We start from the raw sequence: 144,179 nt of genomic DNA, 5'->3' as shown, positions 1-144,179 counted from the left end.
ATATCAGGCTTCTAAGCCTGCCCTGGCAGAAAGGAAGGATATTGGCCTTGGTCCTTCCTCTTTGGCACCAAATTCCAGCAGCTTTTTTCAGTATGTAAATAAATAGATGCACTGACAGAAACAAAAAAATCAGTTCTTGTACTAAAAGCCTCTTATTTCTGTATGTGACTATTGTCTCTTGTTCATCCATGATATAACACCAAGAGTATGGCCCCATCTTCTTCACATTCTCCTACCAGGTGTTTATACACACTTAGTACCTTTAAGCCTAATCCTCTCCTGGTTGAGCAATCCCAACTCTCTCACCCTCCTCCCATACTAAGAGTCACTAATATCTTCAGCTAAATCATCTACAATTTTAATTACAAAAATATTTGCAGAGCAGTTGTGGGGTTTTCTTTTTCTTTTTCGATTTGCTGTTCTGATACTACAGTTGCCAGCAATTTCAGCTAAACATGAGGCTGCCAGGCAGAGCACAAAGCAAACAGTTGGCATTCTCCAGGACTTTGTAAAAAGCAATTTTTTTCACAGCTGCTCTGCCTTGTCAGAATAGCAGTAAAAGGATGCTCCTAACAGTGACCAAATGACAAGTGATCCAAAACAGTTGGGAAGGCTGTCAATATTTTTAATTAATTACTACCTTCTTGACATATATTATCTTGGCGTCTCCTGAAGGTGGTTTGCTCCTATGACACACTTCTTGCTCCTGACAACACAGCACTGCTGCTATCAAGATATTTTGGGGTGCCTCACTGTCTGTATTTGTGCCATAGTCCAATATGGGATCTCTCAGCAATTCAAAATTAATGTTTTCCCTTTGTTTCATTTAGAGTGATGCCTTTAACTTTCATACACATCACAGATAGCCATGGGATTTGAGTGCTGATGCTGCAAACTCTACAGTAAAGTGCTTGTCCAGCAGCAGCTCATTCCTCAGGTCACCTAATCAGTCACCAAGTTTGGGGTGTTTGATCCCCTAAACAATTTGTGAAAATCTTCAGAGGCTGTGTCATGACAAAATTAGTGCCACTGGTGGGCACCTAAAGAGTCATAAAGCTTTAAGCCCATGTGTGCTGGGGCAAAGCAAGTTACCAAGATGTTCGTGCTGTGTTCTAGGGTCACACCCCTCTTGACACTTTGCCATCCACATTCTCATTAACAAAACCACAAGTGAACATGACCACAAAACTACAGTGAAAGTGGGAGAAAAGAGGCAGTCATACCATTTCCTTGGTTCCATACAGGACAGGCTTGATTTTTGCAGTAGCCAGGAGAGGCCATGCAGGGACCCAGAAGTTATTCTGTGCTACCTCACATCATTTCCTGAATGGGGGAAGTGGGTCAGTGCAGGGTGGCAGAGGGAATGGTCAGGTATTGTTTTAATGTGAATAATTCACCTCTTTCTTGTACAGTCTGTCATTTGTATTGTGGCTGTTACTATTAATTTGCTTATCTCATGGCTGTTTCCAATAAATTGTTCTTATCTCAACCCATGATCTTCACCTTTTGTGCCTCCAGTTCTCCTTTCCAGCCCTCTGCAGGGGAGAGGATGGAGGGAGGGAGGGAGCAGCACATGGTTTAGAGTGCTTTCAGTGTGAATACTAAATTGGAGAATACCATTGCTAAACCATAACAACTCATCTGGTTCTTTCCCCACTGGTAGCAATAGTGTTTGCTTTCACCAGCCCAAAAGGCCATCAAGGTATTAGAATTCTCAGAAATAACTTCGGGATGTCCAAAATAATATTGCTCTGTTGATGAAGTAGCGATGATCAGTAAAATCTAAATAATGTGTCTTCTCACCAATCTGCTCCACCATACAGAGAAAAGGTACAGGTCCCTCTGCCCAGAAGCACTCCCCAGGGATCAGCAGCAGTGACAACTCAGCTCTTTTTGAAGGTCACACATCTCCTCCTTACTAGCTGTGTGACATGCCAAGAATTTTTCAGGAAGTAATTTGTGAAGACACTAGTAGTCCCTAATTCCTCCAAGCATATCCACAGCCTCCACTCATGTCCATAGCCCAGGAGCTCCCTTTAAGCTCAGTTCTGGGCCCTCAGCCCCTTCCTTAGCTATGTATTAAGTGTGCCTGCCCCTAGCCTTATTTCTGGAGTGCTGTTTGTCTTTCCTGGCTTGACCTTGAACCTGTCTTGCTAACCTTGCCTGTGCCCCTTGCTCAGAGGACAGGGTTGTGCCTGCTCAAGTCAATTGTTCTGTGGATCACCACTTTCTTGATGGACAATAGTCTTCTGACTAGGTCTGCTAGAGTTACTCCAAACTGCAGACAAACCACAAAAGAAATGTAAAAAATGTTAAGTCCAATTACCAACCAAAACTCAGCTCTGTTTATTTCAGTATCTACATGTGGTGGTTGTTGTTTGGAGGTGGAGTTGTTTGGAGACAGCAGGCACATAGTGCAGGAGAGTGCACCAGTATTTTTAGCTGCTCTGCAATGGAACAGTTTGTGGTGCAAATGCAGTTTATAGATGTTGGAGCATTGTGCTTATAGAGGATTTCCATTAAAATCAAAACAAGATGCTGTTTCATGATGGCCAGACTCAGTGAGATGGCTGACACCTTATAAAAAACAGCCTTAGAGGCAAGTATAAAAGCTGTCATAATTTGCATTAAAAGCCTTTGGTATAGTAATTTAGGAAAAGGCTGGGAATATAGGAACCTGTTAACTGATAAAACATAATTCAGGTTGGGAGTGAACAGGGCCAATAGTACTCAAGGACTGTGTGAGACGAAGTTAATTTTTAACAGAGTTTTTAGTAAAAATGTACATGAGCCACATGAAATGAGGAAAGCCACGGTAACCTCATTGAACACCTTACTACTCAAATTTTATTTTGAAATGTGCCTTTAGACTTTCACCTATTGGCACTACAGTCTTAGGCATGAGAAATACAAACAGGAGCATGCAGATGCAGCATTGCTTTCCATCCAGCATTCTACTCACACATTTTCATCACCATGTCTCTCATAGCATGAGAGGTGATCCTCACCATTGTCTCATTCCTGTAGCCTCTCAAAAGTTTCACCTTTTGTAGGAGACAAGGCAGTCCTTGCACACCAAAAATTTTCTCCTTCATTGCTATGGACTGTTCCAAGAACTGCTTCTTCTCATCAGACAACAATCACTGGGCTGTAACTGATCCCAATTACCCTCACCAAACCTAACACTGACCTGCAGATTGGCTTCCTGCCTCCACCTGGACCTGACTCTTTTGGCTTGACCCGTGGACCTGACTTCCCTTATGATCTGGACTCATAGTTCCACCTGATCTCTGCCTCTGGGGGTGCCTTGCTCATCTTGCTCAGATAGTGCAGGACTGTGATCCAGACAGTGAAGCACCAGCCCTGCTGACTCCATTGTCTTGCTCAGCTCATCCGCCCTAAGAAAGAAGCCTGTCATCACTGCTCCCTGACACACACACAATATTCATGTTGAGGAATGGATTGTATAATTTTGATTTTGAACAGTGTTAAACAAAGGGTAGGATGAGGAGTGATGCTCCCAGGTCTAGGACCACAGTGCTTGGGAATGGCTGTTTAGTTTCATGAATGAAAAATATCTAAAGATGCTAAGAAATGAGTGCTGGGGCTGGGGACTTCCAAGCACATGGGTTAGGACATGTTATTCTTGTGCCCATCTTATCCTTACAAGCACTTGGCAGGTAGAGCTAGCTGTAATATTCCCAATCTTTGACATGTCTGTGCAATGAATGACAAACCTCATAAAAATGTCTTGGTCCAAAATCCTTCCTGACACCTTAGCCCTAATGATCACTATGTAAAAGGAAGAAATAGGGTCAGGGATATTAGACATGAGGAAGCCCACCACCATTTTTCCTGTCACACAAGGTGATAACATATATTAACACATAGCAGATACTCCAGCAAGGGAATACTACTTTGTGTGCCTTTCCACTTCATGGACCACCCCACCAGTCATGTAGAACTTCTGTACCACTCAGAGAGTTCTGGAGCTGCCAGATCTGTCACTGCTGTGAGACTAGCAGCAAAAGTGTTTCTGTTACTTGTCTATAGTCTTGGAATTGAGGATAGACTGCATAAAGTATCCTGCATGCTTTTATGACAGTAGAAATCAAACATAAGGTGGTTAAAAAACCACCCTATCAATATGCAGATTAGTGGCCCTTTTTAAAAATGTCCTCATATTCATAGTGCTTAGATTTATTAGGGGACAGGATAAAAAATTGTGCATGCTGACAACTTCAGGACAGAATGAATCAGACTCCATGCTCAGAGATTTGATGTATTCCCCCTACCACAACCACTTTATAAGGAGTGAAACAGTGCCTGACCAAATCTTTATTCTTTTAACTGTTCTTACTGTTCCCTAGCCCTAAATTTCTGAACTGCTAATTCCCACTGATATATATATTCCATACCATGAGCTGCACTCCCTCCTTCTTCTCTCCTGCATTTTATGTGAGCAGTGAAGCTGGAGTGTATCTGATGGATCCTTAAGCAACCACTAGAGTGTGACAGGATCATAACAAAAAATTAGATCCAAAAGAGAAATGTGGTGGGATGTGGGAATCCATTAACCACTACCCTCTGAGCTCAAACTTCCAACCTTTACCTTTCAAGACTGTGGGAGAGAGTGTTGAAAGCTTTCCTGAAGTTGTGAGAGATGACATTCATTGGTTCCCCCCACCCAATTCCACACATGCAGTCATTCAATCACAGCAGGCAAGCTGTGGGTAAAGTATGACTTACCCTTGGAAAATAATTCCATACTCACTGTTTCCAGTGATCTTCTGCATGTTTGGAGAAGTGCCAAGTGACTCACTCTGTGACTTTTACAGAACCAAAGTGAGGTTCTGTTTCTCTGTGTTGACTTTTTGAAGTTGGGTGCAACTTTTCTTCAGTTATATCAGGAATCTCCCAAGCCTTCATAACTGTGGAGCATGTTCAGGCAAAGACATTGGCCAGTTGTCTTGGTATCCTCAGATAGAGCCCATTAGGGTCCCTTGGACTTGTGCCAGCTGAGTTCTCACATACAGTCCCTGACTCAAGATTCACCTACTACTGGAAGTTCCTCTCCTCCTTGAACCCTTTCACTAAGCCATAGAGAACCATAACCATAGAGAACTGGCAGACATTGCTGGTGAAGTGAGGCTTTGAGTACCTCAGCCCATGTCTATTTTATTAAAACCACTGTTGGCCAAGCAAGTGGGCCATGTTTTGTTTCTGAAGCAGGATTAGAAGCTCATGGTAGCCTTGATGTCCTTCACTAGTTTCAACTTCAGCTGAGCTTTGACTTTTCTAAACCATCCCTGGATTCCTGGGCAATATTTCAAAAGCCATCCTTTGTACCCTGTAGCTGCTTCTTCTGCCTATAGATGTCTTTTTGCTCACTAAAACCTCCAAGTGATCCTGGTCCTTCTGCTGGTGTATAAAGATTGTCAGATAGAGGGGAAGAATAATTTTCTTCAGCCAACCAGCTTCTCTCCTGAGGAGCTCCTCTCCTCTTCCAGAGACCACACACTGCTGGTCTTTGCCACAGCAGCTCACCACTGGCTGATGTAGTACTTGGGTTACCAGTTTTGCAAGTCTGCTGCCCAGCTGGCAGGAGCCCAAAATCCCTTGTTCCATGGGACAATGCTGTTTCTGGAGCAGGGACCAGCCTTTACCTGTGCAGTTGATGAGGTTCCTGTTGACTCATTCCCCCAGCATCAGGGCTGCTCACCCTGCAGCACAGCACCTGAGCAGCTTCCTGTGAGTGCCATCTGCCTCATCATCAGAGGATAATCCAGGCTGGAGGAGGAGACAGAGCTTCATGCAGTCAAACCCCCTCCTCAAAGGACAGCCATAAAATCAGGCTGTATCACCAAGAGTTTGGTCTGATTTACAACATGACTTCACAAACCTCTGAGGATGGAAGCAGCAGAGCCTTTCTGGGCTACCTGTTCCACTGATGTTTTGTCCTCATGGGGAAAAAGCTTCTTCTATCCAGCTCTCCCCTTTTAGGGGTACAATTTTTAATGAATCCTTCCTGTATTCAAGTGTAAGCATTTTTGTGATTGTAAGCAATATTGTAACTGGACTAATAATAACCAGTCTGTGGTATTATCATCGGCTTTTTAATTAGTAACAAAAGTGAGCTTGTGTTTTTCTCTAACAACACCTTGAGTGGAACAACAGCTGGGAACGAGCAACAACCTGTGCTGATAGAGGGTAAGCAAGAGAAAGATGCTTCTCTGCTTCATCTGTGAGAGTAGGGAAGATCTAATCAAGCATCTGATAAGGGTGTTGCACTTCCCTGTTTTGCCCTACCCTGCATGAGGAACTGAGACTGTCCATCTCACATTTCTGACCCAAACCTCCTCACACAGCATGTGAGAGGAGACACTTTGGAGCCCAGAGAGGGCTGTCGGAAAAGGAGAGCAAGGGTACTGGAGGGTAGCAGGGATTTGAAGGTTCTGCATGAGGAAAGAACAGGCAAAACCAGCTGAGGATGCTGCCCAAGGCTGACTTGGGACTATGCCAAGTCTGCAAGTTGGGTCCTCTCTGGGTGTAAGAAGAGGGAGAGGTTTTTGCCATGGTAGTTCCTCCACTGGCTGGAAGCACCTCTGCAGATTAGCCACAAAAGTTCCTTCCAGGAGTGCAGAGCTGAACTTTTGCTGTGTGGCCAAGATACAAAACACCAGTTTTGGTGGTTTAATGGTGTTCTGTGTGCTCCAGCAGTAAAGGAGCTGGCTGGAGTTCCTGGGCAGGGACAGCCATGCCAGTCTGGCTAGGAAGACAAGCATCTGATCATCTCTACAGATGCTGCATTATCATTTCTCAGGAGGCAGTGCTCCGGTCTGTGAGGTAGCTGGTTTTGGTTTATCCATAATCCCCAGCAGCTGCATCTATGACTGGTGTGGTTGCCATGGGAGACTGTCATTTGAGGAGATGCTAGCTCTCCACCACCCACAAAAGCACGTGCCAAGTTTCTGCATATGTTGTCCACTGTGACCAAGCACCTGATGTTAGAAAGGCTCCATGTTCTACCCTAAAAGCAAGTGTAGAAACCCCATTAGTGCTCACTGGAGCTCTCTTCTGGCCTATAACCCAATGAATGTTGGAGCTCTAAGCTGTTTCTCTTGCCAAAGGCTTAAAAAAAACAGCCTCTGAGAATAGGGTTTTCACAATCAATGTTGTAGATGCAATAGAAGGCAGAAAATCACTGATAATCTCTATCTCTAGACTTCATACTGGCACGTCACATAGACTTGGGAGCATTCATTTGATGCTACACACACCTCCTCCCTCCCATATACACACGCTCCTGGTCCATCTTCCCACACAGGGTCCTCAAAATGAGGATTTTCACTTCTTCAGGATCCCACATAGCTCTAAGCTGTTTCTCTTGTCAAAGGCTTAAAAAACCAGCCTCTGAGAATACGGTTTTCACAACACAATGCAAAGGGTGGTTTTTTCATGACATGCAGATCTACATGCTAACACAAGACCTAATGGGAAAGAGATGGATGACTGAAGCAGAGGGATTTTTGCCAAGATGGCATGATGTCATTAATCCTGGGAGCTAGGCACATTTCCTGGCCCAAACCGTGTCTGAGTATATTTTTAGTCACGGTTTAATTCACTAGTACAGTCACAGTCTGAGTGTCTGTCCTCCCAAAATTATGTTTATATTCTCAGCAGGAATCAGTAGAGGGACTTATTCTATTCAATATGTTTACAACCGATTTAGAGAAAGATATCCACAATGAAATCTCTGAGTTTTTGAACAATATTAAACTCTTCAGAAGGTCAGGTGTTTGGGTTGCTTGTGATTGTCCCAAAATAGCCACCAGTGGTCATATCTTGAATGGGGGGGACTTCACATCCCAGAGCCCTGCACTCACTGCTGTTCATCCCAGCCTCAGGGGGCACTGTCTTGTGCAGCTGTAGGGACTGGCCCGCTTTGCACCAAGATTCATCCTCTGCAGATTCAGTGCCACCAGGGACAACCACATACTGATGTTCATGGAATTCCACATCACCTAGAGAGGTTTGTCTATGACCTCTTCACATTTCCCTGTCAAAATGGCATGGATATTCACTTCCTATGTTTTATTAATTTACCTTGGAGTTCCTTGCAATTTAAACAGTCTTTGAATATCAAAATACATCACTTGTAAACTTTCACTGTGCACAACAATTTCTAATGAAAGGGATGAAGATGATGGACAACCACAGGGCAGGCAGTGTCCTCACGAGCAGGGCACGGTCCCACAGGACCTGCACACAGGGGACAGGGCAGGATGCTGGTAATGGGCTCTATCAGCAGCCCCAGGAAAAGAAAAGCACTCAGTCAGCTTTGGGGGTCTGCTTAGAACTGGCAGGGCCACAGGCAGGAGTGGAAATCATGGTACCTGATGCATCTGTCCAAGGTCCATTCTGAGGAGAAGCTGGAGACCTTTATGTCCATGACACAGCTCAGGCAAGAACTGAGGACCCAAGCTACAGCTTAAAAGAGGGCCTGGGTGCCCTGGTCAAAGAGGTGAGTGGAATCCCTGGGGTGAGGCTGGCAGGGGCCATCAAAGCCTACTGGTGCTCTCAGGGTCTTGAATAACCAAAATATCAGATCTTCCTGTAGCAGAGAGAGTGCTGTTTCCTCTTCAGGTTTAGGTAACATTTTCAGACAAAACTATTCAACACAAATTTTTGGCTATGTTGAGGTCTCCTTACACATGCATATTTTAGCAAGTGAGCTATTAAAATCCATCTTCAAAACTACTCAGTTATGCCCTAAATACAGGCAGACAGCTTGGATGATGACAGGGTTACCGCAAAATTAGCTTGTTTAATTTCAATGAATTTTGACCATGACTCTTAGGATGTGAGAGCTGTTAGTGAGTGGCTCTACTACCCTCATACTTCAAGCCTGTTTCTTTTTCAAAGAGGTCTTATCTACTTGTTTGTGAAATCTTTTCAATGAGATTCCAGATTGGAAGTTGGAGGTGTTTTTTTGCAGCTCAGTCCCAAATACTTGAAAATTGAAGTATTAATTTTCCATTCTCTAGGGCTGTACAGACAGCAACTGGATAATGAAAAAACAAGTATTGCCTCTGACTTAAAGTTCCAGGCATAGATATTACCCACAAGGAAGCCTGGGGCTGAGTGCAGTAAGGCAAAGTTATTTGTCTTACTTCAGGGACACGCAAACAAACCCACTGTGATTTATTACTACTGACAAATTAAATGAAATAGATAGGGAATATCCATTCAAGAGGTGCTAACAAGTATAGGAGCAATACACCAGTGGGTGAATAATACAAATCGTCTATCAAAATTGGCTGCGTGATGTAAAGGTAATTTGTTATTGAGTACAGTTTAAAAATCCAAGTATATTTTCCTTTTTTTTTTTCACATAAACTTTTTCAGACTGTACTATACAAAATCAGCAAAGAAATACTTTTTTTGTCCCAATTATTATAATCTACATTTTCAATTAATTCTGTTCTGTTGAGCAATCCCAATTTTAGCCAAAAAATGTTTACTTTTTCAAAACCAGAACACTGAACTCCATTGAATGATTTCTCTACTAGTTCTTCACTGCCAATACACTGTGGAAGCACTGTGAGTACTTTCTTTAGGTACTTCACATCTGTTCCCTTTTTTATCTTTATTATCCTAATTTCTTTCTTCTATAGATGTGTACTTGGAAAAATTCACAAGCCCTGGATGATGCTTGCAAAAAATATTTCTATGGCTTATTTAGTTGTTCAGCTGTCCTATCTTCCTGTATACAAAATCATCACAACATGATTGCCTTTAGAATACACTCTCTGCTCAGTAAATTTGGTGACTTTTATCCTTTTAAAAATCTATTTTTTCCTTTTCCAGCACACCCCAGCTAACATGTTGATCAAATAAGCTCCCCTCCCCAATCTTTTTCCATGAGAAGGTGGTGACAGAGAAGAAAAGGCACCTGAGAATCTTGACCTACAAAGTTAATTCCCAAAGGCTGCTCCCAGCCAACCCAGCCATGCACAGATCTTCTAAGTGGCAGCAAAGGCCACAAGCAGCAAGACTACATGCAACCCCATCCAGATTTTCACTACAGAAACTGGATGCAAAGAGCAGCCTGAGCTTGGACATACCACCAATTTGTTGTGTTTGATCCCTTTTATTTCTTCTACCACCTCTATTACCTCTGCCCTCTAATACCAGACTCCACAATCCCAAATTCTATGGACCTGCCTTGATGCTTAAGCCTTAGATCTGCTGCACTCTTTTTAGAAACCATGAGGGAAGATTTCCAGGTGATTCTACTCAGACATCCAGGGGAGGAACAAGGAACTGCAGCATAAAGCTTGAAAACCAAGATATTCGAGGACCGAACCATTATAGCTTTAGGGGGTAACAGAACACACCAAATGAATCCTGCACCACAACATTCGAGCAAAATATATGCATTAAATTACAAAGGGTAAGAATTTTTTCTTCCATTTTAAGCCTTCCTGTACCTGATTATGAGGGGTTTTTTCCATGCAAAGCTCTGAATCCTACTTAGGCAACCAGAAAATTGAGATTCAGAGTCCTATATCTTCAAATTCACAAGAGTTTGGCTGGATTTTGGGAACAATAATGGCTCCCTTATTCCTCTCAGTTAAAAAAGAAGAGATTTCTCCCTCCTTTCTGGGTGGCTTCTCCCCAGTGACTATTTACAGTACCAGTGAATCCATTTTAATGTCTATCCACTGTAACCTACAGCAGATACAATTCTGATCCAAGCAGTGGTTCTGCACAGCACCTGTGAAACTGTAACAAGAGATGTTAGTCACAACGGGATTGTCACCATGGAATTCAGTTCCTCTGGTTTGCAATTTTTCTTGCTATTTATTTTTAAGGAGACTAAATCCTCAATAATTGAACTCATCTTTTCTTGCTACTTGAACCACCTGGAAAGACCACGAGATGTTTACCCCTTGTAAGCTCATTGGATCTCACTTGCAGGTTTTCTTTCCCCCCTCCTGTAAGGAAAAGTATGTGATCACTGCAGCTCTTTCTTGAGGGCAAAAACTTTCATAGGAAGTGACCGCAATGTTAAAAATTTGTCATTTTGATTTGGGCAACACTTGACTTTTCTTATGTGCAATAAATCTGGAGTTCAGCAGTAGGACACAATGAAACACTCAAAAATGCCTCATTACTGAGTTCTGGTTTCTTGGAATAGATGTACTTTAGGATGCGTAACTAGCGAGATTTTACAGGATACTGGTTCAGTATATTCTCAATTTGTACAAAGCTTTGCGTCAGAATGTGTACAGGAAAAAAAATGCAGCACAAAATTAGACAAGCTTAACTCTAGTTATTATTAATCTATAGCTTGTCATGACAAATGACATCTGCAGTCATGGAAGCTGGAAAATTATTTGTGGATACACGGGTACCTGGCATGCACACTGGAGAGCGACTGAAGTAAATCAGTAGTTATTTTTTGTTTCTCCCATCTTTTCTCATTGCAGAACAAAACCAAAAGGTTGTTGTGGTCCTTAATAAGAAGCAGAATGTTTCATTTTAAGAATGAATAGTACAGTTTTTCATTTCCCCACCATTTTAAATGTTTATTACTATACAGTTTTTCATCTCCATCTGAATTTAAATGTACAATCTCTCAGCTGTCCATTAAAATCTTACTTTACTGCCAGCTTATTATATATAATCTCTGCCATTTATGTCATCTTCATAACTAATAGCATACATTTGGAATCCCTCAGGAAATTTACGAGAGTGTCAGAGTAGACACTGTTAAACATTGTCCTCAAAATGAACCACAGCTCTTTCGTCAGACCTAAGGAATAATTTCTCCCTTGTGGATACATAATAAAGAAAGATAGGCAAAGTCTGGGCAAAGTCAGCTTCTGAGCATTTTCTGTTTGTGAGCTGACCACTTGGACCACACCAACTTGATAAAGTCATGGTTTCATAAAATCACACCAGCTGTACTAAATTATTTGCGAAATACACACAACAGCAAATAGAATAATAAACGGAAATATATTCTAAATTCAAACTCATCAATTGTGGTTTCTCCTGAACTCTGATAAATGCACTAGGAGTTCACATCTACTTTACATTCACATAAAACTTCAAGCTTAGTCTGAGGTCTGGTTCCGATTCAGTAGAGGTATTTTTACCAGATTTGCAGTCATTTGACACAAAATCCATAGAGATATATTCATGATGTTGTAATTTCCTTTCTTATTTTCCTAAATATAACTGCAAATTCTCCACATGCATGGAATTTCAAAAGGAAAATAAGTTGATTTTTATTTTGTTTTCTGATGGATAACCTTCATGATGGCAAATATGATTTTGTCTATTTTAAGATGTCTTCAGTTTTTGTAGTTTCTAAAGCTGCCTCCTACTCGGGCTTCCTAAGGTCAGCAATTTAAGAGCCTTCATTTTATAGCCACCATTTGTCAAACTGATCATTTCTAAATAGACAAACAGTTGGTAATAGTTTATTCCAGAAGCAAATTGCCAAAACCACTGATGCACACACAAACCATTGCTGAAGCCTCCCTGTTGTTGGAGTTTGCATTTTTGCATGGTGTTTGTCACCCACAGTGTGTCACCAAGACGCCCCATGTGACACCAGGGGTGGATTAGGACACAGCAGAGATGTGAGAAGGTAAATCCTCTGCTTCAAAGTCATAAAAACACAAAATAATTGTGGATGGAAAAGACCTCTAACATCATCAAATCCAACCATTAACCCAGCATTGCCAAGTCCACTTCTAAAACATATCCCCCTGGTGCCACATCTGCTCATCCTATAAATGCTTTCAGTGATGGTGATTCTACCACCTCCCTGGACACATTTCAGTGAATAAAAGGTCCAACCCACTGGTCTGCTCTGCCCAGGAAGAGCAGAAAATGGTAGGAATGGTCCTTTTCAACACTCTTTCAACATGCTTTTGTTGCTCTTGAACTGGTTTTCTGCTGGCTTTAGAAGTTTAAGTCTCTAGGTTTTGTATTGTAGAGCAGTGAACAGATTTGTACCCTCCTGTGATATCCCCCTGTTTGCTAGGCTGCCAAGTTACATAATAAGTGAATAGAATTATAGAATGGTTTTTCTGTATATTTCCATTTGGTTTCTATTTGGACCATTCCTGGGTTCTGAGCCAATGTCTTTGTGCAATCATTTAGCACAACCACACCGTCTTGTCCCTGAGTTGTGCAGGTGAGCTCTGAGTCCAGAGTTTACAATTGACACAACATCTTCCCCCAAGCCCATTGCTTCACCCTTGCCCCCACTGAATTACATCTGGGTAAGCTTACTGCAGGACTGAGTGGTTCAGAAATGTCCTTCAACTCTTCACAGCTTGCTCTAAACCTTCCTGCTACAAGTAACTGTGCACTATTTGCAATTCTGTGCATCTCCCGTCCTGGTGAGCAGCAGTTGCAGGAGGCTGGTGATGTCTCTTTAGCCAGACCTGTCCAGCACTCTCTGTTAACTCTGTCACCAGTCATGGACTGGTGAATGGACCTGCTGTCCTATGCCACAGCTACCTAGTGCCCTCTAAAGCTCTGGCAAGGGGCTTTGTCCAAAGGCACTGTTTTCTTTCCACTATTTGCCCAAACACTGGAAGTCCTGATGGAGCAGGTGCCCCGGGATGGATGATCCTGCTTGTGTCATGTAGGGAGAAGCCTACTGAGCACAGGAGCAAGCACAGCAGTTACGGAACGACAGCAGCTGATATCAGCAACAAACACAGTAATGAGCTGCAAAGTGAGGAACAGGAATGCTGAGCACAACAAGCTCCACAGTGAAAATTGGTGTGCAAAATCCGAAGGGCACTGTCTGAGGCATGGGTCTCTCCAAGCGCCACCCTGCATGAACAAGGCCAGTCACTCACAGGGGGAGATTCCTTGGGCACAGATCCAAATAATTTTGAAAAAGCCAGCCTCTGACAAAGGATCGCTAAAACATTGATATGACAATAGCTATGCATACAATTGTGTATGTATTCATGAGCGTAAGTAAAATTGTAACAGCATGTCGATAAACATGATGTGCCTTTTAAGAATTTCTTTTAATATTCTAGTAGTATGAGCAATATTTAATTGTTTCTTATTAATTGAATCAGCAGTTATTGATTAATAAGAAATTACTGTTAAGTATTTACATATTTCTTTTAAATTATTCATTTTAAAAATAATTTTAAAAATTCTCTGTCAGGAACTTCCATACTCTTTCACACCCAACTTTCACCCCCTACAGGCACTATCAAGAATCCAAATATCACATTAATTTTACAGAAAGAAAAATCTACAGCCAGACAGCTGCTTTTCAGATATTACCCAAGAGATTTATTTCTCTTGTTACCCTTGAAATCCATGTGCTTCCAAAGGTCATGGATTTTTTTTAATTCAGGGCAGCCACAGGTACTGCTGTGATGGATATGATAAAACACCCAGAAGAGAGACGTTTGGCCAGGGACATTACCCAGATCCTTACATATTTTATAATAAAATCAAATTTGTTGGAAAAAAGCAATGTCTTGATAGAAACTGATTTAACAGTGCAGTTCAAGTCAGATGATTATTTTCTCCTACATGAGAATTTAGAGGCAAATTTTCCCCTAACTAGAATTTTGCAAACTGTACTTCAGATCTGCTGTCCTAGAGTATAGCTATGCATATTGGCACAAGTAAATGCATAAAACTGACAAACTGTACAGAAACTTTTCAAGCAAGATTTAAAATAGATCTCTGATATATGAACAAGGAAATATCATTATCATAAAGAATCCTCTCAGATGCAGAATCTGCTCTCTTGCAACAATGTGTTGCAAAAGAGAAGAGCTTTTGCTGGCAAAATGCTTTATGTAAGATTTTCATTTCACTTCCTCTCGCTTTCGTAAAGACAGCAAATGATTTTGGAAGAACTTTGTTGTCAGTACCAACACTGTGAAGAAGCAGTAGGTAAAGCCTTGCTTTGAAGATGATTAGTGCAAAGCTTTGCTTTGAACCTGGTCAGTGCATATCACAGAACAGGCACAGCTGCTCTGGTTTTATAAGCAGAGAGCAGCCTCACGCTGGCTTTTCTTTCTACACACGGTACTGGGACACGTTCCTAAGGCATGCCTACATAAATGGCAAATAATAAAAACCCAAACAACCAAGAATAAAACCTTAAAGTCTGTCAGCAGAGGTATTCCCAGTAAATGGCTCTCAACTGCAGATCTAGGACTGATGACATATACTCAAGAAAGACAAATCTTAAAAGGCATGTGAAGAAGGCCTGCCTGAGAGATGAAAGGCATGGGGGGGGGGGGGGGGGGGGGGGTTGAGAGGAATAGTTAATGGGAACACAGATGACTGTGTTCTCTCTTCTGCAAATAAAAGTACATTTGCTCTCCGAATTCACCAAAAAACATGACCCTGGGGGGGGGGTGGTGTTTCAAGAGCAACTGTGAGAAAGTATTTGCTGCTGGGTTCCAAGCAATCCTCCTCTAAAAGGCAAAAACATATTCTAGCATTTATACCTATACACAGAATGGCAGATATTTCAGTTACCATCAGGGAAGGAAATGAGCTGTTATGCACAAGAACAAATTACTCTTAATGAGCTGTGAATAAAATCCATTTGTAATAAGAGTAGAATACCTACACTATTGATGCAATCATGTTCTCAAAACAGATTCTTGTAAGAGCAGGATCAAAAACCTCAAAGATTTTAAAAATTGGTCTTAGTAAGTTCATGCTTGCAATACATCTGGATGGATATGGCCACCCAGGGGCTGCTCACAAAGTTCCATTAAACAGGGGCAATCTCATTTTGGGTATGACCATAAGCACATTTCATGGATATTTCCCTGTCTGTAAATTACTTTGAAGCTGAAAATGAAATAATTTAAACTCATGAGAATGGACTTTGTGAAGCGGGAAATGAAAGAGCCAAGCTAAAGAAAACTCTCAAAAAACAGAGTCTTCCATTTGCATTTAAAATATGTTTAACTACCTTTATATTTAAAGTTTTATTCTATTTATAGACACCTGCATCTAAATTTATATTAAAAGGGCATCTCAAACAACCTCTAGAGATAATTTTCTATTCCTATCCAGCCTCATCATTGGTCTTAAGTGACAGATTTCTATTCAGTCCACAACTAGACGCAGCAGGCAGTAGCAGACCTTTCCCAGCAAACTCTCCTCAAGGCTGTGTCTTTAATGAATGTTAATTTACTGACAAGATATTGAAACACTCAAAGCCTATCAGAAAATACCCGTGGGAATGGTTCTTCCCCTAGACAAGACAAAGAGTAAATATACAGTGACTAGAAGGTACAGATAATCTGAAAATGCAAACAATAAGTAGCTTGCCTGCTCTCCTTTTGACCTGGTGCAAAAACAAGGGCAAAAAGAAAAAAGAGAGAAAACACAAACAATTTTATTTCTGACACTAAGAGTACTACGAAAGCTTGACCTCACAAGTAGTAATGCAAGAAGCTTCTCTTGATATATAGAGGTGAGATGTTCCCCAGCCTATAGTGAGGAAGAGGCTGAATGAAAAGCACTTCAGGGTGTTTATACAGACCAAGTACAGAAAGTACTGCTGCAACTCAAGAACCATTATGCATGAGAACAAATGACTCTGGCATAATTTGCATCTTAAAGATGTAATGCTATATAATAGGCTTTTCCTGGAGCCTGACAGCATGGCCACTAAACCAAACAGGCTAGTTCATTATGACAGAAGTAGTGTAGCATCCAAATGTGATGATGTTAGAAGCCAGCCAGTTACTATACATAGGAGCTCTTGTTTCTTATGCATAATTCATGTGGGAGGAACAACAGATCTGAAGACACTGAACCAAATCTCAACTTACTGATACAAAGATAGAAAATCTGGAAAAAAAATATTAACAGTTTGACCATGCAACCTGTTATACAGTTTTGCCATGGTCACTGACAGACCACAAGCTTTGTAATGAGTTTAAAAGGCATTAGACCTTAAGTTTCTCAGATGTGTTCTGGCTCAGCTTTCCTGATCTGCTGTAAATTTGCTTTACTTAGTTGTTCTAAATGAGTTTACTTGGTTACCACGTGTCCATGGCTAATTTGTTTTATTTTCATTTATCTTTGTATTGTACAACCACAGCTTTATCAAGCTAGCAGTAGTAGTAAGTTATTCTAAGCAGAATGTGATATTTATGCCTGCAACATAATGATGAAATATAGAGAAATATACACCTTGTAAGACAGTGGAACAATAATACATTTATTGAGAGCAATACATAAAAGACACAAGATGCAGCAAATGTTGATGTAACACTTGAGCTGGAGAAAAATTAAGAAAGACAAAGGCGTAAAGGTGTGAGCAAACATAAATGACCCCAAGTAGTTCCTAGAAGGAGAAAGACAAAATTATCAATGTGAGCATCATATTCCTCCTAGCACCTCAGGAGTGCTCAAGATAGGTGTAACATGCTCATCCAAAAAAAAAAAAAAAACCTCAAAGGGAACGCCACAGTCAGCCTCTGAGGCTTTTTCCATATTTAGATGAAGCAAATAGAAAAGAAATATGGGGAATATTCCTAATTAGCTAAGCTGACTCCTATGTTTTATGATTTGGGACACACTGGCAAGAGTGGCTGTAGAAGCAAAAAGGGTCTGTAAGGTGTCAGTTGAAAAAGCAATAAACACTCCCACTAAGAAAAAGAACTGTTATACGAGGAATAAACTTTAGTTTCTTATTCCTACTATGGATAAAATAGCTATTGGTTTAAAGACAAATTATATAAATAAATATTTGAACTGTTAAGTAGGTGGGAACAGAGATGTTTACATCCATTGAAATTCCCTGGCAGAGAAACTGAAGTACTAAAGCATAGAAAACAGCTTTCTTCAGTTCACCCAGCACAGACCAGTTTTAACAGGAAAGTTTTCCTCACTTCCCTTCACCCACTGAGGGTATAAGTTGTGATGATGGAAGGGCTTCCCCTCCAAATATTATGAGCTTGATGAGAAGAAGAAAAATAAAATTTATACCTATTTTTTTCACAAATAAAATGAAGGGGTCTTTTTAAGAGGAAAAACACTCTCTTGTTTATGCAATTCCCTATATGTTCCATGCAGCTATCTCATAAGGTCAACCAAATTGGACAGAAAAATAGGATCATAGAATAACACAGACTGGGAGGGACTTCAGCCTCTGAAGGTCATCTTATACAACCTCTGAAGGCCATTTTATACAACTTCTGATCAACAGAGGATCAGCAAAACAAACCTCAATGCTGGTCTTTAGAACAGAAACAAGAACAGAACAGAAACAGCAACATTACAGACAGACTGGAATGGATTAGTTCTGCTGCTCATAAAACGACCTGCTTCTATTGGGCTTTGTTTTCTTCAGATACAAAATTAATTCAAACTCATTATGTAAGATTTGTATTCGCTGTTACCCTTTGAGCATGTTGCTTCTGCATAAATGTTATATTTAATCACTGTTCACCTCTCTACAGTTAAAATGGAGCATGGAGCAGAGATCAGCTTGAACAATTTTACTCTCCATTGTTCAACTCAAATAATCAGTATGTGACTTTCCCAGAATTATGATTGTTTTCCAGCTTTTGAGAACAAAAGTAACTTCTGCAACTGAAAAGAGTTTATAAGAAAATGAAAATAGCTCCAGTTGTTTCCAGTGAAAGAATACACAGTAGTTATTCCTGGTTAATTACAATCCTGTGTATGGACATTTTACTTTCTGAGATTCCCTGAGGTGAGCTATATTTTTTTTAAGAATATCATATCAAATAGAGAACAACTTAATTAGCAGCAGGATTTATATTCTAAGAAAACACAGAATGTACCTGAGGCAACAAACGAGACAAATTTAATCAAATTGTTCACTGCTTCCAAATCTTGGTATCTGTCACGCAAGAAAAACTGCACTTCAGGATGTAAGGATGGGATGCAGGACCCATGAATAGGATTAAAAGGCTGTATTTTTTAGGGGAGTTTCCTAGAGAAACAAAGCTTATGCAATTCCACTTTAGTTGCCTCATCTACATATCTTCTATTAGAAGATTTGATTCTGTTGGCCAACTTCAGACAGGTTCAATAGGGGTGAATGTCCAGAAGATGATCTTGTTATTCAAATTGACAGGAGTGTGAGCAGCCACATCTGAGCACAGCAGCCTACTTGGGAAGGGAAAGTGCCGATTTCAGCTTCCACACACTCCATTTGTCAACCCCTGACAAGATGCTGACGTTTAAATATCTCCTCCTACTACCACTCTTTCAGCTTTTTATAAAGACTTACTAATTATTTCAGTATTTTATACTTCTCAAGACATTTTACAAACATTATATCCTGCACTCGAAATTTTTGAGAGCCTTTTCTTAGGTGCTGTCGATCAGCTAATCCAACAGTGGCATTCTGACACGCACCAACAGAGGAAGAATTCTCACAAAAAATAAACACTGCAGCTAAAGAGAAAATAATTACCCTGATGCATTAAATAGTCTATCTGATATAATTCTTCTTTCTAGACAGGGGTATACTAAATGGTTTTTTAATGAAGAAATAAGTCATCTAGATTTCATCCCTGAAAGTCCATGTGTAGACAGAGTACTTACGGAATAAAAATGGAGTCATTCCCTGCATGGGAAATCTTTGGAAGGAAAGTGGTTTAGTGTCAGACATTGTTAAGCACAAGGATTAAGAATATTGCTGCATATCTCTGGTAAACATTGTGTAGTATTGACTAAATACATAGAAAAGTACATATTTAGTCTTAAAATCAAAAAGCTCTTTAAAAGCATGACCAAGGGATTACCAGAGAGGTTACAGCAGCTCTCAGGCTGCCCAAACCTGTCACAAATCAAAACAGAAACAGCCTAAGCCAGAGGGCAGACCCAGTAAACAACACTCCAAAATGTGTTGCAATTAAAATAATCAGTGATACATTGAATGAATAAGGTACTCATACTGAAGAGGCTTCTACACACTAGAGAGAGCTTGTTTTCATATACATAAGTGCATTAGCCTTACTAATATTCACCCCAGACTGCTGATGTGAATCCCACAGGTGGGCAGGAGCTGACCTAAAAAAAGCCTTGGCCACCCAGCAGAGTGGTGGAAACAGAGACAAACCAGAGAAGAGATGGATGGCAGAGGAAAGGGTCGCTGGAGGCTGTAGAACCACACGGCATTTCGTGGGAGGTGGGCAATTGGGGCACAGTGGACAAACAAAGCATTTAATCCCCATAAACAGCTGCTAATGTTCTCTCTTTTTATTCTTCCACTTTTTCCTCACAAATTCCACTTATCTCCTCCCCCCTCCACTTCCCCTCTCCAGCACCTCTGTGCAATTAGCTTATTCTTAATTTTTCTCTTCTCTCTAAAGCCTTTTACTTCTCTCCACTCTCCTGTACAGTTGAAGAAGTCAGTATCACCAGACTCTTTTAATGCAATTTAATTTAATCTTACTATGCTTTTTCCTGGATATTTTTCATTGTAAAAACTCTTTTTCTGTCCCTTTCCTTCTCCACACAAACCACTTTCAGTTTATCTGGAGACACTTTAACTCAACCTGAAGCCAGCTAAAGCTCTGGACGCAGTTGCCTGCCTCTGAAGGCAGTTGAAAAGAGATGATTCCATCTGCACCACACAGCTCCTTTTCCAAACCAACTCCTCTGCAGCTCTGGTTGCTGCATCCAGAGGCGTTATCTCACATTTAATAGTCCTGAATGGATTTCTTTTCTTGGGATTTGTCCAACTGATCGTCAAGCTCAAGATTTCACATACAAAAATCTTTCAGGAAAAAATTCTACAACTAACCCAGGAGCTACAAATATTGTTCCCTTTGTTCTCTTTCAACCTGCACCCACATGACTTATTAGATGATGTTCAACTGCTGTCAGAAGAGACTGGCAACTATTACCTCAGCTGATAGTTTAGACCTTTGTCAAATGCATCTTCATTTATCTTTTGTCATAGGTGAAAACTCCTATCTGTGTATTCTGTGTAGTCTTATGTGGAAACAATACAGTTTACATAGAAACTAAACAGGGTATTACTTTTGGCATCTCCAAATCTGGCCGTATTTGAATAGATGGCTTAGATTCTTAAATTCATCTGAATTGAAGCATGCATGTAATGATTGGGAACTATGTAAAATTATGTGGTAAAAAAAAAAAAAAAAAAAAAAAAAAGACATCTGCTCTAGGCTGCGCTGCTGAAAGCTTTTTTAAAATGTGTGTTGAATTCAAATTAAGATAAACAGTAACCAAACTAGAAATCTAAAATATTTTATGAACATTCAGCATACAAAAGTTTGGTAAAACACAGAAGGTTTGGTACACAGGACTGACAAGCCATGATTTTTTCTAAAGGCCTACTCATTATACAGCATATGAAGTAGCTGGAGAAAGAAACAGGCTCTAGGAAAGATTATGTCCTTCTGCTATGGCAAAACAAATGCTTACTTCTGACAGTGAAAGCCAAGCTCTGCAAAAGCCCCTCCCATTACTCACAGAATTAATATAAGCACAAGAAAATGAAAGTCTCAGATGCTCATTCTCAATGTGAGTCTAAATGGAGGCAACACCCCAGCAAATGGTACAGGAGAGAAACAGATGTCAGTACTCTAATCTCCAGTAACTTCAGGGAGAAGTGGGGTGGAAGCTTTTGGGGTGGGGAACCCCAAACATAAAACCAACACCCAAACCTTGATTGAAGTAATTCTGATTCTAATCTGCAAGAATAACCTAACCTTGTGAACAAACACAGTTCTGTTCAGAAGTTCTCCAACTAAACATAAGAGCCTATTTAAACACAATGTCTACCAATGCAGCCTGTTTCACTTTCAATTCCAATTCTTTAATAGCACAAATTTGATTCCTAAATTGATGGTAACACAGATTTCCTGCATTCAGCCTGAACTGTACAGAGAACTGAATAAAGTTTCTGAGTTGCATGTCTTTGCTCTGTGTTAGAAGTCTTACTCCTATTTATTCTTTCCCATTCACAGTTAGTGAAAACAAACTTCTTACTATCATCCAGGGTGATTGCTGATATGATGTTACTGAATAAAGATTTTGCTCTACCAATCCTAGTCTTAGAAAACTTTTTCAATGGTAAATTAACCATTGAACCAAAGCTGGGTAACACAAGGAACTGTGTTAGCTGAATACAAGTACCAGTTTGCACAAATCAAAGGATCCCCAAACTGGATGATGCCTGGAGCTATTCTCAAGAATGTCTCTTATACCCATGCTGAGTATATTCTATTTTTAGCTGATATCTTAAAGTTGGGGGGGGGGGAATCAACCTGAAGCAGCCATTTCAGGCTAGCCAGAGAAAACCTGTCAGCATCCCAGTTCCATTTCCAAGAGCACTTACGAAAAAAAGAACCTCTTCTGCATGCTAAAACAATTAGGAGCTCATGCATCTGAGCTGGATGTGTGCAGTAAAGGGACCGAGAGAACCATAAGAAGGAAACAACAATCTAACCTCTGGAAGGGTTAAACGTTTTTCTATTGGTACAGAGGCACAGCACAAATCAAATGTGGGCTTCCTGAGTACAATTTTGATAGACAGAAAAACAACTAGCTTACTCAGACATCCATTACTGATTATAAGTAAAGTATTCTGAGTCTCATCCCTATGAAACAAAACTAAATTACCTTTAAAGCTACCCTGTGCCTCAGGAAAGGTTTTTCCATCACGACAGCACCACCTCCAAACCACAGACTGCCGAGCTGTTTCTTTTGCAGTGGGAAATAAGAGCGATGCAAGAGCGCACCCTCCCTGTCACTGGAGCAAACTGAATTTAGCAAACCGCATTTTCCTGATTACCAGCAGCAAAATCTTGTAATACTCTTTAAGAAGATAATTTAAAAAAAAAAAAAATCCTATGCTTGAGTCAATTTAAAGTCTTATTTCTAGATGAGCAACATCCAGTTCCCTGACTCCACAGCGACTTTTACTTGAACAGAAGATAAGAATAATTAAATAACCCAAAACCTACAGAATACACAGGAAAAAAAGCTTTTTGTTTCCTCTAGGTGCAATACTTGGAAAGACACAAGGACAAACTAATTGTGAAGCTACTACTGACAGCAATCTGCTCAAACAATGCTGGAAAATTAATTCATGTTCACCACAATCCTTTTCATAAAACATCTTTAGAAAGATCCTGCTGAGCCTCTTTTTACTTCCTGCATCAAAAGGGTCTCTAAAATTTAAATACAGAATGAATGAATAGTGCATTTTGCCTTGGTAATTTAAATAGGATTCATGCTTGGAGTATTTCAGTCCTCACAATTGGATGCCTCCCTGCCTCTCCTCCCCCCACGGTCCTCTCCCCTCTCAGGAGTTCACCAGAGCCAGAAACCACAGGTTTTTAATTCCCACAGAACATAAAGGCTTGCAGGGACAAGTAGAAGGAAGCTGTGAGGTGGATGAACAGGTGGATCATTTTGAGAAGTGTTTATAAACCTTTTCTCTCTTTAAAGTTTGGCTGCCATGACTGTTTGCAGCCTCAGATACTCCAGGCAGCATCCTGAATCTTGGGGTCTGCCCAGGCATTTGCAAGTCTTCCAATCAAATAACTATCTCAGCACTGTCCTGCAGAATGCTGCTGTACACTTGGATGTTTCAGCATTTCCACAATGTTTGATGAAGACACACATGGACAATCTGGCCACACTGAGCCTACTGGAGGTAGAGACATTGGTGGCAAGAACCAACTGCCAGAAATTCTGCTTCATAAACCTGTGAGACCATGATATAATCTAAGGGCACATGATGACAGACTTTTCTTTTAAGCATCAAATTTAGAACTGCAGGGAATGTAGAGAGGGAAAAACAAAAAAAAAAAAACCAAAACAAAACCACCTCAACCATATCCTGGATAAATCTGAGAATGTGAAAGACTAAGTAACAAGTAAAGTAAGCCTAACAGAGTCATTGCCCCTTTGGGACAGTATAGACTATATTAGGAGTACAGATTACAAGTGAAAGCAAATACACTAAAACAGTGCAGATGAAAATTCTTTTGCGTCAGTAAGACCAGACTGTACAAGTAGATGGGAGTGGCAGCAACATTTATTCCATTTACACACAGAAGTCCTGGGGTAGACCTCTTCCTCCCTGTGGGAGGACCCTTCTCACTGATGAAGAATAAGCCATTTTCATGCCCTTGCAGACAGCCAGATGCCACACGATGAGAATTTAAATACTTTTCATGCCTTTCATTCCTCAAACTGTCAGATGCCCCCCACCCCTCCTCTCCTTTACTTTTGAGTTTGGGGCTATCTGTGCCAGTAGGCCAATGATCATGAATGGGAAGCAAGGCCCATAAGGGACCAAGCTAGGATGCCAAGCTAGGTCAAATTGTGCCATGAAATTCACATCCAATTTTATCCACTAAAGTGGTCAGGGTTATTGGTCTGAAATGTTGCATTCCTTTTTATTTCAGATACCACAAAAGCACCTAACAGGAAACCCAGAATAAAACCACATGTATTTCTCCAACAAAGTTGATAAAAGAAGGCTGACTAGCTCAGTCATACCACAGTCCCTAGACAGATTACATCCAGTCTGGTCTTCTACTTGTCGCCCGGAGATCTGAAGTGACAGCCAGCTGGCACGTTCAGCCGTCCCCAGGAGGCAAGTCACTCTTACACCAAAGCCAAAGATCAAAAGTTTGTCAATACAAGAACAGTGCAAATGGGTGCAAAAAGCTGGGTGATGGGATCTGTCATCTCTAGTACTTCACAGCATTTTGACATGGCATCATAAAAGCTAGCTTGTGCTTTGATGAATCTCCAGCTGAAGTAGATTCTCAGGTGTCAGAAAATTCTTTAAATCTGTGTCTGTAGCTGCTACCATAAAGAAACATGAATAAAGAAAACAAGAGGATTATGCTTCTTTTCTTTTTTTGTCTATTTCTTTTTCCCTCCCTGAAATGAGGAAAGCCACAGGTAATTTAACCAGTAAAACTCTGGACTTGCAATAAAAGGAAATCATTAACACTAATGGAAACATTTCATCTGTTTGATTCTCTTATCAACTCTGTGAGACAAGCTAGTGAATTTAATCATACTGTTAACAAATATGCCCAGGTGTCTCTCCTCTTTGTAATTTCTAACCCCTCAGCTTTCACGGTTTGGAAGTAGCTATAAATTCTCATTTTCCAGCCCTGTGCTTTATATTTCATCCCATATCTATTTACTCAGCACTACAAAACTCCAACTCTGTGTACAGGCCACGTTTCCCATATTTGTCACATTAGGACACTCAGCCCATGCATGGCAGTTCTTGTGTCACAATCATTAGTAAACACAGATAAAATAATCTGTTTCTGAAGTTAATCTTCAACTAGCTGCACCACTTTTGCCCAAAAATTTGCACTCAGCGCCATCTATTGATGCTATTCGGGTTCAGAACACCCTGGCTCAGTCACCACCTAGCACTGAATCACACCACAGGCTTTACCAAACAATTTTAATATATGGACATTAATAGCAGCAATAGTGGGTTAGGCATTAAAAACATTTGCTAAATCAGTGTTACAATTTGCCTCTGTTTCTAATTAGCCCTAGTCTGTTATGTGACAGAAATAAAAATTAAATACTGATAGGAGTTTTCCGAATAAGGACTTTTGGCATGTCTTGCCCTTATTAGTATCTTAGGCACCCTGGAGCTGTGCTCCATACAGCATACTTCCAGTAGTAGCACTAACGGTAGTAAGGGGTGATTAAGTTCTTATTAATAGATCTGCAGCTTGGCATGTCACAATTTCCATTCTGCTGAAGTGGTTATTTTATAGTTCAAGTAAGGATCATTAAGATCTTGGATTCTGCTTCCTTTTTTCTTGGTGGAAATTTTCTTTTCTACATATCCACTCTTACAAAACATTGTTCGGTCTCAGATTTTTATGGTGCATTGTAAGAACAACTCAAATCTAGACAGATACAGCCTTTAGTTATTTAGGTAAAGCTTAGGCTAATAGCAGCTTCCAAAACTTACCTCTAAAAAAGCCTTTTCATGATGCTTTTAGCTCCATCAGTATATCAGTTTACAATTGTTTCAGGGAGTGTAAGTAATCTACGTACTCCTGAATTGCAGAATAAAGACAAACAAGCAAATTTTAATTATCAAAAGTTTCCATGATGAATCTTTGCAACTCCCTGGAAAAAAAGGTGAAGGGCTTGGCAATTTGGAATTCAGGGAGTGTAAGTAATCTACGTACTCCTGAATTGCAGAATAAAGACAAACAAGCAAATTTTAATTATCAAAAGTTTCCATGATGAATCCTTTCAACTTCCTGGAAAAAAAAGTTGAAGGGCTTGGCAATTTGGAGTATTTTGCTGATGTCCTACACAAACCACTCACTACTCCCACACACCTTCATTGTGTTGCCATTGCAAATGCAATTGACTGAACTCAGAAAAAATTGTTTCCAGTAGTAATCATCATCATACCTGGAAAAAAAGGTGAAGGGCTTGGCAATTTGGAATATTTTGCTGATGTCCTACACAAACCACTCACTACTCCCACACACCTTCATTGTGTTGAACTGAACTCAGTTGAACACCTTCATTGACTGAACTCAGAAAAAACTGTTTCCAGTAGTAATCATCATCATACTGAGAAGACACAAAAAATTGTATTTCTTGATCAGTAATTTATGACTGGGGTCTATTCATTTCATTCAGAAATCACTAGGTTTTTACCTGTTTCACTTTATTGGTCCTACAATTTGCAGATATATTTTCACAAGTGCAGGACAAAGCAAAAAACCAAACAGTACCTACCTGACTTATTTCCCCATTAAAAAACTCATAAACCCAGCAGAGAGAAAGTAAAATTTAAAAAATAAAAGTTCTCTCTTTTTTTTGTGGTATCAGAGAAAAATTTAATGAGGAAAAGCTCTACAGATGTGAAGTGGTCCAGCAGGACTGACTGAAATTAGAATGGTTTACCTGGGCCTCATCCAGCCAGGCTTTTACAACTTCAAAGGACAGAAACCTTACTACCAGACTAGAGCACTTGTATCCCAGTGCTTAACCACTCGTAATTCCTAATGCTCACACCCACACAGCACATTTCCCATAACCTCCCATTCCCTGATGATTCCTTTTTAACAGAGGAATGGGAGGAAAACAGCAAATAATTTTGTTCATCCGCTGTATAAGGAACAGGTCAGAAAACTCTTGCACAGACCTGCCCTGTTACCCCCTAATCTGAGGGGCAAACACACCTGCTGGGCTGCCTTGCCTCCCTCCAGGGCCCTTGCGAGGACAGAACAAATTCTGCTCTTGCAGCTGGGAACCTCAACAGCACTCCACTCATCTACAAAAAGACTTGCAGAAGACTGCATACTCATGTATGAATGGCTGATAAAATGATTTTTTTTTTCTGTTCTTAAGTCTCCTAAGAAATTTCCTCAAGAGAACACATGATTTGTTGATCTCACCCACAATTACACAGTAAGGGGCAGGCACCCAAGTGATTTTTACGACCTGGACGTGCAAACCTTAACAAGGGTGAGATTACATCTACTCATTTTGGCTCCTGAAATTAGCCAGGTGTGTCCAATGGCAATCCTGAAGGAGTGGATGTAGCCCATCCGAAGATTGGGCTTTTCTTTTCCGGACAGGAGGAGCATGAAGCAAGGAATTTTCTCACAAAGATTTTCTCAATAGAACATCCATCAAGGATCAGTGCCAAAGTTTTCACTAATAAGAAGCAGCAACTCTAGCACAGAGGTTATAGACTTCCAGTTTAAATATAGACTTCCAGTTTCATTCTGTCACACACAAAAAATCCTGTAATAGGAGCTCCTAAATCCTGTTTGGTTTAGGTCTGAATACGAGTGAGTGAAGCATTTCTTTGGAAGCCATGTTTTAGTAAATCCATAGTAAATCCATGAACCTACTGTTCAACTCTCCTAAGTTACTGAAGCAGGAAGCAGCTTGCTGCTTCCTAAGAACTCATATCAGAAGAACATGTCACATTTTGGTGGAAAAGGGGAAAACTAGCTGGTGTTGGATGAGATGCCCTTTGTGTTTCCCGACCTCACACACAGACATGCGTATCATCAGTATGCGATGCACATGGACCATTCATAATTTCTTTTTATACTCAGGCAACAATCCAGTAGAAAAGTATTATGAAAAAAGCAAATAGGTTTTTGAGAATCCTTAACTGATTTGAAACCAACAGGCTACTGTGCCATAGAGGCAGCTCTAAGCCAAAACTTTTGCAGCAGCACAACACTGAGAACCGTGAGCAGAGCTTTAGACAGGCACTATCAGTTAAGGTTCTGAGGCATCCTCTGGTATTTTTCTTCACACATTTTCCTGTTATCCAAAATACTTATTTTCAGGCTTCTAAGGCTACTTCCAAAATCCTCCTTTTCTGGTACATCTGCTTTCCACAACACTTCAAGACCCAGTTGAAACAGTGTAAGTGCACAAGAGCAGCCACCTAATCGATAGCTCTGACATGTCTTTCAATTGAAGAATTCACGTCACACTTTGGTTTAGTCCAGGTATTACTAAATTTATAACCAGACTATACTGGCAGCAGTCAGCAAGCAGGCAGCTTCCTGCCTTTGAGAGCACAGAAGCTGACACATTCACTTCCCCACACATATACACCAAGACATAGTTGCCTGTTAGCTCATAATTTAGGCTTTTCTTTTTACCCACAAATGATGAAAAGCTCACATGGCTTGAAGGCGTGCTGTTTTCCAATGCTACTCTGACTATTGCTATGCCCATTCTCAAGAGGCTGTTCCCATGGAAAGAAACAGTGCTGAACCAGGAGCATGGTACCAGCAGTCACATTTCTGTCTTCTTACCCTGCCTCAGTGCACAGGGATGGAGCTACAGGGAAAGTGCAATGCAACACCACCACAAACATCTCTTTTTATAGATTACAAAAGAGCTCTTTCTATGATGGACTCTCTGGGTCCCATCCCTCTATGCAACTTGCAGCCTCTTCCGTCACATTTCTGTCTTCTTACCCTGCCTCAGTGCACAGGGATGGAGCTACAGGGAAAGTGCAATGCAACACCAGCACAAACATCTCTTGTTATAGATTATAACTGAGCTCTTTCTATGATGGACTCTCTGGGTCCCATCCCTCTATGCAACTTGCAGCCTCTTCCTTCCACTAGTTTTGCCTATGAACAGCGTACAAAATAGTCACTAGGGCTGGGATCAAGGGGATTTCTCATATTTTTATCAGAGAACAGGGATTCAAGGGAGAACCCTAATGCATTAAATGCAGACTACTAACAATGTATATATATAGTAACATAGGATAGACAGTTGAGCAGAATTTGTGGGAGGAATAAAGCAAAATCATCATCTGGGACAGAAGGACAAAAAAGGTGGAGTCCAGGAAGTTACAAAACTAATTCTGCTGCACGTAATCTTTGTGCCTGCAGAGATTACATATCCTTCTGTCAGCCTGGCTAACTGCTGACAGAAAAAAATAATAGTTATTATTCAAGCTACTACTGAGCGGTTATTATTTTCCCTTCCCACTGCTACTCTGCTTTTCTCCAGCAGATACTCATTAAGATTGACCAAGTATCCTCCCTGACTGCCAAACCCTAGCCCTACATTGCTATCTATTAAAAACAGTTCCCTTTCTCACCACTCACAGATATATATATACATATATATACGAGTTCCTTCCAAAGACTCATTTGTTAAAATTTTAAATTAAGAGTCAGCTGCTGACACTTTAGAGTCCTTTGAGAAGGTTAACATAACAACAAAAGACAAGATACATCCAATCTTTGAGGAGGCTGAAACCTAGATTAAGATTTTGAAAGGAATTTTAAAACTACAGGGAGGAACTAGGAAAAAAAAGTTAATTAAAAGTTAGGGCATCCCAAGGAAGTATTCAGCTGATCTCCTCTTGAGAACACTGCAGGCACTGCCTCCAGCTCCTCTGCTTTCTCATTATCGAAGGATCTAATCCACAAGTACAAAAGAAACATCCATGCTCATTATTCCCTTGAGAAAAACACCACCATCATTTGAGGGCACCCATCTACCTTCCAAGCTCATTCTGAAGGCACTCAGCATGAACAATTTAAAGCAGATGTTCAAAGTGTACATCAGAGAATGGGACAAGGTTGAATGTCACTTCATCCATTAAGTATCCCATAAAAAAAAGTACAGAAGAGTGACTGGTCTCCAAAGTTTATTAAAAATCAAAGAATAGAAAACTTTACATAAAAATATGTCAATTTTAGCTTCCACATAGTTGTCCACACAAAAAATTTAAACATTTTTTTAAACCTGTAGCACATAACCACAGTGATAGCCAGGCCAATTCATTTGGTTCACCATGACTGAAGTGTTACATGATACCACTTTTCAAATGAGTTTTGCTTCAAAATGGACACTAGTATAAGACACCAATTAAAGCCTCTGAAGGCTCTTTAATGTAGTTATGCTCAATATTGCTAGTGTGTGAAGACTAAGCAGTACAGGCTCATGTAACAGCCCTTAGATATTATTTATGAATCAGCTCACAATTTTTAGAACTTTGTTATTGTGATGAGTCTGGAGCATTAAGACAAACTTTCTGCAAACAGATATGCACTACTCTAATTTGGAATGTTGCCCTCTCTCCCCTCAAGGACCTGTTTGTGTTTGACAGATTCAGTAATAACATGAACTACTTCTGCTTCAAAGGCATACAGCATATTAAAAAGCTTCATGCTTGACACCTCATTTCAATATTCAGATACCAGTTTTAAAACCTTCTCTATCTGTACACAGTATAGATGTCCTGTTAACAGGATTCTTCAGCTTTCTCTGCTAGTGGACTTACATAACTCACCTGTAGTTTTCTCTATAGCTTAAGAACTCTCACTTAAAAAAAGGGAAGTCAGAGGGCATGAGATGTGACCTACTCCCAGGACAACTGTGGTGCTTTAAAAACTCAGGGTTAGGCAGGATGTACATTTTTCAAAAAGTTAAAGACAGTGTTTGTCATGGCAATACACACTTGCATAGTATACCTGTATGCATCTGTAAATTAAGTGCCAGCCACTCATACTGTGTACAACACTGGGCTGTGCTCTCCTGCAACACATTAAAAGATACTTCTTGTAATGCTTAGAGCAGCTGAAGTACTTTTTATATATTTGCTCTTAACAGAACTAATGCATACTACTATACAGATTCCTTAATGGAATCAACATATTTCCTTTCTCCACATTCCTTAAGCCGGGTACCTCTGTTTAATAGTGTTGTTTCAACCCAAACATCAACAGGTTACGTTACTAAAATGCATCAAAGCATGTAGTTCACAGCTTTTAATTCCATATCAGGACTTGAACCAACCTTTTTCCCATTCCACTCAAAAGTTTTACTTCTGGTACTACAAATGTTCGATTCGTTGTCTAGTTAAAGAAAATTAAAACTCATTGGTCAGAGCAAGACGATTGATAGAGGCCAGACAATGAGCTAAAAAACACAGGGTCAAAATGCTTTGGAGCTTAGTAAATTCTTAAAACTGTAAGCCAAATCGCACTTTCATTGTGAATCAAGAAGCCTCAAATATTACCAAATGTCATGTTTATAACACTGCTCAGACAACCTGCCAAAACTATGACCCCAACTTAGATAATGCAACCTGGGAAAGGATCTGTAAATTAAAAAACCTCTTCCCCTTAAATATAACTTATGTGATAATATGAAATTAAATTAAAAATTCGAAGTTATTGCACAAATCATACTTCCAATATTTACAGAGAAAAAAAACTGAGCTTTGAAAAAAAACAAAAAACAAACCAGGAGAGCAGCAAATTGACTTTTATGATTTCCCAACTTGATTTGCTGCAAAGAAAAAAAAAATAATTCCAAGGGGCTGAAGTTTCCTTCACTTCTAAAATAAAAGGAACAGATATAGCCACAGCAAAAAAGCTACAGCATTTGTAAATGTCCTTGCAGTTCTACTGTCAGAGCTGCTTCGGCACTGAATGAACCATTGTGGGAAGGCAGAAAACAAACTTCCACATTTAATAAGGCTTCACAGATAAGCACAACTACTTCTTGAAGATGGACTGAACCACCACACAAAGAAACATGCAAAGAAGTCAGCTGCAGATATTTGGCAACACCAATAAAACGATGTGCTGGACGCTGGTCTCCATCCCTCAAGTCGAGTGGCACTCACTCAGTCTGTCTGAACAGGGAAGGTCATTTTGGCATCTGCCATTATCTGCTCAGACTAATAGGCAAGCTGTCTCTGTGTTTTTTCCTTCTCCATATGTTACGATTGTACTGGTGGTGTCCACGGTTACCAACTGGTTGCCTCATGCCTCCACTGCTGACGGGGCTGTAGCTGTTGCCTTGGTTATGAGTTCCTTTCATGGAAAACTTCATTCCACTGTGCTGCTAAAAAAAAATAAAATAAGATGAGCATTCATTTAGCACAAAAACAGCAAACAAAACATATATTAACAGTAGGATTTCCTCAACATATAAGTCACTTCCACAAAACACTGCTTGAAGCAACTGGTCTTTTCATGCTTGTTTATTTACAGCTGTGCAAGTCCCAAGGCACTAGCAGCTTACTAAGTATTTTCTGAAGAAAATGTCCTGCAAATGAAATGGTGTAGATTTCAAAGCATCTTTAACACCCTCGGATCTCAGTATGAAATACACTCACTGTACAACTCCCTTATAAAACCAAAAAACTTCCCAAATAAATACTAATTGTGACAGATGTGTGTATTTTGGAGTATCTCAGCAAGAGCATGACCAGATGAGATACTTCAGTCCTTTCTCCAGAAACATCATGGAGAAACGCAAGGGCATGATCACTTGAGCTGATGCATGGGGAGTAGAAGTCTGCTTTCCCCATAATCTCAAGTCAGTGACAGGCTAACTAAGTATGGCTTGTGAGGAGCTTGTAAATCCTACTGGTCTGATCATCAGCTTACAGAGCTCCTAGACTGTACCTCATATGCAGACCAAGGCAAAACAATTAAGTGATCAGAAATATTGCATAACACTTTCATTGGGGGATCTCCAATAACTTGAAACAAAAACTGCCCAGAAGGTTTAGTAGCAGCCTGTGTAAACCTACCCCACCGTAAGGTACTACAAGCATCTCTATCACTTAATGGCACACAGTAAGTTGGCTTAATGTGTATGTACTTAAATTAGGTACAAGAGTTTCAGAAGATGAAACTGAAAGACTTCTTAAACTGATAACATCAATGCAAGCAACCTTTCCCAATGTCTGACAGCAATAACTCAACAGACAGCTGATTGCCCATAACAAGCCTTAAGGGGTTGAACAGGAACACAGCTAACATTTGGGACAATTGCTTGGAACACTGAAGTAGCTGCAGGTATTTAACATTGTGTATTTCCAAATGAGTGTGAAGTAGAAAGAAACAAGAACAACAAGCCACAATTGTGCGCACAAAACAAAAAGTTATTGAAAGCATAATTCCATAAGCAACATTTTACTGTCAAACTGTTACTACTAGAAGAGACACTGAGCATCCAGAAAGACAAACTGGTGAAGACCAGTGTTGAGGAACAACCACAGTTAACTACAGGATGGCAAAAAAACCTTAAAATTATTTTTGATTTATACAGTGTCCTACTGCAACTTAATCAACCTTCAACATGCAACTTCTAAACACCAAGTCCTGTTCTCAGACTACCAGTGGCAAAATAATTCAAGGACAAACAGAGAAAGAAAACGCAAGCTGAGAATTTTTCATATTTAAGAGACTACTTCCCAAACATAATTTATTGATGTATATTTCATAAATAGATTCTGGTAGACATTTTAGCAAGTAAACAACATGAAACTATGAAAAATGATGTTTTCTATTTTTGGCAAGTGGTCCTTCAAGCAAACACACCATGTCACATCCTTGTGCAAAGTTTTCTAGTTCAGTAAGTATATCTCTGACTCAATTATATACAGACATTTACTTGAAATGACATCAAAATACTAAAAACTACCCTGTAATAGTAAAACACTAGAAGTAGCCAGTTGTCACAGTGACCCTCAATTACGTGCTGAAGAAGGACAGAGGAAAACTTTAGTATTGCTACTGGACAACTAGAACAAAAATGATCAAGGAGCATACAAACTTCCAGGAAGCCCATCCATCCACTTCAGTTGAAAATGTGAAAAATGTGAAAAATCTGGGAATTTCCTGCTCAATATGAATGAGGGTTCACAAAGAAAAAATCTACTGGGAGCAGGATGGCAAGTGACCTCAAGATCAGTCAAGCAGCACAGCAAGCATGAAAAGTGCATCTACATGTATCCTAAAAGATGTCATACCCCTTGTTTGCTCAAAAGGTAAACAAACCTTCAAAGAATGATTAGTAACCTAGCCAGAACATGAACTCAAGCTTGTGATGAAGCATTCTACATTGTTTTTAGGTCATCAAGATAAACACTGTTAACCTATTGGAGCAGGATCTGAATCCATCAGTCTCATGACTCATCAGCTGAGAGAGGTGCTTAAGGAAATTGATTCAGGGACCACTTCAGTCAGAGATGATACCTTTATATTTACCAGTTCTCAACTACATCTTGTTCTCTAGTTTGTTAATTTTTTTTTAACCATCAGCTTTTAGCATCCTGCATCCTGTGCTATGGCATTTCACAGCGTAAATGAGCATCACATTTAAACTGAGCCTACTACAGGATGATCTATCAGTTCTTGGAGAAAATAATTTCATGTCATTCCGTTCTCTAACTTTTTCATATACTGCTGATGACCACACAGACCTAGCTTATGATTGTTTAACCTCACCTTGTCGAGGTTAAACAATCATTCTTTCTTCACACAGAAGCAATTCCATGTGTTTGATCACTATTAACATCTTTCCCTATTCTGCTTTCATTTGTGTTTTGACTTTCCTCTGATGAGGAAAGAAATGGCAAAATTATACTCCCTGGTGGTCTTCTGCAAGATGTCATCTTTACAAGAAACTGTGTGCTCAGGGCCTACCACTCTCTATAAAGCTTAAACTATTTCTCTCCCTCCTGGTGCATCACCTTGAAATGTCCTTCTGCATCCTTTCTCAAATAGCCCTTAAGGTGCTTCACATCACCAGCAAACTTCACCAGGCTTCATCCACTGCCTTTTAGATATTAGGCAGCACAAACTCCTGCAAGGCTTTCCTGGTGAACTCTATCTTTTACAAAAACTGAATTTTTTGTTCCTAATTTTCCAATTAGTTAATTGTTTAAACGACACATGTATCATTCACCTAGCTTCCTTCAGGACCTTTGATAAAATAAATTTACTTCATGTTTTTGGACATCTCAAGAGGCTGCATCGAACATCTTTCTTCTGTGCACCAACTTCTGGACATTCCCATGCTCAGGACTGACACAACCACTGAGAGATGATATCTGTAGCAGATGATTTCTAGAGAGATCAGATAATCCAAAAAGAAAGCCCTTCCTCTGTGATATGTCAAAAATCTTCAATTTAGAAGTTTCAACTTCTTTGATCTATTTCTCTAGCTAGAACAACCTCTCCCATCTTAAGGCTATTGATTCACCAAACAGAACAGATAGAACTGGTTTGATTTTTACCCGCATTGAATAATCTGCTACATATGGAGGGTAAACTAAGGAATTCACATTTAAGGCAAGGCTGGGGGTGAGGGTAAGGTGAGATTCCTCATCACATACCAGGTCAAAAAAGCTTCCAGGGAAAAAACTCAAACATAAAGCAGAAAAACAACCAAACAAAACCCCCAGAATCTACAAAAAAAAAACCCCACAAAACAAACAAACAAACAACAAAACCAAAAAAATACAAAAAAAAACCAAAAAAAAACCCACAAACAAACAAACAAACCAAAAAACCAAACAACCACCATTGGAAAATTTAAAAAAAAGAAAAAGCTAAAAAGCCCCAGAAAAAAACTCAATAAAACAAATCTGGGTGCAATAGAAAGTCCAAGTAATTATTTGCTAAGGAAACAAAATTTCTATTCTTAAATACTGGCAAATTTACTGTACAAAACTGCTGATATTTAAAGACTGCCATTATTCAAAAAGAAAATTTTTAGCCAAAAATCAATCCCCTACAATTTGAAATAACACAAGTAACATAAAGAGCTGAAGTCTAAACATAAACAGGCTTCTGAATTGTTCTGGTCTTTTGTTAGGTTTCTTTTTTTGTCTGATAGAATTTCTAAAGTAAGGAGAAAAGAAAGTCAGAAAAATGTTGATAATAAAGTATCTGTGTTCAACTTAAAAATAGATTATACATACAGTGCTCCAAAATGATTGGTAAGTACTTACAGAAGTAAAGGAAAATCTTAGAAAAGGAGTAAGACAGTTCTGAAATATGACATATTTAATATTTTGTTGTTAAGAGGATTAAAGGCCATGACTGACTCTAGCCTACAGCTGATCAGACTTGTAATCAAACTCACACACCTCAAAACCATTTCATGTGAAATACCAGAGTAGAATTCAGTGCTACCTTAATGTACCATTAACATTTTAAGTATCCCTTAAATAACCTATTCTCAAAATTCATTCTCAAAATATTTCAAAAAGTTGGCAATATTTCCAAACTCTCTATTTTAGGCTTGTAGCACTCAATTGACTTTCTGATCATAACATCTGTAAATACACTAAAAAATGTAACTTTTTCTTTATTAAATAGATTCATTGTTTTGCAGAGAAATAATGGTCAATGACCTAACCAACGTTTTAGTCACAAGTACACAAGCAATAAGCCAATTATTAGGCAACCTAGCCTCATTACTTTAGACTAGTTAACAAGATTCTGCAAGATATTTGCATGTGCATGACCCGGTAAGATTTCTATGTGGTTTAGAATTCTAAGCTGAAGTAGAGACAAACCAAAATAAATTATTCCAAAAGTTGTTCAGTATTGGCAGTCTAGGGAAATAAGGCTCAAAGCACAGTAGACAAAGACACTTCTCTTTTTGGGACCTACAGGTCACTCTCAGCTACAACTGATAAAATCTTGAGTCCTGAATAGATTTTATAAAATAAGCCCAAACTCTTTTCTAAAAGGGGGAATTTTTTGACCCAACTGTCAGAACTGTAAGATTGTAATTCTGTTACTAAAAGGGGAAATTTATGGACCCAGCTCTAAGAACAGCAAAGAAAAGGAAAATCAGCACAGGGACTAAAAAGAGCTCAAAAGCAAGAAAGATTTTAGATGTTTCTTACCTTCTAGCACAAGAGAACTTGGAAAAATGAAAGCTTCAAGGGAGCAGATTATTTCAATATTTCATACCTTATTCCACTTCATTATAGATCACTGGCAGAGCTACCACACAAAGGTCAAGGTTCCCTTCACCTTTCACAACAGGTTAGGCAATATTAGTATGAGCAGCTCCAAGATAAATTAGTATCTGAGAGAGCAGAGGGCCTAGTCCCCAAAATGAGGGGCTGACAGCAAACAGTACCATCAGCATCGCAGCAAATACCGAACTACATTACGGTAGAGAAGGTAGAATGACACATGAAATAAATATCCTTTTTGATCTTGTCAGTACTCAAGTTTCAAAACTGAGGGGCAAGAGTCAAAACAATGCTACCAGAAGACAGAACTCATACTGCAACTTTGCTGCTGTTGTGACACGGGCCGTGAAGTGTATCTGCATACTTGTCACTACAGAGAACAAGAGATAATAGCTTTTTTACAACAAAGCTGACAGTTTCAGACCTTAAAAAGAAATCTTATCTCACTGAGAATTCTCACTTTTGATTTGGAACAGAAAAACTATTACTACAGTAAGAAAAATCCTTTCCAAATGATACGGTGATACCAATACATGTGAAAAGGTCTGCAGAGGAAATACATATGTGATTATTCAAATCCATCTCAGTTTGTGAGCAAAAATCTGATTGCAATGACATTGGAAGATAAAGGAGTACTACGTTAACAAAAGGAAGGTATGACTTCTGCATTTCCGTTCTTTTATTTATGGTGGGGTTTTTTTGTTTCTAAGAAACTGCTACGTAGACCTTCCTGCAATTCAGAAAGCACTCAGGAAGCAGCCAACAATGTGGCCAGAGGATTTCATACCGTCCTTTAAACATCTAGACTAGATGTCTATATGGAGACCTCTGGAGACCACTTAATCCAACATTGTGTTGTAAGCAATCAGATTAGGTTATCCAGGGTCTGGTTAGGCGAAGTCAGTTTCCACACATGGAAGGATAACACCACATAAAGACTGTATAAATATAAGGCAACCTAGACGAAAAATCTCCAGTACTGTTTTCAGCTGAAAAAAACAACCTCTGAAACTCAGATCCAGTTTTTCCTTCTCCTCTTTTCTTAGAAAAGGAAATAAAACATCATCTTCCCCTATATTTTGCATGTGTTAAAAACCCAACAATGTTCGGTCACACACAGAAGATGAGAGCCTGACATTTAGAATCAAAACTGTTTCCAAAGTACACAACCATAGTCTACTTCCTATGAAAACACATGGACACTGAAAAATTATTCCACCCTAAATGAGAACATTCTCAATTTAAAAAAATGACAAAAATGTTTGTTTGAATGAAGAGGCCTTCAGTACCTAAACAGCTTAAAAATGCCATTGAACAAATCAGGTCATTTCTAAATTGAAGTTGACATACTGAAAACACTGAAATATCTCAATATACAAAGGGAATTCAGCATACCTCTGCACTGACACAAATTAAAACGTGTCTTTACAAACTTAGCCTTCATCCAAATGAGCTACACTTGACGGTTTGCACTCATCTAAAATAAATTTTGACTCAAATCCTGGACCAATTTGGTTTGCAACACTACCAACCTTCCAGCAATCATCTCAGAGATACAAGCAGTATCAGCAGTATTAGTGAGACAAAGCAACACCTTTAACAATTGTTCTGGATAAAAGCAAACTGAAACAAAGTATGCTAGCCACAGAAGTGCCTGTAATGCAATATAAAAAAGCAGATGAAAGTTTAAATGTTCTGCCTTATTTTGCCAAACTCAAAAGTATCTGGGGAAAAAAAAAAAAAAAGTATCTACTCCTGCAAGCTCCTTTACAGTTTTTGACTGTGGTATTTCAGCACTGACATTAAGGTTTCACTTCCTAGTTGTCTCCATAGCAATGAACATATTCCCAATCAGACACCACTGATCTTTACTGGAGACTTCCTCAGACACACTGGAAGCCAGCCAATGCAGCAGAGGGACTGGTGCTTGCTGGCTTTAGATACTTGGGAATCAAAACACAACGCTTTGGGGGAAAAAGAAAGCCTCTTAAAAGCTAAATGAAAGAGTTCTTCTGACCTAAGAAAAAGGAAGTTTCTTCTATCTTAATTTTGGTAACCTAGTGAACAGCAATCCAGCATGAATTACACTTATCTCAAAGTAACAACAGGGAATGTAGTCCCCTCCTCTCCTTGGGAAGTCATCAAGCAATTTCTGCCCCCTCTACTCATCTGGACATGCATCTCAACATCTTTTTGCTTATTTCTAATGGACAACACTGCTTCATGAACTTCAAGTAAAATTTCAAACTGCTGTCAGCAGAGTAGAAGAATGATTACCTTGGAAAAATGATGGATGATAATGATCCGGAAAAGCACTCAGACCTGTGCCAGGAGCTTAATCAGTCCCTGAACTACCTGGAAATTCTCCAATTAATTATGCAGTACATAAATAGAATTGGCAATCACAGCAAACATGTTTCAAAACTGAAAATACCAGGAAGCTTTAACAGCAGCAATCTTGCCTAGAAGGCAGTAATTTGTTCAAAATACAGTTAAATGCTCTTGGCATCTCCTGCTTTTGAGAGTTGTATTCGACACCTAGATACAGCTTTCCAAGCTGTAGAGGTGGAAGAAGTTGCCAGGGAGAAAGCTGAAGACACCAAACAGACAAATTATTGCCTTTCAAAATTTTTAGAATATGAAAGAAGACTTGCTTTTAAGGAAGTCTTGCACATGTGCAAATCTACCAGGGCAGGAGTCCTCTAAGAGGTCACCTATTAGGAGTTACAAGCTAGCTGATTCCCATCAACTCAAAAGAAAAGCCATCAGCCTAATCCAGCACAGTCATGCTCCAGAAAGTTGGAAGTGGAAAAAAGATATTTTACAGTATTCTGGGTAAAGTTATTTCATTTCCCACTTCTGATTCAATCATGAACTTTACCAAAAAACCCCACTTCTACTTCACAAAATATAAGCTTTTGGTAAATTCAATGCAAATAACCTATTATCCCATTTCTAAACTACAGGTAGCAAGAAATTCTTCTTATTTAAAGTGATTCTCTAAGGCACATCTTTGTTAAGCAAAGCCACAAAAAAATTCCTGCTTTTAAACATTTAAGTACCATAAAACTACTAACAGAACAGTTAACAATCACTTGAAAGGACAGCCAAGGAACAGAAAGCCAGAAAAAGTGCTACAAAGCAGTTGTTTTCCAGGATTCAAAATTCTAGCAGACATCCAAAATTCACACAACACATTGTCTCTTCACAACTGTGGGAAACACTCTGAACGCCAGCTTGCTCTGTACTAACTACTGCATTCCTCCTAACTAGCTCCAGGGCACTTCAGAAAAGCAGAGCTGTTAAGGAAAAGAATAATCTACACTAAGTTCGTATTTGAGATGAAATTTAACTTAAAATAACTCCCCAGTTTTATTCCAGAAAAATTTCTGAAGTTTCAGACTGGACTATATTCACTAGCCAGTGAATACTCAGTTGCAGACATTATAATAGAAATATATTATCCTATTAGCTTCTCACTAATAAATTTCCTGTGCAGGTAAGATGGTATTGCCTAGGTGGGACTGAGCGGTAGGGAAAGGAAGGAGGGGAAGAATCTGTCCAATCAGTTAGAAGCTTAAAACCAAAGGCAAGTCAAGGGAAATTATAATTTCCCCTCTACTCAGCTCAGGTGAGGTCACACATGGAGTGCTGGGCCCAGGTCTGGACTCCCCAGGGACAGAGATATGGACAAACAGGAGAGTGTCTAGTGAAGATCCATGAATTGTTGAATCAAATTTAAAAAGACATTAAGTTGAAAATCTCCGGGCCCTTGATTCCCAAGAACTCTGATAGAAGGACTTGGAGAAGTACGAAGAGAACCTGACCAAAACCAAGTTTCAAAGAAACCAGCTCACTGTTTTGTTACCACAGGCAACCTACAACCCACAATTTGCATTAAGCCTTGTGTGAGGCATGTCTGACTAATATATCAAGACTAATTATCAACACTGAGGGAGTGTTTTCCTGCAGAAAGATGCACTGAGGTTGTACCAGAATGGACAGATTAGCTAAAATACATTCAGGTCCCAGCACAATTTTGCAAACATTTAATTTTTTGGTAAAAAACCTTGTGCACATGTCCATAATCAATCTTCTGTTCTCTATCTTTAAAATGTAGTACAGAATATTAGAAGTGTAACCAAATCTAATAATTCAAAATCAAGACAACAAAATAAGCCTAGAAAGATCAGTACTATTCCTTAAAATTCAAAAACTATCTTAAAGCTCCACCACCTATATGGTGGTGGAAATTCAAGAGCCTAAGGATCTACAAATATCCCACCAGCTGGGCACCAGGACTCTCAAACACAGCTTAAGGAGTCAGACACCCAACTCTCCTTCTTTAACCTGCTCCTAGGTGTCTGTCTTGCGCAGGGGCTCTTCTACTCAAGCCCTTTCCCACCCTCTGTTCTCCCCACACCTCTGACACAGCAGTAAGTACTTTTATGACCACATGAAGCTCAGCACATGCTCTGTGAAGGCTATCCTCAGAGGCCTTAGGACTGACAGCACAGCGCACATGACCTGCACCTGCGGAGTGATCGCTCGCTCGCTCGTGACGGAGTTGCTGGCTCATACCTGATTACTGGCGGCCATTATCAGGGCTCTTGGAGGCGCAGGTTGGGGTTTACCACTTGGCAGGGGCAATGCGGGTGCTAAATTGGCCATAAGCTGGGTCGGTGCTTGAAGACTGAACTGGTAAACATTAGGAGCTGGGCAAGGTGGTGTATCTGATTCCTTTTGGCAGAGAAAAAGGGGAAAAGAAAAGCAACTTTACAGAAAGTACAGTATATACAGGCTATGCATGTGAAAACGCACCCGAAATATCAACTCAAGTGAATATTGTAAAACATAATGATTTTTGTTCAATACTAAAAAAAAAAAATAAAAGCCAGCACTATGTTTATTTTATACATCTAGCAAAAGTTTAACTGAACCTCCATTAAGATGACAATGTCAACAGGTCTATGGCAATCACATGTCAGTTCCAGTCAGCACAAATCTAAAGCCAAAGTTATGTCTCTAGCAAATTCACACTAGAAGATGAGAACTAAAGCTGGGGAAAAAAAAAAACAGAACAAAACCAGCAACACTCTGGGTGATGGAAAAGCAAGAATTTTAGTTGTCATGACAGATTCAGTCCTCAGAAGTGTTCTGGAGTGTACTGATTTGTATGGCAAAGTTACTCACTGCAATTGTCACAACCTTCTCCCACTCCACCAAGCAACAGCAAAGTTAGGGCTCCACCTCCCAATAAACAAGCTGATGCTCTGCCCCTCAGGACCAGTATATATGCACCAGTCACACGCGTCATGGCTCTCGGGGAGTTCTGCTCCCCTCGCTTTCCATCTGAAACCTGAGGGATAGTTCTTCAGGGAAAGCAAAATGGATGCAGGATAACAGAAAAGATACTGCAATGGAACTGATATCACTGATTACTATTCCTCCTTCCAGCCTGATCACCTGCAATCTCAGATGCATCCTAAGCAAACAGATGGATGATGCTTAAGTACTGTTTATCTGGAACACCCAACAGCAAGGAGGCAAGCTCACACCCAGGGGTTTACTGGAATTGCTGAAGTCTGAAAATACCCAACTACCTGAGTTCCTAAATGATCAATTATTTTCAAGTTAAGAAAGGCAGAAAGCAAGCTACAGCCTTTTAAAACAACTTTGAACACAACAACACTTGTAAAACTTATTTTTCAGCCATAACATAATGACAGAAGTAGCTTCCCCTACGTTTCACTGCTGTTTTTTTACCACATTCTTAACTCCAAAGCATTCTGAACTTAAAAACAATGGAATGACCTATTCTTTATCCTAAACCACTAGTGTTTTTTCCACTGCCAGCTGTTGGGTTCAAAATATAGCAAGAGATGGGGGTTGGCCAATTAGTAGTTTAGAAGTTACCACATTAAAAGGGCATTATTGGCTCAGGTCATCATGGATCCTTACTGTTGAAGTAATTACTCAAGTATTCTATTGCTCTGTCCCTAAAGATTAATCGCCTGGAAACAAAGACTCTTCACTTAAATCACATGAACTTTAAATAGATCTCCAGCAGTACTACTTGCCCTCAAATGATCTTGTTTTCTAAATTAGATTCTTCAGTTAGAGAATAGGCTGCTCACGAAGAGAAACAAGAGAATATTTGAAAGCTTTTCTTGGAGAAGAAGATTATATAAGTGAGACTGACAACTGTGAATACTGAGCAGCCTAAGCAATGAGCTACTACAAAGCATAACTTGCATCCCAGCTGAATTGAATACTCACGGTAGAAAGAGTCCTCAATAAAACCAATTTGTTAGAACAACCAGTCTTTTATTGGTCTGTATAAAGTTGTGCTTACTAAAAAATAAGATGTAGAAAGAAAGGAGCTGCTCTCCTATTAGTTCAACTAGTGATAAAAGTTAAGAATATGCCTCTGTGAAGCAGATAACTGCATCATGAATTCACCAGAGACACATCATACTTGTGAAAAGAATCTGCGCAGAAAGTTTCTTATTTATGAGATCAGATGTTTATTCTTTAATAAATATGTCCATCACAGAGGGAAACTAGTGCTGTAGCACTGACCAAAAATTAAGCTTAGTTGATGCCTAGATTGGATAGCATTTTTCTCCTTTGCCCAATCCTGAAGTATCAACACTGCGGGAACAGGCTGAGGTCTCCACAAAGATGAGTTTCCTTGGACACTTTTGGTCATGGAATTATTAAAAACTAATCAGAAGAAGGGGAAATGAACAGACAAGTTCTAAGCATGCTCACAAGTACCCAAGAGGTATCAGATGGGATGGAAAAAGGAATTTAACTAGCCAAACCAATGTGCAAATCTACTGCAATGCAGCCCTCACAAACCTGACCAAAGAACAATTTCAGTGTCTCCATTCAAAGAATCTCCCCTTTCTCTTCTGCTTAGATTCCTGAAGATTCACATACCGAACTCAGATGGGACAGTTCTCATTAATGAGATTTCTAAAGGGCTTTAAAAAGAAAAAAAGAGTAGCAGATGGAAGAGAAAAGAGCATTGCAACATTTAACTGAGATTAGAATTCACCACAAACTAAGCTTGTGTAGCTTTATTTTAATTTTTAAAGGCATATTTTTCTGCCTCAAGTGTGATTTACTGAAACACATCTCATACAGGCAGATTATCTTTTTCTAAGGCAATACTGGATTGCCAATGGCATTACTGTATGGAGTTGATATTGACTGACTTATATTACTGATATTTTGATGCTCTTGACTTCAAGATGATCAAAATCCTTCTGTAAAGAGCAGTACCCAAGTTTAATCTTTCTTAAACTGAAAGATTAAACTTGGATCAGAAAATTGAACCCAATGTGAACAAATCTCATTTTCCATAGGCACAGCCTACACTGAAAGATTAAATCTTTCTCGGTCTTCTGCAACAGATTCTTAAGTGTAATGTGCAAACTTAAAACATTACAGAAGTTCAGATGGCCTACAAGTAAATACATGGAGGTAACACTTTCAACACATTAGGTACACATCTTGAAGACAAAAGCTCTGACCACTACTAGGGTGAGAGCTACAGAGGTCACATTAAAAAAGATAAATGTTCACTAAAGAGGTATGATCTCTCAATTGATTTTAGCAGATAATGTAGGGATAAAGCTACAAGACTTCATCTCATAAAGCAGTACCTCATCCTGCAAGGAAAATATCTTCTAAAGATATCCTTTTGGAAACCAAGAAAGACTAACAGATGCAGGTTTATCCTCATGGGATGTTTTCATTTTAAAACATGCTCTTTAACCAGTTTCAACTTTCTGACTAAGAACTTGGAATGCAGAAGGAAGATTTCTACTACTCATAGCCCTGATTACTGTGGACTCCGGTTTACTTTAATGCTGGAGAAAGTATGGAAGATACCTAGAAACTCAAGTGTTACTGATGAACTTCTGTCTAGACAGAAACAGTGCAACAGTGCAGTCATATCAAAGATTAAGAACTTAAATCCAGGCTTCTTTTCTTGACATAGGATGAAAACAAAGTAAAATAATTTACTTTTCTGCAAAATGCATCTTCCATTATAAGAAGACTAAGGACCCCATCACCAAGAGAATATTTACTTCCCAAAACCTCATTACAGACTTGGTCTGGCCATAAGAGTTTATTTCAATTCCATTAACAACTCAAGGCTTGAGATACCTGGTAACTTCAGGTTAACAACAGCTACCATTTCAGTGCTTTCCATTTTCAAGACAGTATGCTTTCCTAAGAACTGAAATCGCCTGAGATTAATTCACGACCCCATTGTGTTTAAGTTTGGCTCAATGTGAAAGGAGTCTAACTATCCTAAAGTTAGTACTCAGAAATAAAAACTTAAAACAATAGAATCCAAGTTTCTTGATAGCGTGATGAGTTTGGGTTTTCACCCCCATCTCTAAGAAGGAACTACAAAAGTCTTGGCAAAAAAGATCCTTATTGTTTCCACCCTCAAAATTTCTTCCACTAATTAAACAATTTTTTTTTCTCTTTCCCACAACATTCAGGAGCTGGAAGCTGTGAGAGAACAATGACCATTTCAATAAAAACTCTGTTCCATCTTTGAAAGCAAAGAACTGAAAATTGTTGTTTATAGTTAATGCTTTACACTGTAACATTTGCAAGTGTTCCTCTCCTTACTTACAATTACATCTCATACAGGCTGATTATACCTTTTTTCTAAGGCAATAGATTGCCAGTCTTACTCCTTCTGACTTCTCCCATTCCAGCCTTCTCCATTACACCTGTCTCAGCATCTGACATTATTATGTGCCAATTCACAAAGGTGAACCACAGAAACAGTAATCACATTCTTACTAGTTTCACTTTCTGAATCAGCTCACCACAGGATTAGGTGAATGCCAGTGCAAAAAGCAGGAGCAGCTAATGAAAGGAAATTTGGCTAGCACATACATCCTATTACTGAATTGGCATAGTAATGTGCAAAACCACCTTCCTTTGAACATAAAGCAACACCAGAGGACTTCAGACATTTCCTAGTTTGTAGGAGAACAGGAGAAGAACTTCAATGCATGCTCTCACTTAAATGGCTTTAGCTCCAGCCTACTTAACTGTGCTTGATAAACCAGCATGCTTCCCAAGGTGACTGTATGATCAGCCCCTGCCCTTATCCCATTTCTTCCACATTGTGTGCCATTTCCTTTCTTGGTAGGTGGAGCCATAACTTCTACTATTGTGTAAATAAAGTAGAATGGAGACGAACAAAATTTCTACTTCTGTGGAAGGCCACAGGATAATTTGTATCAATATAGTTGCTCCACTTCCACTGGCCAGCCTATAAACAGTGTAAGTCTTAAGGTGAAATTGGTTGATTTTTCTGCCTTTCATTTTGAAAAGAAAATATCTTGGTCATTGTGATTACAGAAGGGGAGAAATGAAAAGAATAGAGGACACACAAGCAAACTGAAAAATATGCATCCTCCAAAAGCATTACTGTTTGTTTTACAGAAAGACAACTGAAAACATTATCTACCATGTACCAGATTAAATACAATCCCCGTACCCCTTCAACCACACTTCATTATACCTGGAGAGGCCAGACTGTAAGCTTATTCCACGTTTTATCAATACTGTATTTCAGATAAGCTATCTTAAATAAAAAAGATCCCAAAAGTGTGTCATTTAAAACTTCCTTTGTTGCCCCAATACTTTTATTTCACAGGCTTTTAACTGGTCTATATATAAAAATATTTCTACTTTGATTTTCAAGTTGTGCACTGAATTACAGGATTCCTTATGAAAGCTGAACGTGCACCCTACTAGACTATAAATACTGAATTTAGGTTTTCTTCCATCCTAAAACATCTTAGGTACCTCTCTGGGGTTTTCTTTTTCATGGGAGGGAATGTTTAGATATGCAAGACTACAGCTTAGACTTTGGCATCAGAAACTAGCTGAAGTCAACTCTTAAAAAAATATGTGCTCCTCTCCTTACTTCACTGACCTCACAGCAGTAAAATCCCACTTTACTTGCTGAATTACAGATTCTCTCTGCATCCTGTGCTGCTTAGAATAACTTATTAAATAAAATTACTTTAGAATTTTGTATTCAAAATTGTGCCTCCTGCAGCTTTGCAGAAAATTACTCTTACTTCAAGTGGATATGAAGAAGAGACTGCTCAAGGAACTGATGCAGAAGAACTGAAGAAAAGCATGAGACAGTATAAAACTCCACACTGTCAGAGATACAGGTTAAAAACTTCAGAAACAAACATGGGGCCATACAGTGAAAGAAGAAAACAGGCAAAAGCAGCACTGGAAAAATCTGTTCCCCTCTAATCCACACAAATGGTTCATAAATCTGCATAGCAAGAATAAGAAAAAATAATGGTGCTTTTAAGGATTTGGGGGCTTAAACTCTTAAATGCCCCAAATCAAATGTCAATTAAATGCTTTTCCCTAGTTAACACCAGGTTGTCTGTGTCTCTGCACTCAGCGTTGCCCACTGCTTTATTTGGAGACAAGCTGTCTGCAAGTCAGCAATTACATCCCTCTGAAGGCTAAACATTAAGAGAGGCTTTTTAAAGAACTTGCCTCTTTTTGTTCAGGAAGGGGAGAAGCTTAAGACAAAACCTGCATTATTCTACACAAAGATGATCAACTATTCACACATATTTGAACAATTACTTTGGTTAGGACATGAGAATATACAGGCACGGAAAAAGAAGAGGGAAGAGAGAAAAAATTGTGTAGCTCCTGCTCTCAAGGCTGAGAATTTTATTAGGCAATCTCCTTTTGCCCCCACACTCCTTATGCACACAATTTCAACTGCAACTCTATAAATTAATCAGTCATTACAACGGATTTGACAAGACTACACGAAGAGCTGTTACATATTCTGAAGTGTCTGTCCCTCTTCTGAAGATAAGCATGCCTCATGCCTGCAAATTTAATCACTTTTAAAAAGCACAACATTTATCCAGACAAGATATGTCATATAACTCTATCACCTCTCTGTGAATATGGAAGCACAATAGCTCCTGCTAATAAGCTGAAATGTAGTCTGGCTAATAGGAAGGAAGGTGAGATAACTGATAACTTAATTAGGCATGTTGAGTTCAAGTACTAAACCACCATTACTATAAAGCAAGTAACGGTTCCAAAAATCAGGGTGGATCTTTTATGCATTCAGCAGAACTGAAGGAACAATGAGTCTTATTTTCATCAGTCATATTTATATATTAGTCTCAGAATGTAAGCATCCAATCAAGGTACTGAACACAAAATACTTCAATACAGTGAAAAAGCAGATTCACAGAACACCGCAGGTTCTGCTCAGCAGCATATTCTCAAGCTGATGGGGCTGAACCATGGGCAGATCAAGCACTGACATTCTGATGAAAGGGTTATAGTTAATTTCAAGAACCATCTGAAAGAAGCTATTGTAAAAGTTAAAAAGTTAAAAAGAGGCAAGGATTGTGTCATCTCCAAAGCTAGACGACAGGGGTACACTGAAACTTGAAACATTGGCATGACTGTAGAACTCAGAGGTCTTCACGAAATTCTCATCACAGAAGCCCACACAACAATATCACCAGAAACACTGAGATAAGGTGTATGAAATTTGGCAGAAACAAACTTCAAACAGACACCTTGGAATTTCTGTGATGGACTGGACATTATATATCCATAACGTAACAGAAAAGGGCTTTAAGAATTTCCTATTACCTATTTTATCTGCTACTGATATGCAGCCATCACTGTCTCATAAAATCTTAAGCTTTATTTGGCATAACATTATCAGAACTGCAGAACATACTTAGCACCAGAAATCAAACCAGGCCAAAATGAGAAAATGCAAAAACATACCTAGGATTATTTCTGACTTGGCAGAGGCTGTTCAGGCAGTAGCTATTCTCTAGCACTACTCTAGGACTGCCTGAGCTAATGAAAAGCATTTTTACACAATGCTTAAGCAACAAGAAATCTTGGTCACCAGTTATAGAGTGCAGGTCCAGAATGAAAAAAAACACACCCAGGAAAAAAAAACCTCTACCAATATAGCATTTTCAAGAGGAATTTGGTCACTGCTTGATTGTGAGACTGACATCGTAACTACTTAAAACAAGCAGAGAGCTAGGGGTGATCATAGCTCATTTCATTGAGTTTCAGATTCTCAAAGCAATCACTTGACTCAGTACCAAGGTGAGATTTTTTAATGCCAGAGGCTTGCTTTCTGTTGTCAAAGTTTGATTCTAGCTTTCATAAAATAAAAATTCACACCCTTTGCACTGTCCTTGATGGCAAAGACATTTATAAAACATCTTCTATTTTTCACGTCAACATTTGTTGGATCATGTAGGAATCCATCATACTGTACAACTTACCTGTTTGCAGGAGTGAGGAATATACCCGTTTTTTTTCAGGGCAGCATAGGATATTTGAAATTAGCAGAAAGCTTCATTGAGAAAAGACTTACTACATAGATCAGTTTGATAATTAACATAACTGAGAAAGATATAGGAATGGTCTGATATGTTCTGATAACCAGATTACTTATATCCATAAGGTTTTTTAATATGTGTTCTTCAGTTTGCTCCTGATCGCTAATATTTACATTCTTCACAGAGGCAAGGTGACACAGCAGGAATTTTAGTACTGAATATTTTGCACAGAACTATGTTAGAAGTACTGCTGAATGAGTCAGAGCCCTGTATTGACATGTACAGTAGGACAATCCCATTAACTGAACAGCTCTCCCATTAATAGTTACAGTGATACCCGAAGACAGACTTCTCTTCCACAATGTCTTTGATCCAAAATTTACTGGCCTTTTGAAAAGCTGTCCTTTGTGATTAAGATTTTACAGTTGGCTAGAACACCTACTAAAGACAGCATGGCTAGAATTTCATTGGCCAGAGAGTGCAAGACTAAGGCATTTTGAAAAAAGCTTTCTACTTCAGGAAATTCAGAAAAGGATATCTTTTGTTCAAATTATGATCTGGTCTCATTATTTTTCTTAATATTATTAATTATATCTTAATTATTCTCTTAATTTGGGGGTGCGTAGACACACAGTGGCCCAGAAGTGTCTTCTTCTGCAAACTAGTCCTAGATGTGCAAAGATGAAAGTAAATATCCTCCTGAGTTTCAGATGGTATGCTGAGAAAAAGCACATAAATCTAAAATACACAGGGAAAGAGAAGACTGTCCTTTAAGAAGACAGTTCTCTTGTTCCTCAGTGGTACTTAAGTTCTCCTATTTAAAAGGTTGCCACCAGCATGGAGAACTCAGGGTAGTAACTGTAAGCTCTTATTTTCTTCCATTTTTCTGAACATATACAGACATTGAGAGGCTGACTTCTAGATGTTAGCTCTGGTTTATGACAATCCAATCTTGAGAAAAACATGCTCCTACCTATGGTTCTGTTTTCCTGCTGCCGGAATAAATCTATAACCATTGCTTTGGCTGACAGACTCATAAGTCCAAGACACCAGAACAATTATCCATTCAGCTGCTGAGTCGTATTTACAGATTATTAATGCAAAACCTGTAATGCTGTCAGAACTCCAAGGAAGAAAATCTTTAAAGACCATACAGCATGCTGCATTGCAACCAACTATTAAACTGTAGGGTTTAATAAAAATTCTAGGATCCCTGTGAGCAATACTGCACTGCTCTGATAACGCCTGCACACTCAATATATACTGCCAATATTGTTTCCATGACATGCTGACAAACATATGCAAGGCCTCCAGACTTATCACCAACAAACAGTGATGTGATGACTTCAAAATACAACTACTTCAGTGGATGGCTAGAGAGGGACAATGTGAGAAAGCAATGTCCCAAGTTTTCAAGCCTATTTCCTCTTCCTCAACACAAGTAAGCTGATTTCTATTATAATGGTAGGTAGAACTCAGAAAGGACCACTTGATCATTATTACCCATGAAATTTTAGCAGTAAGCAGGAAAGCAAATATGCTATCTAATGTCTACGATTTAACATATAGGATCCTGCATCTCAAACAGCAAAAGATATTCTGCAGTCATGAAAAACACACCTCCTGAAACAACGTCTTATTGTAGAGTTTGTGCTTAAGGTCAATAGTGACACAGGGAATAATATCTTGCTATTAAAATAAAACCTTAATTATTGGGAAGAAGAAAGCAAGCTGTAACTCTAGGGTCTCCTCGTCGCCTGCATTTTCTTTATAATCTATATTTTGCTTTCAGTCTTCCAGTACCGGAAAATTTCAGATTATTTAACTTTAAATAAATTCAGAATCCTTCCTGAGGAACAATCCTTCCACAGAGGTAACACTGCATGTAACTCTAAAGTGAGGAGATGCACCATATTCATAAATACCTTCTTCTGAAGCTGACAGAAAAGCTCATCACATCATGCCTATTAATAATGCACCAGATGTTCTGGCACAAATAGCAAGTTGTCACACATGCCAGATGTTCCTCTGCTGCAACCCAGGCACAGCACTATGCCAGATCATGGCATGGATCAGCTGAGTATGGCAGAATAGGCTTCTCTTCCTGAATCAGGTGCAGCTCAGGACTGCTCAGTCAGAACTTTCTCCTCCTCGCACACACAAGTAAGAGCAGGATGAACTCATCAGTCATTTTTTAGAAACCTGCCATTCCATTCCAAATTAAGTTAACATGCTATCAAGTCTGCTAAGGACATAGGCCAGGTCATATACTGGCATTTTCTCATAAGGACAGACATGGTTTTTTATTTTCTTAGAAAACATGGCACTTCCTTTTACTTTGTGAATGCCCATGTTGATTTCAGTTCTATCTTGTTGAGAGCTTCCTTTTCACTTTTCAGTAATTTCTCTGGCATCAGGCAATGAAGTTTCACCTTCAGCATCAGGCTAACAGGACTAAGGGGAGTTCATTTTGTGCACTCCCAATGTAATAAGCAAATATTTGCATTTTTCAAAAAATTTATTACAGCAAAATCTTTCCCACTGATCTACTTAAACCAGAAGCATAGCTAACAGTATCACTGGCAAGTATCATGCTGTTCTTTGCTCATTAGCCAGATGGTACAACTAAAACATTTGTCCTGTTTACTGAAGGTGGCATAAAAAGGCAATTCAACACCAAAAGAGCAGTAGCATGAAGTAATTACAGAAAGTAACTGGAACATATTTAGGCAGTGCTTGTTCCTCAAAAGTTACTAAAGTTTTATTGAACACAATTCACAATTTTTAATTCCACATTTGATTAGTTTTTGGAAGCAGTCAAGAAACAGGTATTTGGACCTCTCTTGGTATCATCCAGTTATTCACTGCCACAGCTGACTGCATATTACATCTTGTTCCATCAATGCCTTTACCTAAGACAAAATGCTTCCTAAGATTCACAATAAGCTGCTCATGCCTCGCAGTGCTGCGCATTGTAATCTGCACTGCCCAATTCTGCACTGATTTAACTTTATACCAAAACAAAACCACTGGCAGAACTTTAAAGAGTCTGGGAACATATACTTCAAGAGACTGCAGCCTCCTCTTCCAGGAAGAGGAGAATAAAGCCCAGAAACTACTTTAAAATAAGGAAGCTGACAAGAGTTTATGCAAGTGCCCTGTTACCATTAAAACATGAACTAACTGCTTGGCTGAAAATAATGAGTATTATTCAATTTCACAGCACAATATAATGCTCATGTTCGATTTCAGGTATTGGGAACAAGGATCCCAATTTGACAATGGAAAATTTTGCTTAATGGAAGGATATATGAAGACATTTCTCCTCTTCTACTTAATCAGCTACTGTTAAATTGGGTTGTTGTATTTTATTACATCTAACTACTATCACAAAGGGTACCAAAGATTTAGGATGGAAATAAGACCCATTTAATTAATAAAAAAAATTTATTTCAGTAATTTTTCTGAGCAGAGGACATCACCGATTTGCTGTGGCAGTTTAGGGATAGTATCACATTAACTGCTGTATATACTGCTGTATCAATTGAGGCTTTGAAGATAACCTCTGCTACTTACTAGTTTAACCCATTAAAAGAAAAAGCTTACAATGTCACTGCTGGAGAGCGATGACACAGAAGAGGCAGATGAACCAGAGGACAACTGTTGTGTGCTGGCCAATGACAACGCCAAGTGCTGATTGTAAGATGGTTCAGAGTCTCTGTTCTGCTGCTGTTCTCCATTGCAGAGAGCTATCGGGTCTCTTATTTTCAACCTATTATCTGTTAACAGAAAACATAAGTATTATTTAAGAGCACAGAATACAAACACATGGGCCTTGAAGTCTAAGAAGAGCTGCAGTTTAACAAGCTAATTGAAAAACAGGCTCAGAGAAAACTAATCTTGGGTTAGAAAGTTACAGGTTCCTTTTATTTTTTTCCTGTATATCTGAATGATTAATTTCAAGGCATGAGTATTTTGAATTACATCAAAGTCAAGAAAAAATTTTAAGTTGGTTTCCTGCTATACCTACCAAGTTCAGGTGATAAATTAATTTTGCTCCCCCACTTCTTTTTAATCCAGGCCCTGTAGTCAATCACTTCTTGGGTCACTTTGATGATTCTACCTAATGTGCTAAAAAAATTTTTCAATTAAGTATTAAACAAAGACTGTTGGTTACATATTTGCAAGCATTTTAACAAGTTACCAAATTACACTAAAAGTCAGTTTAAGATATCCCTAACCAAAGAATCTTCTTGAACCTTCTTTTTCTTAGCATACCATTTAATCCACTGAAGCACCACTTATATTCACATTATTTTTTTACCATACTAACATGCAAGCAGTGACACACAGGTAAGATTTTTTACTCTGTATTTCTAAATGGAATGCATATTAACTATAAAGCATGAACATGCTGATAACAGCGTATGTGATAAAATCAAGTTATGGTTCTTGCATTTCTGCATACAGGAAGTTTTTCCACAGAATCTGGATTATAAATAGGTATGGGATGTACACAAAACACATCCCAGCACCACAACTGGCTGTGTGGAGACAGAGACATTCACTAACCCTTGCTTCCAACTTAGAAGGTGATAAGACCCCCACAATTATAAAGGAAGTACCATGGATCGTGAGGCAGTGGAACAAGAAAGAGACTGGCTCTAAAACAAGGTAGAATTTCAATATATCATAACAGTAAGAGGGTCAGAGAAAAAGCTTACCTGGTCCTGCTGAACAGTGACCAGTTATCAACAAAGTAATGTTTTTCTAACACACTTTCCCAACATTCAGCTATTTGAATCATACTTCTCAAGTCTTTTTGTTTGAGAGATAAATTTTCAAGCTCTCTTTTCATCAGAGACTAGTCACTGAAACATTAACTATAAACTCCACACTCAAGATACATGAAAAAATTACTATTGTACAAAAATGGGCTGTGCAAAGTTACCACTGTGGAGCAAGTAATGTTATTTTTTTAATCTTCAATGATTATATTAAAGTTTATTTTGTATTTCACATCATAAAGGTACCTTGTATTGGTACTGGAATTTTGTTTTGGTTTAGGTGTACAATGGGAAGGTAGGACATACAAAACCCTAACATATTTAGATTACCTTTACTAGGTTTTATAGTAACACTTTAGGTAGCAATAATTCTCCTACTATCCTACTGATTACTATCTCATACAAGACCAAATATCACATGTTCCATGTTAGTCTTCCAACTTTAAAGACATGTTACTGTTAGTACTGAAAAAGTCAGTCCTGCAAACACTGAACCAAATAATATCATCTAAATTACAAGTCTAAGTATGGCTGCAGATGGGCCACCAGGACAGAATGCATGTCATCCACCATTCTATTTATGCAATGTGGATAAAATGATGCAGGCTGGAAAATAAAATCTTGAATTTTACATGCAGAATTAAAGGTGTGCTTTAGAATTAATGGTCACCACCCAGAAATTAAAGATTTGGGTAACAACGGATCATACTTTCGGAACCACAGTTCAATAGCTAAGCAGAGCACGCTAAGAAAAGAACAAATAAATCAGAGGATCACTTTGTTAATGTAACGTTTTGTTATTGTATACTCCCATGACATAACAGCATTTTAAATACTCAATGCAGTTCTGGTTTCTCAGTCTCAAAGAGTAAGTTGAGAAAGAGGAAACAGAATGAAGACAGGGATGACCAAAACTGCACAGATTCAGCTGTGGCCCTAAAGCCACAGCTCCCAAAAGAGCAACACCAGTATGGGACTCAAACATGCACCAGCTGGGTGCATGCACCAGGACAGGGAAGGGAATCCTGCAGTTAGAAAGTTTCATCTGAGAAGGCCTTCAGAAAGAGTTGAGCTTCTACTCTAGGATTTCATAACTACCACCAGCTGTGGTCTTACAACCAGAAAGTAAACACAGGCTGAGTAACAAGCTTATTACATATGAGGAGTTTGTCAAACCTGATGCTTCTTGGAGTACTTGTCCTGGAAGTGAAGAGAGAGTCACGATCTCATAGAGCAGAAGCAAAACGAACAATAGAGGTTGGCATTTTTATCAGACTGGCTGACTGATATACTGAAGAGCAGGCAAAATAGGTGAAGTGAGTGCTACACCAACAATTGTGGCAGAGTTGCACGCACAGAATGGGAGAATGTGTTCTCCCACCAGTTCCTTTCAAAGAGCATGGAGATCAAAGCTCTAAACTCTCTTTTTTGGAATAAAGGCAGAAAAAGGAAATTCACTAGGTGATAAGGTCAGGAGTCCAAAGGCAGATCCATGCTACATTGCTTGTGCAGCAAAATTAAAAACGTTCATTATGAGACATCAGAACTGAAAGGTGATTAAGGTTATACTGACATATGCTTAATAAAGTAGCAATGAAAGAGGAAGCAAGTGTGATCAAACTAGGTATTGATCTCAAAAGAACACCACTTCCTATCTTTGGGACTCAAGCACATGCATGGGTTCAAAGAACAATTTTTTAAAATAAGCATTTGAAAATTGTGCCTAAATTTATATTCAACACTGGAAATACTTAGGAACAAAAAACCCTATTAATCTACCCTGCCTTTATTGTGAAGAATGTCATGCTTTTGGGGCTTTTATTTCAACTGAGGCCAGAATTTCCACAGATGTCTGAGACAAACAGTTCTTCAAATATGCTTGTTTGGAAGATAGAAAAAAAATACTATTAACTGGTTAGTAAAATCAGACAGGTCTCCTGAGAAAGATATCCCTTTACGTTTTTTCCCTCAATATTATCATATAGTAAGATGAGGAATAAGCTATTTAAAGATCTAGTTTATTTTATATATATTTTATACCTATATTAATATATATTTTTATATAATATTTTATATATTAATAGTATATTTTATATAAGGAAGAGACCCAACAACTTTCCATTCACATAGATGGAAAGATCACTTTCTACCTGGCTATGGTTGCTTTAAAGACTATCACCTGTAAACGACAACTCCAGACATGCAATAGGAAACTGCCTAGGCTTTCCCAAACTCTGACCTGTTGGCATGACAGGTCATTCCCTTATCCAGCTGCACCATGTCTAGCACAATACAGAAGATTTCCAAAGTCTAATTTATGCTGAAGGGCATGTGACAGCAAAACCAAGTCTTCCATTCCTCATTGCATATGACCTCTTCAGCTTCCCAGATGTGGCTACAGAGCTGTTTAGAGATGCAGTCTGAGCACACATTCCTAGCCAAACTATGTGACAGACCAGCATGTGAACCAAGATCCAAATCTGTGAAACATAAATATTAACCTTGGGATGGATTTTTGTCACATTCAGAGCAGCACAACTTCAGGGCTGTGAAATGATACCGTACCATTCTCTCCCTCTTGCTCCACATGTGAACTCCTGCTGCTTCTCTTTTGCTTCTGATCAACTCTTCATCAACCACAAGCTGGATCAACTTCTTGACATGACAGAAGCATTGAGATACTTGTTTTCAATCAGACTAAAAGGTCCATCTGATTCACCTTGTGACTGCAGGACTGCTAGATCTCATACAAGGCAAGACTCGGCAAGACTCAGACTGAGAAGGAACAGCACAGCTGACAGAAGACAGTACATAGGTACTTAGCCTGGGCAAAGTATAATATGATATTACACCTTAATATAAAGGCCATGGACAGGGTGGTAACAGATAATCCACTATTTAAATGAACACAAATCAAAAAGCAGAGCTTATTGAGAGCTTATTGTCAAATATCTGCTAAGGTTTCCTGTGGTTCCTCAAGAAACAGAACAGGAAAAATGGTCTCAAAACCGAATCCAAAGAAGGGCAATGAAGCTGGTGAAGGATCTGGAGCACAAGTCCTGAGAAGATCTGGGTTGGTTAGCCTGGGAAAAAAGGAAGCTCAGGGTGGACCTTATCATTCTCTACAACTGCTGAAAGGAGGTTGTACCAGGTGGATATTGGTCTCTTCTCACAGATAAGTGAAAGCATAAGAGGCGATGACCTCAGGCTGCACCACAGAAGGTTCAGATTAGATATTAGAAAGAATTTCAACAACAGGTTGTCAAGCATTGGAACAGTGTGTCCAGGGAAGCAATGAAGTTACTGTCCCTGGGTGTACTTAAAAGCCACGTAACTGTGGCACTGAGGGACACGGTTTAGCGGTGAACACAGTAGTGGCTGGGGTAACAGCTGAACCCATGATCTTAGTGGTCCTTTCCAACCTGAATGATTCTGTGAAAATATCATTCCTCACAGACTCAAGTGAGCTCACTTGAGATGGCACATGCTTTCCCAGAGACAGGCTAGGGGCAAAGATCATGAGAAAGCTGTTCAAAGCACATACGGACACCAATCCTTAAGCAGCAGATATCCTGCCCATAACTGTATTTCAAGCTATACTCATGTCTCTGTGGCCCTAAATATTAAGAAATCAATCACAATTTTCAGTCACCTTGGCTGAAGACAGCATCAAACTTTACCTTGCATACAAGCTGTACAAGTTCAAAATGGATAAGTCTCGTTTATTTTCCTAAGAGGAAACTCCTTTTTCCAAGATGATAGGAAGCTGCTTGCTCTAATAAAATCAACCAAACTCTCAATCAAGCTCTCCTAAGCCCTTCTTAAAAGGGGATAGGTGAGATTGACTGGGGAAAAAATAGTGTTAAGGTAATTTCTGTAGCTGTAAAAATTACCTTCAGGATTCAGCTGATTACTGTTTCCACTGAGAAGAAAGCTCTTCCATGACAGGAGATAGCTTTTAATTCCCACTACACCTCAGATGTTCTATTTGGAAGCCTGAATTACAACAGTGGTAAGAGTGATGTGAATCTATCCCTTATTATTCTGTGGGACTTGCTACCACAGAACATGATAAAGAAAAAAGCCTATGCTACTGAAGGACTATTATCTGACTTTTTTGTTTCCCATTGGGACTATCAGAAGCAGCAACTCTTTAGAAAGCCTTAAATTAATGTAGATATATTTTTTTGTTGGACTGACCCTGAAAATGAACTACAACAATCACCAAGAAAGATGTGAAATCTATTGAGTGTCATCTACAAAAGAGAACTCTGTACACAGAAACCTTCTGTGGGAAGAGGGAACATGAATTCAAACCCATCTGACAGTTCAAGAACCATCCCACTTAGGAAAAAGCTAGCCCCAATTAGGACAAAAACTGAATAAACTCAGCCTGGGGAGTTCAGCTTCCTGCAACTTCCTATCCTTTCAAGTACTCTTCATTTAGTCTCGACCCCTCTAGTAGAATGTCATATTCTACTAGAAGCCAGTCCCTGGTCTTAAATGGAGCCCACTGTTCATAGTTAAAGTTATGCTATTGTTTAACCTGCCTACTAACAAGTTTAGAAAAGGGAAAAAATGGATCAGGACAAAGGGTTCACAGATGTCCAGGCTTTACGTCAGGCCACCAAGAAAGGTCTTTATACAGAGCATGGACCACTCTGCCTTACAGCAGGAAGAGGGATCCACAAACATACCTGGACTACCCAAGCACATCAGATTTAACTGAGACCAAACATGGACATGTTGATTTCTGCAACAAACTTGTTACCAAACAGCTCATCATCCACTTACAAGTCCTTTGGCACTGACAAGACTGATGCTAGGGGAATTATTTGTATTCAGAACTTTGTTGGATGCTGTTCCCCTTGCAAGCCAGTGGCATGATATGTCACTGGCACAGACAGCCCAGAACTCACAGACAGGTCAGATATGACACCTGAACACTGCTGCTGGGACTGCTCCACAGGTTTGTAGTTGTGAACAAAATTCAAACATTTCCCAGATACAGTAACAGATAAAGTTCATGCAAAGTGTACATACTGATGACACCTGAGACTCCCATTAGATGCTATACAAATATACTTTTTGATGCCTGTAGCAAATACAGATACCTCATAAGAGAATGACTATATCCTTCAGAGAAAAACAGGTAAGTTAATGGAGATCAGGACCAAAGACAAGCAAACCTTCAGGAATCCCTAGGTTACTCTACCTGTACTTAGGTAAGAATGAAGTTTCATTCAGTACCAAGAATTGTCAACCAATATACATTTAACAGTGACCTTTAATGCCTTAAGACAGCAGTCTCAAATGTCAGTGTGCAACACTCCGTACCACCCCTTCTGTACCTCCATCACAGTGCAGTCTCAACCATTGTGAATTTAATACCACTGAAAACCTAAAGGATTTACAGGCACTCCTAAAGTACTGTCAGTTTTAAACTCACAAGTGAAAGACTGCATCCACTTTGATATAAACTTACTACAGGAAACTGTTTCACCTTCCAACGACATTAATTCTGAAAGTTTACATCATGACTAGAGTTTGCAGTTGTACTGAGATGGTTTATGCGACATCTTACAGCCATCCTTCTCTGTGATCAGCTGGGGAGCTCAAAGCCATTGGGATTTTAGGGAAGTCTCTGGGAAGAGACATCCTCTGATCTAGCCCAAATTCACACTAAGGGTTAGAACAAAAGGTGCTAGAGCAGATACATGAATGGAAATACCACATGGCTGCCATGCCTTCATTATCTTTCTCCTCTCTCTTTCAAAAAACAGAAATTGCAAAGGTGAGAGCTCAAAGTACTGGTTGTATTTCTAGGAAAGACACTAAGAACTGCATTAAAAATGGCATGTCTAGAAGTATGCTACTGTTAATGGCAGTTCTGGCATTATGATCAAACAGAACTGATTCTATTAGGTTTTTTTAATATAGTATTTTAAGTCTTTTTTTTTAAATTCTTAAATACATATCAAATCTTTTAAAACCGCTTATGGGGGATTTATTAAAGAACTAGGGAAATTTTTAGCCTTGTTGTCTAGCTTTCTAATTGTCTAAACAGGTAATTTGATCACACACATTTCCTTCTGTCACAATACAGACATGCATCATACTAAACATTAAACCAGCAAACCCTCCTTTGAAATACTTCAAGCAAAATGTTGGACTCATCCTGGGCTTTGTAATACTCTCTTCATTTCAGTGCTACACACTGAGGCATTGCACTTTCACATCCCTGGACAGGTTAAATTTCTGTGCAGATTTCAATACAACCACAGTTAAACAATAAATAACATTCCTTTTATGAATCTAGAAAATATTCCTCACTGATTACACAGATAAATGGATATTGAAAAAGTGAACTAATTACCTCTCAGAATCTCTATTTGGATACGATCTTGCAAGTGGTGATACTGCATGGCTAAGAACAATGTAGGCATAATCAAAAACTTGTTTCACTTGCATGGCACCATAAGAACTTCTGCCAACGTCGTTTCCTGAAATAATGTGACAGTCATCAGATCATCTTTTTTTAATATCAGTTATCAAAACATTACTCATACTTAAAGCTCAGAAGCCTCAACAATACAGACTAATTCTGTTTAAACCAGTTATCCCATCATAGCCACATCAGGAACACCTAAATGGGCCTATTTCAACAAAAGAAGTTAACCTTAGGAATGACACTGAACATTATGCACTCAATTTACCACTTCTAAAATGCTCATTATACAGTGCTTGAAGGAAACAGAGCACAGAGATCAGCTTAAAGCCCTTAGAGCTGTCTTCCAGAGGGAACCTACCAAGCTTAAAGCATCATGTCTCACTTACCAGTAGAGTTCCTGCAGGCCAAATTCAGTTTAAAATTTCATTTGTATAACCTTCATTATGTCAGACAGACTCACATAAAACCCTACTTAACCTTATCAAAACTACAGATTAATAAACCAGCACATACAGATATTTGTCGCCACAGGATAAGCCAGTTTTTCAAAAATCTATCATAGAATATTCCAGAAGCTTTGACAGAACTGGTTTTTGATCAAGTTTGTAGCACTCTCAACTGCCCTACTTTAGGAATGAGTGACACTTTAACAGGAACTCTTTCCAAATCTACTGCCATGTGAAGAACCGCAGAAGTTAAGAACATAGCACACCTTCTGTATCAGTGGCAATGTACAAGAACAGATCACCCTCTGATACCTAGAACAATCGTGCTGTTATTAGCAGAAGGCATTTGGGAGCTTCATGTGGATGTATCTGGCACCAGACATCAAAATTCACTGTCAGTATTCAATTTAAGAAACATAAACTGCTTTCAAGTTGCATAAAATATGGACTAGGTTGTGAGTGGGTAGAAAACTGCTTACAGTGCAAGGTTCCCTCCTTCAGAATGTGTGAAATGCTGTGAGCGCACTAGAAAGGGATGAACCACCAAATATGAAAATCAGATCAGAGCCCATGAATAAAAGAAATCAATGAAAAATCTGCTTTGAAAAATTGATGGGTAAAGGACAGAATCCATCCTTTGGAGGACAGAATCCAACATGGCCGAGTTTGACTTTAGATGAACACTTCACTCCCCTGAGTGTTTGCCCAGCAAGCCTCCATAGAAAAACCTGCTGAGATTTGTCATCCAGGAAAAAAAGATTCCTTTCAAAATTCTCCAACCATAATGCCACTCTAACAGAAAAGCATAATAAATGAAAACTAACTGAAAACATAAAAGCATTTTTGGAAAACAATTTTTCCAATAATTCACACGGTCAAATAAAAACTGATCAAGAAATACTTCCTGTTTACTGACATACTGAGTATCTTGCTCTGAATGCACCACTGTGGTATACAGCAGCCATTAGGCTCAAAGTTACAGAAGACACTCCAAATGGTTTATTTGCTATTGGACTCTACTCTGAAGTAAAAGCAGAGATCACTGTGGACCTAGGACAGTGAATCTAGGAGGAAACACATGGTAATGTTCTTCACAGAGGACTTAGCCCAAATGTGGCTGAAAAGTGACCAAAGTATTTTAGTGGTCATGCAATCAGAACACAATGTTAACTATACTAAAAAAGTGATGATTCATTCAGTAAGGGCTTTTCAGAGGTAGGACACTTGTGTCCAGCTGCATAATGATGCTCTAAACCTAGACATGTAAGAATTAAATTGAGAAGCAATACAGAAATGGAATACATACAAGCAGCTCAAAACACATAATCACACCTACCACTAAATAAAAGTCCATCTATAGTTGGACTTGTTGGACTTGATGTTAGGGCTCTTTCCCAACCTAAATGATTCTATAAATTCACATAACACTAATTAAGAATACACACTCAATGTGCACTCAAAGAAACCTTATTAGTTTAGTCTAACCCAGTGCTAGGCAGGTACATTTGGCATGTATCCTGCATAAAGTTATACCAAAATGAAGACAGGGCTGCCACAAAATATTGACTATTCCTTTCATCAGTTGTCTCTACATCCTCTGTTGTGCCAGCAAATGAAATCATAAGCCTTCCCTAAACCAATTACAGTAAACTTGGGCAGTTTAGTTTAAATCAATGAAGTTGTGTTTGAGTCTTGATTGAAGCAGATTTCAGAAGAGAGGCAGAATAGCTCATGCCATACCATGCTTGGTTTCCTGGATTGCCTCATTCTGCACCTGTAACTCATTCATAAAAATGTCTGAATTAACAGGTCTTAATCAATTATACAGTCTGCAGAGCTTTTTACTTGGGCTGCAGCTGGAGCTACTGTGAACTGCACCTGCCAAGTCTGTATAAAGATGACCCTAGCCAATCCAGAAAACAACAGATTAAAAGAAGCCAGAAGATCACACATTTGCATTTGCTGCCCTGAATAGATTTTCTTCTGAGATCACTCTCATTAGAGAACCATGTCTTACATAACTGAGCATCCTTCTTTGGTCACATCTAGACTGATCAGTTAAAGCACACAACCCAAATGCTGTCACTCTTTAAAAAAATCATACATACTTCAATCCTCAGATGTACATTAGCAGATAACAATGGTGTGTGATTTCATGTATAATTCAATCCTTATTCTTTCTTACAAAGCCTTCATCCCTAAAGGAGCATGTCCAAAATTTCCATCACTTGCTATCAGTATTACCACTCCATCAGGTAGCCTTCCTTTACCTGAAGCGGTTTTAAGAACACGGCCTGAAAAGGTAAAGGTAAGACCATGAGCTAGAACTGAAGCAGACCCATTTAAGCTATTAGCCAGTAAACAGCTTTTTGCAACATTCAGCATTAAAGAGGTTCTTTCAAATGCTAACTTCAATGAACCTGTGTATTTTTATAAACACTTGTGTTTTATACACACATAAGCAAATACATTTACAGGTTCTAATGACAAATAGCTGATACTGAAAAGCTGCAATGAATCATTCTGGGCAGCCACTAAGGCTAGAAGAGATAATCTAACAGATTTCGCCAATCTCAAATCTATTTACTTCTCATACTTGTGACCTATCAAGATGCATAAGCAAGCAACATGAAGCATAATAAACCCTGCAAGTTAAAGATTCTCTTTTCCAAGAAAACACATTGAATTTAAGGTTTAGAACTTTCATTACTGCCCACAGCAATTCAGAATGAAGACCCTCCTTATGAATGGAGCTGCACAGGTGGAACTCCAAGTTTTAAACTCAGTGTTAAAGAGTAGCAATTTAGCTACTCTAGCCACTGCCAGTCTGAAACTAGACCAAAATTATTCCTGTTCTAAGCATCAGAAATGACTGGAGGACCTTGATAATCACCTGATTCACTAAGGTATAGAATAACAAGCCCCCAACTCTGCTGGTTAAGTGCCAAGCTTGTTTTACAACCACAGATTAAAAGATTTGTCAATTGCAAACAGTTATGTCTTCCAAGACAGGATACTGCTAGACCAACGCCAGACAAGCCTCTTCCAAGATGACAACATCTACCCTGCTCCAACGTATTCCTGTGAACAAACTTCTGAGTGCCTGGCTTTGCAGTTCTCCTTAATAAATGCTTTTACTTTTTATATATTTTACAAAAAGGATAAGTGCTTTGAGAAACTGAAACAGTGCAGCTACAAGATACTTTTGGAAACTCCCTCCTTTAGACAACGCTAAGGGAATGATTTTCATCTCATTATCCTGTCCTCACCACTAACTTAAGATGAAAGATCTTAGACTGTGTACAAAGACCCAGTATAAATGATTACTTCAAAATGCATCACTACTATATTAGTCTGATAACTCAAATCCAGACCTCAACAAGCTTCCCACTTGAAGTGTTGACTTCTGACATCTTTGTTGGAATCCTGTTTCTTAAATCACAGAAATTATCATCTTCTGGCACACAATGATCAGTCTCTAAGAACCTCTGAGGAAACTCTGCAGTACCTAACAGAATCTAAGAAAACCCACTATAACCAAAACAATAACACAATATGGAACCCGGATGCCTGTTCCTCCCAAATCCAGGAACTAACAGAAGGTAATGAGCAGGTTAGAATCCTTCTGATGACACCTTTCATCTCTTAGTCAGACATCACTCACCATTTCACACCGAATAAAAACCAGTTCCTCCAACTTAAAGAAACTAATCCCACTAAACACATTCCTGTTCCCTACAAGACCACTTTAAAGCTATTCTTTTGAGTTATACCCTTCAGCATCCCATTGCTGAACTACTGCATACACTCACAGGAGCAACTTTTACACTACTTTGATAATCTTTGAGAAATTGAAAGGGAGAGGTTTTTTATCTCTGTACTTGTTGTCTCATTTTGGGATTAAAAAGCCATCTTTTCAAGTATTCTTCCAAAGCTTAACAGGAACCTTATAGACAGTTGTGATCAGGCTAAAAAAAGAAAAAATTGAAAACCAAAGTTAAAAACCTGTGCATAGAGTGCAAACACAGGTTTGCAGGGGTAAAACTCACCAGCAGTTTATGTTAAATTAAGTTGAAACATCTGTATCCACTCTTTATGAAAATAACTTATTCCCATCTCCTTCACAGTGCTGCCACCAACCCTCAGAGTCAGACATTGAGTGGATCTGAACACAAACTCATCAGAGATGACTTGTAAACTGGGCAAGGACCTGCACCCTTGGGAAAGATTTCTGTACTGGGACAGAAGGAATAACAGAACTAAAGTAATTAACAGAATTCTAGACCTTACTAACATACACTTGACAGGCAATTTTAGATACTGTAGGAATATGTGATTAAGTCTGAATCTAAGGAGACTGTACTCATCAGATCTGATTCAAAGAGCTATCCCAATATGTGCTACATAATCTTCCTCCTAGCTTCATGTGGCAAGTTCTGAAGGTCTGTGGTAGCTGCTAAAAAATATCCCTATGAGACATAGTAGTCAGAAAATTCAAAATATTGCCAAAACACTATCCCCTGTAAGAATTATATTATCTTATACCATACAAAATCTTTATTTAATTTAATTCTTATCAACTCTTTGACAGCATACAGCTATTCTTTCCTCTAAACTACAGTTCTTCGTTTCTGCAAGATTAATGCTAGGAGGAACAGTTCAGAGCCCCTGTTAGAATTTTTTTTTCCTTCTCCAGAGTACTATTAGCAGTGATCAAAACATTGCATAGCACACAATACTACACAAGTAGTAATTTGTTCTCCTTCAGTCCCTAGCAGATAGAAAGGAACAGAACTGGAGGGCAGTAAGGATTTTTGACTCTGAACAATTGTGGCTCATGCTGCTATTCAAATGGGTCTTCAGGCAAGTAAGTCCACAGTTCCCAAAGGAAATCTCAATGACAATGACAGTTCTGCACAATCACGCCCTAACCTATACCTGGCCAAGTAGAAGAGTCATGACGGACACAGAGTTACAAACATAACAGAGACATGGTCAGAACACGGAGTATCACAGCCTGCAACCTGTTCTAGGGAAGACTGAACATTCAGCATATTGAGTATTTAGAAAAGTGCCAGACTTCAGCTCCTGATCCATGGTATTTGCTTTAAAAGTGCTGTAAATAAGCAGTCTACACACAAAAAGTGACAGTATGGACTTTGACTGCCAATTACATTCTACAAATACTTGCGCTGAAGTCCAAATTAACTGAAAATTGACTTTGTTAAAAAGCTGGTTTGGAATTTCAGCTACTTGTGATGGCCTAAATAGAATACAAACTGAGTACTATAAAGCTGGAAATTTTCCTGGGGCACATAGCCAAAATTAAGCTCAATTATTTTGAGGGTTACTGAATTAAAACCAAATCTTAAAAAAAATAAAATAATTTTATGCTCAGTACTATCAAAAGAACATGCAACTCTAAAACTCTAACTGGCATTCCCTAAAGATCCCAGTGCAGCACAGAAGCCAGTTTTGCAAAACGCTCTCCACACCACCACACTGCTACAACTGGCTTTTACAGACAGTCACTCCTGTTCCTGTGCAGTCCTTGTGGTACTGCCCTGCAGGACAGGTGCTGCACCTGGGGCATTTCTTCCCCATGTGGTGTGACTTATCTGAAGTATGGCACCACAGACTGTGGCAGTAAAAACCACACCTTCCAATTTCATTCTCACAGCAAATAATGGAGAACTACTCTGCTAACAATCACCCTTCCAGGATTTCCTGGAATTCTTTCTACCTCTCAGTGCTATCAGAGAAGCTCATTATGTCCTCAACATAATTCTGGATCTCCAAAGCATTGTGCAACTGCATTGTGTGCATGTAATCCAATTTACACAGGCTAAGAATCTTATGAGACCTCAGGCCCATATCTCTCAGCCCCCCTACCTGACTGTACCTCTACAGCAGCAACAGCCTCTTCCCAGTGCAGCTTCTTAACTTGCCTGATGGACTAATGCAAGCTGAGAGCACAAGCTGAGCGAGAGCTCTGGAATATGGCAAGAAGTGTACAGTCTTACCAGGCAGAAGAGGATCTTCAATACATAGCATGGATGGTCTGTATCCATTAGTCATGACTTTCATGATTTCTTCTTTGGCAATATAGGCACCTCCATTTTTTATTCTAATACCAGTTTTCAAGTAGTTAAAATTCCTTCCATAGAGTTCAAAAAATTCTATTAGAAGCATTCCAAGGTTTTCATCAGCTCTTCTGGCATCAATTCTTGGATGTAGCTGTAACACAAACCAGTTTTTTCATATAAAAAATCAGTAGCTTTCAGACCATAACACAGGACAACAAAAAGGTCTAATTTAAACAGCTGAATATTTGTTCACATAAGTCTCAACTGTACAATTCATTCTTCATGTACTTAAACCACTCTCACACAACCTAGAGGGGGCAGCACCTCAGCAGTCTCTGAAGGCCAAAGAATTCTTTCATCTTCCTCATGTAGCTTTTTGAGGTTGAGGGAATTCTCTTCCCTAAGTCAAAAACAAGAAAGAAGTACTGCATACTAAATTATAGCCTAGTTAGTAACAAAGTAGTACCTGATTTTCCACAGCAAATCCATCCCTCAATGCTTTCAGAAAGTGGGGGCAATCTAGTTGCCCCAACTGAAATAGAGTTTGTGTCTCTATCTCTACTTATTATAATATTTGGTACACGAAATCTAAAGTAATATTTCAGTCAACCCCACCAGCAGCAGAATATGTAAGTTTTCCATTACCACAGCTGCTGAGAGATGCTAACCCCATACCTCATCATAGCTGTAGGAGGCTCACTGTCACAAAAATGTATTAAGAGAAGTTGTAACTTGTTTCTAACATTGTAACTTGTGACTATTTCATCAGTCAAGTACAGTATTGGCCAGTCTTAAGCATGTCAAGACCTAACCAACATATAAGAAAAAAAAACTTGACTGTTGGATTTCATCATTTTAATAAACACTGAAATCAACTACTCTGCACATTCAGTACCAGCAGTCTGGGAAGCAAGAGACAAAATGCATCCTGCAGACTTATGAAGCACCATTAAGATGATTCAAGTACAGGCCCTGGTGCTGAGAGCAGCACACAGCCTCTATGCCTTTCACAAGGCTCCTGCTGCTGTTCAGCTCACACAGGATAGATCCTGGATGTTTGAGAGGAAGGCCACAGGATCTTTCAAGAGTCAAACACTCAGAGCCATAACAGCAATGCTGTGCATTGCAAGGGGCATCTGAAGAAACAGTACACCCAAAATATTTTGAAGAACATAGAAACATAAGGAGTAGACTTACCTGCAGAAAACTAATTGCCATTAAAATTAGGCTGTAAGAGCTAATTCCACCAGTAAAAACTTCATTCAAATCCCTCTGAAGGAGGAACTGTTTTAATACTAAAATCAAGTAAGGTAGCAAAGAATATTTCTGCAAAGTAAAACAAGTTTTATCAATGACAATGTTTACATTCCAAAACAAATAAAGCAGTACACAATCTCAGCACACCAAGATTCATCTAATACAAAAATATTTCCAGTGGTGTACTATACAGCATTTCCACAGGAAGAACTGAAACTTGCTTTTTATTATTCTAGAAAGAGATTAATAGACTTCAACTCTTATGTGATCGAAGACCTTACGTATCAAGTTTCCTTCCCACCTAAAGAGCAAGACTTTTATATCCTTCTTTGTATGCCAGTGTCACTTACTACAGTCAAAGCTTTCACTCTAAATAGTACTTTTACTACAGAGCACAAAAGGAAACTTTTAAATGTGTAGCTACACAAGAATTGTTTTTTGACAGTTTAGCAGGACAGTATTCATAATGCAACATCACTTAAATTCAAGGTAAACAAAACTTGAAAAGAGACTTGCTTCAGAAGCAAAGTTTAGTGCCTATCTGTACATCTAGACATGACTATAGAAATTCTTTCACAGTGTACAGGTTTCTTCACTCAAACACCTAGCACTCAAAGGAAACACTGAATGGACACCAACAAATAATAAATTAAAATATCCATGTTTAATTAGTATTAATGAAAATAGTCTTCAGCAGTAAATTGTCCAGCCATACCAAAAAAGGTTAGCTAAGCATCTAGCACATCCTTGGTAAGTAGCATAACATTCAATACATGGCTGGTACCTTCATGTATTCCTTGATAAATCGAGCTGCCTTCACACCAGTTTCTACATTAAAACTGATGTCAACTTTCACTTCAGTCTCCTGGTCAGTGAGTTTTATTATTGGTACCTGAAAAGATTAAGACAAGAACGTGAATCCCCAGGAATACAACACTGGTGCTGTTCCCTAGCTTACTCGAGACATGGATACTAGCAGTCCAGATGATTGCTATCAAGTCTGTCTGAGAGGAGGTAACAATCCTAACCTGACTGACCACGGAATGCTTTCTAGGGAGGCGATTAATGTACAACCACATTAACTTACCATCACTCTGGTACACTACCAGAACCATTAGCTATCCGCCTTCACAGCTGCAATAGCAGTGTTTCATATGACAACTTAATTTACTTAATTTAATGACTCATTCCAATTAATAGGAGATCTTGTAATCTCATAACCTGTGGGAACTGCATTCTTCTGACCCAGTATTGCACCATTCACTTACTGAACTGACAGGAAATCAGTCTAGAAGAAAGTAATGCCTGTTGATTTATCAAGATGAACTGGTTCAATGCAGAGTCAAATGAAAGCCAGAAGAGATAAAGCAAAGCCACTGTAGCAATATGGCAGGAATAAACTAATATAAAATGACTGAATATGTAGTTTAGCTTCACACCACCACCTGCAAGGCAGTGCCCTACAAAATCATCTTACAATCATAACCTAAACTTCAGCTGATAACATTTATTTTAAATTGAACTCCTCATACTTTTAATCTGAAACAGAAAACAAAAAACAGCAGAAGTATACCATCATTTTATACCAGCATCAGAAGAAGAAAAATAAAAAGGAATAGTAGAATTGTAAGCCGAGGCTAGTGCTGTTTCCCATCATTAACTGGTAATACAGATTCTGAAAATCCCATTAATTCTCAGGTAAACCAAAGAATACCAAAGCTACTGTTATGTACTGCTACTCTAATCAAAGCCACAGGAATATTATAAACCTAAACGAGGAAGACTGTTTTAGAGACCTTGTTAATAGAGGTTTGGAATACTCACCTTAGTCCCCTGAAGAAAACATCACTTGCCCAGTAACATAAAATTCTCATGCATTAAGTTTTTAGCTTATTCAACATGATTCAGGCTTACAAGAAAGATGCAAGAGATAACACACATCAGTCTCACACATGACAAAGCTCTCAAGTAGCATATTTTGGACAGGAAACCCCAATGTTAGGTTTGGAACACTTCACTATGCCATCAGAAACAAGGCAACCTGAAAACCATGTTGAAAGCTAGACAGCTCTAGTTACTGGCTGAACAAATTCCCCTCAAAGGTCAGTGGAAAAACTTTATGCAAATAGTTAACTTATTTTACTGGATATTTTGCAAATAATAACTTTCATTTCTTTATTGACAACATAAATATAAAGTATGGCCTCCAGCAAACACAATACACAGAATTACTGACGTCCATGTAAAAGACTCCATGCTATTGCTAAACACATACAGATTCTACTGAAACCTTGCAGAGAGTTTAAGACAATATAATTTGCTTCAGGAATTAAGAATGCTATTTATCACCAAGATCTGAAGGGGTCTGAAAGTTTTCAGTTCAGTATCCCAAAGCTAAGCTAATACTTACCGTAGCTTTGTCAAGTACTTTAATGGAATATGGCTCAGCCACATTGTGTTTTCTCAGTGCTTGCTCCAACAGCTGTAAAGGGGGTCGTTCCCATTTCCCAAAAACAACTAGATCAATATCACTGGAAAAAAAAGAACACAGCATGAAATCCAGTAAATCTAAAGCACAGTACACTACCAAAAATATGGTAAGATTGGCATTCTACATATTACAAGTCACACATGGCGATCATTTTGCAATTTGCAATGTAGGTTCCCAATAAGCTTCTTCTAGGAGAGTTAAGCAAGAGAGTCCACAGTTTTAGGACCTAAAGCAGTATTCTAGTTTCTTGCTTCCATTATTCTGATGAGTTTTTCTCCAAGTTCCTTTATGTTTTACTTTTCATGCTCCCTCCCCTCTGACTTAAACAGTTCAATTCCAACCATCATCTATCTACTCATGCTGATGGGCATTTTAATATTCTAAAGAATTTTATCAGTGATTGGTATTCACAGAAACAAAATTTCCAGTGCTTTCCTTCTGAAAATTTAATTTATATAAAGACAACTTCATCTTCAAGGCAGAGCTACATAGGTTTCCACATCCAATTGAACCACTAAGTGATACAAAATACCTAATTAAGTAAGACATTTTGCCCTCCAAAAAGATGGGAATACAGCACAGTGATGGTTCTTTTGACTTTACACAGTAACTCTGTGATAAGTGACACACATTCTTAGTAATTTATCTTATTTAACAAAACAATCTTTACAAGGGAAATGCCAAACATTGTTTTGTTGTCTGTTAAAAAAAAAAAAAAAAAGCCAAAGACTAACCCCAGACACAAGGAAGAAAAGGTAATTCACCAAAGGGTCAATAAGCAGAGCAGAGCAGTAAGATAATACATCAAATACTTATCACAAATCTCAAAGTTCAAAAGCTCTCCCCTTTGTCACATGAAATATAGAAGTTTTACTGAAAGTTTGACACATTTGCACATTCTATTCTCAACTCCTCTTTGAAATTTACCATTTCTCTAAAAGAAGACAAAAGTAAACTATTACTTACCTAGTTGGAAGATAAAGCCCTGTACTAAAGCTGCCAAATATCTGGACCTGAAAAGAACACAGCAGGAAAACATCTTGCAATTATGAATACTCACTTCCTTTTACTTCCACAAAACTTCAGACTTTTCTCCAGTTGTTAAGGATATAGCCAGTAAAAAAGCTACTTTACTATATACTCTCTGCACAAGCACAGTTTTTCTTAGAGATGCAACTTCAGAGGAAATTTGGCTTCTTTACCATGAAATAATTACCAATCCAGCTACCAGGGAATAAATTTAAGCAAGTTGTTTTCATTACTTATTTCCAGTTTGACAGACATACAAGCTTTTATCGATTTCCTTCCCTCCTGCTCCTTCCTTTCCTTACAGGACAGCTTTACTGAAACTGAAAGAGTTTAAGGGAAATTTTTTCCAAATTTTTATGTTTAAAAACCAGCAAGTACATCTAAACATATCATTCCGATAAATATGAGTACTACAGATTTTACTGTCAAGAACAACTATGAAGTAGCAGCAGGTGTTTGTGTGTGGAAAAGCAGGCATAATGAAGATACATCCACAGACCACATCAAATACTTTCAGTGAGCTTCCCATCTAAAGACTTGAGATGTTCTTCCCTCTCCGATACAGCAGAGCCCAATTCACAAGCTCACTTAGTTTTTTGCCAGGCAAACAGGCCCTTTTCAGTGTTTATATCAAATTCCACAAGGTGGAAAAATCTCACTATGAAGGAGAAACATGGGTGAGGATGAAGCAGATAAGCTTTGCAGTATTTTTGGCTCAGTGCTGTAGCCTGAGCCCTCACTGTCTGCCATGGAAGTGGTCTGAGACATTTTTCTGGTGGCTAATGACAATGCTACAATCTGGCAATCACAAAGGTATGCTAGAAATACAATTTAGGACACATTCTTTTTGAATAAGTAGACTTATTAACTGGGTAACAAAGAGTTTGAAATTACACCAGCTTAGATTGCAATGTATCTCAGGGAGTGCAATTTTCCCACTACAGCAGGGCTAAAGCAATTACTTGAATGTCAAATTCATGAAGAGTAAAAAAAAAAAAAAATCTGCATTTAATTGCTCTTTCATAAAATATTTCGGTTTTAAAATATCCACACATTCGGGACTCCTTGCAGAAATGGATATATCAGTAGTCAGTCTCACTTGAATATTCAAAATTAAATTGTACTGAGACAATCAATTTAATAAGCATTTACTTTAAGAAAGGCACTACTAAAAGCTTCACATTCCCAGCTCTCAAAATGAAAAAACATTCAGTAGAATTCATTAACCCAAAATCTAGGTTTGGAATTTCCCCACTTTTTAAAATAAATTTCCAAATACTGCAAGAATTGTGATATTAAGTCAATTGCCTTAACTTGAAGAGTCACCTGTTCATTCCTAAAAGAAAGATAACAGCAAGGTTAAGTGAACCAAGCTCTACAATAAACTAGAGAAGCAAATCACAACTGAAGCTACACTCACATCAGCGGTAGGCCAAAGATCTTTGATGACAGTTTCTATCCTTTTTACCACTTCTCTTCTCATAGCTGCTTCTTCAGGACGAGGGGACATGAAGTCATAGAAGTCAATGATTTCTTCATGTAGTCTAATGGAGAAAGTAGGATAAATTAAAGTGGCAATTGAACTATTTAACTATTACAATAAATTTTACTAGAAACATGCCATAGGTTTTATTTAATATCATCCTTGAATCAAAGAGCTCAGTACACTAACTCTAGTAGACACTTGCTAAATTTCTTACTGGCTCAGCAGTGAAGGCCAAATTCAATTCTTGATTCTTAATGATTCTTTTCTTTAAAAAACAAGGCTGAGTCTTAAAAACTACATAATGATGCAAATCTGAAGCAGCACAAGACCAATCAAAGTCTTCAAGCATTTATTCTTGCAGCAGTTCTTACTTCTGTGTATGCAGCAGTTTACATGGACTGCAAACAGGCCACTGGCATTAGTGAGATTTTGTAGAGGACAATAGAAAGGACATTTGAGTATTTCTTGTTCTTGAAAAAATATACACTTTTACACTCAGGTCCTTCATTAGCCATTCATCCATATAGAAAGTGACCTTCCAACTGAACTCAAAGTGAGAATGTTGAATATATTCTCAAGTGTATTTTTATACCAGTGTTATATGAGGAGTCCTGACACTGGAACCTCAATCACCTATTAAGCCCTTTTGTTTCACATCTACCAGTGCTACAGAACTCTTGCTGCCAAATTTGAGTATTCAGGTGAATGTCATGTTTGCCTTCAATGGAAAAGCATCAAGCCACGCCAAACAAAAATGCAAATAACTACCGCTGTGACATTTTTCCAAAGCATCTTTTTGATGTTGACGTATTTCTAAGATTTCTGTCTAACTCACAAAATGTATCTAGTCAACATTGATTTTTGGGTTTAGGACAGCATTTCACTAAAATCTATAGTTTATATACTTAGCCTTCCAAAAGGAAAATTTCATACCTCTCTAGTAGAACTCAACTCTTCATCTGAGATTTTCGCAATTCATTTTACTCAGGAACTCCCTTGTTAGCAGGTAACTTCCAAGAGACCACATGCCTAATTTTTAAGTGTCAGTATTCCTTCCCATACACAAAGAGATTTTTGCAGCAAAGCTCAAACATACTTCCAAAAAGCATAAATATTTTGAATTACTGTTTGCCCTTTCTCTTTTCTTAAACTGAGCTTGAAGCCACAACTGAACATTTAACTACACAGCAGATTTAACTAACGTTTCAATTTGCTGATGGATCCACATGATTCCAAAATTTTAGAGCAAGACAGAAAATACAAACTAACATGCTCTTATTTTGTTTTATTTATAGAAAGTATGTTTTATTCCTACCTTTCCAAGACAAAAAGACCAATGAATAAAATACTTGAATACACCTAACAGCAATGGGGACAGCCTAAAGACTTCCTATTCTTCTGCCTATAATAATCTGCAGTAGGCAAATACAGGCTGAAAGCAAGAAAAGGCAAGAAAAGCAAAGGGGCAGCCATCCTTCCAAGCCTCCAGTAATTTCATCTGGCATACATTCAGGGTGAATCCCAATCTGATACCTATTAGCTCAAAGAACTCATTCCATAGATTTTTTTCCAGGTCTTTTAGTCCATTTCTGCTTTGTTATTTGTGGCATGCAATGGGAATTTAAGTATGCATCAGAATAAAGAGTTTTTTTATTTTAAACTGCTGCCTGGTAATGATTTTATCTGATGTTTTTTCCTGGGGCAAAAAAAAGTTGTTACTGGCAGTTCATCTCAAAACACAAGACTTCTCAGGCTCTCAATCCATTTATCTCTATCCACCAGTAGTTTTCCAAGCTACTAATCCTCATGGGTTTTTGTTTCCTTTGACAAGAGGAAGTCCAAAGTTTGATCACTGCTAACCTTTTTCGGCTTGCTTTCAATTTGCACCACGTTTTCTGACAGGTGGGCAGAAACACACACAGAGTCAACACACCGTGCTGCCTTTCAGTCCAGGACACACACCTGTTTTCATTTTATTGTCCCTACACTTGGGAATATTGCTGCTTGAGGGTACCTCAGCACACAGCTGCTCTTTAAAAGAAACCACAATGACGGAGCTTCAAGGTGTTTTCTGAACACAACTATCAACATAGAGCCCGCTCACTGTGTGCATTCAGCCTGAATTATTTTTCTTCAGTCATGATTCTATATTTACTAGAATTTAATTTTACCAGCAATTTTATAACCTAATGAACAATGAACTCCCACTGCATCTGTCTGCAGTCAGCTCTAGCTTTCTATTATCCTATCATTTTCTCACTCATTTCTTCCCTCCAGGTATTTATGAACATATCGAGCAACAGTACTTCTTGCAACTTGAGTACTGAGTACTATTGAGTACTTCTATTTGTAACTTTCCCTCATTATAAAGTAAATAATTTATCCTTTCCTTTGGTTATTTCTAAGCACTAACCCAGCCAACCTGTAAATGTCTGGTTTCTACCAAGTCTTCAAAAAGAATCTCAAACATTCTTCTGAAAAAAAAATCCAGAAGTTGTGCTATCAAACTGAACACAGGAATATGGATGAATCCTTCACGAAAATGAGACCTGTGAGAAACAACCACCTTAATCACAGCATGTACTAGACCCTTTCTTTATGTTTGGTCATGCAAGAAGTTCTGTTTTATGGTATCAGCCCCATCCAACCACTCCAGGAGATCTAGACATTTCTGGGGAAAAAATGCATTTACAGTAGCCATCCTGTATTAGGGAAAAGAATAAAAGGGGAACCGTCCCCACCTCTACCACACACAGCACAGCCTTTCAAAAGCAGCCGCAGTGCATCAGTGAGCTCAGGAAAATAGCCAACACACAAGTATTCTCACTCTCACTTTGATGCCCCACTGAGTCTCTCCTCCAATGGTTAACACAGTCACAATTGTTAACCATGCTATGAAAGACTCAGAAGAGTATCACTCATCACTAGTCTACATGTCCTTCCCTCATCTGCTCTTAATATGAAGTCAGGTTAATATTTTCTACTTCACACTGACAAGGCAGTACTTGGTTTAATGCTTCAGTCTGCACAGGACAAGAGCAGAAGTCTAGATATCAAGGCTCATTTAGAGTTCAAGCCATACTCATGGCTAATTCCCCTGGAATTCATTGGCATATACCACAAGACGTGGGTGTATAACCGGTATTATTCTGCTGACTGAATTTAAACTCGTACTGAAATTTAAAATTGCAGTTGCCTGGAGTCAAAGCTTTAAGTCTCTGAAGTCTTTCTCTGACAGAAAGCAATTAGTTCACTTAGTCCTTACTACATGGTCTGTGTTCCCCCGTGTGCCCTTTCACGTCTCTCTCTGAGCCCTACTCACTCTGGCAGGTTTCTTGCTTTTGATGTGCAAGACTTTCAGGTCTTAATGCATTTGGCAAACCAGTTCTCAACCCTCTGTCTTAAAAGACTTCTATTTTGCTTACTCTTTCCAGATTCTTTAATTCAACAGTTTCTACTTCTTCTTGTCTATGTCCTTCTGGATAAGAATCAATGCTATACTCACAGTCAGCATATGGCAGTACAACCACTGTAGCAGTCTACCTTCTGGTTTACACCTGAAGAAGCTTCTCAAAACAGAGATGCTTTTTTAAAATTTAATATTACAGTAGTTTGCATTTTTGTAAACACCTTTGCTCAGATAAAGTTATTGGAACGGTGTCACAAAAAAACCCCAACTCATGTACATAAAACAAGATCCTGTATGCTTTTCAAGACTAATCCCAGTATAACTTCTTACTAGCTGAAAGAATAATGCAGTGTCTGAAAAAAATAGGTAACATTGGAACAGTCAGCAAGCCAATACAGGGATAGTTTTTACTTAGGCATTTTGTCCACGTACCCTCTATGATTTTCATAAGCACTTTTTAAGTCAGGACTTGGCCATTATTTTAACCATTAGGAACACAATTGCCATATGCAGCACATGATGTACATGCAGATACAACATCCTAACTCCTCTTTTTTTTCATAGAACTTCCCTCAACGTATAGACAAGTCAGTCTTCTCAATATCCTTCGGGCTTCTTAAAGAATTTGGATTCTCAACAGCATCACAGCACCTAGCAATCTCCTGTAACATTTTAAGATGCCTATTGTATTATTTCACTAGCAAATGTAGGCCTTTTAATCAACTTTTTCACAAGACAGCTTTACTGTATTTATAGAAATACTGGGAAAGAAACATGTTGGTAAGCTATAACTGTACTCTTACCTAATATAAGATGGCAAAGATTAGAACACAGGAATGAAGAAGAGAAGCTACTTGTACTTGCTAGATTATTCAGGTTGCTAATTTTAACAGCCTGGAGGAACCTACCATTTACTGATGTTATTAATGCTAAGCACAGCAAGCATCTGCTACTTACAGGCTGAGCAAAAATTAACAACAAAATTAACATCTTCTGTTTATCAAAAAATTATCCTTTCTACTGTTTAAGGAAAGGCACTCTTCTAGCCTCTAGGTTAACATAACACTCAGGTGACATTTGCAGACTTTTGCAATGTTTTTCCTGAAAGGCAGGTTTCTAAGAAAGGAGATCATCCATTTTACTCATTTACTGCAAACATTATTATACATAAGATTGACTTATTACTTTAAGGACTAATTTCAATGCAATGAAAAGAAATTCTCAAACATCATCAACAAACTAGAAGGTAAATTAAAACCTACAGAGACTTTGTTCCCTTAAGTAAGCATCTGGTTCCTTTTCAACATGACTACACTACTAAGCACATTAATTTATTCTAAAGGAACAGTACAAACATGATTGCATCTTTTATGTGGAACAACTAACACTTTTTAAAAACATATTCTTTACTCAGTATTTTTCTAGCTGAAGGCTAACACATCATCCAAGTACCCTTATAAAAGGAAAGATGCCACAGTTAAAGCATGGGGGTCTAATACTAGGGATGTGTAGAAAATGGAGGTAAAGAAATAAAGGTTACAAGTCATAGAATACATTCCTTCAATGAAACAGGAATTCCAAAACATGTGTGACTTCACTGTCTCAAGACTAAATTATGAAATGCAAGTCAATCACTGCACATATTTTGGAAATCTGTTGAACTACACCTTCACCTATGACTAGGGCAAAGCCCAATTGCATTATCACGGAATTCCAAAACATGTGTGACTTCACTGTCTCAAGACTAAATTAAGAAATGCACAGTGACTGTGAAAATGCAGGTGAAATCTCACACTACAACAATCAAATGCATTCAATAGTTGCAATCAATCACTCTTACAGTCTAAAACTAAAGAACACAGCACAGTGAAATAAAGGAGGAGATACATATCAATATATACATATACACACACACACAGAGTGTGTGAAAGCAAGAATGCATTCTGAGACAGACTTCTCCCAGTATGATCTAAGATGAAGACATCTGCAAAAGGAGCTAAACACAGCTATGACCAAGAAGAGATGAACTACAATTCTTCACATTCCCACTCACATGACCCATCAGATGCCTTTACCTTTGTATACTAGCCCCCCTCAACACCAGTAAGGCTCAGGCATCACTACTACTGCTGTATGCCCTATGCAATGTTCTAAGCTTACAGATGAGAGAAACTATGAAAACACAGTGCTACATTCACAGACCATACTGCTGCACCAAATCAGTCTCATTCTTCTACATTATTCAGACAGCAATTAACTTTGTCACTGTAATTGTATGGAAGGCAGCAAACTACAATGACTGGCAGAATAAAAAAAATCCCAACTATACAGTACTTATGAATCAGAGCTCTGAAACGTTTTATAGACAGGTATCCTAAATACCAAACTCAAATAAGAATTGTGCTTACTTTGCAAGTTAGCTACACAGGAGAGACTGGAAGAAAAAAGTAATTTGTTCTCATCCACAGAACAAAGAGTAGTTTATAAAATGCACTGTACATTTTCCACAAGAGATCATATTGTTCTTATTTCCTCTCTAAGCTTTCTCTTTGCCCCAGAGTCATGCAAGTCAGAGCCCATCCTACCTTCAGACCAAGTTCCCTGCCAGTTCGATTTTACCTCTTAAGAACACCTTGACAGTTGATGCACCCAAAAACTAAGTTTGTTGGATTGATTTACACTGCGAATTTCCAGACCTAAGTAACAGAATCTGTCTGCATTTTGAAGAAAATCAGAAACTAAAATATTTTTGCAAACTATATCAATCCAATAAAACTCAACCAAATACCTTATTAATGGCTGGATATGCTCTGAAAAAGCTGCATCATAAAAAAATATAAAAATAAGCAGATGTACCTCTCCAATTCAATACACAGCAATGTAGATCTGCTACATAAGCTTCTGAAGTGCATTACTCCTGACTTGGACTGATGGACCTCCCTACACCACCAAGAAAACATCACAATCGTTTTGTTGCACCAGTGAAGGAGAATGCCATATATTAAACCTTGGGACTGAATCAGCAAGCTTGCTATGCCAATAAATAGAAGCACTAAACCCTGAAATTCCTGTCTTAATACCATTCTTTTCCAAATGCTCAAAGACAGCATGCGATTAACATCCCAGACAAGTCAGACTGCAACAGCAGAAACATATTAGTGATGAGAGACTAATTTAGCCCACATAGATCAGGTATTCATTACATCAGGTTAGCCACTGAAACATTAAAGAGAAGCAACTCTTGACGTAATTCTGAGCAACAGACTCTAACTCAAAATGCACCCATCAAAGCACTACTGGCAACAAACCCTTCACATTCAAAGTCAGCATCTCTGCAAGGCAAAAAAAAAAGCTAGAAAAGTATTTTCTGGATTTAAGTACTGCTGCAGTTTCCCTTATAATAGAGGAAGCGCCTTCAAAATCATAACCAAAAGAACAATGTGTTTCAGTCTTCTAAAGATACCACACTGGTTGTTTAGTGTGCATCACTAATCAGGTTTTAGGGGAAAAAAAGAGCTTTTAATACTTTGTCATAGGATTCCATCAGAAGATGTCTCCAGAAATCCTTAAGTCATGTGCAAAGCAGGAAAAGAGGATTGGAAGATTAAGGATATCAAAAATGATTATGAGGAATAACTTAATAAGATGTAAAGCTATGACTGAGAATGGCTAAACTAGTTCAAGAGCACAAAAACCTGCTTCTGTTAAATGACTTAAATTATCAGTAAAGAAAAAGTTAAGTGATCCAAATGCATGATATGTAAAGTTAGTCTTTAATTTTTTTTTAATTCCTCAGAGACTTCCCTGATCCACAACTATGAAGGAAGAACTTGTCCCAAACTTTTTAACAGAAAATATTTCACAGCAAAACCTGTTCCTGGTAATTCAGTATTCACCAAAAGTCATATTCACTTGATACTGCATTTGTACCAGAACAATAAGTAGTTATCATTCGTTTTTTTCATTTAAAAGGATTAGCTTTGACATTCAAAGTGGTCAAAAGCAGAAAGCAGAATCAATGCAATAAATGAATAGCTATATTCATTTGATATGACTATATTCTTGATATGACTATATCAAGATGCTAACTAATATAACTATCATGAATGGAAGTAGTGTCTTAAAAAAAAAAAAAAAAAAAAAAAAAAAAAAAAAAACATTCAGAGCTACTTGAAAGTATCAGAGAACCACACAGGAAAATCTATTATTTTCCTGGATTTACAAATGGCATTTGACAATGGCCCCAATGGCCCCATACACCCTTATGCGGGTTCATGAAGAAATTAAGCTGACATGGAATGAGGGGAAAGACCCTTCATACAGATAAAGAAATGTTTTAAACAGGAAACAAGCAGCTGAACCTCTCAGCTTCCATATTAAAGGAAGATCACAGGTGAAGCCTCCAAGCACAAAAACATCAGACAAGTCCCATGTTAGTAATAAGGAGACAGAGTACAAGATAGAACAAGATAACCCAAGATGCAGGAATACTGTGACATTATCACACACAGGTATGGTTCATATGAGTCCCAAAGATAAAGCAGGGACTGCAAAGCATACAGAGGAGATAAACATCTAGAGGCTGGAAACAGTTTCAATACAAGAAATGATTTAACAGACTAGAAAACAAACAACAGTCAGGTGATTCAACCTCCCCCCTCCTCCAAATCCCCTGCAAAAAGCACTCACTGCCTGCCTCTGTAATGCACAGACCTGCGACTGGCAGCCACTACAATCCTAGTGACAGCCTCAGGATAGAAAAAAAAACCATCATTACATAATCAACAGCTTTACCGAGGAACATCTTCCCACAGGTCATCTGGTAATCCCAGATCATAAAAGATCAAGGCAAGACACATTATACACAAAATCTACAATAAGCATAACAATGCACTGTCTACAACCCATGTAGTCCAAGAACCACTAATAATTTAAAGCTGGCAGATGCTTCCAGAAAATATCACCACAAGCTCATGTTGATGTATTCTTTTCCCAATATTTGGCACTGGCCTCTCAGGGTCTCTCACCCAGTACAGCTGTTGATGTTCTTACTGCCAGCTGTCTCTACTGCCAAAGCCTAACAACTAGCAAAAACACCATGAAGCTGATGCCAGGATTAAACTGCTCCAAACACGTCCCATTCTCCTTTACACACAGATGAGAGCACCTGTCATGCAAGGCCTCCTCATGTTTTACTACTGTAGCTCAGCCTTTCTGACCTCTAGTACCTCTGGTGACTCTGGAGCCTACTGCTGCCAAAACATTCCTTTTGTTCACTCCCCACAGCATCAGTCTCTAACTCTACACTAGGTACCCACTTTGCATGGAAATTTTGTGCTTTACCAAGGCAACTTACTTGACCACAGGAAAAAACAGATGTTCTGTTCTTCTGGACAATTCATCCAGCAGCTACCCTGGAACTTCCCTTCATACCAAGTTTCAGGCATGAAAACAATCCATTTACCTACATCCTGATGCTCTCTCCAGAAATTTACTATGACTAACAGGTAACTACTTCCACACTTCTCCTTGCATACACTCCAGCATACACTGCTTACTTCTACCCTGACCCTATAGTCAAGCAAAACAAGAACTGAGTGTAACATGCCAGTGAGACCTGCCTCCTACATTAACACTTCCACTGCAGGTATCCACATAGCACCACAGACAGCAGACACCAAGGACTGGGCAGCAGTGTGGGTGAAGCACAGCCCACTGTGCTGATTCTTTACTAGAGCAAGACAGCACTGTTAATCGCAGGGAGAAGTTAAGAATAACCACCCTCGGGAGGCCCCTAAAGCCCTAACAAGTGCTGGACATCTCACTGCAGACAGTAAAGGCTTCAGAGCATTTCCAAAGCCTACATTCTTTCAGCTCAAAGTACAAGAAAGCAAAATTTGCAGAAGGGGCTGACAATGTGGCATGCCCACACATTAATTTGTATGTGACAGCTCTGACAGCAGGATAATAAGAAGAAAGGGTTGACAAACATGCAGCCGCAGCTATGCACAGCCCTGAATGCAATGGATTTTTAATAGTGCATTTCACTAAACTGTAATTAAATTTATCTTAGTTAAAGTTCTGAAATATATCAAAAAATGAAAAAAATATGCCGTAAGACTGGAATTAGAAACACTGCATAGAGGTGAAGAAATAAAGATGATCTAATATAAGTTTAGCATAGAGGCGCACCACCGTATCTCTAGACATCACTTTTTGTGCACAATATCGTTCAGCTGCAAACTGGTGAAGACTGGAACAAGTCTTCTGTAGAAGCACTGTCATAAGCTTACCTTGCTTATGAGAACTCTCCCCAAGTATCTGTGGTAGCTATTAGGGAATGCTGCCCTGAATCCTCATTCAGCATAAGGAAATGTGGAGGTCCTGGTGCTTTTTTTTACTCTATGGCAGAACTTGTTTGTCATTATCAAAAGAGAGTTAAAGACAACAGCTATATAAGAGGAAAAATGAATGTGGGAGGTCATCAGACACTGTGCAACACTAATTAACCCAGGCAGAAAACCATTCCAATGTATCCTAACAGTTCTGGTACCCAAACTAACACTCAAGCCAGTTCTGTTGTTTCTGCACAGCACTGTAATGTGCCAAGCAGATATGCCAGGTATTTCACACTAATCTCATTCAACATCTACAATTAGACTGAACATTTAGTTGAAAGTATTAAGCAGTACATACTCATATTGTTTAAAATGCTTTAATTTTTTACTTACTTTGTTAAATTCATATTAAGAAATAAAATAATTAAATCTGAGGTAATTTTATACTGTTCACAAGCTATTAGCTACATCTTCAGAGAAAGCACTCCATTAGCTGTGCATCCAAACAAAAGCAGTAGAAGCCTTAGCAAAAAGTTTAGAATAGCTCAATGCCATCTTTTGAAGCAATACTTGAGCACTTCTAAACTCTCTGGATGCTTAAATTACTCAGATATATTTAAGATACTGACTTTAGAGAAACAGAAGGTATTTGCTGAACAAAGAATGCACACTGTAAGAGGCTAGATGTAGTTTTACACACAAGAGGATACTTTACAGTACCAGGAAATAACAAGCACTTCTGAACATCAGTCACAACAGCTTGCATTAACCTCATAATAATAAAGGATACTTCTCTGCCTGGCATCTGAAACCAAACATTTAGTCATCTGTAGTCCTAAACTAAACCCAGGCACATAGGAATTTACACTGTTGCTATATTAATCACTATTATGGCTTCAATCTCCTCACTCCTTACCTTCCAAAATTCTTTTAAAAGCATGAATGGGACAATCTAGGGCATCCAAAATAACAGCTATAGGATGACATGTAATCAAACATAGCTTTTCACACTTGTGGTTTATGGGAAAAATTTCCTTTACAAAGACTGCTATCAAAGTGCTGAAAGTATCAAATGCTGCTATCAAAGTGGTGAAAGTATGAGGCCACTGGAAAAAAAATGAATTATGTATATAAAACAGAGGAAAACACAGCATTTGTACAGTATTCCTAAACATCACCACCCCTACCATCACAAAGCCACTGACTACGAGCAGCGTGAATGAAACAATGACTTGCAGTGCTACAGACCATCCTCAGCTCAGAGTGAGAAAGCAGGAGAGCACAGTACTGCTTCAAAGCACACAATTCATCAGAAGTACGACTGCAGCCTGGGAGGGGGCTAACAGAGATTACCCTGCTTACTCTGTTACCAGAAGACAATACAGTAACACTGTGAGCCACTGCGTATCACTTGGAAATCTCAGCTTGCTGTAGAAAAGTGTTGTTCAAGGAACAACATTCCCAGCAGAGTAAGCTCCACCATTCATGTACAGGGTAAGCATAAGAGCACCTATGATCAAGTCCTTCCTCCTCTAATCAACAGCCAAACCAGACTGCAGCTAAAGATTTTCAGGACCACGTTTTCCAACAGTTGCGTATACCAGGATGGCAACAGTGAAGATGCTCTGTCAACAGATGATGAGTTATCAAAGAGATACTTCAGGAGCCGGCTGACAGTTCCAGGGAACAGCAGGCAACAGCAGGCTCCCTTAAAAAGGAGCATAAGGGACCCAGAAGAAACTCCTGTAGGGATCTGTTCCCATCCCAGCCTTTTCAGTGCATTTTCATTAGAATTGCCAAATAACACACCAGCCAGGCTTCAGGAGAAAGTTCAGTTCACCACTGAACAGGAATTACTGCAGAAGATAGATACCGAAATCCATCAGTGAAAATATTCTTATTTCAATAATGCAAGCACTTGCTAAAAAATTACTAACACTAAAGAGGAAATTGTTTAAGAATATACACTTGCTCAAGATTCACCTTGGGCAGCAGAACTCAAACTTTAAGGCAGAAACTGCTTGTCATATTTAGGTCTATGGTTTCAAGATTCATGCTCTCCTTCAGCACTAGTTAGTTCTCTGGTACTTTAAGGAATGCCCTGGAACAACAGGATCGCACATGCTGCAGTTACTGGGATCCCACAGCCAGAATCAGGTCCCACTTTTGTAACAGAGATCTTTGACAGAAGATCAGGAAACACAGCTTCTAGTTTCAAAGATATTTAGCAAAAAAAATTAACACATCAGCACAGGAACTACCTACACTACAGAACTGAATAGCGCAACTGAATCTCAGCTAAGCAATCTCTTTGCATACGGATTCTCTAGAAACTCATACTTGAAGAGTGACATAGACACTATTACACAAAAGCTGAAAGAAAACAGAAGGACAGAAGACGAAAAATAAAGATATGTGAATGGCATAGGTGGTGCTGCCTAAGAGCTACAGGACAGAACTTGCAGCACTTGGGTTTGATTCACAGGTTTGCCATTTGCCATAGACCTGCTGGGTGAACTCAGGCTGCTCCTTCCTCCACCTTCCTGGAGATCTGCCTCACTTACACTGACATGACTTAAATTAAAAAGTTAACTCAGTGCTCCACCACATCTCTACGAAAACAAAAAAATTAAACTTCACACTATCCTATTTTAAGGATACTATTGGAACTTGAGACATACAAACTTCTTAGTATAGGACTCAAAGGTCCTACTGCAAGACACCTCTTAAAGATTCAAATTCTAGCTTCCTGTAAGAAATTTGAATTTTCAGTGTCAGTCTGGAATTACAAAGCAGCAGTCACAAATCTTGTCCTGCCCCTCCTGAGGTTATGGTTTGCAAAAACATAACTTTAAAAATGTATTTTAATACTGCTTCATAACTTTTAACATACTCAGCACCTGACAGTACTACATGAAAGAGAAGACACCTTAAGTTAAATCTCTCACTTAAAGTCCTTAAGTTAAATCTTTCACTTAAAAATCCCCTGCTCATACCCTGTTATCTTTAGCTATTTCCCCTCTAGAAATATGCAATGCCTTTATTTTACAGGCATCCAAGGGTCTTGATGTTAGGATAGTTCCAAGAAACTATTTTTGAAGTGACATCAGAAATCTGCTACAGTCAGTCAATGCAGCTAGCACTTTTTCCAAGAATAAAATAACCTCAACTTTAGAAAGTAACATTTCCCCTTGACTGAATGAAATTTGACAGGTGAAATAAAACAATCTCATAGAGCATCCCAGACACGCTTTGTTCAATTTTAGTCCCTTCTCCATGCCAACCAGATCAAACTGAACACTCGGCCTCACTAACTGCCCATTCATACGAGAAAGGTATGGCTTACAAGACAGGGTAAGCATCATAAAAACGTTCTCTTCAAAAAGACAAGATTTCTGTATGGGTATTGGCTGGCTCAATTTATTCTAGAGCTAAAACATACTTGAGAGAAATGCTCTAAGACTACACTGACTTTCATGTCTATCTCAGACAGAACTCGGCACCTCCCTTTCAAGCGATGTTGCTAACACTCCCCAAGCTAACCAGCTTGCTGCAGCCTAAGCAGAGGCATTTAAAAATTAACACAAAGGTTTTGAGTTCCTCTGAATTGAAGCCTTCCACTTCCCCCTTACAATCTGAATTGAGACCTGGTAGTTCTGACAAGCATCCTGCACACATCCTTGCTTTAATTATTGTAGGTGACCTCTGATGATGGCCTGACAACTTCACCTCTCAACCTATTACAAAGTAAGGCCTAACCATTTGCATCTACGGGTTCCCTCACACTGCATGAATCGCTGCTTCGGCCAAGAACCACCCAGCCGGCACAGACCAAGGTGATTTACAAAAGGGCACGGGTTGGTGCCCCGCCATCCCCTGCCATCGGCCTCCCTGCCGCGGCCTGCTCCATAGGAGTTCGTGCGATCCCAGCCCACCGCCCCCCTTCCCGGAGGGGCCGCAGGAGGCGGCCGAGGCCCCCCTTCCCTCTGGGGCTGCAGCAGCCCCCGGGGCCCCGGCTGCTCACCCCTGCACGCCCGGGCTGTATTTCCTGGTCTTCCAGGGGGTGCCGGGGCTCTGCAGCGCTGGCTGAGGCGGCTGCCGCTGCTGGTGGGGGGAGTTGTTGACGGCGACGCCGCGGCTGCCGGAGAGCAGGTAATTCATCCCATAGGTGCTGGCTTTATTCTCCCGTTTCCTGCGGCCCGGGTGGTACTGGTGCTGCTGGGGAGACGCCGGGGGCGGGTGCGGGCTGCGCGCCGGGTGCGGCGGCTGGTGGTGCCCATTCACAGCGTTCACTTTGTTCTCGTGGAAGTTAAAAAACTCCCCGGGTCCAGCCCCGCTGCCCAGCAGCCCGGGAGGAGCCACCGCCACCGCCCGGGGGCCGCCGGAGGAAGAGGAGGAGCCGCCGCCTCCGCCACCGCTGCACGATCCCGAGGAGGAGAAGCCGGGGCTCTCGGTGCCGGACTCCACCGACGAGCAAGAGGACGAGGAAGACACGGAAGGCGACTTCTGCAGCCGCCGCCCTCCCTCGCCGCCGCCGTTCACCGCCGCGGGGCCGCCGGGGACAGCGGGCACCAGTCCGGTCAGCAGGGCCGGCGGGGAAGGCGAAGGCGACGGCGGCGAGGAAGAGGAGCAGCAGGCGCCGGGCGCCCCGAGCCGCACGCAGCCGTGCCCGCGGGGCGGAGAGGCGGCAGAGTCCAGCGCCGGGGAGTTGAGGCAGAGGTAGTGCGGGAAGCTGGCGCCGCCCCGGCCCCCCACGCCCTGCGAGGTCTCCCAGATCTGCATCCACAGCGCATTCGCGGGTCCTTTCTGCTCGGGCTGGATCCAGGCCACGCGGGGATCCATCCACGCCCGCCCGCCGCCGTCCCTCACTGCCCGGCCAGAGCTCCGCGCCGCCGCCCGCTCACCGCCCGCTCCCTCGCTCGCTCGGCCCGGCAGCGGCGCTAGGAGCGGCCCGGCAGCAGCGGCATGTGTCGCGGGGAGGAGGGAGCGAGCGAGGGCGGCAGGGCGGCCGGAGGCAGAGCCGGGCGAGGCGAGCGCGGCTCGGGAGGAAGCGAAGGCGGCGCAAACTGTACCCGACGCTGCCCGGAGCGCTCCGCTCGCCGTTCCAATGTGGCGTGTCCCCCTCGCCAGGGCCAGAACCGGCACTGCGCATGTCCCGCAGATTTTAAACCTTCACCGGAGACGGCCGCCCTGGCAACCGCACATGCGCGGGAAGCGGGAGGGAGACGGGAGCTGGGAATGCTCCCCCGCCCGCGCCGGCGCGGAGCGCGGCGGCCGTGCCTCAGCCCCGGCGGCGGGCGGGGGCGGCCGCGGGGCCGTGCCCGCGGCTCCGTAACTCCCAGAGTCACGGAATGGGTCCGGCTGGAAGGGGCCGCAGTAGTCCAGCCTCCCTGCTGCTCAAGCAGACACGTCCCAGGGCACGGGGCACGCGGTTGCGTCCGGACAGTTCTTGAAAATCTCCAGTGAGGGAGACTCGACACCTCTCTGGGCAACCTGTTCCAGTGTGTGGTCACTCACACAGGAGAGAGGTTCTTCCTCATGTTTAGGTAGAACTTCCTTTGCATCAGTTGCTGCCCTTTACTTCTTGTCCTATTGCTTAGCACCGCCAAGAAGAGCCTGGCTCCATCCCCTTGACAAGTTTCCTTCAGATTCTTACAGACATTCATGAGGTTCCCTCTCACTTGTCTTCCCTTCATCTCCGTGAGCAGCTGGCACAGCTGCAGCCCTGCCTCCGTGTTGGTTTCTCACAAATACTGCATTGTCTGACCCCTCCATGACACAGCTCATCCCTTTGGAGAAGTGTCGCCCAGTTCCCACAAAAATAAAAGGGTGGGTTAAAGGGACTTCTCTTCAGGGGAGAAACACATGCAGGCAGACCTCCTTTGGGGAGGCTGAGCAGCAGAGAGCGTGGAGCTGGGCAGGGCCACTCTACTCCCCGGGGGAAAGGGGAGGCCTGGATGATGTGTCCAGGCAGCACCATGCAGTGTCATAACCATGGGAAGGCTTTCCTTGGATTGGTAGCGCCAAGACAGCACCGCAAAGCACCACATTTCCACTGGGTACTTCAGTTTTTATTGAGCTTGAGTCCAGGACTGGACAGGACAGGGAGACAGTGCCAGTGCCAAGGGGTGTCTCTAAGGGATGGGTTTCGCATGCAGTGATCACTAAATAAAATGGACACTGCTATTGGAATGGGATCAGACACAGACGCACCATGTCTGAAGATTGTCTTTAAGAGCCAGCCTCCCAGAATGATGTCCATAATGGTTCTCTTTCTAATCCAGTGATATGCCTGTTTCCTTGAGCAGCTTCAGCATCCATATGGATAAAGTGTCCTCTCCTGAGGTACCCCCAGAAACTCCAGCAATCTAGGACTCCCCAGACCATTCAATAGAGCCCTTAATGTGGCTGCAGAACAGCATGGAGAACCGTGCATAAAGCCAAATACTATCAGGGAATCATAGTTAGAGCAGCCCTCCAATGCAGCTGCATGGTACTTCTTGAATGAACTAGCTGCTGCAGAAGGTGACAAAAGGAGAGGTCCTGCTCTCCATAATCCTGCTAATTCCTTTCCCTGCTGCTTTGCACAATCCCTGATATTGATCAGTGAGCCAATTTAACTTTTTAATTCACAGAAGGCTGCACTTGGAAGAAAAGTAATAGTTTTCAGCAGTTCATTGTTCATTTTGAATTAGCTTACTTTGTGATCAGAGATGGCACTAAGGATGGGGTGGAGAGAGGATGAGAGAACAAGAGTGTCATTTGTTAGCAAAAGATAGTTGTGCTTGATGCAGTTGTATTCTCGAACTATGCCCTTAACTTCAGAGCAAGGGAAACTGATACGAGGGTGACAGCCTAGTATTTCTTACCGGAAGTCATTCAGAAAAAGCAGGTCATTAATTTATTTTTGGACTCTTTTCAGGACTAACAGCCAAAGTACACATACAAGTACACAATAAACTAACCAAACCCAAACCACATGAAAGAGCTATTAATTATTTCTCATGTAGGAGTATGTTCACCACAATTTCTTGCATGGTCAATGAAGTGCTCAGATCTTCAGCAGAGATTTCAACTTGAGTTACTGATAGCAGCGCTTCATTTTATGGTTCATCTTCCAAAGGATTTTGGATTGTTTTGGTTTGGTTTTAATTGAACTTGAAACAAGACAAATAAACCGGCCCCTCAATTCTGTTCTTTTTGTATAGATGCTGTAAGAAATAAACCAGAGAATTACACTGTCTCTTCTTTCAGCCCTGAATACTTTGCATTCTTGCCTCTATGTCAGCCTGGGTACAGCAAGGAGAGGTGAGGAAAGACAGTATTTCTGCAAGCATAGCTGCTGTGGTATGCTAATGGTTGGAAGAGTTACTTTGTAGATCAACTCTGAAATACTGAAAAGGCTGAGGCAGCTACAGAGCTAACATCTCAGCCTTTTTATTTTCGTGTTTTGACTGTTCATACATCCAGTAAAGGTTACATCTTTAACCTTCCGAGTTAAAAGTCTTAAAATAAAGGAATACTGATCAGTGTTTTCGTAGAATCAAAGAATCCCAGAGTGGTTTGCATTGGAAGGAACCTTAAAGATCACCTAGTTCCAACCCTCCTGGCCATAGGCAGGGACGCCTTCCACTAGACCAGGTTGCTCGAAGAGGTGGAGGGGGAAACCAAAAAGACATAATGGCCAATCGTGTGGAGATCTTTCCAAGCTCAACAGTTTCATGACCTGTTTTCTTTGTTTGCTTCCCTGCCCTGCTGCCTTCTTTTAAAAGTCAACACTTTCAAGAGAGCCTGATTTCCCTCTTTGCTAAAATTATCTTCAATTTCATTTTCAGGTCTAAGTGGTAAAGACCACTGCTTTGTAAGAGGCAGTAACTCAGAAACAGCTTTTGAATGAGGAGAGACTCTCACCAATCCCAACACTGTCTTGGAAGAGGCTAGGCTGTTTCCTGAAGTAGCCACAAAGACAGTTGTCTCTCACTGGCTTAAGCTGTGTTAGACAGAATTTCTGAAGCTACAATAGTGCTTTGTCAGTTCTTTGTATGGGTTCAAGGCAGCAGATACTATGTAAGTGTAATTGAAAACATGGGATGGATGGATGTGTTTGAAGGTCCACATTTTAAGTACTTGGAGAATAAGGAAGTCTCTGAGAAATATATAAGCAATGATTTGATAATACACCAATTCCTTTATCTCATGATGATTTGTCAAACCTTGTAGCACATCATTGAAATATCTCTACAAAAAAGGAGGTATTACATGTTTCCTACATAAATGTGTACAATATGGAGAAATAATACCCGGTGATCTGTTGTGGCACAACGACAAGATTATCATCTTCTAACATCAGCTTTTTCTCTCCTCTGTTTCTAGCCTCTCCAGTGAGAAATCTAAATAAAGCATGTTTCTAATCTTGCCTCCTTAAAGTGAGAATTTCCCTCTAAAAGTAGCAAGTGAGAACTTCTTTTGCAAGGATTAAATTTTTTTAAAGTCTTGGTGATTTTAATGCAGCTGTTCTTTACTGAGTGAAACTCCACACTGAAGATAAAATTCTCAGAGTGCTTGGAAGTCAAGTACAGTTTGGATCAAAAATATCCTTTCTTTTTGATAAATCTTCATTCCCACTGTTGAATTTGTGAGGATGCAGGTAATGAAAAGTCTCCCCCCATACTTGGCAGTGGTGAGGCTGCACCTTGAATCCTGTGTCCCCTCAAAGTTCTGAGCCCCTCAAATCAGGAAGGGCATTGAGGTGCTGGAGTGAATCCAGAAGAGGGCAGCAAAACTGATGAAGGGTCTGGAGCACGAATTCCGTGAGGAATGGCTGAGGGGGCTGAAGAAAAGGAGGCTCAGGGGTGACCTTATCACTCTCTATGAGTGCCTGAAAGGAGGCTGTAGGCAGGTGAGGGTTGGTTTCCCAGCCATCCAGTGACAGCACAAGAGGATAAAGCCTCAAGCTGTGCCAGGGGAGGTTTAGGTTGGACATTAGGAGGAATTACTTCACAGAAGGGGTGATTAGACATTGGAATGGGCTGCCCAGGGAGGTAGTGGAGTCGCCATCCCTGGAAGTGTATAAGGAAAGACTGGACATGATATTTGGATTTTGGCCCATATGACCTTGGTTCTGGCCACCCACAATCACACTGCAAGCCTCTGATGCATCACCTCCTTAATTTTCACTAGCTCTGATCTCTTTTGTGGTATTTGTGGCCCATAGCCATTCACTTAAGAGCTGGCCTCAATGGTCTTTGAGGGTCCCTTCCAACTCAGAGTATTCTGTGGTTCTATGGTGGGATGGATGGATGGAGAAGGCACAGAGTCTAGGGCTCAGCAGTATATCTGACCACACTCATACCTGATGAAGACAGGAAGAGGAAAGAACTGAACAAATCAAGGTCTCAAGCTAGATGGGGGTGTGAGAGAAAGGCTGTCTCACCGAAGGAGGTGCATCTCTAACAAGTGACCTTCAGAGTGTGCTAGTCACCAGGAGATAATGTTGGGGAGGAGGTAACAGGGAGACAGTTTCCTTAGCTGCACTATCATCACTTTTTTTTTTTTCTCAGTAAATACATTCCTGAAAGGGAGAGTGGAGTTACCATTTTCATGTCTCAAATGTAGCTGATCACAACAGGGAGAAAAGTAAAAATCCAGAACATCAGTTTCTGGTTCTAACAAGGTATGATTTGGGGCATTCTTTTGATTTGTTGTCTGAAATACGGGCTTTTACCTTCTTCAAAATGGCTTGTGTCTCCCATTAAAGAAGTCTAGGCATGAGTAACCCTGAACAGGCTTAAACCATGTTATATTTTTTCCCTTAAACCTTCTACTTGGCTCAGTCCTTCCTCTCTTCAAGGCTCTATGTCCTCTTCTGATGAACCATAAGCATCAGCCAAATTTAAGTTGTTGAGGTATATTCAGAGCCAATTAAAGTACAGAGCCTGAAACAGCTGTCACCCACCAGCCATCTCCTCTTCCCACCCTGTCTTCCTTGCTCTTACAAGGGCTGCCAGCCCTGTGTCAGAGGAGCTGAACACATGATAAATCAGCAGCTGAACAGCTGCAGCTTCCAGCCAGGCATGTTCATGCACATGAAAATCCTTTTCTAGCTGCTGACATAGAATAGCTGTGTGGTAAATAGGGAAAGCGTGGGAGGTGGTTCACAAGCCATCCCGTTCCCTTTGCATGCAGGGTGGGATCAGAGTGGGAGAGGGTGCATGGACAGCCTGGTGTGATTCTTGCCTCACACTGCTGGATGTGTGTCAACACTTCTGGCGGGAACTGTGCCTCCAAGACCTTTCATCACTCTGTGCATGGTGTGGATGTGCAATGCTGCAGCAGGAGCAAGGTGAGGGTGCCACCTTCACATTCCCACAGTCTATTTCCATTGCTATATTTGGGATGCTGATGGGGATTACTTTCATTGTCTGCTTTATTATGAATGTTTATCTTAGCTTGTTACACAGTACTTAAATACTTAACACAGCATATTTTTACAGTATTCAGTGACATATTCAATTTTTTTGTATCAAGGATGTTCTATGAAAGTTTTAAAGTTGTTCTTGTGTTCTGTTTCTTTTAATCATTTAGAGAAGGTTTGGGAGCATACAGGTTTTGGAAGGCTTGTTTTTTAACTCAGGGATTGGGAATTCTGCCTTTTCATAAGAGAGGATGTTCTGCCAGCAGTAACACTTAATTGAAGACAAATCTCACAGACTTTATTTCTTCGAAGCTTTATATAGATGTGAAATTAAATTGTGATAACAAGCACAAAGAGGGTTTTAAGTATAATTTTAGCTGTAGAAAATACTCTGTGAGAGAGATCATAAACAAATGAAGTTTATGCTAAATATCTATAAAGCTTTTGAAAGTACTTTTCGAAGTGGGATCTGTAGAGTTGTATGAAATCATATGCTCTGTTTTCCTGTCCTGGTTAACATGGAGCCTTGCAAAGAGTTGCTTTTGTTGGAAGGGTTGCTTGCCTTTGAATGATAGGCTGAGAGAATATATTAAGGCCACTCTCATGGAAGTTCACAGTAATAAACTGGTTAGAATTCCTCCCTTACTTGTGTTTCCCATCTAGGTGGTCCCAGGATCATCTTTAAGTTGTCACTCTCCAGGCTGCTGCGGAGGACAGCTGAGGGCATGCAGAACGTGTTGTGTGAATCCTGGCAGAGGAGAGGGAATCCCAGCTCACAGTGTGGTTGCATGTGCACTAATATGGAAGGAAAAAGGAGATCTGGCTAGACTGTCTTCTAAGAGAAGAATCTATAAGTAATGCATTGTTCCTCCTAGGAACAATATTAGAATAAAAACTCTTTCATCATATCTGCTGGGTGTAAGCTTTCTGCTGGGGAGAGCACGAGGGGACAAGCTGTGAGAAAGCTGATGTAAAAGTCACTTAGTGAGGATGTGCCCTGGAACTCTGATCTGCCATGTTAACATAGCGATCAGACAGGGCACCAACTGCTTCTGTACTAAACCTGGAAGGATCATTTATACATAGCAGAACAACTGTGGTTAGAATTAATGTTACATCAGGTGTCAGCAAAAACTATCATTGTGAATAATGTAGCCCACTTTTATTAGATCCCATGCTAGATCAAAGCCGTATTTGATCTTGTACAGATTTTGAGAAGATAATTTATCTTGCATGATCAGCTGCCTAAGTATTTATCATTGGTTCATCCTGCCCACTGGTCCTCAGCTATAGGCAGCACAGGCACATACCTACACGAGTTGTCTCTTTAAATAGAAACTGCTCTATTGCAATGCATCTCCCTCTCCTTAAGTATATCTATGTCCTGCATCACCACCTTCAAAGCTATTATTTTTAACTGTTCTTGGGCCACAACTGAATCACTTGGACACCTCAGGAAGGAGATTTCCATAAGAGAAACAGCTTTTTGCCAATATAAAAGTGCTGACCTGAGCTGTATTTGCATTGGACCGTGGATAAGTTAGAAGAGAAGTACAGAAGATCAAAGGAGAGCAAGATTTTTTGGCAGGGTTTTTAGCTAAAGCTGATGTGCAGCAGCTGTAGGACAGATTAGATAGGGACTGATAAGAAAGAATAATATGGTTTAGCTGCTCCTTTAGTATGAGGATAGGAACAAAGACAGGTAAAGCATGCATCGGTAAGAGAACATGGCTGGCAGTTTTATTGATGTAGAGAAATATCTGGACTAGGAATAAGAGGAGCAAAAGAGATGGAGTGGTCAGATGCAGATGTTGGGCAGGGGGCTGGGAAAACTGTCAGAGTGAAGACTCATCAGTCAGCACACAGATGTCCTTTTGCTCTTTGAGGAACCTAAAATCAAGGCCAGGAACCAGAAGAGTATTCAGGCACCTCTCCCCCAGACTTCCTACCAGCACTCCAAATTTCTATTTCTCGCACCAAATCCTCCTATGGTGGGGAACCTCCTGTGGTTCAATACTGGAATCATATAGCACTGTACAATTTTCTCTGCCTTCCTTGAGAAATAAAAAACAGCCTCACCATCAGCTTTTTCCAGTGCATGGACAGACTGTGGACAGACATCACCTGGGACTTCTCTAGCACTTCTTCAGCTTGTCAGTACCATTTCACCTTGGGACCTTACACACATGCAGTCCAACACACATGCCTTTGGGATCCTGAAGGCTGTAGATGAACAGAACATGCCTGGGCATTCCAAACCCCCCTTGTGATGGCAGTGCCAGTATCTCCTGTCTGTGGGTATCAGCAGTGAATCACACAGAGTTGTTTAGATTGGAAAAGACCTGGTCCAACCAGGTCTGATCGAGTCCAGCCTTTAACCCAGCACTGCCAGGTCCACCACTAAACTGTGCCACATCTACACATCTTTTAAATACTTCCAGGATCCCTTCAGGGAGTCAACCCTTGGTGACTCCACCAGTTCTCCAGGCAGTCTGTGCCAATGTTTGACAACTCTTGCAGTTGTCTCTCATTCTTCAGGAGAGAAAATTGGCATTTTTCCTAATTGCCAATCTAAACCACCCCTGGTGCAGATCGAGGCCTCGATGTTCTGTAACTTATTACCTGGGAGGAGAGACCAACTCCCAGCTGGCTACCCCCTCCTTTCAGGCAGTTCTAGAGAGTGATAAGGTCATCCCTGAGCCTCCTTTTCTCCAGGCTAAGTAATTCCAGCTCCTTCAGATGCTCCTCATCAAAATCATGCTCTAGACCCTTCCCCAGTCCATTGCCCTTCTCTGGACTTGCTCCAGCACCTCCATGTCCTTCTTGTAGTGAGAGGCCCAGAATTGAGCACAGGATCTGAGTACTCACCAGTGCCAAGCAGAGGGGGAAGATCACTGCCCTAATGCTGCTGGCCACACTATTGCTCATAGAGGCCAGGATGCCATTGGCCTTCTTGGCTACCTGGACACACTTTGTCTCATGTTCAGCTGGCTGTTAACCAGCACCCCCAGGGCCTTTTCCAGTGTTCAGCTTTCCAGCCGCTCTTCTGCCAGCCTCTGGTGTTGCAGGGAGTTGTTGTGATCCAAGGGCAGAACCCAGCATAGAGAACACGATTGTTACCTGCAATGGCAGTTTCCATTTCACAGCCATGCAAGCTGGGTTAAGGAGCCTGTTCATAATGTTAGTCTCTAATCTCAGCAAACATGGGCTTCACAGTAAGTCTGTGCCTCTGAGCTCCTGGGCTCATGAGCTCTGTGGACATGCAGGTAACATTGAAGAAACAACATTCATTTATTGTGGTGAAAGCAGAAAAAGCATGAGAAAGGAATAGTGAAATGCCAGCATTTAAACAGATTAGGATTTCTAATAGCCTGAGGTTACTGTGGTTAGTTTAAGATAGAATATCTGTTGCTCCCTCCAGGCAGGTCATGGGCCAGAGCAAGGAGAGGCTGCCATTCCTGCTGCCATGTGCCAAGCTGAAGCTCCCGTGTAGTTTTGTGATGGGGCAGCTTTTCCTTTACCCATGCCTCAAATTCACCATTGACTCAAAGCATCCAGAAGCCTGGAAACAGCTCCAGGTTCCTGCAGTGAGACTTCACAGGCTGGTGATCCACTCCACTGAGTCCAGGCAGTTCGCTGATGATTCTAGTGCTTCTCAGCTGAGTGAGGAATCTGACAGCCCTGCAGCCAAGAGCCTGCCTTGGAGTAGTCTGACCTCCATCCAGTACTACAGCTCAAATTGAAGGTCTTTGAAGATCTTTGCCATAGTTGCTCACAGATGACACTTGCAATGGGATAGGCTTTACTTGCAGAGTCTCCTGTAGAGCTCATTATGTGGTGTTGACTGATGCTGTCAAGCAGATAGGTATTCATTCTATGCACAGAAACATAAAAGTTCAGCTTTTTCCTTTCAATGTGATAGCAAGGATGCATGGACCTCCTTCTCCTGGGAAACAAGTTAATTTGGAAACAAGGCAGATGTGCTGTGGCTCCACGGCTGCCTGGGGGGATATAGAAGGGCTCTTTTCATCACCAGGATGTAGCTGTTTTCTCATTCAGAGTTGCCTGGTGATAGCTGTGAAGTTTATCCCAGCTGGTTCCTCATGAAGTGGTGACAGACATGGTCCATGAGACTTACTTTTGTTGGATGGAAATGATCAGTGTAGACTGATCAGTCCCTCTGCCCTCTAGTGGGGACCCTCTCTTGATCCTTCTCTTCCATAACTTACCTTTGAGGACCATACACAGTACCAGTCTGCACCCCACACTACCCAGTAAGATGCTTCAGGAGTTCCATCACATAAATCTATAGCTGACTCTTGGCTGTGAAGTGCAGACCCCTTCAGAGTCTTCCTTTGAATTGGATCTGTTACGGATAGACAGGGGAACATACAAGAATCTGTCCTGAAGATGTTATAGGTAATACATGATAAAGCCAAATTAATAATTAATAAAATAGATTTTACTTTGCAACCAAGAGTCAGTCTCCAGTAGCCACAATCAAAGGGACAGCGTTGAGCCCAGGGTCAGCGCTGGGTGAACTCTGATCCGAACTCTACTGCTTCAGATCCCCTCTGTTCACAAATGCTGTCTCTGTCTGGATAGTTTTTATACAGTTTTTTCCCCCTGGGGCAGAGTTTCTCCTATTTTTTTCATGGTTTCACATATTCATGTAGTCTCCTTTCTCTGTACTGGGCTGGACAAAACCGTTTCTGGGAAGCGATGAATGCTGATCATCAAGTTACCAGTTACGGGAACCTGGTATTGGGATGCAGGGGACTGCATCCCCGGAAGGGGCCCATCTCCGCATGGAGCTACGTCTTTTTGTTTGTTAATTAGGTCTTTCTCTTAGCTGCCTTCTGTGGTTTTGCAATTTGTGAAGCAATCTCTCCCCGGCTCTGGCTTGTGGGCCTAAAACTTTAAGAATTTTTCTTACAAGCATAACTTATTTCATGTATATCTCGCATAAGCACAAATTATTCCAAATCATATATTACAAAGATGTGGAAGCTGTCTTTTTCACCTTTTGCCCTGTATTTCTTCCTGCCGTTTTCTGCTTTCAGTATCCTTGTGACAAGTGAAATCCTTTCCCTGCCCTGAGTGTGGTATGTTTCTTGTTGAGGACATGTTATGGTTAACCATACACTGCTTGGCTTTGCAACAACATTCTATTGCCCGGTGCTGGCCTGGAAACCATCTGTTACTGCTAGCAATGGCTCTGGCATAGGGCTGGGAGACAGGGTGGAAGTGGTTTGACCTTGATTATACCATATAGGATAGACAGCTCTGCCTCAGCTTTCTACACAGCAACAAAGAACAATTTCTTGACATTTTTAATTCTTAGCTTGACCTGATAATTCTTAGCTTGGCCCGATTCAAACTCTCTCATTCAGTTTGAACTCTCTCGTTTGGGCCACATGGAAACCAGCACGAATTACGGACAAAATGTTTTGATCTCACAGGAATTACATCTACAGTTACCCACAAGGAAGAAAAAATGGTCTGTGATGTCTCAGGGCAGATCTCATCTATCATCCTGGAAAGTTTCAAATTGGATCTGCTAGAACAAAATATTTACAGTATACATTAGGAAAGATAAAACCTTTTCTAGATCAAGTAGAGCTCTGGCTGAATGCCCAGCCTTGCTGCCAAACAGCTGGCCTTGCTGTTGGACAAAGAGTAGGAAGAGGCAGTATGTTTCTCTGGAAGAATCTGTACAGAGGCTAACAAAGATAAGAAGCCTTGTCCCTGGAAATGAAAATTACCTGTAGTCTTCACAAGTATCCATTCCAAATCCTTACTGGAGAGCCTTTCAGAAAACTGATTTACTTAAAATGAAAGCCCGTTCAAAGGCTGTTGTTTAAAATGCCTTTGGAGACGTGTGTTCCTAGGCTGAAAAATACGGTGTTATGGAAAACAATCGCTATAAACAATAGAGCTGTGCTTTGTATTTTGTATTTTTCCCTACATCTTATGCTACAGTCGTCTACTTTAGAACATATTTAAGTTGAAAATAGGTAATAAATGTAGAACCCAACTTTTCTGGTCAGTGCCAGCATTTCCCTTTCTGCTCCTCCTGTAAACAGTGCTTTGCAAAAATTCACCACAAACACAAACAATTCTATGATAGAGTTTTGATATTATTAAAAGAAAAAACAAAAAACCAAGACCAAACCCCAACCAAACAAAAAAACCCAAACCACAAAAAAACGCCACCCCAAAATAAAACTTTGCCCTGGGTAAGCAGTCTTTTCTCCACAGGAAACTCTCCAGGAACCCCTCTTATTATCAGTTCATGAGATAGTCCATGAATTCACTGTGTGTAAAACAATGTTACATGAATAAATCATTGAATGGAATTTTTCCCCCTGGTGTTATTTATTGTTTGTTTGTTTTAACTGAAGGTGTTTAGTGAAAATCTGAGGCAAGAACACACTATATATAACAGCAGCCAGGATGCAGCTGCAGGCCTCTCAGAATTTTGCATTTCCAAGTGGTGGCAGCTGTGGAGGTTGAGGAGCCAGGGCCCCTTGCTGGATGCCCTTTGTGTCTGAGCACAGTCAATGGTGGATTCAAACTGTGTCCCCATGGATGCATGGGCTTGGATACATGGATGCATGGATGCATGGATGCACACATGCATCCAAGTGCCAGTGACTGAGGAGACTGAGATCCAGGGGCAGCTGCTGGGCAGACTGAGCGCCTGAGCCCAGCTGCTGGAGGCATCCACTTTGCACATTCGCATTGACGTATTTCCCAGAAACGGACAAAAAACTTCCAAGCCCAAACAAAAGTTGTAAGCCTCTGAAAGGCTGAATTAAAAAATTCTCTGGGTGGGCTTCCATCTTTTCTGGCCTGCCTGGCTGAGTGCTGTGACACCAAAGGAGGGTCTGTGCACTAAGTGCTGGCAAGGAACTGGTCTAGCTGTCAGTAACTTTGTAGAGGATGGTGTCTCTTACTGAGGGCTGTCGTGTTGGGGGCTGGAGGGGAAAGAGGATCATGAGCAGGAAGTTTAGCACTCCTTGTTGTTCTACATGTTGTGCAACACAGACACAGATGGCTGGTGCAGACCTCTGCTGGTAATTTATTCATGCTTGTTTGGGGCTGCATTCTTGTCTGCTTCCAGGGTCCCTGAGCTGGAGGAGGGACTGTCTTTGAGTTTGCTGCTGTGAGTAACAATTTCTGCTCTAGGCAGTGCTTAGAGGGGAGTGGAAACTATGATGCAATAGGTACCCAGTAAACCCACATCTGTGCAGTGTCACAATAAGACAATTGAGAACAGTGTTAGACTGGGTTTTATATGTTAGAAAATGTTAGATAATCATTTCATGTTTCTAATTAGCCTAGTGTTAATGAAGACACAAAGTGGCAGAAGATGACAGTATTACTCGATGAAAAATAAGGCATGGTTTGTCATCTGCAGTGTTACTAGCAATTTATCTTTTTTTGATCTGATGCAAAAACAAGAACATTCAAGAAGATCTCTGAGGTTTAGCCACAGTAGCAGATGGGGTTGCATCTGCAAAGGAGATTGTTTTGTCTGCTTTGAATTGAAATTAAAAGCTGTTGCAATGACAATTCATCTAGTATGAAGAATTAGGAAACAAAGTATAATTACTTTGGGGTTTTTTACTTTTAATAGTAACCATTTAAAGAGTAGTAATTACAGCATATTATTCATTGAAATCTGGAATGTCTGACATTGCATGGCAATTGCAGTTTAGGAAAACCACTTAAAAGCTATTGACAAAAGACTTTTCCTACAAGTGCCATCTTAATGTTTTATTTTGAACTTATTAAAATTCAAATGTTTTATTTGGCTTGCATGGCAAGGTTTTAGTAATAGGGGGGCTACAGGGGTGGCTTTTGTGAGAAGCTACCAGAAGGTTCTCCCATGTCCAGCAGAACCAATGCCAGCCAGCTCCAGGACAGACCTATTGCTGGCCGAGGCTGAACCCAGCCAGTGATGGTGGCATTGCTGGGGTAACAGTTAAAAACGGGCAAAAAAACCTGCAAGTGGAGAGAGGAGTGAGAATATGTGGAGGAGCAGCTATGCAGACACCAAGGTGCGCGAGGAAGGAGGCGCGAGGAGGTGCTCCAGGTGCCAGAGCTGAGATTCCCTTGCAGCCATGGTGAGGCAGCTGTGCCCCTGCAGCCCATGGAAGTCCGTAATGGAACAGAGATCCACCTGCAGCCCAAGGAGGACTCCACACTAGAGTAGTGTTCTCTTTTTGCTTATGAAAATAGTGCTTTTTTTTTTTGGTCACTTAGCTTTCTATGCATAACATTATACTGCTATATGCTGTCTGCATAGCTACTCATATTTTCTAAACTACTCTTCCTAGTATTACTTTATTCTATCAGTAGTTATCATATACTGCACTGTTTCAGACTAAATATTATGTTTAATCTAATACTCTTTATTTCTGAGGTCTAGTAAAATCTGCAAGGATTATTTGAAGTGTAAAAAGGAGTATTTTTCTCTCTGGTTACTGATTTCAGTATATCTTGATGACTGTCCTTTAACACTTGAGCACTTTCACAGTACTATTTGTGATTTCTAATTCAGTTCTCCTGTTCCATCCTGATGGTGATACCATCACCATTTTTCAAAGAGGCAGGAAGAGAATGAAAGAGGAAACATACTTGCCTTTGAAAAACATTAAAATCCTACAGATCTACACTATTGCACTGGGCTGCTTTGTCACAGGGCTTCCTTGCACATTAGCAGGACCCTGACTCTGTACAGCATGTGTCTCTTGGTCTTCTGCAGCAAAAACATGTCGAGTGGGGACACAACTGGAAGCCTCTTGGACTGTTCACCAACACACTGATATGAATTAAAAAGGTTAGATTCCAACTCCATGAAGCAGCCAGCAGGACACAAATATAGCAGGTACCTGAAGTAGGTTTTTCTTGCTTACATTGGACTGGTCTTTAGTCTGGACAGTGCTGCTCAAAGTCTGAGCCCCCATTCCCAGATCACACAGCTGTTTTTTTTCTGGAAGAAGTTTATAACTAAATTTGTGGTGGTTTTCCCTTTCAATAGCCCAAGAGAAATGGACTACTGCCTCCCAGAGCAGCTGGAACATGTGGCTTTGCTAGTGCTATCTCTTTGGATTCAGCCACCCCTGTCCTTTCAGAAACTAGACAGCTATTTCCAAAACAAGAGGGAGCAGGGACAAACAACACTACTGAAACACCCCTAGCACATTGGTAAGGCGTCATCTCCTGGGAAGCATTACACCAAAGGTTACCAAGTGTTAGGTTTTCTTTCATCTCTGCGAGCAAATAACCTATTGTTTCCACTACCCACTTGTACACAACAATGCATCCTGTATTAGCTTTGATTTTTAAGCAGACATGGTAAATCAAGCAAGAGATGTAAAAAACATGTTGTTATAAGAAGTTCAAGAGCAAGCTTCGGTTATGCAATTATTTCACATGCAAACCTTGGTTAAGGCTTTGCCCTTCAGTTGTCCTGCAATAGAAATTTAATTGCTTGCTTACACATATTTTTGTGTGGGCACATGAGCACATAGATGGTGATAGATAACATTGCATCACTGCAAAAAGTGGTGCAATTTTAACTTGAGATCTGCTTTCCTTACAAAATGGATGTGTGTATGAAAGGCTGCTCTGACAACTGCAACTGTTATTGGTAAAACTGAGAAGCAGAGAACAGACTGGGACAGTCTCATACTAAAGTTATTAATATATTTCAGTCACAAACAGAATATAAAAACTGTGGTAGGCACTCAGGATTTTCTGCCTGCTGGAAGAATTCAAGTTTATGAAGTCATTTGTAGACTATCTTCACTCCCCAAAAGATAATATCATGCTGAATCTCAAAACAGTTGAAACAGCAGGTGCTACCATTTTTTCAAGTGAAAAGTGACCTAGCAGCAGGAGAGGAACCCAAATGAGCAGCCTCTGCTTCTGTTAATCTTTGTTCTAACTGCTAGTGTGGAACATCTCAGCTACATACTTTGTTTTACGTAACTAAGAATGTATCACTAGACAAATTTACCTTGTGACTTTTAATAACTGCTTTGAGTGCATCTCATCAAGTTCACACATGCATCTAGGTCATTCTAATCCAATCTTGTTTTTATACTCCCCAAGATCTCAGCTGGGATAATGAAATTGTTGGTACAAAAGCCTTGGTCAATCTCCACAAGTTAGAGTGGGGATTACTAACAGAAAAAAAAAATTATTCAAGCAAGATACCACAAATCATGTTTTATTAGTAAGGGATTTGGGGGAAAGATGTATCAATCTAGAAGCATCTCTATTAAAAATAGCTACAGATATACCCAGTAGCAAGTATGCATGTTTTCTCCCTCTGAAATGCATAGAACAGAGTTCATTTTCACATTACATGTTCTTGAGAAAAAGGTTTCAGTATTAGATATTTTCCAACAGAAAAATCGGTCAGAGCTGCAGAAAAGGAAAGGGATCTCAAGTGATGACAAATAAGTGGGATATTGTTTAAACAAAAAACAATTCTAGCATTTGACCAAGTTGATAATATGCTTTCACCAATGTACCTGGGTCTTGAAATGTGGGAATCATAAAGTCGTTTACGTTAGAAAAGACCTCAGTGTTGAGTCCAGCCTTTAACCCAGCACCAAGTCCACCACTAAATCATCTCCCTCAGTGCCACAACTACACGCATACTTCCAAGGATTGTGACTCTAGTGACTCCACCACTCCCCCAGGCAGATTGTTCCAGGGCTTGACAACCCTTTCAGTGAAGAAATTTTTCATAATAGCCAATCTGAACATCTCCTGGCACAACATAAGGCCATGTCCTCTCAGTCTGTCACTGGTTACTTGGAAGAAGAGATGAATTCCCCCCTGGCTACAATCTCCTTTCAGGCAGTTGTAGAGAGTAGTAAGATTCCCCCTGGGCCCCCTTTTCTCCAGGCTAAACAGTCCTAGCTCTTTCAGCTGCTCCTCATAAGACCTGCACTCTAAGAATTGCCTCAAATAACATCTTTACTTAGGGAAGGCTCCAGAAGTATAATGATGATATAAAATATAATCACACAAAGAACAAAACCTTCTGGCTTGGGTTTGGGACTTTTTTTATTAATCCAGTTAACTAAAATTTCTAAACATGCTGACATTCACAGCCCACAGACCTTAGCTTTTCCTTTTCTGTAACAAGCAAGAGAACAGGGATAAGCTGTCAGAATATCACACTTCAGATCCTATCCCACTGTAGGCAAATCATAAATTAACATTATGTGGGCAAACCAACTGAACTTTTAGGCAAGATAAATATTTATTAGCATAGTAGCAGAGAAAAATCAAGACATCTGTTCAAATTTTCTGGAAACTATGATAGAAGACTAGAGAGCTACAGCTCTTGAATATAGGGATGTAATAAACACTGACTTTTCTTTCACTGTTTAGTATTAAAAGGGCATTTGCCTTTTCAAAAAAGGTAAAAAAAAAAAAGTGTTAAAACAGAGTCTAAAGTGCTGCAGAAGGGTGATTTTTTTTTACTGGTAGATTGTCCCATTAGTGATTTTTAAACAAATATCCCTGAAGATATATTTTGGTGGGTTGGTCCTGGCTAAACCAAAGCCACTCTGTGACTCCTCTCCATAACTGGACAGGGAGAAGAAACCAAAGCCTAAGCTTCATGGGTTGAGATAATGACCAGGAGAGATCATTCATCAAATATTGCCACAGACAAAAGAGATTCAAATTTGGGATATTAACTGAATTTATTACTAACAAAAACAGAGAAGGATAATGAAAAGTGAAATACATGTTAAAAACACCTTCCCTCCACCTTTCTCTTCTTCCCAAGGTCTACCTCCTCCCCCAGGGAGGCTCAGGGAGACAGGGAAGGGGGGCCATGATCAGTTCATCACCTGTGGTTTCTCCTGCTCTTCCAGGAGAGGAGGCCTCCCCCTCCAACATGGGGTCCCTCCCACAGGAGACAGTTCTCCATGAACTCCTCCAGTCTAAGTCCATCCCATGGGCAACAACTCTCCATGAACTGCTCCAACGTGGATTGCTCTTCCTAAGGGTGCAGCTGTTCAGGCACAGGCTGCTCCAATAGGGGTCCCCACAGGGTCACAAACCCCACCATGAAACCTGCCCCAGCATGGGCTCCTCTATCCAAACATTCCTGTCACAACCCTGCTCCAGCACAGGCTTCCCATGGATTCACAGCCTTGTCTCAGGCAGCCACTTGCTCTGGCATGAGGATCCTCCACAGGCTGCAGGTGGATCTCTGCATCCCCATGGTCTTCCATGGGCTGCAGGGGCACAGCTCCAGCAGGGGAATCTCAGCTCCAACACCTGAAGCATCTCCTCCCACTCCTCCACTTGGTGTCTGCATAGATGGTGCTCTGCCCAAGAACATTTTTTTGTTCCTTTCTTAAATATGTTATTACAAAGACATGACTGTCCTTCATGATGGGGTTAGGAGCAGGTTGAGCAGGTTGGCCCTGGGACAAGCTGGCACTGGCTCCAAAAGACATGGGGGAAGCTTCTAGCAGCTTCTTACAGAAGTCACTCCTGTAGCCCCCATCACTAAAATCTGGCCACACAAACCCAAAAAAAAAAAAGATATTAATTCACCATAAACTACATAAGTGTTTAAACACCTTGGGTAGATAGTGGTTTTTGAATCTGATATTTTTTTCCACTAAAAGAGATTTTCATATGTGGATGATTTAAAAAAAGAAGATTTTAAAAAATGCTGCAGAGATGACAGGATTTAGAAATACTCTGATATGTAAGACTAAGATTCTAAAATTATCTTCAGAATATGCTTTAAGTGAACTATTGAACTTTCTTGTCAAATAATTCCATTTTAGCATTGAGGAGTAAATCAAACTCTTCACCATTCTCTCTCTCCAGCAAGCATCATGACTGCTCATCAAAACAAATCTTACTGCAATGCCCTACTGGAAAACTTAGCATCTGGCAAAATTACGTTACTAATTTGTTTTGAAGAACATAACCCAACACAGAAGTGCAAACAGAGCAGAAGACACTTGGCAAAAGTTTGAATACAATTTATTTTCAAATTATATTAGCAGCAGAGTTTTGGGGTTTTGTGGAAAGTTTTTTAAAGTTAGTGTTCATTTGTTTGTTTTTAAAATTTTTTTTATTATTAGAATTTGGTTGTTCACTTGAGGGCTTTGTCGGATTGTTTGTGGGTTTTTTTTAGTTTTCCCTTGAGTTGTTTTGGTTTTGTTTTTTTTAGTGTCAGCAATTCTAAAAGATTCCCTATTATTACAATCATGCAAAAGACACAGATAACTTGAAAATCTGTATGCTTGGGATCTCATCATGTTCTTGGATCCATTCTGGACTCCTTTGTGAGCAAAAGGTTGGGGTATGAGAATGGACAAAAGGCTCCAGAATTTTAGAATTAAAAATTCATCTAGAATGTTAGCAACAGAAGAAGGAAGACACTTGATTTTTTTAAAAAAGTATAGCAAGAAAAGATTTTTAAATATCAAGCTTTTTTTTTTTATAAATTAAGTTAAAAAATATTACACAATTGTTAACAATGCTAGATTGGCCTAAGTATCCTAAGTAGACTTCCAAAACCAGTTTAGAGTGAGAAAACACATATTGCATATTGAGATAGCTATCAATTTTAAGAGGTAGATGACAATATTAATCTATTAGCAGTACAACTTTTATGTAAATACCATTAGATATTGTCTGTACAGTGTCCCTGTATTTGTAAGAGTGCAAAGAGAAGGAAAAACACTGCCTCTCATCTAAAAGCAACTGCATTCATCTAATTCCTTGGTCTACATCACCAGCTCTTCTGGAAATGCAGGTGAGGGGAATTTAAAGGCTTAGTAAGGCAAGGAAAAAAAATAAAATCAACCCTATTTGTGTATGTAGGCAAAACACACCACCCAGACTGCAGTGAGGGTGGCTGAGCCCACAGCACAATCCTCAGGACAGCTTGGCTATATTGAGTGGAAACAGCAGAAGCCCTCACAGACAGAAAAAGAAGCATCAGAAGTCGTGCACAGTACTTCCCATGATGCCAATTCAGACTCATTGCCTAATGTATTTATGAAGGTGCTTCACTGCTGGAAAAGCATTTCTGTTCCTATTCACCCTGTCCATCAGATTTCTGGTTTACCATTAAGAGGAAAAAGCAGTAAGTAATAGCAGCACTGACAGAAAGGCTTTGTCACAGTGATGATCCCAGTGTGTTGCTAACCTGCCAGCATCTGTAAAATGCTGGCTGTTACTAAAAGCATCCATCTCAAAGTGTTAAAAGCACAGCTCAGTACAAAAATGGGATGACAATTTTTCTGTCCTTTGGATAGTCTTCAAATTTCTCAAGGTACCATCTGAAAAACAAAGAAAAATCTGATGAGTATTGAGTCTTCAAAACACTGCTGAGGAAATGAAATAATTGTGCAATGTGTTTAATTTAATCCACACATGTTTTTGTCTACAAAAAAAAAAAAACCCAAAAAACTTTATAACCTACTGTGGATAGAAAAATGGCATTTACTGCACTCATCCTAATGACATCTAATCACCAACTATAACAAAACTAAGTTACAGGTGCCAGCAATGGGAAATCAAATCAACAGATGTGGTGAGATATGTCAGGGAAGGAATAACCCATTCTTTCAAAACATATGGTGTTACACATACTGAATATTTAAACATTTTAAAATTAGAGGGAGAAAAAATAAAATCAAAAGCATGTTATTGCATAATAACTTCATGTGGAAGCAAGAGATACTTCACACACTGGAATGAGAGTCCCATTCTGCATGGAAGTGTCTTTGGCTGCAGTTAGAATTTGGGTAATCAAACAACATTATGAACATTGCACTTGCCTTATTGCTAACACCTTCAAAAGCCATCACTGTCTTCAAATCCAGACAATTAAATAAATGCAGAGCACTATCAGATATTATTTGTGTTTTCACCTTTCATAACAAGCATGCTCACTCCCATTTTTGAATATTTATTCTGCTTTTATGAAAGAACTAAGTTCACCTGGGCTCCTTGAAAGTGCAGATATTCATAATATCAATAGCTAACTGCAAGATCAAAGCTCGAATAAACAGAACAAAACATGCAATGCACGATAACCTGCATCTAGGGAATACAATTATTACACTATTTACCCATTTCAGTAATTTATTCTAAGTTTTTTTTTTTAAACAAACTACACCAACATGTTTCTTCACTTACATGGATTTGCTATTTTTAGTTGCTTGGGGATTTTTTCCTGTCCCCTATTCCATTTTCATACATTTTTCCTGTAGTGTAAAAAACTTCCTTCAACAACATTTAGCTTTTCTTGATGTTCTGAAAGAGTGCTATCAAGGCTTAAGATTGATGGAAACCAACCATGGAATTTGAGCCTGGAGAAGGTAATATATAAGGAGAGGCAGGAGAACCTGTCCTTGCTTCATCTTGCAAGGAGGAGACACAGAATTCAATTGGATGAGGCCTGGACAACTGGGCAGAGCCTTGTGGTTTGCCACACACCAGCTGACTGGACAACCTTCAAATGCTCCTTCCAACTCAAGATACTCTGCAATTCTGGTCACTAATAGCAGGTGATGAAACAGGAAGAGACAGTCAAAGGCAACAGGTTTGGAAGGCTCAGGTTGGATAGTGGAAGAAACTTGTTCACTGGGAGGGTATTACAGACCCAGAACATCCTACAAACAAGGGACAGGAAAACCTCTTTCTGGAGGTTTTTAGGACTCCATTAGACATAGACATAGCTGCCTGCACAGATGATCAGTAGAGTTTTTCAACCTGTTTCCTCCTTAAATTCATGTTTATTTCCTCTTATGCCACTAAGTTTCAACATGAGAACCAAAGGAGGAAGCTGAAAATAACCAAAATAAAATTAACATGCTCAAATTCTCTTAAGCATGCTATTCTTTAATGAGAATCCTTTCAGGAAACAAGTCTCCCCAAACTATGGTTCTTCTTGTCAGCAGGAGGTCCTTCTTGTTAGCACACTATAAATACAGTACGTGAACAGTCAGAACAGAACAGAAACAGACCAGAGACTTCATTAAATATCATCTATCAGAACTGTTTTCATAATATCCATACAATTGATTATAGACAATATGATACAGACATGACCATAAAGTGTGCCTGTTAAAGACCACTTGAGTGATTTTCAGAAGTTTATATATTAGAGAAATGTTTGAGAAGAGAAACTATAGTATTTGATTAATTACGACAATATTGCTAAAATTGTCTGTAATCTTTAGAGATCCAGGATGAACTATCTTCATTTAAACATTAATTTGACCACCTTCTTGTACTGTGTTTATCCTCTGTACTTTCTGCTGAAATTCTGCAGTACTTAATCTTCTCAGAGTATTCTCTATCATATTCTGCCCTACAGGAGCAGTCTCTTTCACAAGACTTGCTCTGCAACATCCCTGTAGGATGAGGCATAATTTGTGAAATGGAAATGCAGCGTGGTATAGAGACAACAGAACTGACAAGGCAGGAACACTTACTTGTGGTGTTGTCTTGCCCTTGAACCCAGGATGAAGAGAGTACACAACGCAAATGCAAAGCTTTCAATGGTGCAGCAGGCGAGGGCAAACCCAAACCATTCCAGGATCTCTCCAAAAAAGTTGGCTCCACTGACATATTCAAACATTCCTCCTGAAAGCAGGACAGAGTTACTTCAAAATACCATAGTAAAGATGTTCAATGTTACCTTTCCTGTACACCAAGGAGCTATATCACCAGTGTCTATTTGATCTTTAAAGGCAGTGGAGACTGTTTTTCAGTTCAAGCTGTACTATGAAGAACTATGTACACTTCAGACCTCATTCTACAACAGACCTTTTGTAGGTCCTCTTTTCCTCTTTAAATAAAGAAAAGCAGATTTACTAGCATCAGAAGCAAGTACATGCCTTTGTGAATAATTACTTAATGACATGTTCTTTGATCATACACTAAAACTTTTTAAAAATACGTAGAAATAGAAGACATACTCCTCTTGAGTCCCAGAAAATACTCACAGGGTTAGTTATCCTACAAATTATTATTTCTTTAAGTACTTTAGAAAAAAAGTTAATTATGAACTATACTATTATTATGAAATAAAGTTCCAAATTTATTCTCTAGCTTACAAAGTTATTGAATTTTTGTTCCCATTCCTCATCAGATCTGCTGTTTCAGCCTCTACACTCAGTGAAAATTTGGCAATCTGTGTTAACTCTATTGTAGACAATTGTGCATAAACAATTAGTACTCAGCTTCTGGGAATTTTATAAATTAAGAATTTCACCCTATTTCCAAAGTCGGTGCACAAATGGATAACATCTCAGTATTTGCTTTACCAGTGGGACTAAACAAACAAGTATTTGGCAAATGTAATAAAGGACATGTTTTGACGTTGCTCTAATTACACTACTTTTGTGATAAAAGAAAAGTGACATTCTGACTTAAACTGGATAAACAACATCAAAAAGACCAGTTCCTCCTGATCTTACAGCAAATAACATTTCCTTCAGAACCTTTTTCTACACTCAACACACTATAGTATGTTCATATTAACTTTTCACATGAGCACATCAATTTACATCTAGTAAAATTACAATTATTTTCACCTTCTTAGTGAAAAATAACATACCTTATATATCTTAGTTACTACAGTTTTATTACAAAAATTAACAACCAAGAAAAAGCAACAACTAAAAAAAAAATGTAGCAAGATAACAGAATTCAGAGGTAGTATTATCTTTCTGCTCTCAGTGAGTGCAAAATGTACCCAGAAGAGTGCCTGTTCCCAAAAGTGATAATAAACCTTAACATTTCAGTATAGGCTCCATAAGAAAGCCTTTCATAGTCTCCATTTTTCCATGAAGGCCAGAACTTCCAATGCCAAATTCATTTGGACTTCTGTCCTCTTTTCCCTGTGTCTCCCTTTTCAAAATTGTTGTTCTCCAATTACTTTAGGAACCTCCCTCTTATATCGGACATGAGATGGGTCACATGCTGAGTGCTTTCTTCATTCCCCTGCTGCCCCCACACTAAGTGAATAATTTAGGTCTTTCTTTTCCACCCACCTGCTGATTCTCTGAAAGTTGGGCAATGCTGTTACATTTTTACCCCTTTTAAAAAATATAGCCAATGTTGGTCAAGAAACCCAAAGATTTGCACAAGCCAAGTGATATAATGAAACAGATTCCTTACAATACTTGGCTTAAGAGGAAAAAAAATGTTTTCCAAACTATAAAATCACTTCCTGTGGTAGAAAACAAAATGCTATTTCCAGTTGCCTCTCATATAATAAATTGCTATCTACTCTAAAATACACCAAGCTTTAGAAGGCCACTTTCACACAGAATCATTTTAGACTGGAAGGGATCTCTTGAGATAATCATGTTCAACCTCCACCGTTGAAGCAGGGTCAGCCAGAACAGGTTGTTCAGGACTATGCCCAGTCTGGTTTTGAGTCTCCCTCCAATCTCTGAGCAACCTGCTCCACACCTGTGTGTTTGACCATCCTCCCAGCCAAAAAAAAAAAAAAAAAAAAAAAAAAAAAAAAAATATCAGATATAATTTCATGTGCTTGAATTTTGTGCCCACTGCCTCTGGTCCCGTCTCACCACTAAGGAGAGCCTGGTTCTCTCTTCTTCATAATATATAAACTTTGGTAAGATCTCCCTGAGCCTTCTCTTTTTCCAGTCTAAAGAGTCCAAGCTCTCTCCACCTCTTCTTATATGAGAGATACTTCCTTTTGTTGTATTAATTTCTGTACCATTTTACTTACCTCTTGGTATCTTGTAACCAGTTTCCCCTGGTTTTCTCAGATTTCTGAGAATATGATCAGAATGAATATTGATGGCCATACCAATCAACCATCCTAAAAAACCTGAAGAGAAATATTGAAAATACTATATTTAGGGCATTGTGTTTGTTCAGAAAACAAACTACAGTCTGGTATTATATTAGGCATATTGTCTCAAAGCAGTAGTAATGTAAGCAGCATAAACAGTTCTGGTGACATCCTGCACAGTCCCAGTCCCACACTGTGCTCTTCAATCAGCAGAGCTCACAGTATCAACACCTCCCTAGCTGGGAAATAGCACTGTAAAAATGAACATAGTTCTTATGTTGGTAGACTTACATAAATGTATGTATGTGCATAGATGCAGATGTAATGTGTATGTTTCCCTAACTTCAACATAGAAAAACAAATACGCTAAAGTTTTACACACTGAAAGCAACAGCCATTTTTAATCTTCCCAGAGGGACAATCTTAGCTCCACTCTCCTTTGACTATTTTACTGATAGCATATCAGAATCTACCCAACAGACTTCTGTGCAATAAAAGGAATACAACTGTGAAGGAGTTAACGTACCATTAACTCGTGCCATTTAGCAAAATGGTTTAGCCATTTATTACAGCCTTTCACAGAAACTGAGATTGTTGTCACATTCTGCATGCTTATGTTGCCATAAGGGTGGGATAAATCAAAAGGAATTTAGGATTAAAATTCAGTATTTTTATCCCTTGGCAACATGTTACCTATGTTATTTTCCCTTGGAGGCACCATTCCCTGCTGATAAAGAACAGATAAGGTCTGTGTTTTGAGGTTAACCAGTGCCTCATCTCAGATGCTGTGATTAGTTTTTCCAACAAGACACAATAATCTGCAGCATCCAGATACCTATCATTATTAGGAGAGACACTGGTAACCCACCACATCCCTTGCCTACAAGATTATATCCAGCTTTGGACAGTGCATACACGCTCTCCAGGTTTGATGTGTGAAGAGAGCAGAGGTGACACGTGTGCTTAATTACCTGGTTGCCAGATAAAAAGCTTCATGCAACAGTTGAGGTGCTGATGTTCTGTAACCTGCACCTTGTGAGTTACAGTTGCTGTTCTGCTTTGCAGAGCTGCTACTAAAGAAGTGTTTTGATGCACAAAACAGTTAGCCATCAACATTCGAAGGAAGCAGTTGAGTAGGGACTTAAAGGAGCAAGAAAAGACAAGGCATACTGCAAAGGTTTTGAAGAAGCTAAAGCAAGCAAAGGAAGAAAGTTTCCATCTAAAAGTGCAGATAGATTAAGAAAGGACACAAGAGTGAGGCACAGAGGTGTTGGTGTCCTGCTTGTTGCAGTCACCACTTCAGGGTATCGCCAGCTTTCTTGGTAAGTTCACAAGATCTTTATTGGCATACAGGTGTAAGGTTCATGCTGAAAGATTATGACTTTGTTTGCAAGCTCATGGTTCTGCATTTGAAGCAGAACATTCCTGTTTCCTCTGAAAACACGTAAGTTCACTGCTCTGAACTAAACCAACACACAGTCCAGAGAAACCATGAGAAAATTACATTAAAACAACATTCCTGCTCCAAATAAGTTGCTGCTGTAGACATAAGTTATTGTGTTCCCCAAAACAGACAAACCATACAATAAGGATTCACAGGTTCCACTTGTTTGAAACTTCTCACCATGACAGTTAATCAGCCTGACTTCTCCAAACTTCTGTACTCACTGGAAATTTCTCATTTCAGCTTCCAGATTTTGAACCTTGGTTGGCTGCTACTTGTAGACATTAATTTATCTTCCACATTTAACTTCATACAGCTTAAGAAATATCCTATTAATTACCAGGAAATATGCTTTCTTGCTATAGTTATTTTCTAATATTCTAGTAATTTTTTTAGTAATTTTAAACAGAAACTTAAAGACACTGTCAGATATTTTTTAAGTACTAGAACATAACAGTCCAGTTGTTCAGGGAGTACTGACTGTACAATGGTTCATTTTGGCATTTGCTTTGACCAAAGCCATAAGCATAAACTGCAGGTATTTGGAGGTTCCCAGCTGGGATGAACACCAAATAGCAATTATAAATTGCTAAGATCCAATTATGTTGGTATGAACTACAAAACAAAAAAAAAAATTCCAAAAGATATTCTAATTACAGGAATAAAAAAAAAGAAAAATAAAGTCTTCCGTTTAGCTGTTTAATGGGCATGCCAAATTTTATCTCAAGATTTGTTGGAATTACAATCTTAAAAAATCAGCAGTGGTCACACTGTTAAAGTGGTTGATATGTACACCAGGAATCTTCACCTCCTTAATTTTCAGGATAACTTTTTATACACTATATTGACTAACAATAGTCACCAGAGCAACACTTCACTTATGTTTAGTGGTACTAGAAATATAAATAAGCATGTATTTCAAACTGGTATTATTTGGAAAAAAAGCAAACAAACAAAACCACAAACACAAACCAAACTAATCCATGCACAGAAGTATTCATAATTGAAGGCAGATGAATTGTCATTTATACATTTGAATCTTTCAGAAATCCTTGAAAATTAAAAAAAAAAACCAAAACAAAAACAAAAACAAAAGAAACAACAACAAAAAAAAAACCCACCCAAAAGAACCCAAGGAAACTTGAGCAACAAGTGTTATTAACTTGATTTTTTTTAAAGATATTTGAGTAAGGAGGAACTGATTTATGGCTCCTTAATCATGATTCATTCACAGCCCTGTATTGAGATATCTTTCAACTAAGGTACTGAAAAAAAAAGCCTGCCTGGATTCAGTCTTCAATAGTCTTTTAATTTTTTTTTTCTGGATCCTGGTTTAAGGAAAATGGAAATTTTAAATGACCAAGAAAATTTCAAATATATTCTAGTGTCCTCTGAAGTCATTCCCTTGTACCTCAGTTTCTCGATTTTTAGCAGACAAACAGAACTGCCTCCTAATCTTGGCAAGAGAATCTACCTATATTGAAATTTCATCAACCTGATATTCATGACAACATGCAGCACAGTTGTCCTCTACTGTCATCCAAAATAACACTAGAATAAAGACAAAAAAATTGCCTTTTTTTTTTTGTTGTAAAAGGCTTGAGAAATAAAGGAGAAACACTAACTTGCTCTGGCCACAGAATAACAAAAAGAAGGGTACTGACTCAGATCAAGGATCTACACAGTCCACTACTCTGTCTTTGACTGATGAGGCAAAATATTGTGGTTTATCTTTGATGAAAATTATCTTTCTTAAAAGACTTCATTGGGAAATGATACTATCATTTTGACAGTAGGCAAAAGTAGATGTCTAGGAAACAAAAAAATTGAGTAAATAAAATACTTTGTCGCTAAACACCTTAGTTTTTTAATCATATCCCTGGCTTCAAGTATAATTGTAACCTCACTTCCCAATTGGGAGTGAATGATCAACCCCTCCACCCCTTCCTTGTGTGGCCAGTTTGTCATTTGACAAAGTCACCCCCCAATTACAAGGGCAGCTGGATTGGCACTGTGTGTGTATCCAGTGTAGATATCCTGACACCAAGGACTTGAAGCATTTGCCATGGTATGTCAGTGGTTAGCAGCTATCCTTGCTAGATTTTTTACTCCATGAATTCGTTACTTCAGTTTAATCTACATGTTAGACAAAAAAGCTTGGCTTCTTCTAAACCTGCATGCAGCTGGTTCCAGGTAGGGTTTCAAGCTTCTACAAGAAAAAAAAATACATGACCTGGATTCACTTGGCTGTTAGAGAGTAAAGATGACAATCAGATCATCTAGCACTGCAGAAAGAAGAGTCAGTTCACAGGTTAAAAAAAGGTTAAAAGGCCTCCAGCTACACCAATGAGAAAATTATGAGAAGACTTATAAAACGGCATTGAAGATACTATAAAATCACAATAAAAAATTAAGAGCTATGAAGGCAGAGGAAAATTACACCTGGTGTTCTCATAGCATGATTTAACTCACCTGTAATGAAGCGTGAGTCGCCCAGCCAGCCTGGAGGGTAGGTTGCATAGGTGGTTAAGCTTCGGCCCTGCAAGTACCCATTGAAAACACAGAACAGAAGCGCTAACGCAAAAGTGAAAAACGGCGTTGGTTTTCCTTCACGGATCAGAAGAGGAAAGATGAGTGCCCTGTAGTGAACAAAGAAAAGAAAATTTATTGTATTAACCACAAAAAAAAGATAGTTTTGAAGTCCAAACACTGTCCACGCTACCCTACTTTACAAATTCTCAGCACCAGCCCTTGGTGTCTGTTTGAAAGGATAGCTGCACTTGCTTTAACATCTAAAACATTCTTTTTTTTTTTTTTTTTTTTTTTGCCTAGTTGGAATTACAAGACCAGTCTTCTCTACCGTATGGCAGAAATTTTGAACTTTGCATCCAAAGCAATTACTTAGATGAGAGGAATAAAGACAACTGATATTAAGCACAGTCCATTTTTGTTCCTAAACCCTCAGTTGTATCAAGCTTTCTGAGATGAGCTAGGAAACAAGACCCCTCCACTAAATTCCCCCAGCATTTTCAGGGGGAAAGTCAATCCCCTTTAAATTAACTTAACTGACCTCAGTTTCCTCCCTACCCTGTAAGCCAAAACATTAATTGCTTCACCTTGACAGTTTTGGTCTACTCTATGACACCTCTAAAGACTTGACAAACCCACAATTGCCATCCCATTTGGGAAAGGAATCTTGATTGCTTTTCCTGGGGGATTATGCAAGTAAACAAACTACCTCCAAACAAGAAGAGCAGGTGAATACTCCTGTGCTCTTTCTTGTGGAACTAGCCAACTCCCAATTGTCTATTGATTTAATTATGATCTATAATACAGAAGCAGGATCACTGAAGCCTGAGCATTCTTCACGTGTTTTCCACCTACCCAAGGACCACTACTTCAAAATAACCTTTCCAAAGGAAGTACAACCCTAACAGCTTTCAAAAAAGAGTAATAATTTTGTTACAGGATTATTTAAAGCATGCAATGCTACAACAAACAGAGCTAGATAACAGAGGTCCCTTCCAGTCTACATTTACCTACAGAAGAGTCCCTTGGGTTTGGCAATAGCAATAAGCAACTGGAAAAAAAGAAACTGCAGCATAGCTCATCTTTTTGTACAAATCATTCCCTCACATTCCCAGTTATTCCCAGACATCAAGGATGAGTTAAGATCCTACGTAAAAACTTATGTATTTACGCCTAAGAATCGAAAAAGGGAGAGCAAAGACACAACTGTAGGTTTTCAAAGGCAGCCTCCAGGCAAACCATATGTCGTATACCTTCCCACTGCAAGGCTGTCGAATACTTTTGATCAAAAGCAAGAGCTTTTCTCAATATGTACCAGAAAATAACACATCAGCCACACAAGAGGCTTAAAACAAACCTGACAAATCTAACCCTCCTGTCTTGGTGGCAAATGTACTTGTGGAGTATGACAAGTAGCTACTGTCCATAACTTGAAGAGAACAGCAAGATCGCCCCTGGGCTCCAACTAAGCTGCCCTCTCCAAGTATTTTTACAAAATGCCTGAATACTCTTGACTACCTGGCAACATAAGGCACTCAGCCTCAGCTTTGTCAGTATTTTAATGAATCATTAAATATGCTGAGCTGGAGGAAACACACAAGGCTCATCCAGTCCAACTCCTGCAACGAACGCTATGTTGAAAGACAATGTTGAACAATATAATTAGAAAACAGCAATTGTTTAGCAACATCAAGATTATATCAGTACACGGTGCTGAACTTTCCTTCTTGTAACACAGTGACCTTAAGACGGTCTGGTCAATCCACTGCTGAAGCGGGGAGTCACAGCAGCAGCAGCAGCAGGAGCACAGGGATGGAGCGGCGCGCTGCGGGAGCGCCCGGCGCTCCATTTGCACGCCGGAGCATCACAAGGCAGCCTGCACCGCATCGCCACGGCCACTCACCCGGCTACCGTAACAACACAGGGCACATCTTCTGCAGCGAAGCAGAAGAGACGTCAGTGACAAACGCTAATTAACAGAACCTCAACCCCTGCGGTCGGGAAGCAGCAAGCAGGTATCTCTGTGAAGACCGATCCCTTCTCCTGCCCCCAGCACGGCACAAGTCCCCGCCATCCGCCCCGGCCCCGCCGGTGCCCGCGGGCAGCGCCGCCCACCCGAGCCCGCACCTGTGCGCGTAGTGCAGGAGGAAGCAGCCCAGCAGCACGCGGTTGGGCCGGGCGGCCGCGACCGCCCCGCCACAGGCGGCGAGCCCGAGCGGGACGAGGAGGGAGGGCAGCTCCTGCAGCGCCCAGGCGGGGCGGGCGGGCAGCAGCCAGCCGAAGCGCCGCGAGGAGTACCGGCCGTAGGGCATGGGGATGAAGCAGAGCAGCAGGGCGGAGGCGGCGCCCAGCGCCATCAGCCCGTAGGAGAAGAGCTCCATCAGCCGCCGCTCCTCGGGGCCCTCGGCCCGGCGCCACAGCGCGCACACGCCGCCATCGCCGGCAAACCCCATCGCGCTCCGCCGCCTCGGTTCATCTGGCACCGCCAGTGGCCGCCGGGGGCGTGCCCGCCGCCGCCCCGCCCGTTGTGGGTGGGTGGGGCGGGGCTGGGCCGGGCCGGGCCCGGCTCTCGGGAAGTTCCGCTGGGAAGCGGCGCCGGGAGAAGGCGGGTCCGCGCCTGCGCGCCGGGAGCACGCGGCAGCCGCGCGGTCACTCCGGCCGGTCGGGAGCGAAGCGGAGCGGGAGCGGCCGCTCTTCCTCACGGCGGAGCTGGTGGCGCGGCTCGGCCGCCGCCTGGCTGCCATGGGCCGCAGGGCGCGGGACCGCCGGCGGCAGCAGCAACAGCGGCAGGAGCGGGGCGGCGGCGGGGACCAGGCGGTGAGAGCCGGGCCGGGGGAGGTGAAGCGGGGCGGGGAGCGCCGGGGCCGCCGTTCTGACGGCGGCGGTGCTTTTCTTCAGGGCTGGGCCGGCGGCTACCCCGAGATCGTGAAGGAGAATGAGCTGTTCGAGCGGTACTACCGGGAGCTGGGCATCGTGCCCGCCGGAGAGTGGGACGCGTTCATGGCGGCGCTGCGGGAGCCGCTGCCCGCCACGCTGCGCATCACCGGCTACCGCAGGTACGGGCCGGGGGCTCCGGACAGCGCTGCCAGAGCCGCCTGGAGCGGGGGGAGGTGTCCCAGCCACGGCACGGGGGTGGAACTGCGCCGTCCTTAGGGCTCCTTCCAACCCGAACCACTCTGTGATTCTCCATCCGGTGTCCCTCCGGGTGTCTCTCGCATGCAGCCACGCCAGAGAGATTCTCCACTGCTTGAAGGAAAAGTACTTCCGAGAGCTGCAGGACCTGGAGGTGGACGGCCAAAAAGTCGAGATGCCGCAGTCGCTGAGCTGGTGAGTGATTTGGAGGCGAGATTAGGCATTCTGCATGTTCCCGGCAACCAGCCTGGCTCATCGGTGTCTTTCTTCTGCCTCTGTTCTTTTCCCATCTCTTTTCCACCAGGTATCCTGAAGAGTTAGCCTGGCACACTAATTTGAGTAGAAAAATCTTACGCAAGTCCCCACAACTGGAAAAGTTTCATCAGTTTCTGGTTAGCGAGACAGAATGTGTAAGTTTTGGATAGATATTGATTTTTTTCTGGCATATCCTGAGCAATGCTTTATTGAAATACATTGTGAAAGATGGAGACTCTACCTTTTCTCTCAGAAGTTGAGTAGCCCAGAAGAATCTGGATTTTGTGGTGCAGTTAACAGTGATGCATCCAATTATTCTGGTGCATAACTGCAGCTACAAATACTTGCCTGAACTAATTGCATTTTTTTGTTGTTGTTGGGGATGTTAAAATGAGTCCCTGTAAAATAATCCGTTGCTGTTAGAAACCGAATGTTTAAACCTGGTAAAAAGTGCAGCATGGGCATGACAACACTTAACACTTAAGTGATGGATGTTTGTCACTTGGTTGGAGCCAGTTTCTCTTCTCTTTTGAGTGGAAACTGCAGAATTAATACAATTGGAGTAAATACACAATTACTAGAAATTACAGTTGGGTGAAATACTGTGATTTTTTTGTTAAATTCTAACAGAATTTAGTCCTAAGTTTATAGTAGTGTGTTTTTGACTGCTTTCTTATTTTATTACATAGCAATGTAAAAGTTTTATTGCAAAAGAAATGCATTCTTTCATGGAATAAAAATAAATTTAATTTCTTTTTTCCTTTCAAGGGAAACATCAGTCGTCAGGAGGCTGTTAGTATGATCCCACCTCTGCTGCTTAATGTTAGCCCTCATCATAAGGTAAGTCTAGAATACAACGTGTGCTAAAGTTTGTTCCCTGAAATCAGCTTAATTGAGCTATAAATCACAAGAGCAGTATCAGGGCTGATACTCAGTTCTGTTTTGTGTTGGTTCATTTTATGCTTTCTGCACATCAACAACACCCAGCTAATGTTGAGATCACAAAAACACTACCAGAGGAACATCTGCTTTTTCAGCTGTTTATAATACCCACAAGAAACACTTTGATTTCAGGCAGTTGCATAGTCTTATTTTCAAAGTGTAAATGTGTTTAGCTGCATCTCAGTTATGTATTCTTGTTACAACCTGCTTTTAAAGTAAAGTAACTGTTTTTAACTTCCTCTGTTCATCACACTGTGAACAGATGTAGTTTTTAAGATGCAGGTGATAATATTCCCTACCTCATAGATTTCACTCCTCTATGCCTTTTGTAGGAGCTGAAAAATTCTACTCTATAAATAATCTGTTAGATGAAATATTTTGGGTGAGCTGAAACATGCTCTTGGTGGTGGCTAAACACTATAGGGTGCTAACTTTAACTGAAGTGTGTAAGGAATGCCTATGGTATTTTCTTAGGGCATGCCATAGGAATGAGGATATCTGGTAGCAAACTTTCTGTTTTAACTTTGTGATGTTTTTATACTCTGTGCTTGTTTGCAGACTGAATCTGTCAGGTGGCCTTACTCTTTTAATCTGTTAAATTAATGAGCTAGTTGTCTTGCTATCTCAAGCAGCCATGTTGTGTTCTTCGTTCTTAAATTTTCATGCTGTATCTTAAATTTTTATGTTTATCAAACTTCTAACATGTATTTTAAAGACTAGTTTGTACACAGTTGTTTTTATATTAACAGTACTTAGCATCCATAACTTTCCACCTTTTTTTCTCCTACTTTCACCCCAACCCAGTGTATGACAGCTATGGCTGTTTTATATGAAGCAAGGTCTTCTCATCTCTTTTAAGTGAATAGTAAATTGAAAGTCTCAGTCCTGATTTGTCACAGGTGTATTTTGATTTCTGTCTGGAATTGAACAGGTGGTGAACACATTCATCTTAATGTAAAACACAAATTGTGGGGATATTTTTGCACACACCTTACATTGTATATGATAAGCTAGCAGTATATAGGCTTTACACTGAATGTTTAATTTGGGTGAGTATTGCAGCATTTTCCAGAAATGTGTGTATGATTTCATAATCAGACTAAGAATAGGTTCTTTTTCCTCTCTTGTGCCAAACCCGCAAATGTTTAATGACATAATGATGCCCTGACTTGTCATTTAGGGCCTTTCATGGTCCTTAGTGCCTTACTTAGGAGCTGCTTGTTAAGACCAGAATTGCAGGTTACTTTTGCTTAACCAGCATGTTCTGTATGTATTACATCTAACATGCTGATTCCATTTTCTGCAAGGATAATGATAAAAAGGATAAAATTGATGATTGTCAAATGTTCCCATAGCTGTGTTCATTTTTAATCTTTTTTTTCCCATTTAGTTTTCCCCCACCATCAGTTAGCTGGACAGTTTTAGCATGTGTTTAGCCTTGTATATTCTTCATCATCTTTTGCATTATCTGCAGAAGGAGAAAACAGTAGCATGACATCTCCTAATTTAAACAGCAGATCTGATACTGTCTTGGCAGTGTGTGTTCCATGATGTGTTAGCACTGCTGCATGGCAGCACTTAGCACACTTTCCCTGGAGCTCTCTGTGTTTCTCTGGGAGCTGTCTCCAGGTTTAGTCTTGGTTTTGCGGGGGCTTGCATGAGGATCTGAGCAGATCGTTCCCATCCTTTATCTTGTTGCACGTTCTCAGCTGATTTTTACTGGAGCCAAAGGTCCAGGAGATAGACAGGTTTCTGAAGATCTGTAACTAGGCAAGAGGAAAGACTAAATTTTCTTGCTTAAGAGAACAGATTGAGGCAGCTGATTTTTACTGGAGCCAAAGGTCCAGGAGATAGACAGGTTTCTGAAGGTCTGTAACTAGGCAAGAGGAAAGACTCTAAATTTTCTTGCTTAAGGGAACAGATTGAGATGTCAGTTGTTCTGATGTGAAAGTGACTCTACCAATGACTCCATCACACTCCATCACGTTCATTAGGAGGGAGAATTCAGGTGTTGGTGTCTCTGCTGTTATGTTCAGCTGCCTCGGGGCAGTTCAAACACTTCCCAAGTGCTTTTTCCAAGATAAAGAAGCAGGAGACCTATACTGCCCTGATTTTGTACATTGAAATGTCAGTGTGTAGAGAGGGACAGCAATACTGTCTCTGATTAATTTATTAATAGTTTGAAGAAAAGTACTATTTGCTTTTGAATGTAACTTTGTCTTCAGTATATGTGTATATATGTAAAGTTGCAGATAACTTCAGCTGGAATTTTTTTGAACTGATGAAAAGATCATATCCCCAAATCTGTATTTGGGTTCCTGTTTCAAATCTTTTTTCAGCTGATGTTTTTGTTCCCTTCAAACTAAAGTAGTTTTTATATTTTCAACCTTTGACGGTAAATCATATAAAGAACAGGACTGTACTTTTTTCTTTTCAAATTGGTGTTCAGAATAGTCATAATTCTACATATTCAAAAATACCTAATTTAAACAGGAACATAATAAATTTTTCAAGTACTGAAAAAGTGTAAGGCATGAATTTTAAAAATTTTCTTGTTTGTAGATTCTAGATATGTGTGCTGCTCCTGGATCTAAGACTGCACAGCTCATTGAAATGTTGCATGCAGACATGAATGTTCCCTTTCCCAGTAAGTCTGGAAAACTAAAATCTTGTGACTTGGAATTTCTGCTTTTTCTTGCAGTAGGTTGTTTTTAATGTCACAGATGAGTAACTGCATTTAACTACACAGTGAATTCCCCAAAGGGTTGTTATGAGATTAAAGGTACCTGTTTGAAACTTCATGGGCTTCCTTTGCTTGAAAAACAGACATGAATTATATGTATCTTTTCAGTTCAGATTGCAGTACATGTGATTAGAGCTTAATTTGTGTATATAAATCAGGTTTACTTAAGTAGATGGCAGCCCATGAGCCTCTGTGCTGTGTGGTATCCTGCAAACACTGGATTAAGCTGCTTTCGACTTGAAGAAATTGTCATATTTATCATTTTTGTAAGCTTCAGCATCTTTATTTTTGGTTAGATGCTCACAGAAAACACTGCCCCTTGACACTGTAAAGTTGTAGAGAATGTGTGGATCCTTTCTGTATTGTACTGAAAATTCGCTGATGCAGAGATTGTCTTTGGTGGCAGTGGGGGTATTTTCTGTTTTAGAGGTTTTCCTTTGAAAAGTTGAAGGGCCCTTGGCTGTGTCTTACTGCCACAGGATGGGAGCTAAAACTCTTGAGACTATGGCACATCAGTTAACCTGCAATATGCTTTGTTTTACGCTCAGTAAGGGCTGCCCTATTCATGAGCAGTCTTAGAAGTAAAAATCTCTAGTGAAACATTTACCTTATCTCTTTCAGAGATAAGGTAATAAACTATGTAAAATTATTTGTCTGTTGAATAATAAAGCATTGTCCCACTATTTGATGTTCCCAGGTGGTTTTGTAATTGCCAATGATGTCGACAACAAGCGCTGCTATTTGCTGGTTCATCAGGCTAAGAGATTAAACAGTCCATGCATCATGGTGGTAAATCATGATGCCTCCAGCATTCCTAACCTTCAAATAGATGTTGATGGAAGAAAAGAGATCCTCTTCTATGACAGGATTTTATGTGATGTCCCCTGCAGGTACCTTGCATGTAAACTTGAATACATGGATTTAGCACTGCTTTAAGCGCAGTGCTAAATTTTTTTATGTTGCTGAATTGTGCCTTTTGAGTAGGTTAGTGACTTAGGATTTATAGTTTGGAATGCCTTTTAAGTGTGGGGATACAGAATCGAGGTGAATTTTTTCATTCCAAGTGGTCCTTTAATTTGATCAGTTGAAGGGCTTCAAGTTTTGACCTTATATTCAGGACACTGAAATACAAAGAGAGTAAAGAAACAGAACAGTGTAGGAGAACTAGTTACAAGGGAGAGGGACTGGTATTTTTGTGCTGCTGTAAATGATTTTGATATGGAAAGAGTCTTAAACACAAATAATACAAATCTGTTCAACCTCTGTTGCAGCGGAGATGGGACCATGAGGAAAAACATTGATGTGTGGAAGAAGTGGACAACACAAAACAGTTTGCAGCTCCATGGGTAAAAATGCTATTTGCACATTTGCACTTCTTTCATTTTTCTCTCCTTTTTCTGTGTCTTTAACATCTGCATACATTCATATGTTAATATATGATCAAGCAGAGACTAGGAAGAGTCATTTTTCTCTCAAATCAAGAGCTTGGTGCTATTGAGAAGAAGTGTAGGGTTTCAGATGTGAGGAGGGAAGCATGTGAATCTAAATTGCTTGTACTGTTATGAATATCTGTCATGGAATTATTTATTTAATTGATTTAGACAGGATAGCTAATAAAATGGAATAAATCACTTGGTTGGGATGCTTAGCATTTAGGCAGGTAAAATACTGCCGGAAAATACAGTAAGTTGTAAAATTTATTAGTGCTATTTTAAAGTCTTTAGGATTCTAGAGATCATATACAAATGGTTTCAGTTACCTGTGACGGATGTATGTAAACTGATGGTGAATAAGTACTTAGCCTAGTGCAGGCACATGGTAAAATGTAGTAACTGAAAACAAAAAAACTCAGAACATTTTACTGTGTATTTTTAACAAGCTGGAGATACTGTTGGTTACTGTGACTCAGCTGACCTGTGACTTCTTGGCAACTCATTCATTATTGAAGGTTAGATTTTAGTTGGAAGTATGAAGGTAGGGTCTAAACTCATGGTCCAGCTCAGTCATACCTTTCTCAGAAGGCCACTGCTAGTTAAGTTATGTTGTCCATAATATTTGTAATAGTCAGATTACTCCTTGTAACTTTTAACTGATTTCTGAGAAGAGTCATATTTTCAGGTGTTATTTTTCTAGAGTATTTCATAATAAAACTGATTGGGCACTAGAAAGAACAACATAGAGAATGTTATGTTCAAAGTTAGGCTGTGTTAGTGTTAATGTTTGACCTCATTGTTGCTTTAATAGGTGTTGTTGTGAGTGTGTCTGCAGTACAGACTGCACTAAGCTGAATTAGTTCAACACTGGCTATAATTTGTGTACTGCTGACAGCTGTAGAACTCCCCAAGTGCTGGCTTAGTCCATGGAAAGCTGTGTGTCTGCAGTAAAGCTTTTTGTGGGTTCCTGAATGATAGCTGGCTAGATCAAGCATGTTCTGTTAGATTGCAGTTGAGAATTGCAACCCGTGGTGTTGAACAGCTGGCAGAAGGCGGGAGAATGGTGTACTCCACGTGTTCCTTGAATCCCATCGAAAATGAAGCTGTGATCGCATCTCTGCTGGAAAAGAGTCAAGGTGAGAATGTAAGCTTGAACAGAATGGGAAACTCTTTAGTTTTTATTTTTTTTCCCTCAGCCCAAAAAAGGCTATGTGTATGATGGTACTAGTGATAATCTTAATGTGGGTAATATGCTGCTAGTTTGCACGACTATGGAAATCTTTTTGTACCAATAGGATTTCATTAACGTTGCTATGAGCAGTCTTCTTAAATGGGAGTGAATCAGCTGCAAATACAAAACCTGAAGAGTTGTGTTAATGATACAGAAGACATTTCTAGATATCAGTGGCATTCAGCCTCTGTTATCTGGCTCCCACTAACTGCTTTCACTGGTTGGAATCCATGTCTGACATTTGTAATTCCTTTGGGAAACTCAGTGTGGAACATTGCTGCTGTGCACTGTAGGAGTAAAGAGTCCAGAGTGTAGTTAAGCAGTTAGAGCGAAGTAATTGTATACCAGCAGGTGGGAGTCACTGATACCTTTAGTATCCTTTGCCCCACATTTTGACATGCTTGGATTTTTAATGTGCTTTAACTCACGGGTTTTTTGCATTTTTGGCTTGCATGTGAAGGCTGAAGTTACAAGAGATGGAAAAACTGAGATGAACTGGGAAGCTGCACTGCATCACTTTGTGATAGTAGGGTTCAGTAGCCCATTTAGTAGCTGGTGTATACTGTTTTTTTCTGAATCAATAACCTGAATTTTGGAAACATCTAATTGGATTTGGCATGAAAAGTTCCACAGACTTTTTAAGGTTTTACAGAGCAGAAGCAGCTCTATTGTTCCTGGAGCTGCACTTACTCTGGAAGTTGGTAGCCTGTTTTGTGTAATGTTTACTTTGTGCCAGTAGCTATTCTGGCCCCAAATTATGCATGAAATTTCATTGTCTTAGAAACAGCACTTTAACTAAAGTGCTTGCAGGTTCATTAGGAATTGACTGTGTAATTTCTACTCCCACTCTTCTGTGCACTGGGGCAGCTTCATCTTATGTCCTGTGTGCAGTTTTGATCACTTCAATATAAGAAAGTCATTAAGCTATTAGACAGCATGCAAAGGAGGGCAACAAAGATGATAAAGGGTCTACAGGAAAAGCCTGATGATGAGTGGCTGGAGTAACTTTTCTGTTCAGCCTGGAGGAGACTGAGGGGAGACCTCATTGCAGTCTGAAACTTCCTCATGAAGGGAAGAGGAAGGGCAGGTGACCAGTGACAGGACCCATGGGAATGGCCTCAAGTTGTGTCAGGGGAGGTTTAGATTGGATATCAGGCAAAGGTTTTTCACCCAGAGGGTGGCTGGGCACTGGAACAGGCTCTCCAGAAAAGTGGTCACAGCGCCAGCCTGACAGAGTTCAAGAAGCTTTTGGACAGTGCTCTCAGGCACAGGGTGTGACTCTTGGGGTGTCCTGCACTGGGCCAGAGTTGGACCTGATGATCTTGGTGGGTCCCTTCCAACTCAGCTTATCCTGTGAAGGAACACTTTTGTTTAGAAGTAGTTTCTTTGGTAATCATAGACACATTTCCAGTAAATTACAGTATGCTTGGCTTATTGAAGGCCATAGTAAGCAAGCATTAATTTTAACAGTGACAAGATTGGAAAGCATTAAGATCTAGTTGAGATAGGAACACAAAAGCAGTAGGATGTGGAGGCCAGCAATTGCAACACCTGGGGGAAATTCAATACTTTAAAGGAAGGACTGGCTATGATGTTCAGATCTAGTCTCTGCCCAGTGGAGGCATTTTGAGGCATACTTGGAGGCTGTGGTGTGTCCCAGCAAGTTAATGTTGCCCTTGGAACTTGAACACAGGTTTAGTTTAAGAAGGTAGTCGTAAAGAGGCAGTGCAATGGTCTGCAAGGGGCATTGTACCTCAAGAATTAGTCCAGGTCAGTCCAGAAGGTTTGTTGGTAGTTTCTAGCAGTGTTAGCTTGCTGAAGCAGACCTCTGCAGGAGATGAGGGATTGCTTTGCCCTTAGGCATGAAGGAGTAGGGAGAAGGCCATTTTTGTACCATGTAGCAACTATTGGAAACTGTAGCACTTCTGACAGACTCTTCAGTGCCTGATAAGTCTGATGTAGTCTTGAGACATCAGCTGAAGTCATGCTGTAGGGAGGCAGGGGTATTCAAAGGATGGATGCAAAACATTAAGTGTAATCACATTTGAGATGTCATTTTTGAGTTTTTCTATGAATTCATGTATCTCCTTTTCATTTGTTTAAAAGATTTGCTTAAGCTGTCACTGTACGAGTAAATGGTTGTAGTCCTGTAGAACAGGTCGATAAATTGTGTACAATATGAGGAAAAGCCTACCTGACTGTTAAATAACTTAAGTATTTAGAAACACAGAAAAGCAATGTTAAAAGTTATTCTTTTCTAGGGAGATCACCTATTTAAGCAGTAAATTTTTATATAATTCCTTCTGGACTTTGGACAGCTTGAAGATTTTATTCAGTAAATTAAGCTATACCCTGTTGATGTTTCATTTAGCAATTTGACATATTTTAGGCACATAGTCTTTTGTCATGTTACTGTTAAACAGTTTGGAATTTTCCTTTCCATTTTAAAAATAACAATTTATCTTTTCTCTCTCACTGGAATATATTGAGATTGTAAGTCCTAGAAATTAGAATATTGTAGGCATTTCAGAAGGCTTAGTTATACCAAAAGTTATTCCCTGAAAAATACTTAATCAGTGTAGTAAATCCAAATACTGAGTAAATGAGAATAAGAACTTCAGTGATTCCATTGCTTGAAACACTGATGTTTAATGATACAGGTTGTAGAGTATTTCTCTGCAGCTGCTCCAAAAATATCTAACCATTATATTTTGGGTATTTTATGGTTTTATCTTATGTAGTTATTATTAACAGTTCTCACCTTCTTTGTTTATGTAAGTGGTAGAAGTTGTATAGCATTTTATTTCTTGAAAGTTTTAGAAAGTACTATTCATAAAATGGCTTAAAACTTTAAGGAAAACTATTTTTATAAAAGTCAATTGGCAACATAACTCTTAAATTCTGTTTTCAAAACATTTATGTTCTTGGGATTTCAGGTGCCTTAGAACTTGCTGATGTCTCTTCTGAGTTACCAGGTTTGAAGAGGATGCCAGGAATTACAAAATGGAAGGTACTTAACCTGATATTTTTGTAAAGTTCTTGGTCTGTGGTAGAGTGTTAAATTAGGGGCATGCTGAAGTGTAACATTTCACAAAATTAGGGTGAGCTGCATTAATGGCAGTGATTTGATGTTTAGGGGAGAGAGCTAAGCTGAAAGTCTTTGCGAGGGTAGGTTCTTTTCCCCTCATCTTTTCCCCTTACTTCTAAGTTTCTTTCCTCTGTCTCCTATACTTTCTTGCTACAATTCCCTATTCTGTTGCATGTATGTGGCCTGTAGATGGCAACATAATTTCAGCCACTTCTAATGTTAGCCATCCATCTCTGTCTTCAGGGTCCATGAATGTTAGATTCTGCAGTTCTTCAGCTGGTCTGTTTTATTTCGTTTGGAAGTAAAAGCTGTGAAACTGTTTCTGCAAATAAACTTTAAAGCCTGCAGTGATGTGGCTAATGCTAGAATAATAATAGAATCCTGTATTTTTTTCCAGGCCTTAAATTATTTCAATTCTGGAAGCACACTAATAGGGAGGGGCAAAAAACCCAAAGCTGCTTCAGTTTCCTGTCAAGAGTATAGTCAGGAAAAGTAGAAGGCCATCCTGGTAGTGGGAAAATATACTGATTAAATTTTAGTTATGAGTGTGTGCCTTTGCAATGCTATTGGGTCCTCTGTCTTACCATCTCATTAGTCTCTTGCAATGCTATTTAGGTTTATGCCTGTGTACAGGCTAATGAACAAGATGTAGGGAATAAAGATTTTTATATATTCTGCGACTGGAAATGCAGCTTAGAAACAAGTTGATTTCTTTCTTCTCACAGTTCCTAAAGTTTACACTGTACACTTGTACCTGAAGAATAAATGTAACGCATAACTGTGTCTCTGTGATCTTAATTTTACCTTTTTTTGGTACACCATAAAGGCACTATATATATTTTTATGTAATGATCACTAATTCTATTCCCTGTAGCATCTATTTCTCTGTTCGCAGTTGAAATATAAATCTCCCTAACACGTTTTAAAAACTAGTCTGATAAAATGTGTTGAAAGTTTGTTAGGCTTTCTTCAGACCTGATTTGCTGCTGCTGTATATTTTCATGCCTCGCTGGCTAGCATGTCATTGTGGATGTGTTTACTTACTTTGGTGCTATTTTTACTTTGTGTAGTCTTTTGTTTCCTGGTGCAGCATTTCTTTTCTCAGAGCTCAGTGACTGCATTGAATATTCCTGAACATCAGTTGACTGTAAATCTCTGGAAATAGCAAAAACAAAAATAGGGTTTTGTTCAAGGGACACTTGGGTGCTTGGAAATAGCATTCATTACTCCCTCCTTAAGCCAGATGATGAGCGAACTCCAATGAATTATTTTGGGCTTGAAGGAAGACACCTTTTTAACTCCAGATTTGGTCATCTGTTCCTGCAACACTTTTACTCTTCCTTCTGCTTTAACAGGTGGTCAGTAAAATGTGCAATAGAGAAGAGTTCAGAGTGTTCTTTGGTGCTTTGTCATTCTGCCAGTCACACCAACTTACCAGTTAGGCTGGTAAACCAAAACTGAGCAGCAGAAGACTGATAGGCAGTTTTTCTGGCAGTTTTTAGGGAAAACCTAAATAGTTTTTTTTTAGACTTTGGTTATTTATCAGTCCTATTGATGGTTTTTCTCAAGCTTGAGTCATGACTTCCAAAGAAGAGTGGTTCAAAAGTGTAGTCTGTCTTGTCTCCATCTAACACTATGAAATGTAGCATATTTTGACTTGAAATACTAATTCTGAAAGTACAGTAATTTCTATTTCAGGAAATGTAGAAAGACACAAGGTGTGATCGGATCAGTGTCTGAGAAGTGCCAGACTTCATGATGCTGAAATCTGCATTCCAAAGTTCTTAGTGAAATTGTAGTCTAGATAAATGATACATTTCAGTTTCCACTAGAGCACTTGATTAAACTTTCAAGACAATCACAGTGAGGTGCATGAAGCCATTTCACCATATTTGCCAGTCCTGAAGCTGCCATCACTGCAACTGCTTTACTTAGTCACCTTAACAACAAAAATGGGCCTTAATTCCAGTGATGAATTTTATGCATTTGCATTGTGCATCCCCATTTGGGACCCGTCTTACAACTTTAGTATCCAGTACAAAACCAGGCATCTAGAGCTCTGAAGTCAAGTTTTCCCTGACTTATTTTTTCACTTTGGTATCCTTGCTTGAAGAGCATTCTTCAGAATGCCTTCCTGTAAGAGTTGTGGCTCTAACCTTCTGCTTGTATCTTAAGCGTTCATCAAAAGCTTTGACCCCTAGCCAGACTGAGGTGATGTTATGTCTACACAGCGTCTTAGAGCAGATCTGTAGATTTGTTCAGAGCTCTAAGTAAAGGTACAGATGCTAGAAAATTCATGGGGACGTTTCTTCAGCAGCTCTCCACAAACACATCTGTCAGTGACTTGTATATGCCTGTGTCAAGCAGCTTTCTGCCTACCAAGCTGTTGTGTTGCACTCTTGCATATTTCTTAGGTGATGACATTGGGATTGTTCAGTTCTGATCTTTACTAGACTGCAGTAGCTCTTTCACCTTGTATGCTGCTTGGAAGCTGCCTCTAACACAAGGTTTCACAGCCAGTCTCATGGGAAAAAGGAGTAGTGTATCTTAAATCTGATGTCTCACTGATCTTACATATTTCACCACTGTCCTTCCACTGGATTTTGGTTCCACTGGAACATTGATTGTTAACAGAGATATTTGTAGTTGATTCAGCACCAATCTACACTTTGACTGTATGCTTTTTTTTTTTTGAAGCATATGAAGTGGAGCAAAGAGCTGCAGCTGGCGAGAATCTCCTGCTCTGAAGCACACACATACAATGCACAAAGAAACAATACACTTTAAAGAACTTAATTTTCTGTACCAGAAAATTACTTCTTTATTTGGTGTCTGAACCTTGGTTTGCAAGTATTTTAATTAAAACTTGTAAAATGGTGACCTATATTCTTCACTGAATTTATATTTAACCCTTTGAAGGTGATGCTGAAAGATGGACAGTGGTTTGAGGAGTGGAAAGATGTGCCTTCAAATAGACAAACGCAAATACGTCCTACTATGTTTCCAGTGAAAGATGAAGAGAAGCTAAAGGCAATGAATCTGGAGCGCTGGTAAGTTTTCCCAGAGTAGATCCTGTGAGGATTTGATACAACATGTATGGTTGTGGACAAATTATAATTAGGTCAGATTAGGAATGTGTAGTCTGAGTGTATTTTGATTTCTTCATATGTAATGTCAGTGCACAATATTTTAACTCCAGTGAATCAGGGGAAATTACTGCAAGTTGCATAAGAGGAATAAGTGCTCACATGAAAAAGTCAAATTCTTGGCATCCAATAGAGATAAACAGTCAAAATTACTGAAAAAGTACGTAAAACTTTAACATATTGACAGTGTGACTTACTTGCTTTTAAAGGCTTTCCACAGCTATTCCAAAAATATTGTTTAGAAATGAGTCATTAAAGTTCAAATGTGAATGGTGAATGAATGTGTTCATTGATGGAAGTAATTTTGCCAGAATGCTCTATTTAGATCCTCTTTCTAGTTTGATAAATCTGCACAATCCTACTAGGAATACTTACCTTATCCTGAAAGTAAAAAATGTGGGCCTTCTGGTATTTTGTGATTCTGAATGCAGCTATGAATGTGCAACATTCTTTTTTCTTTTCTCTCTAGTCTTAGGATATTGCCACATCACCAGAACACAGGTGGCTTCTTTGTGGCTGTCTTAATAAAAAAGTCTCCAATGCCATGGAATAAACGTCAGCCTAAGGTAACTTCTTTTAAATTATCTAAAATGTAAATTACTAATGATGTTTCAGGATTTTTTTTAAGTTTGCACATAATAGAAGACATACTGTGTTCTGTATCTGCCCTTCAGTGTGTCAATTAAAAATAAATTCCTAAATCCATTAAGTACTTAAGACAAAAACCATGAAAACTTTTAAAATAGAAAAAAACAAAGAAAGGGGATTTTGAAATGGTAGTAAAATAACAAGCTAAATCTTGACCCTAAAATTAAGGCTCTGAAAGAATTACAGAAGCAGATTATATTGGATAGCTAAAGCTGTCACTTCCTTCAGCTGTGTGTGGTCCCCGGCTAAAAAGCTTTTTTCTGCAGTGTTGTAAGCTAATTCTGATGTCAGTTTATCTCACTCTGTGGCTGGTTCCTCAGGAGTGATTCACTAGCAGATTAGCAGATCAGCAGCACGGGGAATGGATGTAAAACTGTGGGGAGCAGCAGCTTCAGCCATCTGACTTTAATCCATTTGTTGTCAATTGTCTTTAAAATCCTGTCAACAGGGTTTTAAGTTGATGTGATTTATTTGATCTCTTAGATTGTCGTGTCTGTGAGTACTTCTGTTGTGAATCCCTTTTAGGTGTTTATTTGATTTTCTTCATTAGAACAACTTAGGAGTAAAATGTATGTGGCAATAGGGAAGAAGCATTTATTCAGAAGTAAGCAGCTTCCAAATAGTTTATGATGTTCTAAGTTAAAACGTCGTAGCACTCTTACAGAAGGTGTGCAGCAGCAGGATGCATGTGTCACTTTGAGCGTTAGGAGGAAAACAGCAGATCCTGTTTTAAAATAGTCTTCTCTGAGTGCTTGAACATGATTTTGTAGATGGTACAAAAATAGCTTTCTTGGACAGTTGGTATGAAACTGTCCAGATCAGTACTGGAGGTAAATGCAATTTATAGTGGTATCTTGCTCTAGTAATCAGATTAACTCCCTGAATGAATCTGTTTAAGCACTTGCATACAAATTGACAGGACTTAAGCACATACAAAGAGAGAACATAGGTGCCTTCTGTTACAAGTTGGATACTACTTTTGCTTTTTTGAAAATACTGTAATTTGAAATAGGTTCATCAGAAATTACCACAAAGAACAGGAGATACTGAAGTGACAGCAGCTAATTCAGGTAATGGTTCTGACTGTATTATTGAAGAACCAACACTTGCTGAAAATGAAGAGTCTAAGAAAATGCAAGAATTGCAGAATTTGGACACTGAGCAGAGTAAAAAGGATGGAGTATGCGGGTAAGTCCATGTCTTAAGCATTTGTCCTCTGTCAGCTCTGCAGTTGCTGAGTATTCTGTAGTTCTTTTGTAATTTAGAAGTCAATAAAAAAAATTAATTCATTCATTGAGTTGTCTTGCATTTCCATGTTTTCTGTCTCGTCGGCAAGTTTGGAAAATAACCAGTTTTCTTATTAGCATTTGTTAAGTCTGTTAATACTTTATTCTCTGTTAAGGGAAAAAATACTTTCAGAAGTTGGAAGATCTGTATTGCCTTCACAATCACTCTATCAGAAATATCTGTTTACTTGTTTTTGTGAACTCTGTTTCCAAGCACTGCTTCATTTCCTTATTTTAACAAGTTAAATTGTACGTAGTGTTAGTGAAGCACAAGAAAATGCCAATATTCTCTTTGGCATACTGTTGTTAGAATAAGCTGAGTGTTGACTAAATGAACTGAATACACTGATTTTAAAGCAAGTGAAATTTTAATGAAATTGACAGTGCAATGTTATTTCTTTTTTAGACCACCACCATCTAAAAAAATGAAGTTGTTTGGTTTTAAAGAAGACCCCTTTGTGTTTCTCCCTGAAGATGATCCATTGTTCCTTCCTATCCAGTAAGAAAAAAGATATGTCTGTTTTGGCAGTAAGATTCCTATTAGTTCAGGGATGTTAGTAGTTCAAGTTCAGTTCATTACAAAGGTTGGGTCTCGTTGGTCTTGCATAACAGCTTTTGCCTGACTTTGCACCAGGGCCCCCTCTCCTCAACACTTAAATACTTAAATGAAAATAGCCAACTAGAGTTTGCACTGGAAATTTTCCAGTGTGTCTCAGTGTCTATAACAGCTTGTCTTTTCTGATGTCATGCAGCTTAGAAAGTCTAATCTTTGTGTTCTGAAGCCAAAGTGCTAAGTGTTTGCAGAGATAGCTGGAGGAAATGCGCTAAACCATGCATTTTGAGTATGTGATTTTATTGCTCAGTTAATCAAAACAAGTATTATGGCCACAGGAAGTTTTATGCGTTGGACCCATCATTTCCCAAGATGAATTTACTGACTCGAACTCAAGAAGGAAAAAAGAGGCAGCTGTACATGGTTTCTAAGGAGCTAAGGAATGTGCTTCTGAACAATAGTGAGAAGATGAAGGTATGGTTCATAAGCATCAGTGTGTATCTCCTGAACTTGCCAAGTGTACTGTTTACATAGAGGATTAGCCCTCTGACAGGCTATATTTTTTTTTTAAGTCTAGATTAATGTTTTCCTCTCTGTCCCTCCTGTGTTAGAGATGAAAAGTTGACTCTGAGAGGTAGATAACAGTCTCTGAGATGAAAACATTTTTGGTGGATGAAAGAGCACTTAAAAGTAGAGAGAGGGAATATATAAAAGTAGAAAGAGGGAATATATAACTCTCGTGTGTGTGTGCCAGCATTTTTATGTAGTCTTCAGGTAATTTTACATGTTTACATTTACGATGTTGTATTTATCACCCCTTTAATTATAAAAGTATTAAGAGCTTTGAAAGCCAACCAAAAAGATAAGTTCAGCTGAATTATTTACTGGCTGTATTACATAGGGACATTGCTTCAAAGTGATTCTAACAATTAAACATTTTGAAAGTTCATTAAGCTGAGTGATAATAGGATAATAAGTAGTTTTTGTGAATTAGAGGGAATTTTTTTTATGATTCCCTGTGGAAAATGTCTTGCAAATGCTAAAGATTTGTCTCAAAAGTCATTGTGTAATTTAGGTTTGAATGAGGTTAGGTAGTCCAGCTTCCTTCCTACATCAAACAGAGCTGACTTCAAAGCTAGATCAGATACATTCTGGGGCCTCATCCAGTCAAATCTTGAAAATTTTTGGGGATATTCAGTACGTCTTTGCAACAGATCTTTGAGATGGATAAACAATTACTCTTTTATCCCCTATGCAGGAAATGGCTACATAATTGACAAAATTTTAAGGAACTGGTGCTTTACATTAGGCAGTGAGGCTTTGAGTACCACAAAGGATAGGTAGTGTCCAAATAGTATTCACTTGCACATTTTCGAAATCCTGTCCTTGATTGACTTTCCCAGAATGATACAGAAAATTCTTACTCAAACTGAAATTAAAATTAGATATTAGTAGTTTCTTGCACTTTTTTAAAAACTGCCACTCCCTCACACTGTTCAGTTTTCAATATGGAAAGGAGTGAAAGGCATTTTATGTTGAGGGAGCGCCACATTTTTATAGCAGGAGTTCCTTTTTCCCTTGAATGAATTTTCACATTTAATCAGTTCAAATGACCTTTTAGTCGAAGAGTTGAGGAAAAACAAGTTCAGAGTGGAAATTTAGAGTTTATGCCCCCTACTGATGTTTATTGGCTTTCGTGTTTGCAGGTTATCAACACAGGGATAAAAGTCTGGTCTCGCAACAGTGATGGTGAGCAGTTTGGATGTGCATTCAGATTAGCACAAGAGGTAATTGCATAGCACTGTGTTCTCAAAGGAGATAGTTTGGTTTCCTCGAGAGCCTGTAAGACAGCTGGCATTAACTTTGTCAGATCAATGGTAATTTGTATTTTCAGTATGGTTTAAAATTTTTTTTCTGGTATTAGGTAAAGCGCATACTGTTTTTAACATTTTTCCTTCAGAAATCAGTGGTTAAATTTTGAAATAATTGTCTTTATTTCTTAAACAGGGCATTTATACTCTGTACCCATTCATTCATGCAAGGATTATAAATGTCTGCATAGAAGATGTCAAAATTCTGCTAACCCAGGAAAATCCATTCTTAAGTAAATTTAGCAGTGAAACACAGAAGAAAGTCAAAGATATGGGTAAGCCTGCTAATTTTGCTGTCACAAAATTATTTTTCTTCTTTGTACATAAGGCTATAAAATTCTGTAGCATAAACTGTGTTTGCCAAAAATTTAGACTAAATTTATTTTAAATACACTTGTTAGCTAAGTAAGCATTACTTAAATCCATTGTGCTGCTAGAAATTGTAGTCCTTTCTGATTGCAGCCTCCAAGGTTTTTGAGCTTTAGAGAACAGAAGAGTTGCCAGACTTATGATTTCTGCGGAGTAATGCTGTGAGGCAGCATTTAAAATATCGGATGAACAAAGATTTCATATGTGCTTCTGGTTTTTCTGCTTGTTAATGCTCCAGTTTAAACTGTTTCTCATCTGCAATTGCTCGTCATGACCTTATGTATCAAACATCATTACTCAGATTTGATTTTCTTAAATATGGGGAGTGATGTCTACTCATATAAACTTTTAATTTCCTCTACACTGTATGCTTAAAGATATGAAAATTGGTTTTCTGCCTTTTGTTACTGTTTTATTTCCAATTCATTGCTGATCCTTGTACTTCCGTGTTTGAGACAAAATGGGAAGAAAAAATGTTCTGAAGTTTGGTCTGGCATACTCTTATGTTCATTTTAATTAATTAAAAGTTTCTTGCAAGATTCACTGAGTGAGTTAATCCACTGTGGATTTTGTATTTTAATTTGTTTGTTCGGGATTTTGGAGGAGCCAGTGTTGGCAATCGCATCTGTGACTATGTAAATTCTTTGGTTTGAAAAAAAAAAAGGAATAAAATCTGGTATTGTCTATAGTTCAGTGTACTGATGTGGATAACTGCTAACCATGTCATGCTCTGGGTTCATCTAAAATATTGTTTTCTTGAATATTTTCAGATTGCACTCATTGTATCTTTGTACCAAGTAACACATCTGTTCTGTTTTTGTTCTCCTTCCCTCTAGCAATGGGAAGTATAGTTCTGAAGTACGACCCAGACCCTGAGTAAGTAGATGTGTTGCTTTCCATTTATGCACTTCTAAGACCTGGACAAGAATTTATTTTCACTCAGCAAAAACAGAAGTAGAGGCATAGAGATGCAGAGGGAAACAGTAAAACCATACAGGATACACAGAAAAAGACAGGAAAAGCTGTCTTGTCTGTGAATTCTTAAAAGAAATGTAGAATTTAGCTTCATAAAGGAGAGCTGGTAGTTGTGCCAGAGATCAACAGATCACTGCATGTGATTTATTTGTTTGTTTCCCTGTGAAGTCCAGCATTTGGAATGGAAAAAGTTAGTTTTTATTGTTCCCTTTTGTGGATAAAATAACTTTTGTGAACAAAATTCTTGAGAATTTTCTAAATGTAAACTTCCATTTTTGCTGTTCCTTGTATTAGTTTTCAACCCAGAGCCAGAAAATTATTTTCTTGCTGCAGAAACTTAATAGCATTGATTTCTGGGGTTTTGGCTTGCTTGTTTGCTTGTAGACAAGCAGGTGCCTGTGTAGGTGTTGAAGTTAAGAACAATGTACTTTCATCCTCTGTGAATAGTTACAAAATGCATTCAGTGTTAGAACTGAATTGGTGTATGGCTGTAAAATGAAGTTTTGAAGATTAACTTTCTCATAATTGACTGAACTTAACTATTTGTTTGTAGAAAACCTCATGATCTTCAGTGTCCTATAGTGCTGTGTGGTTGGCAAGGGAAGACATCACTGCGTGCCTTTGTCCCCAAGAATGAGAGACTTCATTACCTGAGGATGATGGGAGTGGAAGTGTTTAAAGCAAAGAGGAAAGAGGAGGAATTGGAAAACAAAACGGAGGAAGAAGTTCAACACAGACTGGTGCAAACAGAGGAAAGAATGGATGTGGAAGATAAACAACATGATTTAGTCACAAAAATGGAAGGAGAAATAGGTGAAGAGTCTTCGCGGAGTCCTGTCAAAAGCAGTGCTGTAGAAATAGAAAATAAAATTGAGGATTTAGATCACTCTAGTAAAAATGCCAACACTCATGTAAGCCAGGGAGGCAAAGACACGGATGCGAGTAATGTGAAAGATTAGTTTCTTACTGTATTGCTTGGCAGCTTCCATGAGGCTCACATCCAGACTTTTGCTTTTAGCATGAAACTGTATTTTAAAATTCGGTCAGAATGGGATGTTCTTCTTTTAAAGTTTCACCTATTTTATATTTTAAATGAAAGCTATAAAGAGATTTCCCTTCAAGTGTGTCTTCATTTCACCATTTTAAACTCTTTTTTTTATTGGTGGGTTTGTGTGTCTTGCTGGCAACAGAGCAGGCACCAGTAAAATCTCAAGTCTGTATTTTAATGGAACAATGGTATGCACAAATGCACTGCACGTGTGTAACTGGTCAAAAATTCCTTCAGAAGAAAAGCCTGGGGTTCCATTCAAAGCACATAGATTCCAAAAACATTTTTTCTCCCATGATTGCTTACCCCACCTACCACCTGATCTGGTTACTGTTGATGCCTGCAGGTTCTTTAAAGGGTAAGAGAATCGGTGTATCCATACAAGGGCACATACAGGATTCTGACTGACAGCCTGGTGCATAGTTATTTGGAAGAAAACCATGTCCAGCATCCTAGGAAAAAAAAGCAGAATGCACTTTATCAGACACTGATGTCTGAGGTTCTTCTTCAGAGTGATTAATTGCTTGACAGACCCAGCTAGTAAATACTGTTAGCTAGAGCTTTAGGTGTGCTGAGTGTGCCTCAGACTCCTGTCTTGAAATGTGCTTGGGAAGAGTCTGTGACCGTCACTCAGATCTGCTGTGGTCATCTCTTCCTCTGTCAGTTCTAGTGGGAGCCATCTCTAATTTTTGTAAAATAACTTGTTTATAGCTGAAATAACAGTTTAAAAGAAAAAGCATGGTGCTACATATGTTGTTGTATAGTAGATATTTAAAAGGTTATTTAGGTCTAGAAGGGTAATTCATTTAATTTGACTTTAAAAAAACTTGGCTACCTCAGAGACTTGGAATATAAATTCTATCTTTTGTGGCTTAGTTGCAGCAGTACTCTCTCTGTACTTCTATCAAGTTGGTCTGAAAGTGACCAGCAGTACAAGGTACTGTCCCCCTCTAGGACTATAGTGATGCAAATATTTGCTATGCTTGTCAAGCAGAATTTTATCATGTGTATTTTTATGAAGTCTTATGTGGCTTGGATCCATTTGCTGTACCTTGCTACAACAGACTTTTTGATGTCTGCCCTTGAACTACTTCATCAAAGGGAGAATTCTTGAGGGACAGACATAAAAGTGAAATAATGCCATGTCCTCTGATGAGATATTAGTCTCATGCAGTGAGGAACCATTGACAGGACTCATTTTCCTCTTGAGAGTCCATAAAATAGGTTAATAAAAAATCAGTTCTTGCCCTTGTATTTTGCTAAGGTTTGAGTTTGTACTTTGAGTCGAGAGCTGTGATGGGACAGCTTCTGTTCTGGCAGCTCCTTAGGCTGAAGAGCAGCATAGCAGAATTTTCTTTGGAGCAGAGAGGTGTGCAAAGCATATTTTTAATCCTTAAAGTATATGAGGAAAAATATTTTGCAACTTGAAACTTCAAGCATATTTTCATATCTGCATTCCAGCATACATATTGGGCATTTGAAATGGAAGAAGGGTGGAAAGGCCAGTGTCACTTAAAAGTCATCATTGTATTCTGCAGTACTCAGCCCTGAGGATGATTTGAATCCATCTAATCTTTATGTTCTGGCAATCTCCATAAATTATAAAAAGGTCAAGTGTTAAAACCTATGAAGAAATGAAAATTTGTTTTGAATTATGCCTGCTGTTACTGTGTCTACTGATGTTCCTAAGCAGCAGCTTCAGCTTCTTTTCAGTCAGTGGCTCTGCTAAGCATACAAGTTTGACAGGTTAAGCTGAGAAGAATACTTGTTGATATAGACAATCCAACAGAAAGCTAACTATAGAAAATGAACTGTCCTGATTCCTGGAATGGTTAGGTTTTTTTGACTGAGCTTATGATTGGCAGACTAAAATGAGAGTAGGAAGCTTTTATCTGGGAGCTAAAGAAAAGTAAGTTTTTGTATCATAAACTGACTGAAATTGGGTATAACTTAGACTTGTAATAGAATAAGAGCCCGTAATTGGTCTCAGTAGTCCCATTTTCCTGTGTTATCTATGATTTTTTTTTTTTTTGCTTTGCCCTTGGCTTTTTGGAGGTGTATTTTTTTGCTGTCAAGTGCAAGTGGGAGAAAACTCAGAAACTAGGAGTGTTATTTTCTTATGCTGTTCAGCAGTTTCTATATCTCCAAGAAAATCCAGAGATTGCAGATTTATTGTATTTTTTTTAATACTGCGATTTTCCTTACACCAGTTGCTCTGTCCCAGTTGATCTTGCCTTGATAGCCAGAAAGGAAGATGCACAAAATTGTGTAGGTAGTGGCTGAAAGCACTGTCCCAGTTTCCCAGGCTGGGAGCCCAATGAAATGGGTGTGTTCTTTGCCCAGGTGGTTGCTGCAAATTATTTGAAAGGAAGACAAAAGAAAAGTGATCAGCAATCACACAGAGCTTGAACACATTAAGCTTGAACACAAATTATAAAGTCTATCCTCGTAACTAGTCCCTGTTAAATTTTGTGAGATTTCTCTAGTTAGCATTGCTGGTTTTTAGAAACACAGGACTGTACATGTTTGCACTGATGGCAGTGGGTTTTATGTGTAATAGAGGGGAAAACAGAAAAAAATTCATGCATCTAAGTGAATAGTCTGATGATGTGCTGCTCAGGGAAGTCCTCAGTAATAACTGCTGGATCCTTAAGAAAATCTGACTGAAAAGCCTAGAACGCTGAGGAGAGAAAAAAGGGAACTCACCACATGGGATGCTTTTCTTCAACATTTACCTGATGTTAGTAAGTTGTTACTTTTGGACATTTTTTAGAATTTTCTTACTTTAGTTTGCTGAAAAATTAATATACCATAGCCTGGTGCCACTGAGGTGATTTATTCTTTTTCCTTAAAGGTCTGAATCCTATCAAAAGTCAATGAGGCTTCTCAAAGTCTACAGACCCCTTCAAAAAATCCAGGCCATGAATTTCAAATTTAGATTAAACAGCAAAAGAAAGCAATTTAGCTCGCATAACAGCCCATTTTTGAAGCTGCGGCGAAGAAAAATCAGCGTATTTCTTTCTTCCAGCGGGAGAACTCCGTCCTGGGAAACAATCGGTGGCTGCGCCCGCGACAAGCCTTGTAAACAACCCCCAGCAAAGCGAGGCGGACACAACAGCAGTTCTGTTATTCCCGGCACACGTCCCGATCCCGCTGGCCGGCGTGCCCGCACGCCTTCGCTGGCCTTTGCAGCTGGGGCGCGGCGAGGCCGCTCCGCACGTGTGCTGCCCGCGGCGACAAACAAACAGCGCAGGGCCCGCAGCATCAAACACGCACCGCGGTGCGGACCCTGCCTGCACCTTTTTCACTCCAGGGGGGTCTGCCACACCCGTGACTCACCCTTGTGCCAAATACATGGCTGTATTTAATTGTCGTTTCATTTGTTGCTCTGCGTTTCTTAAACACACCTGAGTGTTGCTTTTTGACTAGAATATGTTCTTTTCTAGTGCGGGGCTGCTTGTGTGACAGATTTAAGTTTCTTCGGCACTCGGTGTTTCACTTAACATATAAGCAAGCCGTCGACTACATAGGTGCTTGCCCAGGTATCCAATTTTTTTCTTCAAATGATTTATCCATGCATGGTTTTGGCAGGATGGGTAACTCCAAACCATCGCTTGAGAACGTGCCTGTACACTCCTGCTTCACCTGAATACCTCCTTGTATTTCTGATGGTTTGCCTCTGTCTTCCAATTTTCTTTTTGTCATCCCTTGCAATTATGGACTTCTCCCTAGTTGTTTTTTTTTGGTGTCACTCAAATGCTTTCAGGTGTGTTAATAACAGACTTTTGCCTCTTCTCAAAGGGAAAACCAATATGAGTGGTGGCCAAAACAATTCTTACGGTTTATGTAAGAATGGGGTAAATATACAGTGATCCTTGTCCAGAATATTCTTCCACACCCCAGGAGCTTCTTGGAACACAGATTATGTCTTTGGGTTTAATGGTCCTTTATGTATTTGTCCTCCATAAATTTACTCCCTGAGACCATGTGGACTTTTAGCTCTCATGACATTCTGTAGCAGAGAGTCCAAAAATCCTACCTCCTGTTGTGTGAAGAATTATTTTAGCATCTAATAGTTTTGTTCCATGATCCCCATGTCTTGTATTGAAAGCCACAACAAGGAACAGATTGCTGAGTAGTTTCATCAGGACACTTCTGATTTTATTGTCTTCTGTCATATCCCTTATCAGTCATCTTTTTTTCTAAGCTGAAGGGTCCTATCTGACTTGTTTATTCCCTCTATGGAGACTACTCCAGATTTTTTCTCATCTTTATCAAATGTTTTTGAACTTTCTCAATTTTTATGTCCTTTTTCAGGGGGAATAACTGCACATGGTGCTTAGGATGTGGTGTTTGTGGGAGCATGTGCTCACTCTTCTGTCCTCCAGTACACTGCTTGTTGATTCTTCATGCTACTAAATATCAAGCTGAGTTTTCACTGGAATTGCTTGTCATAGCCTCATTATCATGTTCTGAGTGAGAACCTGTTTTTTTGGGTTTTTTTTACATGTGCTGATAGCATTATTTTCCCCCACATCACTGCACATGGTGCTTAGGATGTGGTGTTTGTGGGAGCATGTGCTCACTCTTCTGTCCTCCGGTACACTGCTTGGTGATTCTTCATGCTACTAAATATCAAGCTGACTTTTCACTGGAATTGCTTGTCATAGCCTCATTATCATGTTCTGAGTGAGAACCTGTTTTTTTGGTT

General features: G+C 39.8%; 3 protein-coding genes across 6 annotated transcripts; 1 reads left to right on the top strand and 2 right to left on the bottom strand.

The window, feature by feature from the left end:
• Nucleotides 1-30,203: 30,203 nt before the first annotated feature.
• TENT4A (terminal nucleotidyltransferase 4A) lies at nucleotides 30,204-88,645 on the bottom strand. Of its 4 annotated transcripts, none has more exons than XM_041411829.1 (12): nucleotides 87,536-88,645; nucleotides 73,699-73,822; nucleotides 72,216-72,262; nucleotides 71,169-71,289; nucleotides 69,543-69,650; nucleotides 68,699-68,827; nucleotides 67,439-67,652; nucleotides 60,895-61,021; nucleotides 53,762-53,862; nucleotides 53,338-53,510; nucleotides 41,891-42,049; nucleotides 30,204-32,424 (listed from the first exon to the last, which is right to left on the bottom strand). In XM_041411829.1, exons 1-12 carry the CDS (start codon nucleotides 88,351-88,353, stop codon nucleotides 32,245-32,247), a joined length of 2,301 nt encoding a protein of 766 aa, XP_041267763.1. In that variant the 5' UTR covers nucleotides 88,354-88,645; the 3' UTR covers nucleotides 30,204-32,244. The 4 variants fall into 4 exon arrangements, with proteins under 4 accessions (XP_041267763.1, XP_041267764.1, XP_041267765.1 ...); XM_041411830.1 differs by having other exon boundaries at nucleotides 30,204-32,421; XM_041411831.1 differs by lacking the exon at nucleotides 41,891-42,049 and having other exon boundaries at nucleotides 87,536-88,644.
• A 19,118-nt stretch (nucleotides 88,646-107,763) lies between these two features.
• On the bottom strand, nucleotides 107,764-119,201 carry SRD5A1 (steroid 5 alpha-reductase 1). Its single transcript, XM_041411802.1, has 5 exons — nucleotides 118,876-119,201; nucleotides 116,692-116,858; nucleotides 112,710-112,811; nucleotides 110,440-110,590; nucleotides 107,764-108,276 (listed from the first exon to the last, which is right to left on the bottom strand). Exons 1-5 carry the CDS (start codon nucleotides 119,199-119,201, stop codon nucleotides 108,210-108,212), a joined length of 813 nt encoding a protein of 270 aa, XP_041267736.1. The 3' UTR covers nucleotides 107,764-108,209.
• A 164-nt stretch (nucleotides 119,202-119,365) lies between these two features.
• On the top strand, nucleotides 119,366-139,530 carry NSUN2 (NOP2/Sun RNA methyltransferase 2). The gene is made up of 19 exons (XM_041411699.1): nucleotides 119,366-119,565; nucleotides 119,647-119,804; nucleotides 119,971-120,075; nucleotides 120,185-120,290; nucleotides 120,904-120,975; nucleotides 123,640-123,724; nucleotides 124,518-124,710; nucleotides 125,092-125,166; nucleotides 126,259-126,389; nucleotides 129,421-129,494; nucleotides 132,492-132,622; nucleotides 133,188-133,284; nucleotides 134,379-134,554; nucleotides 135,059-135,151; nucleotides 135,544-135,679; nucleotides 136,912-136,992; nucleotides 137,213-137,351; nucleotides 138,282-138,321; nucleotides 138,974-139,530. The coding sequence occupies exons 1-19, from the start codon at nucleotides 119,491-119,493 to the stop codon at nucleotides 139,377-139,379; spliced, it is 2,373 nt and encodes a 790-aa protein (XP_041267633.1). The 5' UTR covers nucleotides 119,366-119,490; the 3' UTR covers nucleotides 139,380-139,530.
• Nucleotides 139,531-144,179: the final 4,649 nt, after the last annotated feature.

Source organism: Onychostruthus taczanowskii, unplaced genomic scaffold (assembly GCF_017590055.1).
Source record: "Onychostruthus taczanowskii isolate IOZ18803 unplaced genomic scaffold, ASM1759005v1 scaffold37, whole genome shotgun sequence".
Taxonomy (NCBI): domain Eukaryota; kingdom Metazoa; phylum Chordata; class Aves; order Passeriformes; family Passeridae; genus Onychostruthus; species Onychostruthus taczanowskii.
The sequence above is the reverse complement of the archived record's forward strand: the minus strand, read 5'-3'. Positions and strand labels throughout refer to the sequence as shown.

Excerpts from the sequence above, each read along its gene's own strand:
- TENT4A (XM_041411829.1), bottom strand. The coding sequence starts at position 88,353 with ATGGATCCCCGCGTGGCCTGGATCCAGCCCGAGCAGAAAGGACCCGCG. Across the intron at positions 68,828-69,542 it reads TTATCAAGGAATACATGAAG|AAATATTCTTTGCTACCTTA; the intron begins GTACCAGCCATG and ends TTTACTTTGCAG. Across the intron at positions 61,022-67,438 it reads TGAAGATCCTCTTCTGCCTG|GAAACGACGTTGGCAGAAGT; the intron begins GTAAGACTGTAC and ends ACATTATTTCAG.
- SRD5A1 (XM_041411802.1), bottom strand. The coding sequence starts at position 119,201 with ATGGGGTTTGCCGGCGATGGCGGCGTGTGCGCGCTGTGGCGCCGGGCC. Across the intron at positions 112,812-116,691 it reads CGACTCACGCTTCATTACAG|GTTTTTTAGGATGGTTGATT; the intron begins GTGAGTTAAATC and ends ATTTCTCTTCAG. Across the intron at positions 110,591-112,709 it reads TGGTTACAAGATACCAAGAG|GAGGAATGTTTGAATATGTC; the intron begins GTAAGTAAAATG and ends TCCTGCTTTCAG.
- NSUN2 (XM_041411699.1), top strand. The coding sequence starts at position 119,491 with ATGGGCCGCAGGGCGCGGGACCGCCGGCGGCAGCAGCAACAGCGGCAG. Across the intron at positions 119,566-119,646 it reads GCGGCGGCGGGGACCAGGCG|GGCTGGGCCGGCGGCTACCC; the intron begins GTGAGAGCCGGG and ends GCTTTTCTTCAG. Across the intron at positions 137,352-138,281 it reads GAAGAAAGTCAAAGATATGG|CAATGGGAAGTATAGTTCTG; the intron begins GTAAGCCTGCTA and ends CCTTCCCTCTAG.